At 42.3% G+C, this 122566-nt stretch overlaps 3 protein-coding genes across 13 annotated transcripts; 1 reads left to right on the top strand and 2 right to left on the bottom strand.

Annotated features, from left to right (window-relative positions):
* Positions 1–20486: 20486 nt before the first annotated feature.
* On the top strand, positions 20487–44192 carry LOC109910029 (protein eva-1 homolog B-like). 5 transcript variants are annotated; one of them, XM_020509189.2, is made up of 5 exons: positions 30131–30450; positions 32747–32953; positions 39436–39583; positions 41841–41940; positions 42152–44192. In XM_020509189.2, exons 4-5 carry the CDS (start codon positions 41874–41876, stop codon positions 42580–42582), a joined length of 498 nt encoding a protein of 165 aa, XP_020364778.1. In that variant the 5' UTR covers positions 30131–30450; positions 32747–32953; positions 39436–39583; positions 41841–41873; the 3' UTR covers positions 42583–44192. The 5 variants fall into 5 exon arrangements, with proteins under 5 accessions (XP_020364768.1, XP_020364760.1, XP_020364778.1 ...); XM_020509179.2 differs by lacking the exons at positions 30131–30450; positions 32747–32953 and adding an exon at positions 20487–20998; XM_020509171.2 differs by lacking the exon at positions 32747–32953 and having other exon boundaries at positions 29976–30450.
* A 12397-nt stretch (positions 44193–56589) lies between these two features.
* LOC109910003 (CD2-associated protein-like) lies at positions 56590–73867 on the bottom strand. The gene is made up of 17 exons (XM_020509149.2): positions 73738–73867; positions 72482–72639; positions 72146–72203; positions 71518–71627; positions 70456–70546; positions 70303–70364; positions 70146–70191; positions 68906–69000; positions 67352–67453; positions 66585–66636; positions 61597–61641; positions 61264–61387; positions 60037–60202; positions 59100–59153; positions 58641–58849; positions 58157–58220; positions 56590–57840 (listed from the first exon to the last, which is right to left on the bottom strand). The coding sequence occupies exons 1-17, from the start codon at positions 73739–73741 to the stop codon at positions 57802–57804; spliced, it is 1479 nt and encodes a 492-aa protein (XP_020364738.1). The 5' UTR covers positions 73742–73867; the 3' UTR covers positions 56590–57801.
* Positions 73868–80461: 6594 nt separating this feature from the next.
* LOC109909966 (thyroid hormone receptor-associated protein 3) lies at positions 80462–113160 on the bottom strand. 7 transcript variants are annotated; one of them, XM_020509105.2, is made up of 11 exons: positions 112746–113160; positions 103171–103322; positions 91637–92578; positions 90157–90897; positions 89611–89783; positions 88950–89061; positions 88457–88541; positions 84339–84520; positions 83760–83940; positions 83321–83470; positions 80462–83106 (listed from the first exon to the last, which is right to left on the bottom strand). In XM_020509105.2, exons 2-11 carry the CDS (start codon positions 103290–103292, stop codon positions 82831–82833), a joined length of 2964 nt encoding a protein of 987 aa, XP_020364694.1. In that variant the 5' UTR covers positions 103293–103322; positions 112746–113160; the 3' UTR covers positions 80462–82830. The 7 variants fall into 7 exon arrangements, with proteins under 7 accessions (XP_020364694.1, XP_020364720.1, XP_020364685.1 ...); XM_020509131.2 differs by having other exon boundaries at positions 83317–83470; positions 112746–113153; XM_020509096.2 differs by having other exon boundaries at positions 83321–83382; positions 91637–92572; positions 112746–113153.
* Between the last annotated feature and the right edge of the window lie 9406 nt (positions 113161–122566).

Here is a 122566-nt window from a genome sequence, read left to right as displayed (position 1 = left end):
GGGTATAGTGTTAAGAAAAACACCAATTCTTTTGTGGTAATTCTTTTTTAACATCCTCCTTTTTCTTACTTTGCCATAGACCAGGAATAGCTGGGAATAACTGGGAATTCAAAACATGCTTTGACTTGGTTTCCTGTTGGCAGGAACGCTTGTTTACGTGTAAACCAAATTGCAGCCCGGAGTGCCACAAGGCACCCGCATGCCTTTCCTGGGGTTCCTGTCTGAGTGGAGGCAGTAGAGTAGAGGGACTCAGATTTGGTGACTCATATACTGTATAGGACATCAACTAATAGGAGGGGGCTTGGGGGATGACTTCGCCCGGAGCTGTATCCACTACTTCCACATTCTTTTCCTAGACAACCTACTCCACATTTTCCAAGTGGAAGAAAGTTATTAGAACCTTTTCAAAATTCTCAGGGCAACATACACTGAGAATACAAAACATTAAGAACACCTGTTCTTTCCATGACATATACTGACCAGTTGAATCCAGGTGAAAGCTACGATCCCTTATTGATGTCACTTGTTAAATCAACTTCAATCAGTGTTGATGAAGGGGAGGAAAAATTTGATTAGAAACAGTAGATTAATACTTAGAATTATATTCTGAACAACTGTGGTAAGCATTGGAGTCGACATGGGCCAGCATCCCTGTGGAACGCTTTCAACGCCATGTTGAGTCCATGCCATGACGAATTGAGGGTGTTTAACTCAATAGGTATTCCTAATGTTTGACATTTCTCATGCTCATTCAATTTGGTTGGGAATCATTGCATCACAGCTATATTCAAACCAATATTTAAACCTACTTGGAAAGACATTCTGGTGTGTCTTTGGAAGTAAAATGTCGAATTTTCTCACTGAAAAATAAAACTCCATTCTAGGGTTGGGTTTCAGAAGACTGAGGCGAGTTTTCCTCTTACTTTTTACTTGGGCTTTGCTCCATTCATATTTCGTTTGATCTTAAAAAACTCCCTAGTCCCTGCCAATTTTTATTGAACCTTTATTTAACTAAGGACAAATTCTTATTTACATTGACGGCCTAGGAACAGTGGGTTAACTGCCTTGTTCAGGGGCAGAACGACAGATATTTACCTTGTCAGCTTGGGGATTCGATCTAGCAACTTTTGAGTTACTAGCCCAACGCTCTAACCACTAGGCTACCTGCCGCCCCAATGACCAGCCCCAATGACAAGCATACCCACAATAACCCACAATAACCCAGAAAATAGAGAGATTTTCACTCTGTGTTGTTTTGTCTTGGATTTGACCCATCCCGGTAGTTTTTTTATTTGCAGTATTGTTGCCTTGTTGCAAACAGAATGGATGATTTAACACGTAATAGATTATTTAACACAGACTTCTTTCTTTCACTTTGTCATACAGGCCAGTAATATTGAGTGAATGCAATCTTGTTGATCCCTTTGTATTTGGTGGCAGCATCATGTTATGGGCATGCTTGTCACCGGCAGAGACTGGGGAGTTTGTTAAGATCAAAACAAATATGAAAGAAGCAAAGCCCAGGTAAAAAGTATTCTGTAAACCTGACCCTGGCATGTGGTTTTATTTTTCAATTACACACAATTTTATGCAAAAGACACACCAAAATTGCTTTCCAAGTTGGGTTGAGTGTTCCTGAGTGGTCTAGTCTCAGTCCTGACTTAGTCTCTGATTTTTTAAAGCTGTTTTAAGTTAAAATATCACTGTCCATCAAAAACCCCTTTCAAAATTTACTGAGCCTGGGCACTTTTGACAAAAACTATGGATACATATACAGTGGGGCAAAAAAGTATTTAGTCAGCCACCAATTGTGCAAGTTCTCCCACTTAAAAAGATGAGACAGGCCTGTAATTTTCATCATAGGTACACTTCAACTATGAAAAATGAAGAAAACAAATCCAGAAAATCACATTGTAGGATTTTTAATGAATTTACTTGCAAATTATGGTGGAAAATAAGTATTTGGTCAATAACAAAACTTAATCTCAAAACTTTGTTATATACCCTTTGTTGGCAATGACAGAGGTCAAACGTTTTCTGTAAGTCTTCACAAAGTTTTTTACACACTGTTGCTGGTATTTTGGCCCATTCCTCCATGCAGATCTCCTCTAGAGCAGTGATGTTTTGGAGCTGTTGCTGGGCAACACGGACTTTCAACTCCCTCCAAAGATTTTCTATGGGGTTGAGATCTGGAGACTGTCTAGGCCACTCCAGGACCTTGAAATGCTTCTTACGAAGCCACTCCTTCGTTGCCCGGGCGGTGTGTTTGGGATCATTGTCATGCTGAAAGACCCAGCCACGTTTCATGTTCAATGCCCTTGCTGAGGGAAGGAGGTTTTTACTCAAAATCTCACGATACATGGCCCCATTCATTCTTTCCTTTACACGGATCAGTCGTCCTGGTCCCTTTGCAGAAAAACAGCCCCAAAGCATGATGTTTCCACCCCCATGCTTCACAGTAGGTATGGTGTTCTTTGGATGCAACTCAGCATTCTTTGTCCTCCAAACACGATGAGTTGAGTTTTAGCAAATATTTACAGTGCCTTGCGAAAGTATTCGGCCCCCTTGAACTTTGCGACCTTTTGCCACATTTCAGGCTTCAAACATAAAGATATAAAACTGTATTTTTTTGTGAAGAATCAACAACAAGTGGGACACAATCATGAAGTGGAACGACATTTATTGGATATTTCAAACTTTTTTAACAAATCAAAAACTGAAAAATTGGGCGTGCAAAATTATTCAGCCCCTTTACTTTCAGTGCAGCAAACTCTCTCCAGAAGTTCAGTGAGGATCTCTGAATGATCCAATGTTGACCTAAATGACTAATGATGATAAATACAATCCACCTGTGTGTAATCAAGTCTCCGTATAAATGCACCTGCACTGTGATATCTCAGAGGTCCGTTAAAAGCACAGAGAGCATCATGAAGAACAAGGAACACACCAGGCAGGTCCGAGATACTGTTGTGAAGAAGTTTAAAGCCGGATTTGGATACAAAAAGATTTCCCAAGCTTTAAACATCCCAAGGAGCACTGTGCAAGCGATAATATTGAAATGGAAGGAGTATCAGACCACTGCAAATCTACCAAGACCTGGCCGTCCCTCTAAACTTTCAGCTCATACAAGGAGAAGACTGATCAGAGATGCAGCCAAGAGGCCCATGATCACTCTGGATGAACTGCAGAGATCTACAGCTGAGGTGGGAGACTCTGTCCATAGGACAACAATCAGTCGTATATTGCACAAATCTGGCCTTTATGGAAGAGTGGCAAGAAGAAAGCCATTTCTTAAAGATATCCATAAAAAGTGTCGTTTAAAGTTTGCCACAAGCCACCTGGGAGACACACCAAACATGTGGAAGAAGGTGCTCTGGTCAGATGAAACCAAAATTGAACTTTTTGGCAAAAATGCTAAACGTTATGTTTGGCGTAAGGCACTGTATCTTTTGGTTTCATCTGACCATATGACATTCTCCCAATCTTCTTCTGGATCATCCAAATGCTCTCTGGCAAACTTCAGACGGGCCTGGACATGTACTGGCTTAAGCAGGGGGACACGTCTGGCACTGCAGGATTTGAGTCCCTGGCGGCGTAGTGTGTTACTGATGGTAGGGTTTGTTACTTTGGTCTCAGCCTTCTGCAGGTCATTCACTAGGTCCCCCTGTGTGGTTCTGGGATTTTTGCTCACCGTTCTTGTGATCATTTTGACCCCACGGGGTGAGATCTTGCATGGAGCCCCAGATCGAGGGAGATTATCAGTGGTCTTGTATGTCTTCCATTTCCTAATAATTGCTCCCACAGTTGATTTCTTCAAACCAAGCTGCTTATCTATTGCAGATTCAGTCTACCCATCCTGGTGCAGGTCTACAATTTTGTTTCTGGTGTCCTTTGACAGCTCTTTGGTCTTGGCCATAGTGGAGTTTGGAGTGTGACTGTTTGAGGTTGTGGACAGGTGTCTTTTATACTGATAACAAGTTCAAACAGGTTCCATTAATACAGGTAACGAGTGGAGGACAGAGGAGCCTCTTAAAGAAGAAGTTACAGGTCTGTGAGAGCCAGAAATCTTGCTTGTTTGTAGGTGACAAAATACTTATTTTCCACCATAATTTGCAAATAAATTCATTAACTCCTACAATGTGATTTTCTGGATTTTTTTCAAATTTTGTCTGTCACAGTAGAAGTGTACCTATGATGACAATTACAGGCCTCTCTCATCTTTTTAAGTGGGAGAACTTGCACAATTGGTGGCTGACTAAATACTTTTTTGCCCCCATATGTTGCCCTAAGAGTTGCAAAGTTGCTAGAATCTTAATGAAAATGATAACACATCTGTAATGGCTGCCAAAGGTACTTCCTATTTATATCCGCATCCGCACAGAAATGAAATGAGTATAATATTTAATATAATATAATATAAGCTAGAGACTTCAGGTTTTTGCATGGGTTAAGTCTCAATCCACTCCATCCGCCATTGTCGGCCATTTGGTTCTGCGGGGGAAAACAGCTGACATACAGCAGAGTTTGTGAGATGAGGAGACATCCCGGAAACAGGTCTTCTCATGAAAACATCTGTAAAGTCTGAACAGTTTGAGATAGTAACTATTTTGATTCTATATTCCCAGGCTAATGATCTGTCATGTCCCTGTCTTGTAAAATTAAGTGAGTTAAATGGTCAATGCGCCAGAGTTCAAAACACAGGTCAACACAGGCATGTGAGGCCTGGTCTCACCCTCTCCCTCGTCTCTCCCACTCTCTCTCCAACTCCCTCCCTGTCTTTCTCTCCCCATCTCTCTCTCTCTCTGTCTCCATCTCTGCCTCTTTATCTGTTCCCCTTGTGAGTTGAACACAGAGATTCATCGTAGTCTCTTTTTTTAAACGGGAAAGAACGCATCTGTCAAGACTTTTGAGGGTCGAAGAGGAGGCAAGTATGAAAGTTCAGGGAGATGGTTTGGGGAGGAAGAGGTCAGACTGAGGCCAAAGTAGCAGAATGTTTTAGGTGGGGCAACTACAGACGAACTCTGTCATTATGAAGTCGACAGTGTGGGGTAGGGGGAGGGAGGGTAGGACAGTTATAACTGGCTCCAGCTTGCAGGCCTGGTGCTTTATCAAACCCAAACCACCACGCTTGCCATTTTTAGTGTGAACCTCAAACAATACATTTGGTATACAAGTAATTATTGGACATGTTTATTCTTATATGCTCTATCATTTTTTACATCTCATAAAAAAAGATAATACGGTGGAACCTTTCATATTGGTCAATTACAAGATATCTGTGAAAAGACCAATCTTACGTGGTAGTTACATCTTCTCCTGCTCTTCCCCTCCAGCATTCGACCTCGCCAGAACACTAACCACCGGTCCTGGGATTCATTGTGAAGCACACCTGGCACTCATTATTACGCACACCTGTTAATCATTAGAATTCACACCTGGACTTCATTACCCTCATAATTTCCTCCCCTTTATATGTCACTTTCTTATGTTTTCTCACCAGTTGGTGTTATGCTTGTTTACCGGCGTATATCCACATGGAACTGTCTCGTTTCTGGTTTTAATGTTTTATTAAACGTTTCGCCTGCACCTGCTTCCCGACTTCATCAGGAACTTCAGCGCCGTCGCCGCTCCTCTCAACTCCCTCCTCAAGGGTGGGCCTCGTAGGCTGGTGTGGTCTCCAGCAGCCGATGAGGTCTTTCGTCTCCTCAAGGGGCGTTTCACCTCCGCCTCCTTGCTAAAACACCCAGATCTCACGCTACCTTTTGAGGTAGACGTATCTGAGGTGGGCGTGGGGGCAGATTGTCACAAAGAAAGGGTAACCCATTGAAATTGTATCCTTGTGCTTTTTTCTCCAATAAACTGTCTTCCAAAGAGGAATTACGACATCGGCGATCAGGAGCTCCTGGCGGTGAAGTTGGTATTAGAGGAGTGTCTGGAGGGCGCCAAGGAACCATTCGTCATCCTCACCGACCATCGGAACCTAGAGTACATACGGACAGCGACGAGACTGAATCCGCTCCCAACCAGGTGGGCACTTTTCTTCACCAGGTTAGACTTCACGCTGACCTATCGCCCATGTTCTAAAACATCAAGGCCGATGCTTTGTCCCGTATCTACGATTCGGGAGAGGTTCCTGTCCAGAGGGCACCCATAATCCCATCCTCCTGTTTCGTGGGTCCAGTGGTTTGTGACATAGATGTTGACATCTGCCAGGCTCTAGAGAGGAAGCCCACACCCCGGAATAGTCCTCCCGAGTGCGTCTATGTTCCCACAGGGATAAGGGACCGGCTGCTGACCTGTGCACACAGCTGTCGTCGCTGGAAATCCAGGTATTTCTCGCACCATCCACTCCATCGCTGAGAAGTACTGGTGGCCCACCTTGGTGCAGGATGTCACTCGGTATGTCAACTCCTGTTCCGTATGTGCTCAAACCAAGTTCCCCCAGAATGCTCCAGCAGCGAAGCTCCTGCCGCTTCCCGTGCCTCAGCGACCTTGGTCACATCTATCCATTGACTTTGTAACCAGTCTTCCCCCCTCTGATGGTTTCACCACCAATCTGGTGGTAGTGGATAGATTTTCCAAGTCATGTCACTTAATCCCTCTTCCTGGTCTCTCCACTGCTCTCCAGGTCGCTGAGGCACTCTTCCAGAAGGTGTTCCAGCATTATGCCGGAGGACAGCGTCTCCGACTGTGGCCCCAAATTCACAACACAAGTTTGGAGGGCCTTTTTGGAGAAGCTCGGGGTCACGGTCAGCCTCACTTATGGGTATCGACCTCAGTCCAACGGGCAGGTGGAGACCAGGAGCTGGCGAGGTTCCTGAGGAGTCACTGTCAGAACCGACAAGGGGAGTGGGCACGATTCCTTCCCTGGGCAAGAAAGAAAATTGTATTATTGAGTTAAATATTGAACTTTCCAAACTGTGCAGTGTGACTACTGGGCAGGACGAGAAGCTGATTGTGGAAAAAGATTATGTTTAAAGACTTTGTACATGTTTAAAAAAATATTAAACGTGACAAACAGACAAGAATATCAGAAAAACAGGATTAGGGCTGTGGCGGTCACAAAATTTCCTCAGCCGGTGAATGTCAAGCAAATAACTGTCAGTCTCACGGTAATTGTTAACTTCTTGATGCACCCATCTCTTTAGCGGGATCATTTTCATCAACACCCGCTGAATTGCAGCACGCCAAATTCAAATTAAATTACTAAAAATATTTTCTTTTCCTGAAATCACAAGTGTAATATAGCAAAACACAGCTTAGCTTGTTGTTAATCCACCTGGCATGTCAGATTTCAATACAGCTTTTCAGCTAAAGCATAACAAGCGTTTATGTAAGAACATCTCTCTCAGTAGACAAAATATTACAAACACTAGCAGCCAAGTAGATTGGTCAGAATAGCAATAGATTAAATCACTTTCCTTTGAACGTTTCTTCACATTATATGCACAGCAATTCACACATGGTAATAGGCTATAAGCGCAAATGTTTCATTAACGGAAAACACCATTATCAAAAGTGACTGCAAATGCAATTATGCTATTATGCATGTAATGCTTTTATTATGAAGGTGCATTTTTATGGTGAAAATGATCTTTCCTAAACTTGAAACTCACGCGCTGCTTATATATGCCAGTTAGACTTTACACTTTACATCCTTAATTAATGTGCTTAATTTTTTTTAAAGTTCTTTGGCCACGTTAGTTATTATTAACATACAGGCCTATGGTCTAGGCTCAATGAGGTGTGCGACTAGTCGCAAAAAAGGCATTGTTTCTTATGCTGGGCATCATTCAAAAGTGATAGGCTAATATTGTCACCCATCAGACTATTCTTGATTTAATCTTGTGTTAACATATACTAATTTTGACTTAGAATGGACCATTATCATGCACCTGTATCGAAACAATGGCAGCAGGAAAGAATACATGTCATCTATACACTGTGATTTATTTTCATGTCTGCCAGGTAGGCTATACTCCTGTTGTAAATATAAGCAATGTGCGTAATATTAGGAACATTGAGAAATAAATATAGTAGGCCTAGCCCTAGCCTATAGAAAGCTGATGGGATCATCCTCTTTTTAACGGCCATCACTCTGTTTTCTCCCGCAACTGCATAGCCTATAGAAATGTTGCGCAACATGAGCTCATGGGCTCTCATGAAGTGTTTGATTAGATTTTTTAATAAATGTGCATTGTCAGAGTGATTAGAGGGACAATAGATTGTGAGTACCAGGCAGTTAGCAAGTTTGATAGGCTACTAATGACAAGCAGCAGCATCAGAGCTTGGAGAAGCCTAATTACTTGGCTAAACTTTGATGTGAAATTTGACTGCCTTCATGATTGACTAAACGTCATGTGGAATTTGACTGCCTTCATGACTCATGACCGGCAGTGTGGCGGTAATACGGTCACCACAACAGCGCTAAGAAGGATACAAGAAATGTACAAAACAGAAAACAAATACTCAGGAATTTGTAACATTTAGCCATTACTCACACAAACAGAATACAGCACATACAAGATTTTACATTTCCTTCTTTTAGTCACAATCTTTTGAGACTGGAACTATCAAGAAAGCAATTAAGTATCAAGTTATCCCAGACAGAGAACTAATAACTTAAGAATGGATGTTTTTGGTTACTTTCTTCAGTGCATTTTAAATTATCCATTTGTACATGACATGTAAACAGATACAGAGAGACACCTTTGACCAATAAAGACTTCCTGTCTCACTCTGTAGCTGGTCTCTCTCCCTAGTCTGGGTGTTGAAACTATTCTGCAACTGGTCTCTCTGCCTAGTCTGGGTATTGAGACTATTCTGCAACTGGTCTCTCTCCATAGTCTGGATATTGAGACTATTCTGCAACTGGTCTCTCTGCCTAGTCTGGGTATTGAGACTATTCTGCAACTGGTCTCTCTCCATAGTCTGGATATTGAGACTATTCTGCAACTGGTCTCTCTGCCTAGTCTGGGTATTGAGACTATTCTGCAACTGGTCTCTCTCCCTAGTCCGGGTATTGAGACTATTCTGCACCTGGTCTCTCTCCCTAGTCTGGATATTGAGACTATTCTGCAACTGGTCTCTCTGCCTAGTCTGGGTATTGAGACTATTCTGCAACTGGTCTCTCTCCATAGTCTGGATATTGAGACTATTCTGCAACTGGTCTCTCTGCCGAGTCCTTGCGTTGAGGCTATTCTGTAGTTGGTCTCTCTCATGGTCCTGTTATTTAGACTATTCTGTAGCTGGTCTCTCTTTCTAGTTTTAGTGGTGAGATTATTCTGCAACTCGTCTCTCTCTCCTTAGTCCGGGGCTGTCACACTAATATTTGATTGATCTCTCTCTGTGGTCCTTGAGTTGAAACTATTCTGTAACTGGTCCCTCTCTGTGGTCCTGGTCCTTAGACTATTCTGTTTCTGGTCTCTCTCCCTACTTCTTGTGTTGAGACTATTCTGTATGTGGTTTCTCAGATTGTTCTAACTAGTCTTTCATTGGTTTTTCTCTTTAATCAGATTGTTATAACTGGTCTGTTACTGGTCTCTCTCTTTGCTCATGGTGTTCTAATTGGTCTCTGGGTTACACCTTTTGTCAGGTTGGCATTTTTGGTCCGTAGCTGGTCTCTCTTTAGTTAGGTTGTGATAACTGGTCTGTAGCTGGTCTCGCTCTTTAGTCAGTTTATTATAACTGGTCGGTTGCTGATCTCCTTTAGTCAGAATGCTGCAACTGGCCTTTTGATCTCCCTCGGTTGATTAGTGATTTCCAATGACTCCTGTAAAAGCGAAAAGTTAATCAAACACAAGTAACTATCACACCACTGAAGATTACAAATGTGTCAGTCAAAACATTCTAAACTTACAGTAGACACACAGGCCTATGATCCCAGCCAGTAGGAAAACACACAGCAGCCCCAGCCCCAGCAACTCTTTCATCACTTTCTCAATTGATCATTAAAAATAACATGTACCACAGTACTCTCACCTGTTATTAAAAGTGTGTGAGTGTGTATGGATTTGCAGTGATACCTGAACATTTAAAACCAACTTCATACTTTTTTCTGGGCTTGATGGCATACATGTTGTCATCAATATCCATCATCTTCCCGAGTGGCGCAGCGGTCAAAGGCACTGCGTTTCACTTCTAGAGGCATCACTACCCTGGTTCGAATCCAGGCTGTACCATAACTGGCATAGTACCATTCACTTAACTTGCATAGTTAAGTGAAGATCTTCATTGCTGTTGTTAGATTCTTCACATTCAATTCCACCTGAATTTGCAAACGTTTCTCTGTTAACACTCAAATGTTATACTTTAATGCACAACACAAGCTCCAGAATTACAACTCCCCCATTTCAAACTTCTAAACAGCCAAATACGAACTAGTACTGGGATTGAACCGGAGCTGTTTGAAGCCGTAGCTCACGATTTACTCCTTCCTCAAGCGCATCCACAACACCCTAGGTTGCTGTGAAAAACAGCCACTTACCGATTTGACAGTTTAACGCAGTTACACCTCTGACATTGTCAAAAACTAAAATATGCTATGCATTTTATTGGTTATCTCGGGCTAAGGTGGATCTGATTGAATCTAGGCCTAACTCAAATACTTGAGGTGAGCTTGACTTAGCTTACCCAGTACAAAGGACCCAATGTGATAGTCTCAAAAGTGCAAACTATGATGAACAAGTGACATAGTACTCCTATTAGGTCAAATGTTCATATTTAAAACATTAAGTTCTGTTACGTACGTCATCGGAATGAGACCAAAGCGCTGCGTGGAAAGTGTACATCTTTCTTTACTTTAGATGAACACCAAAAAACAACAAACGATAAACGAACGTAACGTTCTGCAGGCTACACAGTACTTAAACAAAAACAAGATCCCACAAACTCAGGTGGAAAACAGGCTGCCTAAGTATGATTCGTAATCAGAGACAACGATATACAGCTGCCTCTGATTGGGAACCATACCCGGCCAACAAAGAAATAGAAAACTGGAATACACCAAAACTAGAATCACTCCCTGACCTAACCAAATAGAGAAATTAACAGGCTCTCTAAGGTCAGGGCGTGACAAGTTCTATATTATGGGGTGTGTAAAATTGCTGAGGAATTGTTTTTATTTAGTACATTTTAGAATAAGGCTGTAACGTAACAAAATGTGGAAAAAGTGAAGGGGTCTGAATACTTCCCGAAGGCACTGTATATTTTGGCAGTGTACTGTATTCATATGGCTCCGGACCAGGAACAGGCAGCATTTTCACTTACCAGACATCTGAGAAATTTACTGGACCATCCATTGAGTGCTTAACCTGATTGGGACGTGGTTCTCAGAATGACAGAAATCACATTTAGATTATAGCATTCATCCTAACAGAACATGCAAGTGAGGATGCAATGAAGTGCATCCTTCTTACTGAATTTCGATGTGCACTTTGAAAATGTTAGACTACATTTACTTTTCCTCAGCCAACAAGACTGGTTACGAACAGCAGAATCACTAGCCTATGTCAATATACTATTTCTCATAGTAGAACAGTTGAACTATTCTATTGTTCAGCTTGTTGAGAAAGAAACATCCTATTCCAAACAGACCCTGGGACAATTGTGGGACGGTAGATCCCAAATTCATACAACCAGTGGGCCTAGGCTACATTTAAAAAGCAATGCGTCTGATGCAACAGTTCAGAACGTTTAGCTTAAAATTATAAGCATAGCAATGCGCACAAGGCCATAGGCTACGCACGAATGTTGGTTTCATAATACAATTAATGGAAAACACCATAGTCAAAGTGACAGATGAAAATATCCTTTAGAAATTTAGAGAGGGGAAATCTAATGATGCAACAACTATGGGTTGCTAATATGACTAATAGGATTGTGCATTTGGCTACCGGACAATGAAAGAAGGTTGAAAACCAATAGAACATGAGAGAAATAGGCTACTGGTTTCAATAGCATATGGAAGTCTTTAGAAAATATTTGCCTCCACGGATACTTTGCCAAGGCACCTTTGAAGCGAGGTAAAACATACCTCATAATAGGTAGTAAAACATACCTCATAATAGGTAGTAAAACATTCAGGATTCAAATATGTTTTCAAAATGCATGCTGCCTCCAGCTCATTGCAAAGTAGTGTGTGACACACTGATGAAGTCTGCCTTCAAATCAAATCAATTTATATAGCCCTTCTTACATCATCTGATATCTCAAAGTGCTGTACAGAAACCCAGCCTAAAACCCCAAACAGCAAGCGATGCAGGTGTAGAAGCACGGTGGCTAGAAAAAACTCCCTAGAAAGGCCAAAACCTAGGAAGAAAACTAGAGAGGAACCAGGCTATGAGGGGTGGCCAGTCCTCTTCTGGCTGTGCCGGGTGGAGATTATAACAAAACATGGCCAAGATGTTCAAATGTTCCTAAATGACCAGCAGGGTCAAATAATAATATTCACAGTAGTTGTTGAGGGTGCAGCAAGTCAGCACCTCAGGAGTAAATGTCAGTTGGGTTTTCATAGCCAATCATTAAGAGTATCTCTACCGCTCCTGCTGTCTCTAGAGAGTTGAAAACAGCAGGTCTGGGACAGGTAGCATGTCCGGTGAACAGGTCAGGGTTCCATAGCCGCAGGCAGAACAGTTGAAACTGGAGCAGCAGCACGGCTAGGTGGACTGGGGACAGCAAGGAGTCATCATGCTAGGTAGTCCTGAGGCATGGTCCTAGGGCTCAGGTCCTCCGAGAGAGAGAAAGAAAGAGAGAAAGAGAGAATTAGAGAGAGCATACTTAAATTCACACAGGACACCGGATAAGACAAGAGAAGTAGTCCAGATATAACAGACTGACCCTAGCCCCCCGACACATAAACTATGGCAGCATAAATACTGGAGGCTGAGACAGGAGGGGTCAGGAGACACTGTGGACCCATCCGATGATACCCACAGACAGGTCCAAACAGGCAGGCTATAACCCCACCCTCTTTGCCAAAGCACAGCCCCCACACCACAAGAGGGATACCTTCAACCACCAACTTACCATCCTGAGACAAGGCCGAGTATAGCCCACAAAGATCTCCGCCACGGCACAACCCAAGCGGGGGCGCCAACCCAGACAAGAAGATCACTTCAGTGACTCAACCCACTCAAGTGACGCACCCCTCCTAGGGGCCGCATGGAAGAGCACCAGAAAGCCAGAGAATCCCAGTGGAGAGAGGGTTCCCCTATCTAAGCATCTACTGCAATGTAGGGTTATGTTTGTCTGGTCATTGTTATAAATATTGTTTAAGTAGACACTTTAATATTGATGTGAAAACAAATGTTGACTGGTTCCCGGCCAGGCAAAGACAGCAAGGGCGGTTCGTTGCTCCAGAGCCTTTCCGTTCACCTTCACACTCCTGGGCCAGACTACACTCAATCATAGGACCCACTGAAGAGATGAGTCTTCAGTAAAGAATTAAAGGTTGAGACCGAGTCTGCGTCTCTCACATGGGTAGGCAGACAATTCCATAAAATTGGAGCTCTATAGGAGAAAGCCCTGCCTCCAGCTGTTTGCTTAGAAATTCTAGGGACAATTAGGAGGCCTGCGTCTTGTGACTGTAGTGTATGTGTAGGTATGTACAGCAGGACCAAATCGGAAAGATAGGTAGGAGCAAGCCCATGTAATGCTTTGTAGGTTAGCAGTAAAACCTTGAAATCAGCCCTTGCCTTAACAGGAAGCCAGTGTAGGGAGGCTAGCACTGGAGTAATATGATCAAATTTCTTTGTTCTAGTCAGGATTCTAGCAGCTGTATTTAGCACTAATTGAAGTTTATTTAGTGCTTTATCTGGGTAGCCGGAAAGTAGAGCATTGCAGTAGTCTAACCTAGAAGTAACAAAAGCATGGATTAATATTTCTGCATCATTTTTGGACAGAAAGTTTCTGATTTTTGCAATGTTACGTAGATGGAAAAAAGCTGTCCTTGAAACAGTCTTGATATGTTCATCAAAAGAGAGATCAAGGTCCAGAGTAACGCCGAGGTCCTTCACAGTTTTATTTGAGACGACTGTACAACCATCAAGATTAATTGTCAGATTCAACAGAAGATCTCTTTGTTTCTTGGGACCTAGAACAAGCATCTCTGTTTTGTCCGAGTTTAAAAGTAGAGTGTTATGTTGGTTCCTTATATAATGACAAACTGGGGTGTAGGTTTAACTACTTTTAATGAACATATACTTCAGCTAGAAAACTCCATGTTTAGCCATGCAAGGCATTCTTTAACCCTCCGCCTCCCGCATAGCCTGCTGGGTAACGTAGTCTAAATGTTATTAACACATAACAACACAACATCCAGTTCCTTATGTCTGAAACACAGGCTTCTAGTGAGGGCAATTTTGGGGCTTCACCATGTTTCATTGAAATGTTCAGCTGTGTGTCATCCGCAGGGAAAGTTTACATTTATGTTTTCGAATGACATCCCCAAGAGGTAAAATACAGTATATAGTGAAAACAATAGTGGTCCTAAAACGGAACCTTGTGGGGAACACCAACATTTACAGTTGATTTGTCAGAGGACAAACCATTCACAGAGACAAACTGATATATTTTCAACAGATAAGATCTAAACCAGGCGAGAACATGTCCGTGTAGACCAATTTGGGTTTCCAATCTCTTCAAAAGAATGTGGTGATCGATGGTATCAAAAGCAGCACTAAGGTCTAGGAGCACGAGGACAGATGCAGAGCCTCGGTCTGACGCCAATTAAAGGTCATTTACCACCTCCACAAGTGCAGAGTCAGTGCTATGATGGGGTCTAAACACCAAACTGAAGCATTTCGTATACATTGTTTGTCTTCAGGAAGGAAGTGAGTTGCAACAGCTTTTTCTAAAAAAAATTTAAGTAATGGAAGATTCGATAAAGGCCGATCGTTTTTATATTTTCTGGGTCAAGGTTTGGCTTTTTCAAGAGAGGCTTTATTACTGCCACTTTTAGTGAGTTTGGTACACATCCGGTGGATAGAGAGCCGTTTATTATGTTCAACAGAGGAGGGCCAAGCACAGGAAGCAGCTCTTTCAGTAGTTTAGTTGGAATAGGGTCCAGTATGCAGCTTGAAGGTTTAGAGGCCATGATTATTTTCATCATTATGTCAAGAGATATAGTACTAAAACACTTGAGTGTCTCTCTTGATCCTAGGTCCTGGCAGAGTTGTGCAGACTCAGGACAACTGAGCTTTGGTGGAATACGCAGATTTAAAGAGGAGTCCGTGATTTGCTTTCTAATGATCATGATCTTTTCCTCAAAGAAGTTCATGAATTTATGACTGCTGAAGTGAAAACCATCCTCTCTTGGGGAATGCTGCTTTTCAGTTAGCTTTGCGACAGTATCAAAAATAAATTTTGGATTGTTCTTATTTTCCTCAATTAAGTTGGAAAAATAGGATGATTGAGCAGCAGTGAGGGCTGTTCAATACTGCACGGTACTGTCTTTCCAAGCTAGTCGGAAGACTTCCAGTTTGGTGTGGCACCATTTCCGTTCCAATTTTCTGGAAGCTTGCTTCAGAGCTTGGGTATTTTCTGTATACCAGGGAGCTAGTTTCTTATGACAAAGGTTTTTAGTTTTATAGGGGTGCAACTGCATCTTGGGTATTGCGCAAGGTTAAATTGAGTTCCTGAGTTGGTGGTTAACTGATTTTTGTCCTCTGACGTACTTGGGTAGGCAGAGGAAGTCTGGAAGGGAATCAAGGAATCTTTGGGTTGTCTGAGAATTTATAGCATGACTTTTGATACTCCTTGGTTGGGGTCTGAGCAGATTATTTGTTGCGATTGCAAATGTAATAAAATGGTGGTCCGATAGTCCAGGATTATGAGGAAAACATTAAGGTCCAGAGTATGACCTTGACAGTGAGTAGGTCCAGAGACATGTTGGACAAAACCCACTGAGTCGATGATGGCTCCGAAAGCCTTTTGGAGTGGGTCTGTGGACTTTTCCATGTGAATATTAAAATCCCCAAACATTATCTGCTATGACTACAAGGTCCGATAGGAATTCAGGGAACTCTGTGAGGAACGCTGTATATGGCCCAGGAGGCCTGTAAACAGTAGCTATAAAAAGTGATTGAGTAGGTTGCATAGATTTCACGACTAGAAGCTCAAAAGATGATTATTATAATTTTTTTTGTAAATTGAAATTTGCTATCGTAAATGTTAGCAACTCCTCTGCCTTTGATGGATGCACAGGGGATATGGTCACTAGTGTAACCAGGAGGTGAGGCCTCATTTAACACAGTAAATTCATCAGGCTTAAGCCATGTTTCAGTCAGGCCAATCACATCAAGATTATGATCAGTGATTCGTTCATTGACTATAACTGCCTTTGAAGTGAGGGATCTAACATTAAGTAGCCCTATTTTGAGATGTGAGGTATCACGATCTCTTTCAATAATGGCAGGAATGGAGGAGGTCTTTATCCTAGTGAGATTGCTAAGGCGAACACCGCCATGTTAAGTTTTGCCCAACCTAGGTCGAGGCACAGACACGGTCTCAATGGGGATAGCTGAGCTGACTACACTGACTGTGCTAGTGGCAGACTCCACTAAGCTGGCAGGCTGGCTAACAGCCTGCTGCCTGGCCTGCACCCTATTTCATTGTGGCTCTAGAGGAGTTAGAGCCCTGTCTGTGTTGGTAGATAAGATGAGAGCATCCCTCCAGCTAGGATGGAGTCCTTCACTCCTCAGCTAGGATGGAGTCCTGTTTGTCCTGTTTGTGGGTGAGTCCCAGAATGAGGGCCAGTTATCTACAAATTCAATTTTTTGGGAAGGGCAGAAAACAGTTTTCAACCAGTGATTGAGTTGTGAGACTTTGCTGTAGAGCTCATCACTCCCCCTAACTGGGAGGGGGCCAGAGACAATTACTCGATGCCGACACGTCGGTAGCCCTGCCCCCTGGTAAACAGTGCATGATCGCTGGATGATTCGTTTTAAGTCTAATACTGCAGGTAATGGAGTCGCCAATGACTAGGGTTTTAAATTTGTCAGAGCTAATGGTGGGAGACTTCGGCGTCTCAGATAACGTATAGGGAGGAGTTGAGACCAGAGAAGGCTCGGCCTCAGACTCCGACTCGCTGCTTAATGGGGAAAACCGGTTGAAAGTTTCTGTCAGCTGAATGAGTGACACCAGTTGAACATTCCTACAGCATTTCCCTCCAGAAGCCACGAGAAAGTTGTCCGGCTGTGGGGACCGTGCGAGGGGATTTATACTAACGGTTACTATCTGTACTTACTGGTGGCACAGACGCAATTAGAAGCCATCATGTTAATGTCACTACTTAGCTTCGGCTGTTGGAGGTCCTGACGAACCATGTCCAGATAAAGCGTCCGGAGTGAAAAAGTTAAATGAAAGAAAGTTGAGTGATCGAAAAACTTCAAATATAAATGTAATTAAAAAGTAAAAACCGTAAAGTTGTCAGGTAGCAAAGTAAGGTTGGCAACAAAACACACAGCAACACGTAAACAAGTCTGCAAGTTGAATGGTGAATGGGAAGAGCGCTTCAATTAGTCTACCATGAGAAGTAGGCCTAAAAATATTAGCTAATTTTAATCGTGGCTATCAAAAAAATTAACACATGATTGCATTTGGAATTGTTGCGCAATGATTAGGCTTACAAAAGCGCTGTCTGACAGATTATCCACTCAAAGGCTCTGGATCTGTATGCTGTGCGCATGTGATTAATACGATTCATAAGGAATATACACAAGTGCCAATTTCATTACACTAAATTATGCAAATTAACCCATGGACGATAAGTATGACCAGTCAAATGCTAGGACATGTATCTTTATCAGATATGCTACTGCGGCTGCTATACAGATATAGGTATACAGAAGAATATTCGATCCCAAATTTTTGGGGTAAAGATAAGCATTATATTGTTAGATTATAGGCGTAACTCTGGTAGGCCTAAAACATTGTTCCTCAAGTTTAACTGTCAGAGTCAGTTGGAGTGCCAGTGTGCACTGCTTTCATATCATAAGCATGCAGTATAATAGGCTAATGGCCACACCCACTAAACCTTCGCAAAGGTTTTTCAACATTATTAAGGTAATATCAAAAGTATATCAAGCCATTGTTTATAGGGAAAATACGAGCAGGATATTATATCTAAGCAACCAGAACATTACAGTTGGAACTTCATTTGGCCAAGAAAAATGGCTCAACATAATGAAATAAAACACTTGCGAACTGGTTTTGAACAGGCTACAATATATTGCAGCAATTACCAATAAAGGCTAGTGCCTACCGTACCCAACACATGGCAACAATAGGCTAATGATATTTATTTTTACAACAGGCCTACTTAAAACCTATCCTAAACTAAATACAGAACACAAAATTCAAAAGACAGATTCAAACATAATTTAGCCAAAGAAAATGTCGCAGCAGAATGAAACAAGACATGTTTTACAATAAATAGGCCTACAATAATAACCATGATATACAATAATAATAATAATGATACAACAAATTATTATAAATACTAAGAACAAATAATTAAGTTCCAAAACTGCATCCTACCTGAATAGTGAATTGCGCAGTAGCTTGCATTCGGCCATATGTGCGGTATTAAGAAAGATTCTGTTAATGTCTTCTATCATGTAAATTACATAGAGTGCATGAATTGTGTTTATTAAAGGCCCATTTGTTCCTTACCCTGCTTAAAAAAATCCATGAAAATCCCCATGCATGGAAATCCTAAAAATGTGTGTGCTCAGATAGAATGTGATTATAGATTCATGCAACGCTTTACTAAATATTGTTTTGTTTTTTAAAATTGTCCTCCTGTCTAGCACCCCTAACTCACAGCGATGCACTCTTCCCACAGCTATGCAAAGGACCACATGTTATGTCAACATCAGCATCTCATTTACATTTTTGGCCCAAACAGTCATGAGCTAATATAGCACTGGCTGGTAGGTTCAGATATAAGGTAACATGTGGTTAACTCTGGGTTTTCCAGAAAATAGTTGAAAACAGAAAGTCTGTGTAACTAAAGTTTAATCAAGCTCAAGTCAAACGGAATGTTCAAGTTGCACAATACTGCACAGAAGTGTTTCATATCCCTCCCTCTCTAAAGCACAAATGCTACAGGGGTAAAAGTGACACTTTCAGTGAAAACGAATGGTTCAGCTACTTCAAAATTCCAACCTCATCAAAGACTTGGAAGGCTGAATGACAACATGTATACCTTCCTTTTAAGCCCTGTCAACTGCCATTTTATAACAATGTTAAGTGTTTCAAACATGGTTCCGAACGTTCTAACCCTGTCCGTGTCCCGGCCTACAGTAAATCAGTAACTAGTTGTTGAACTCCTTTCAGGAAGTGGGTTCTAGAATGGTTTTAATCAACAACCGTGTGACCGAACGGCCCATGACAGGCATAGCTAGTAACATCACAGTCATTCAGCATACAACATTAATCTTATCCCCCGTTTACTTTATTAACATCTGAAACCAAGTTTATTTTCAACACTTTCAAACGGGTTATTTAGACACCAGTTCAGTGAGTTCATTCAAAACGACACAGAAAAGTATAAAATGACAAGGGAGTTATTTAAAAACGACATGGACAAGTGTGGAATGGCATTTAACGTCATTTTAACAACAAACCCAGAGTGGTTTTTAACTCTTGCTCTTTTACTGTGAATCTTTCACTGTTTCAATCTGTTTTCTTTCATTTGGTGCCTAATGAACATGACATAGTATCCCTAAGTGGAATTCCATTCTGCAGGCATAATAATGAGTGTTTTTGCCTTGTGAGTGTTTGAAGCCGGTCCCCATTAAATATTGATAATGGCACATACAGGGGTCCAAACCCACTGCCTCAAGGCTGACTAGGGAAGTAGTCCCATCACACTATTTCCTCACAACGCACAACACACACACACACGCACACTGAACTATTTTTGTATGCAAATCTAGGTCTTTGGAAAACAACATTTTGACCATATGCAGGTATATGTTTCAAATTGTCATGAGTTTAGTCCCTCCACAAAAAAAGACGAGTGATGACTGAGTTGTGTCCAGTCTCTTGAGTTCATTCTGTAGAAAATAAATAGAACATACGCATTACTATGCATTATGACTGCTTTAGGGACCATTTCACCCCACAAAGAATACATGTCATGCCAACAATCCACTCTGTTGAAAGAAACAGTTAATACCAACTAGTCTAACATTAGCGTATCATCTGGACAAGCTGAAGCACAGGAATGTGAGGAGTGCTTCCAACGTACCTGCTGCAACCTTGCAGGGGCCTTCAGCCCTGGGGGCTTGGCACAGGGCTGTCAGGGAGGGAGAGAGGGAGGAAGGGAGGGAGGGATCGGAGAGATGGGAAGAGGTAGATGGAAGTCAAGATGCCTGGCTGCCAGGGTGTGGAAATATTTATGTAATCCCACACCACCCCCTCTCCTTCCCCTCCACCCTCTCTCCCGAGGGTAACACAGACCTTCCCCTCTACCGTCTCTCAGTTCTGAGCCTGGCTTGCACCAGTTCAAACTCTGTTACCCCCTCTGAGGAGAGGGGAACACAGGGGCCTTATATTCGACCCTCGGCCCCGGGGCTGCATGACGGGACCACTGCCCACTGCCGTGCAGGGGCCTCCCTCCCCAGTCTTCCCTGAGCCATTTCCTGTACCAGCTTACCTAGCCTTTCTCGCCTACTAGACCATTTCTTCAGTCCTGAGGCTTACTGTAGCTTTTTCTCCTTCCTTGCATGCTGCCTGGGTGTGCCAGAACCTTCACAGATCGCGCCCATTTCACCGTAGCTGCAGTCCCTCCCCGGAAACATATTGGGCTGTAAAACCCCAATCGCTGGTTAACACCACAGTGTCCCTGATATTCCACGATATGGTCAGTTAACAAGGGGTTAGAACTGGCTGTAATAGAGGAATTCAGGATTCTGTGAGGCTTCTCACTTAGCAGTAGAGGCAGGGGAAAGGAGTACGGAGCTGGCTGTCATCACAACTCTAGAATCACAAGGTAAGCAATGGCTCAGCAGGGAGTGGAGAGGTATAGAGTGGATTCTGTGTGTGTGTGTGCGTGTGTGCGTGTGCGCATGTTCTTTGTGGGTTCTGCGTTGTGTGTGTATAGGAGTAGTTGATGTAGGGGGAAGTGGAGTCCCCTGATCACAAAACGTAAGGAATGTGGAGGCACTGCCATGGAATCCCATGTGTGTCATGAAGTGTCTCCTGGCTAATGCCTCCAGTTAGTTTTACGAGGGGCCTTTGGGGCCAAAAGACAAAGACATATTTTTATGTACTGGGTGGAGGGTGGAGGTGTGGGCTCTACCTGCAGGGAAAACTGGACCAATAATCCGGTAGATTTGTCAAGGGAGCCGTCTTTAGGTAATTGAATGGTTGTGAGGTGCCAAGGCATTTTGTTGTGTCTTGGCATGCTATTTTCATCTTGGCATGTCTGACATGTAAATTGGAAAAGGTACATGCTTTTTCCTTTCTCCTCCCTCCATTCCTTCCATCTTGTTCACTTTTTAAGATTTCTTTAATTTCAGTGTCAGTCGAGGTAAGCAATCGCAGCTCAAGCCGAGGCTGAGCAACATGTGTTTGGAGTTTGAAAATATTGACTCCGTTTCTGATTAAAAACAAAGTATGCTAATTCCCTTTAGGAGCTCTCCCATGATATTCATTTCCAGCGTACTGCACTTCTACAGATGACTATTACAGTGGTATGAGGTGTGTTCATCCCATGGATTTAACTGTCTCACTTTTGTCTGGGCTTTTCAATGGCCATTGAAGACTGATGAAATTATCATAGTCAATTATCAGGTTAGTGGCTGTGTTGAAAAATCATGGCGTTGTTTATTACAGTCTATGCTCCTCATCTTGAAGCTAACTGCTAGCTAGCATAACAGCTAACCCTGTCAATCTTAATGCCCTGTTCTGTTCACAGTTAAAGTGTAACAAGTGCTTACATGTGGGATAAGGGTCATTTTGCTAAGCATATGTAGCCTGTATTATTTAAATATGTATAAGGTTGGCACCAGTGTTTGCCAGGTGTTTTCTGTCTTTGTGTGAATGTGTCTGTAAAGCAGCCCAGACCTTCATCACCAGTGTTCCCCAGTACCATTCACACATCCACCCACACAATACAAAGCATCAACAAAGGAGTTTAAAGGAAATCTTTTGGATCATGTGGGCGCACCCTTATTCCCTTCTCTCAAACACTGTTCTATGAGGATTCATCTGAGCTAGAGGCTATACTTTCATAGTCTTTGTTCTTCCAAAACCTGCTTAACATTTATAGTCAACCTGGACTCAGGGGTAGACGTAACATAGTAAACGTCTGTCTCCCTCTATTTTATGATATGTTACATTTCATATGGTATGTATTAATTTGTGGATGTCCACCCATTTCATATGATATGTTACGAATAACAATTCATATGATATGTTACAAATTGCAAACGTAGGGGGCTAGGAGGCTCTAGCGAAGAGTGAATTATAAATTGGACCTCTGTCCATGTCTTGAGGACGTTGGGAAATTCCTTCAAAACCAGCCACTAGGGGCAAAAGCAAGGGAGAGTGACTGCCCCCTCTCGTTGAAGCCCCAGTAGTCCAAGGCCGACCACAGCATTTCAGGTATTAGCAGAAAACAAGAACCCCCCATTAAACTGAATTAATCCTTTTTCATCTTCATGGTCAATCTTCATGGGAAAAAAATTATAAAATCGAAGACAATCATGGTACCAATAATGTATGTCCTTGAACCGATTATTTCAAAATAGCACACAGAGAAGTTATGAGGATAATTCAGTTGCTAATGGAGCCTGCAGTACCCTGGTTGGAATTCAAATTGAGTTACTTAAAAAACATCCAGTGATTTTGCAGATTTTGCAGAGAGCCACATCAATTTACAGAAATATTAATCATAAATGTTGATGAAAATAGTGTTAAAAAAAGTGATATACATTGAACTTTAGATTCACTTCTCCTTAATGCAACCGCTGTGTCAGATTTCAAAAAAGCTTTACGGAAAAAGCAAACCATGCAATAATCTGAGTACGGCGCTCAGAGCGCAAACAAGCCAAAAAGATATCATCCATATTGTGCAGTCAACAGAAATCAGAAATAACATTATAAACATTCACTTACCTTTGATGATCTTCTTCAGAATGCACTCCCAGGAATCCCAGTTCCACAATAAATGTTTGTTTTGTTCAATGATGTCCATCATTTATGTACAAATAGCTCCTTTTGTTAGCGCCTTTGGTAAACAAATCCAAACTCACTAGGAGCAGACGAAATGTCAAAAGGTTCCGTTACAGTCCATAGAAACATGTCAAACGAAGTATAGAATCAATCTTTAGGATATTTTTTACATAAATCTTGAATAATGTTCCAACCGGAGAATTCCTTTGTCTGTAGAAAAGCATTGGAACAGAGCTCACTCTCCCGTGAACGAGCGTCACAAGGCATTCTGGCAGACCTCTGACTCCTTCCCCTCTCCTTCGCCCCCTCTTCACAGTAGAAACATCAAACAAGGTTCTAAAGACTGTTGAAATCTAGTGGGAGCCGTAGGAATTGCAACATGACCAATATCCCACTGTATCTTCAATAGGGAATGAGTTGAAAAACGACCAACCTCAGATTTCCCACTTCCTGATTGGATTTTTTTCTCAATGTTTTGCCTGCCATATGAGTTCTGTTATACTCACAGACATCATTCAAACAGTTTAAGACACTTCAGAGTGTTTTCTATCCAAATATACTAATATTATGCATATATTAGCAACTGGGACTGAGTAGCAGGCAGTTTACTCTGAGCACCTCTGGGCACCTTATTAATCCAAGCTACTCATTACTGCCCCCAGCCATAAGAAGTTTAACGAGAGGGGACAGCACTGACCTAGCCTGCAAAGTCATTCCTGGAGTAGCTAAAATGTCACATGTTATGTCTCCATGAGTCACCGTCTTAACCGATTTAATTTGCAATGTGCTATTGAGCCTTCACATAGGAATGAATGGTGTCACATGATTGATGGCTTTGTCCATTCATATATACAGTCATTTGGCAATAGTGACCTCGATTACCATCAAGTATCAAATCAAACTGTATTTGTCACATGCACGTGTTTAGCAGATGTTATTGCAGGTAAAGCAAAGTGCTTGTGTTTCCAGCTCCAAAAGTGCAGTAATATCTAACAAGTAATATCTAACAATTTCACAAAAATACACACAAATATAAAGTAAAGGAATGGAATTAAGAATATATAAATATTTGGGGCAGCAATGTCAGAGTGGCGTGGACTAAGATACCGTAAAATATGATTGAATACAGTATATACATATATGAGACATGCAAAATATGTAAACATTATTAAAGTGAATAGTGTTCCATTACTAAAGTGGCCAGTGATTTTAAGTCTATATAGGGCAGCAGCCTCGAATGTGCTAGTGATGGCTATTTAATAGCTTGATGGCCTTTAGATAGAAGCTGTTTTTCAGTCCCTCAGTCCCAGCTTTGATGCACCTGTACTGACCTCACCTTCTGAATGATAGAGGGGTAAAAGGGCAGTGGCTTGGGTGGTTGTTGTCCTTGATTTTATTTTTGGCCTTCCTGTGACAGTGCTTTAGGTGTCCAGTTGCTGTACTAGGTGGTGATAGAGCCTGACAGGATGCTCTCAATTGTGCATCTGTAAAAAAAAATATTCAGCCTCCTGAGGTTGTAGAGGCACTGTTGTGCCTTCTTCACCACACTGTCTGTGTGGGTGGACCATTTCAGTTTGTCAGTGATGTGTACGCCTAGGAACTTGAAGCTTTCCACCTTTTCCACTGCGGACCCGTCGATGTGGATAGGGGGGTTCTCTCTCTGCTTTTTCCTGAAGTCCACGATCAGCTCCTTTGTTTTGTTGATGTTGGGTGAGAGGTTATTTTCCTGGCACCACACTCCCAGGGCCCTCACCTCCCTATAGGCTGTCTCATCAGTGTTGGTTATCAGGCCTACTACTGTTGTGTCATCTGCAAACTTGATGATTTATTTGGAGGTGTTCGTGGCCATGCAGTCTTGAGTGAACAGGGAGTACAGGAGGGGCTGAGCATGCATCCTTGTGGGGCCCTAGTGTTGAGGATCAGCGAAGTGGAGATGTTATTTCCTACCTTCACCACCTGGGGGTGGCCCATCAGACCCAGGTCCTTGAGCTTAATGATGAGCTTGGAGTGTACTATGGTGTTGAATGGTGAGCTATAGTCAGTGAACAGCATTCTTACATACAGTAGATAATCCTCTTGTCCAGATGGGATAGGGCAGTGTGCAGTGCGATGGCGATTGCATCGTCTGTTGATCTATTGGGGCGGTAAGCATATTGAAGTGGGTCTAGGGTGTCAGGTAAGGTAAAAGTGATATGATCCTTGACTAGTCTCTTAAAGCACTTCATGATGACAGAAGTGAGTGCTATGAGGCGATCATTTAGTTCAGTTACCTTTACTTTCTTGGGTACAGGAACAATGTTGGACATCTTAAAGCATGTGGGGACAGCAGACTGAGATAGGGAGAGATTGAATATGTTCGTAAACACAGTGAAGTTCTTTGAGAACTGTCATGGTATCGGCTTGAGGGGGAATATCCATGGCTGTGATTATAATCGAAGATAATTCTCCTGGGAGGTAATACGGTGACATTTGATTGTGAGGTGTTCTAGGTCGAGTGAACAAAAGGACTTGAGTTCCTGTATTTTCTCATAATCAACCCATTAGTAGTTAAACATGAAACATGCACCCCCGCCCTTCTTCTTCCCAGACAGAAATGTATTTCTGGCTGTACGGACTCAAACAGTATATCCCGAAAGGGCCATGTTTCCGTGAAGCAGAGTATGTTACAATTCCTGATGTCTCTCTGGAAAGAAATCCTCGCCTTGAGCTCATCAACTTTATTATCCAGAGACTGAACATCAGTGAGTAATATAGTTGAAAGCTGTGGATGGTGTGTGCGCCTCCTGAGTTGGACTAGATGTCCACTTTGAGTACCTCTCCTCCGACTCTCCTTTGGGCGGTGTTTAGGGTCAGTCTCTGGAATTAGTTCAATTGCCCTAGGGGGTACAAACAAAGGATCCGATTCAGGAAAGTCGTATTCCTGGTGGTAATGCTGATAAAGCTGGTGAGTTACTGCCGCTATGATATCCAAAAGGTATTCCCAGCTGTGTGTAATAACACTAAAACATGTCTGGGCTAAAAATGTAAGAAATAACACATACAAAAAAATGAATACTGCAAAGTTTCCTAAGAGCTAGACGCACGGCAGCCCTATCTGTCGGCTCCAAGTAGGCTTGGTTTTTGCTAAGATGTTGTGGACAGGGGTGGTGGATGGATGTAATCCCATGACTCTGCATCAGAAAGTTGTGTGTTTGGTCCCAGTGGTGGACATTTGGTTTTAGTCTTTTGTTCGAACCCTATCCCAAACCTTAAACCTTACCTTAAACCTGTTACGGCTAGACGTTCCGCTAACGAGGGCGAAATTCTAAATTATTCAAAATATTTACATTTCATAAATCACAAGTGCAATACAACAAAATAAAACTTAACTTCTTGTTAATCCAGCCACCGTGTCAGATTTCAAAAAGGCTTTAAGACAAAAGCAAACCATGCGATTATCTGAGGACAGCGTCCCATCATACAAACACATCAAAATCATATTTCAACCAAGCAGGTGCGACACGAAAGTCAGAAATAACAATATAATTCAAGCCTTACCTTTGAAGATCTTCTTCTGTTGGCACTCCAATATGTCCCAGAAACATCCCAAATGGTAATTTTGTTTGATAAATTCCTTTATATCCCCAAAATGTCAATTTATTTGGCGCATTTGATTCATAAATACACCGGTTCCAACTCACCCAACATGACTACAAATGATCTAATAAGTTACCTGTAAACCTGGTCCAAACATTTCAAACAACTTTCCTAATCCACTTTTGGGTATCCTAAAATAATTGATCAAATTTAAGACGGAATATACTATGTTCAATAATGGATAATATCAAAGTGGAGTGAGCTCCAGGTCATGCGCACTAAACAAAGAGTCCACAAGGCTTGACACTCAGACTGAACAACACTACTTTTTAATTTCTCAAAGGAAAAACATCAACCAATTTCTAAAGACTGTTGACATCTAGTGAAAGCCATAGGAACTGCAACCAGGTGCCTCATAAATCTAGTTTCCCATAGAAAAGTAATAGAAATCACAGTGACCTCAAAAAAAACATACCTGATGGTTTGTCCTCGGGGTTTCGCCTGCCAAATAAGTTCTGTTCTACTCACAGACATTATTTTAACAGTTTTAGAAACTTTAGAGTGTTTTCTATCCAAGCTTCTGGGCCTGAGTAGCAGGCAGTTTACTTTGGGCACCTTATTAACCCTTAAAGGAGAAGTGTACCCAAAATACAGAAACTGTGATTCCATACAAGTGATTCCATACATTGAAACTAGTTCAGTGGAGTTTGCCCTCTCCCCCTCTCCCCATCTCTCACCCTGTAGTGCTGTACTGAAACAGCAGCAAAAACAGGACATGTGACATTGCTGGATGCTGCCCTTTCTCTGATCCATTGCCAGTGAATTCATGATTCTGATATCCACGAACTGTGAACAAATTCATCGTTTTTTTAAAGCGTTCTAGGGAGTTTTCCCTAGCCACCATTTGATTGATTGATTCAAGTTTTTGGGAGAGGAGAAGGAGCTTGTGCAAAAGTTGATGGAGTTAGGCATATCGCAGGTAAAGTCAGTTACACAAATTGGAAACAGAGATGGCAGCAAGAGCAAGCTAGTGTTCGGTCCCTGGCTGCACTTTATACAGGAAATCAAGGGAAGAAGGTACCATTTCACTGTTTTCCGAAACAATATGTAAATACCCCCACAGCCAAACCTTGCATCGCTGTGTGTGCGTAGTAAGCACTTCAGCGACAATGCATATGATTTAGATATGTCATTTGAAATGATAGAGAAAGAAAACCGAAGGATACTAATAGATACGACCATTGCTGCTTTATTTCCATGGACTGGATCTGGCGCAGTGCCAAAATGCAAAGGTGCTCTACAGGTTAGCATATGTGTCCTATGTATTTATGACAGGGGGTGAGAGACAATAGATATTATGTCACCTTACATTGCAGAATAGATTATCCTAAAACCATTGTGATAAATAAACATAGGCTATATTGTGTTTTGGGCAAATGTGAAAACATAAGCCCACTAATGGTCCTGCTCATAGAGATTTATAAGCAATCATTCAATGATGTAAAGTTTAGCTACTTATTCATTAAATAACTGTCCGTTTTGCCCAGCTGGAACAGGGTTGCGTCACCAATTCATTTTTGGAACACGGACAATTGTTTCCAGGACACAAGAGTTTATGTGGGCAGCCAAATCCCTGTGGTCGCAAAAGCAACCTTACCTCTCCTCATCATCCTTACGTTCCTCTATTTCTGTAGGAATTGTCATCACGTATGCAAATTCTCTGTAGCGGAAACATTCTTCATTCGTGCCATTGGAGCACAATTGCCACAACTGCACCACCAGTCTGTGTTGATCCTGGGGATGGGTTAGGGCTTTGGTTCAGCTACTGCTGCGGCTTTGGTGGCTAGAGCGGCAGCGACCATCTGAAGCTCAATTTGCCTCAGGCTCATATAAATACGATTCAACAACATCATCGGTGCCCCTCCCGTAGCGAGTATTTTGTCACCAGACATACAGTATTTGTAGGCTGTTTTAATTTGTATAACTAATGTGTAACACTGTCTCCACTTCTCTGCCTAAAAAAACATGCATCTGTGAATAAGGGCATAACATGCAGTTTCTACGTGGCAGGGATTCCCCTGAGAGCGCACATGCGCAGTTGTTACCCATCTCCACTCCATGATGAAGTCCAATTGAACTGAATCCACCTTCAGCGCATCCAAAGAGCTTGTGTCCCATCATGGGTTGGTAAGTTCTGCTCTCTAGTGAGCGTGGGTTAATGAGTAAAATATGTGGACAGAAACCAAGACGGGATTCCAATTGGCACCCTAATCCCTTTATAGTGCACTACTTTTGACCTGGGCCCATAGTGCACAACATTGGGAATAGGGTGCTATTTGGGATGTATCCCAATACCACGTTTCTTTCTCTTTCCACCTCAGCAGGTGTATCAAAATAACAGCTTTGCGCCGACATTGACCCCATTGAGAAATAAGGAAACTTGATGAAGCACTTTCTAATGCAGCTTTTCAATATTGATTTCACAGCACTTTGTAGAGAAGTCTTCCCCTCCCTGGATTCCCATGGAGACCCGGTCCATGTTGATAGGAAATACTGTATCTCCATGCCCACCCACTCCGTCTGGCTTTAATTAAATCTGGTCAAGGCTTTGCTTGGTGGCCCAGTGTATTTACTGCTCACTCTCTTAAGTTGGTTGGGGGTTTCCTCCCTGCTAGTAAGTCTGGGTTACAAAACAAGACCTGTGTGTGCTGTCTGTAATGTAGGACTTATGTCCATGTCATGCTGTCAGGGCCAAGTGCTAAGCCTGAAAAGTAGGCTATTTTTTCAAAAGTGTTCAAAAGAGTATGGATACTTACATGGCTTTGTGGTTTTGTGTTATTGTGTTATTCAGCAAGGATAGTTACAAGATAGGTATCTCCTACTATGCAGTCAAACCTCTTCAATCTTCCTTGTCTTCTCTATAATGGATTTTAAAATCATATTGATAGGCATATGTTTCTGAGTGTGGCTCACAACTGTTAGCAATTAGCTTTCAGTGAGGAGGTTGTCCTAATATTCAGATTACATGTCCTTCCTACCCCCCAAATGTTCCACTTTCCAATTCATCTTTACATATAAACGGCTTAAGCTGCAATACAGTACAATTTTGTTTCAGATATACAGTTATTTTTAATGGCTCCAAAGGTAAACAACAATCCTTCATTGTCATGACTCGTGTTTTGTTTTTGTTTGTGTTTGCTGTCATTCTGTACTCGGTGTGGAAAATCAAATTGTCGAGGGGTTGTGCTTTTCCTGCTCATCATCTTAACAGAGGGGACGAGGGGGAATAACTCCCCTCCCAATACTCCCTTCCTCCCTCCCTCTTTCCCAAACCCTGCTCATTTTTGGCAGTTCCTCGTTCCTCCTTTTTTCTCTCTCTCCTAGAGGGATTGTATGACAGCTATTCCTGCTGCTGGCAGAGAGAATGGAGACTGTGAGGGAGAGGGAAAGTCTGTTATTCAGAGGAAGTTACCACCTCTTCCCTATAGGCTTCTCTACATGATCCAGGACTGGAGAACAGCAGTAGTCACAGAGAATCGTCAAGATTCAGTCAGGATTGCTTGTTGTGTTGATTTTCCCAACCTGGAGGCGAGAAGTATACTGTTTTCACTGAGGCTAGCATTGAGCCTTACCTTATCTTGACAGGAATTAACTTTCCTAAGAAGACACCTTGACAGCACTACATACTTGGTAAGTGTGACAACCTCAGTCTGTGTATGTATAATAACATATGAACCTCAACGAGGTATTTATATCACTGCATTTACAATGTAAAGGCTGTACATTTTTGCTTTTCCCTTAAAAGCCATAAGAGTCTAAGCCCTGCCTAAGCCGGGGGAGGGGGTTCTACTAAGCTATATGGAATTTTTTAAGAAGTTCATAACAAGGATCATTTTGTTATTTGATTCATCATTTTAAGACCTCTTGAAGTATCCCCCCAAAATATGTAAAAAAATAAAATAGGTATGAAAAATGATATTGGGCTGTCCTGCTATTAGCCTATACAAACACATGGAACAACAGATAGCCCACCAAAAATATCAAAAGGAAGTTTGTTCTGAAATGCCTCTCCTTGTGAGGATCGGCGCCGTTGTGAGGATCGACGCCGTACAGGAGAAGCAGGTAAAGGGAGTCAAACATTTATTCAGGATCGGACATAGAACACGACAGGAACAGCTTCAGCACACGGGACAACAAGGACATATGACAAACAATCCCGAAGCAGGGAAACAGACAGATATAGGGAAGGAAATCACATAAGTAATTGAGTCCATGTGAGTCCAATGAGCGTGGATGAACGTGACGGGGAAAGGTAGGTGAGCGTACTGAAGGTGACTTGAGTGCGTAATGTTGGGGAGTCTGGCGCCCTCGAGCGCCAGAGGGAGGAAGAGCGGGAGCAGGCGTGACAGGACCCCCCCCCCCCCCCCCCTCTAGGGCACCACCCGATGTCCCACCTGGGTGAACCGGCCGAGACATAGGCGCTGGGCAAGCTGGCTGGGGGAGGGGGAGGAAGAGCGGAGCAGGCGTGACACTCCTGAGAGATACAAGAAAGATCAAGAAGTACATTTTTTCTCATGTATTTAAACCCTTATTTTTGGCACTTAACAGTCTTCATATATATATATATATAAATACTTCCATACATTTTTTCAACTTTGTCAACTGCCCAAACTGTTAGGACTCTACAGATCGGCTGTACGGACTTCAGACAAGTCCCAAGACGCTTATTGGGGTCGTAGAGCAAAAAGGACAACACCATCGGTTTCGTGAAAGTCTCATCTTTCCATAGAGGGTTCATAATAGTTTGGGAAGATAGATTTTCGTGATGCCTCATGGTATGACAAACACAGCTCTAGCTCTTTCACCTTTCACAGGCAGATGTGGAAGTGCGACACAGGCAGATGCTGATATCTCTATCTTAAACTGATTGATTTTTTTATGGGGGTGCGACGTGCGGTGTGTGTCTAGGTACAGTGGAGTTTCAATGAGTGCCTGCTGTTTCATGTTTTGCAGTTTATGTTCCTTCAGAACTCGAGTTTGCGAACACTTTAAAAACACTTTAAAACTCTAATGATGACTAGAGGTTCCCTTTCAGTCCGTACACTCAATAGAACACACAGCTATAGGTTCCAGCGCTGTGTGTTGTACCTTGTTTCCTTCCTTCAGTAGCTATATTCATATCTTTACGTGATTCAAGCTCATTTATAGGGGGTATACTGTTCTTGTTGGAGTGTCCTCAAGAGAAGCAATGCTCATCTTTTGAGCGTCTCAATAAGAGCTACAGTGTGAAGTGTGTGTGGTTACAACACGTTTCTGATGGATCGGTGCCAGAGAGCAGGGCTGATGCGGCTAGCTGCACAGTGGCTAACCTTGCGGTGATAAATGACTGCACTTTCGACCACAATAAATACAAAACATCCTGTATTTTGGTTGAGGGCCGCATCAACAGCGTAATACGATCAGGGGGAACCGAGGTTAGATCCTCACGCATCACTAATGTGCAGCCCACCGTTTCGTCAACATATAGGGGTCCTGTGTGTGTGCATACGTATGTGTGTGTGTGTGGGGGGGGATAATGGTTTTGTCTCACACACATACACATGCACAGACCGTCTCTACTGGAGTGCTGTGGTCAGCTCCTCTTATCAGTAGGAGATAGCCATTCTCAGAGGTCCCCTCTAATTAGCATATCTAAGTGGGCAGGCTGTTTGCTGTGCTTCCCTGTGTCAATCTGATAAAGTGACAGATAACAGAGGATAAGTGTGAATGCCTATAACCCCTAGGCGTGTTTTGGGACAGTTGACTTGTATCTGACCTCTCCCAGCTATGTTCCCCTCCATCCTCTTGTTCTCCTCAATCTCACTGCCCCATGTTTTATCACTGGGGTTTTTGCTTTATCTGTGGCCTCTAAGGAGTCACAAGTCAATCTTTGACTTGAAAAGCTTGTCTAAACTCTAATCCATTTGCCTGGCCCTCTACTGCACAGGAGACAACGGTGTTTCGGAGTGCTTTCACGGACACACGTGGCCCAGGACCAAGACGAGGGGTGTATTTTACGAGTGGTGTATTTGCTTCGTTACCACTACCATCCTTTAATGAGGCCTTGGCATCGCTATTTAAGCCGTTGCCTTGGTATTGCTATTCTCTCCTAGCAGACACTGATAGAGCGACTCACATCTGACAATTTCTTAGGGTGAGTGAAACATTACTCTCCCATTTGTGTTGGTATAATGATTGGTTTGTTGTGTAACATGAGAGAGAGTTTGAGGCATGCCATCTAAACAAAGTGGGGCGTACAGTATATTATATTTTGTAGACCACTAGCCATTAGATGTTGTAAACCGGTTTTGAAGGAGACGCAGAAGCTATGAACTGCCTCGTCTAATCAGATGTAAAGCCAACAAGACTGTATTCGATTCACATTCGCCATTGACAAATTATAGGCTGATGAGGGATTCATCTCTGATGCTGTGTTTAGCAAGACTCCTACTAAAACCACTGCTGTCTCATAAAGGCTCCATTCTTTCTGGTGGCGGCTTCTCCCTGGTCTCCTTAGACTTAGGGGGATGTTTGACGTGCTAAATCCACTAGGGTTTGCCTAAGCCTCTCTCTCTCTCTCTCGCTCTGTACACACACGTGAATGTCCAAGAACATAAATAAGCCCTGGATTTAAGGTTGAATTTGTTTAAACTTTACATGGGAATTTGGGGGAAGACAGAAACCATATGGTGAAGAAAGAATTTAAAAAAAGAAGATGACAGGGTTAAGCACACAGAAACGGGTACAGTGACGTTTGTAAAGTGTCTCTAGTTGATTACACATTAAATAAGATAAACTGGACTCAGAAGCTTAATCTTATAATTGAATCATAGTTTAAGGTCGGTTATCAAATATTCACGGTCTACACCAGCTGGTCTGTCCAGCTCCGACAAAACTGTACTCTGACGAACTAAAGAATACATACCATACAGACTAAAAATGACACCACGGGTCACTTTCACAGAAGACTAGGCTTCATTTATGTCTACATGTTTGTGGACAGGAGAGTTATCTCTGCCCAGCCACCCATGGAAAGGGCTAACACGTTTTGTGTCATAGGGTTATCACAAGTCCTGTGTTAAGAATACAGTGTGTGGTTGTGGTCGGCTGTTGCATGCTGGCCCAGATCGATCAGAGTACACAACTCCATTTTTGGAGCTCGAGGCTGGGGATCACCTGGGGTGCATGCGAGGGGGCAAAAATGAAAACACATATGGTGGTATGCACAGACAGACACTCTCACACACACACACACACACACACACACACACACACACACACACACACACACACACACACACACACACACACACACACACACACACACACACACACACACACACACACACACACACACACACACACACACACACACATTAAGTTCCAATTCTGAGCATCAATGTCCTGGGCTCCGTATGCACAGTACTGGACAGAGATGGAACACATAAGTCGATATGAAGATAGAGCATGTGTTTCCTCTTCTGGATTTCCATATGAAAGCAGCACTTTGTCTCTGTCTACCATCAAACCCCTAAGACCCCACATCTGGCCACTATTAACCCCCACCCCCATGGGCCCGTATCTCTATTACCCCCCTATACCCCCACCAGCCCCATCCTCATGGGGTAAAGAGATTGCTCTCTAGATCATTTCTTATGTCACTAAAATACCTGCTTCGGTTTGTCACGGGGTTGCAGTGACATACGTACTGCAAAGCATACAGGCTTCTCTGCTGAACCAAGTTGGAGTGGAGTTGAAGTTGCCACTCTCCATTTAAATGAAATCATGGCCTCACGTGGAGAAGTATGACATAAAGAAACCAAAACAACCTCCTTATTGAGTACCTGCCCTGTGAAATAGATCAGAATGTTTAGTAATGCCTTGACTGAGAAGAAAGTTCTGAAAGTTCTGAAAGTTCTGAAAGTTCTAAAAAGCTGTTGTTAATTGAATCTAAAGTCAAGTTCAACAACTTATCAAAACTGGCTGGCTGTCAGCAAGGCAGTAAGTGGCAAAAGTGTGTAATGGAGAATGATGTGTAACTCAAATATGTCCACCCACTGTGCACAAATGTCGGTACAATGTCTAGTTTTGAATTATATTTAATTGCGTTGTCAATGAGCGTGAATTGAAAATGAAATCAACACAATCTTTGAGCCATGTAAGTGCATTTTGGTTAAAAGTTTGGTGAAAAAAAAAAAAAAAAAAAGGTTGATTCTCCCAGTTTGTGCCAAGCGGGCAGTTTAAAGTTAATCCAAGGCTACTGTTTGGAAACCACCTTCACTGGGTGGCAATCCTGCTCGCTGTTCAGAGAAAAAACATTTGAGTTTCAGCTCTGTGGAGCTCCCCATACTCTCAGCTGGCAGCCATCTTTGGGGTCAGCTCTACCTTGTGCTCAGTGTTACTGAGCCTGATGGCAAACACATGTCTGACTGGGCTCGAACTGAAATAATCCCCCCCACAGTACAAGCCCATGGCCAGGGCACGGTGCAATGGAAAACAGCACCAACACTTAGCACAGCTTGATCCCCAAGATCCCATGTCAAGAGAAAACAAAAATGGAAGACACTCTCTTTTCTCCTAAATGCCCTTACAACCCAACATGGCCGTCAAGGAAGACCAGCCGCACTGAACAGAAAACGCCTTCCCCAGATGCCTACCCTCTGAATGCTGTTGCAGGCACCGGCACGAACAGAGCCCTAGCTCTTAGGAAAAGTGTCTGTTTTTATCGGTTGGAACGTTACCGCATGCACCTCTGCCTGTCTGTCTCAGGGAGAGAGTCAGGGATAGAAGGGATACAGCTTTTTTAGCTAACGCTAACTCTTTTCCTAACCTCTTCTCCTAACCTTCTGCGTAAGTTCTCCTAACGTCTCACAAAGAATACAATTTGACAAAAGCTGTATCCCATCTAGTGAAAAGTTACATCAGGCTTTTCTGGACTTGGATGCTGTCCTGCCTTGGTTGGTGGTCAGGTGATCTTGGTTGGCTGGGTTTAGGTATAGAGAATGCCTGGGAGACCATACGCTGGCGTGATTGAGGCCACATGGTAAACTATTTTACTGAAAGCTGTTCAAATAGGAAAGGTATGGAAAAAAACGTCCAGTAGATACTTTTGTGATACAACAGTTTATGAGCATTCTAGGGAACAGCCATTAACCTGCTTTTCTGCTAATTACAGAATCTCACATCATGGCTTTCTGAGAAAAATGGAAACTTAGTAAATCAAAGCACTAGCACTAGCTCTACAGGCTGTTCAATTGCAGCTTACAGTATTTATTCAAGTTGCAAAAGTCAAGTGGAATATATTGAGCTCAGAACTGCCTCCATGTGCTCAAAACAATGAATAAATTACTCCTCAGTGGTCCATTTGATCCCATGGATCATTAATCCCAGACATATTTTCTCTCTCAGTAGCTGAAACAAAAATATAAGAAACAAGGAACTTTTTAATGAACTTTGTCAGGGGCAAAGTTGATGAATGCTATAAAATTGTCCTCATTTTACACTCAAACTCAAAGTGACACCAGTTACAGTGTGTCTCTGATCTCCCATGCCAGAGCTGTTGGACTAGGCTATATATGTGCATAAAAACAACAAAATGGGATTAAATTCAAATCTGGGCTTTTTCAACTCACTGAAGACCTATGCCAGGCAAACCACAGAAAGACCATCCATTATGCCAGGGAACTATTGTGGCTGCACATACATTCTAGGAATCGAAAATGTCCCTTTCGCTCTGTGGTTCAAAGTGTGTCATTATGGTGAGGAAACAGGCGTACTCGCTCCCTAGTGGGATGAGTTGTTTGTAATGTATTTTCTCATTGTAATTCAATTATGGCTACACTCCCTGGATAAATTCCTACTCAGGGGCTGTTAATGTGATTTCTCAGATGTGACAGAGGAGTACTATGGTTAGATACTTTATGAATGATTTATAGTTTACAAAAGTGCTTCTGTTTGGTAATAGGAGCTAAAACTCTTGCTTCTGAGGTTGGTCCCTGTCACTATGTGGCTAGTCAATAATTTAGGAAGTACCTTTATCTAGTGAGATGGCATAATCAGCTTCTCCCCACAGAGACAGTAACAGTGTGATTAGCTCAGACAATCAGACAAAGCTCAGACAATCAGACAATGTTATCCTTCACTTTAAAGGCCCACTTTAAAACTATTATGTTGACTTCATGGACAGTCAGATATTGTATCCATACCTCCATCTATGAATTAGAATTGTTTACATTTCTTTGACCCAGGTTTATAACAAACCAAGTGGCGGGGCTGCTGTTTTGTTGTTTGTCAAATTTAAGGAGTGGGAGATGAGGGTGTTTGTCTGGACTGGGTTCCGGACTGACAGTACAACCAGATGTACGGGAGGAAACTCGGTAGGAAAGGAAAAGCTATTGTGCTCTTCTCCAAGTTGATAAGAACAAAAATATCACACAACGTAACGGACAGGGTTTTCCTTAATTTGGTTCCTCTTTCCTCCCAACCAAAGTAAACATCTGTTAGTCAGAAATAGAGAATGAACTCTTCCCAGGCCTCACAACACCACATGTTGTTTACATTGGCGTCAGTCTCAGCACAATTTGTGCTTAGGCCTTACAGTTATTTGAGACTTGGATGAACTTTTCATTGTTTTTGTATCTTGACGTGGTGTCAAGATACACTTTTCTTACACTCTTAAATAAAGACTGATTGGCTTCAATGTGAACTCATTGATTGACTGATGATGCCCACCAAGTGACTAAGGACACAGGAAGTGGATTGTGTGTTCAAATTGTTTGACCTGAGGTTATGAGGTCAGTTAGGAATGAATGACAGGCATTATCTGGTCACATGCGAGGTGATGTAATCTATGAGTGAGACCATGAAAGTGGAAGCCTTCTCACGCAACATTAGCTTGGAGTGTACCTCCGTTTATTTCCAAAAAAAGGTTCTAGTACCATAAAGGGTATTTGGCATGTCGGTGTAGGAGAACCCAGTTTGGTTTCATATAGAATTCTACAACCACTAACAACCCTTTGAGAACCTGTTTCTGACAACTTTTTTTTGTAGTGGCAAAATGATCCAGTCAGCATTTAGAGGCTCTTGAAGGGAGTAATATTCCAGAACATTTTCAGCACACATTCAATGTCCCAAAAACTGCAGAAATACTGAAACATATGTAAACAGTGTTTTTCTCTCCAGCATTCAAGGGACATGGCAACATCTGCTAATGAATAGAAAATGAATTCACTTGAGGAACATGACTGAAAGTTGAGTCATGGGATAGTGCGCTGAGGGAGGTCGAGAGCACGTCTGTTCATCATTTCTTCCTCCCTGTAAAACAAAAACACAACAAAACAACAGGCTCAGGTTAATTATTGTTTAGATTGGCTTCAAATGAGTCTCCGGTTGTCTTTAACCACCATTCTCAGATGCCTGAGTTCTGATGAATTTCGTTCTGGTGCATTCCACTCTGAGAAAAGAGCAGTTAGCAGTCAAATCATTAGCCATGACCTTGGCGAACTGGTGAAGTCACTCAGGCCTTACACTTTATTGCCCTTGAGACCAAAGCATAATATTGCATTGGAAAGGTCTTTAGACAGTATCCTATGTGGATACTGGCTGCTTTGCCTAGATGAAGAATCATTTCAAATAGCTAAGCAAGGATTAGGCTTAGGTGACCTGGTCCGAGATCTGTTTTGTGTTTGGCAATTACGATGACTGTAGTTGGCTATACATACACCACATACAGGATGGATCCCGCTTCTGTGGTCCAAAACAAAAGGCTGACCATATGACTCGGTGGCCTGGAGTGAAGAGATGCTGCCATGGCGACTGCTCCCTGTGTCCTTGCTAGCCGTGAACACTCTCTCGGGCACAGCATTAGTGTACATAGGGTCTGGCAAGAGTCAGCAAGATCAAAATCTGCACTGGAAAGCAAAGAGGCCCTGCTAAACCAACTTAAGCTGGCACTGGGCTTTTCCCTCTCAACACAAAAAAGGGTTTGCGAAAAATGTACAGCGCAGCGTTTTTCATGGTCCTCTTTCCCCACCTGAAATGTATAGAGCTGTTCATTTTCTGTGAGATATACTGTGGCTGTCGGGTGTACAGATGAGGAGTTGTACTTCTTGGAGACAAAGTGCTCTGAAGATCTCACAGTGGTTTGATGTATCAGAGACTTATGTTCCTATGTTAAACTGTTCCAGGAAACCATCAGCCTGTGACTGTATCAGAGATATTTTATGTGCTTTCATTTATCACTTGTAAGCAGCTTTGACTTCAAAACATATCAGTGCTTAGGAGTACAGACAAAACCTCGAGAGAATTCACTCTTTGTCATGTTTGATGACAAACACTACGGACAAACCCCCCCCCCAAAATTTCTCTGTCTTCCTGCACATAATTTATTGTTCTGTAGTCTCCGCACATGTGCAGTGTTTCGGTGTTTAATATTTCTAATATATATGCGTTTGCGTATCCAAATATGAACGGTTGTACTACTGAAAGCTAAGCCTGCATTTTGTCTGCCGCCGGACTGTGTATCCCTCGGCAACAGCAAAAGGCCAGTCATTGTTTGCATTGCAAACGCCTCAGTGAGTTTGGATCTGATGTAGGCTGACGGCTGTGTGAGTGTCTGTGTGTTTGCTCTTGTCTCAGGGAGGCCAAATGAACTGTTCGGCCTGAGGAGCGAAGGGCACGGGCATAGATCCAGAGAGAGAGAGAGAGAGGCTCAATCATTCAGCAAACCTCTCCACTTCCACCATGAGCTGGGACTAAAGAGTTACCTCTACAGCTTCATTTTATGGTAAGGTTAATGATTTGCCTAACTTTATATCTTAGAGCAACAGAAAGAGTATTGTGCTTTTTTTTTTATAAAGAGTCAGGCATGTGCTATGAACAGCTGCAATGCATATGGTTGACCCATGTTTTTGTTGCATTTTTGTATCAACAAATGGGGGTGATAACAACAGCATAATATCCTTGAGATTCACATTAGCGTAGAATTGAGGTGACATAAAACAAAAACAGGTGGACTGTGCCATTTTTGATGTCAATGATCTGTAGGCCATGTGCTATGACTTAGCTTGTTGTGAGCAATTCCACGGTTTAGTACTGTATGTGACTGTGCTAGAGTCAGCCATCTTTTCATACTTGAACAACATGTTTGTTCCCCTGGGAGCCATAACACAGAACACGTGTAGAATGAAAGGGATCGGAGGCTAATGCTAACGTGCTAACACATCAAAAGGTTCAGGGATACTCGTATTGGCTGGGCCCCTGTGTCGCTATCTATCACGTCTTGGTTTTCCTGTGCCATGTGCCTTGCATGTACCATGTGATGGTGGCATAGTGGAGCGGACGAGAAAAGGGCAGAGTCAGCAGGAAAGGGCTATGACAAGGGTTGAGGGTGAAGAGAGGGGGTTGCACAGGAAATGCGGGAGAGACCCAGCAGGAGCCACATGACCCTTTGGATAGAGTGTTCCATATGGGAGAATCCACACAGCCTCTCACTTCGATTGGAAACAGGTTCTCTCTCTCTCTCTCTCTCTCTCTCTCTCTCTCTCTCTCGTTTGCTCTCTCAAAAGCGCAGGGGGGCTCGCTGTAATAGCCTAGCCTATGTAATTGACCACATAGGAAAAGAAGCAGGACCAGGCGTTGTACTGTTGTTGCGTGGTGAGGCGTGGCGCCGCAAGGTTCTCTGTGAGGGAAATTTGAGACTTCCTGGGGAGCCTGAGGCGAGGGAGTAATGACCGGGACAGCGAGGGCCTGCAGGAACACAATGGAGCCAAACAGAGCGACAGGAAATGCTAAGGAAAAGACTCAGACGACCAGAAAGCGTCACCAGCGATAAGCCCAGTGGCCAAAACTTAAACCAATCAAATGACTTGCCTAAACGTAATCATTCACATTTGGTTCTGCTCTCCATGCAGAGCTGCCTTCAGAACAAGATCAAGAAAGGAAAACCCAGTGACTCTATTTCAGTCAGGGACAGTCAAAGTGTGACTAAAATAGATATTTAAACAACAGCAACACAGGTCCTCCAGGTCTTCACCCATTTGTGTCAGTCGGGAAAATTAAAAGGGTGAACAACCCAGGTACTGTAAAAACAACACAGAGGTCCTTGGGCCGTGCTCCTATTGATCCGGGAGGCTCATTGGAGGAAGTGCTGTTCATTGGCTTCTGAGGAGAGAGTTGACCCCTGGCCCCTCACTGTAGAGGCCTGTCCCAGCTCACAGGCAGAACCATGTGCCAAATGCGTCATGATCCCAGTTTGCGCTGTTGGTATTTGAGGACGAAACAGTGGAGCATTTGTTTGCCACAGCTGGACATGTGTGACCGACCGGCTCGATTCGGTCCAGTGTAGCAAAATTTGAAATTGTGTTTTTTTACGTTGGATAAAAGTAGACTCAGAGCTAGAAAATGGTATATCATACACTACAGTTGAGGAACAATGTGAAAGTAATTCTGCTTTGAAAGTTGATCAACTTGTAACCCCAATTTTGAGAAAATGTCACTTGAATGTTACTATGGAGAAATGCTGTGGTCAGTGTGTTTGGCGCGATAGCAAACGAGAAAACATCTAGTGTGGCACTAGAGGCATTCGTAAAACACTTTAAATACATTGTAAAGGGGAGGGTAATTATGGGGGTTTGTGGTAGCAGAAGTGTTTCGGTGGGGTGCGTGAGGGTAACATGAGGGTAGCTGTGGGGTGCATGAGGGTAGCTGTGGGGAACATGAGGGTAGCATGAGAGTAGGTGTGGGCTGCATGAGGGTAGCACGAGGGTAGCTGTGGGGTGCATGAGGGTAGCATGAGGGTAGCTGTGGGGTGCATGAGGGTAGCATGAGGGTAGCTGTGGGGTGCATGAGGGTAGCATGTGTCTTTTGGCCAAACCTCATTGTGTCAGTTTGTTTGAGGGTGTGTGGAAGTATCTGTGATACATGGTGGGAATAACTGAATTCATGCATACATTAATGCAGACAGTACTTGGCATTGCATGCATGGCATAGTAGTTGAGATCGCAAGGAATTCTGATGCAGTGTGTTGTGTTTATTTGTATTAGGTGTAAGAAAGGTCTACTGGACATATCGTCAGCATGGATGCAAAGAGGAAAGAGATGGACCTCCTCAGCAACAGCATAGCTGCCTACGCACACATCAAAGGTCAGTCAATCAATCAATCAATCACTTTAACAACAGCAGTTGTCACATTGCTTTTAAAGTACCACAAAATGAATCAATGAAACAAAATTGCCAATGTGCCAGTCATACATAACAATATTGATTTAGGCTACTAGCACAATTACTTTTTGACATATTGTGGTGTTTTTTTAATCCTAGGTGAATTTACCAATGATCTTTTTCTGTCCTGTAGAGAACCCGGAGAGCTTTGGGCTGTACTTTGTAATCGGGGTTTGTTTCGGCCTGGTCCTCACCCTCTGCCTCCTGGTCATCCGTATCTCCTGCAAGCCCCGCACCAACATACCGGCCTCCACGCCCGAGAAGAAACACTTAAAGGATTTCAGTGAGGACGAATGTGATGAAGATAGCGAGGATGAGGAAGAGGAGGGTGACGTCGAAGCACCCGCCCCCCTGCCCACCACAGAGATTCCCATTGGCAACCACCAAAACCACAGCCAATCGGACGGGACACTGAGCGTTAACGTGTTCACGTCAGCCGAGGAACTGGAGCGGGCGCAGCGATTGGAGGAGAGGGAGCGAATCATACGGGAGATCTGGAGGAATGGGCAGCCTGATATCCTGGGTTCAGGAACAGGCACTATAGGTCGGGTGCACTACTACTAACGCCCAGTACTACGGGACCACTGAATGGACATACTATATAGAACTATGGTGCTATGGAATCAGGGGGTACACTGTGGTCCACACCCGCCAAAGACAGACTTAGAATCAGACCTCTGGGTGGGTCAGTTCCCTGAGGGAGACTTTACGATTCCCATGAGGGGTGTTACTCATGCTGTGCATACAGGCAGGTCACACATGCCGTGCTACTTCGATCTGGTGTCAAATCAAATCAAATCAAATCAAATCAAATTTTATTTGTCACATACACATACACATGGTGTGTATTCAGTGATGTGGAAGTGTGTGGAGGTGATGTGAAATGTTCTGAACGTTGCAGATAGAAATAGAATGATTAGAGCGTACACAATTTCCTATTCTACCTGAAAGACAATCATATCTGTTCTACACGATACGTTTCTATCTGAACGCTCTGTAACGTTACATCCCTCTGAATAGGCCCCTGAAGTGTAAGTCTTGACTCTAACACTATGTGATAGTGGTGTGCTGTGTGAATGTATTTCCCCCATCAACATTTGTCACCTACTATCACTGCCATAATGGAGTTACACCACAAGGCACCTTTGAGACCAGTTCTGTTGCTTTGTGATCTAGGCATGTGAATGGGAACATTTATCATAATTGGAGTCTACAGTGTAGAGAGATGCCTGAATAAAGTATTGCCCTTAGAAAAGCACAAAGGGAGTAAGGGAGGACTAATACAGCTATTGACAAATAGCCAGAGAGACTGTAGGGAGTCAGGACCAAGTATTTTGCAATGAGGTCACTTCCTTTTGTTTGCTATGGGGCCATGTTTCCCTCAACACATTGGTGAGTTTACAGCAGGACAGCTCCGTGAACTGATTGTCATTATATTAGGAAATTATCCTCAAGTGGTCTTGGAACCTTCTGTGAGGAAATTGCTTCGCCTAAGTAAGAAAATAGAAATAGATTCAGTGGGACCATTTTTCACCTGATGTCAAGTCATTTTGGAATTGGACTGCTCAGTTTGCTCAGTTTATGGACACAGTTTTAGGCTGTTTTCAAGAACCAATTACACTTGGGGAAATGAAATAATTAAAGTGTTAAACTCAAAAGGCCTTGTGGTTGTTACTGTTACACATAATGTCTTTTAGACAAACAATAATCTTCCTTATTAAAATGTCCCTGTATTTTGAATATACTGTACAATATAAAGATTGTCTAGGGGTGAAATTTAACAACTGAAAGACCTCAGTTGAGCCATTTAATTACAATGGATTGTAAGGTCACTCATTGTTAATTGTTCATCTTAACCAATTGCTACCATGTGTGCCTTGAAATGTTAAATAGATGTGATTTTTATAATACAATATCTTGAAAACTTGTTTGCTAAATGTTTTGGCAAAACCCAGTGTTCTATCTAAACTAAATAAAGTCTTATTTTATTATCTGAAATAAAACACAGGACAAAAGGATATTTGATTGCCAACAGAGTCATGTTGAACATTGATGAATAACACAATCTGCATATGTATCTTTGGTATGATCATTATCCAGTTTGGTTCTCTTGGGCTTTAGCTGTACAGGTTACTAACCAAATAAAGACCTGGCCCTCCAACTGGGCACAGACATCAATTCAACATCTATTCCACGTTGGTTCAACGTAATTCAATTGAAATTACGTTGAACCAATGCAGTCATTTATATTGATCACGGCATTGTTGGGTTTACAGCTCGCAAGGAAGACAGTTCACTGTACTCGTGCGCCTGACATTAAAACTTGAATCTCGACACAACATAGGTTCAACCAGTGTGTGATCAGTAGGTATGCTTTATATCCATTTGACTTTTTGGCCAACCTAGCAGCCAGAAGCCTTAGAGCTAGAGTCTGACTGTGCTGGACACCAATGTATTGAGAGGCCAGGCCAACGTTGCGAGGAGGAAAGCATTGCTTGTAAAGGAAACCAGCCAAGAACTTCTGAAACATGTCTTAAACCTCCTCGAAGTACACAATGTGCTGGAAAAGCAGACAGGGTAGCAGGTTTGCCTTGGCAAGGTTTTCTCTGTTGAGGTCAGGGCTAAACCCTTATGTGGCCAAGGTCCTAGCTACATATAATGACATGGAGGTCTGGACCTCTGGATAAAAATTTGAAAAATACTATAACTCTCAACTTGCTGTTGAGAGTTATAGTAAAATACACAAGGTGCAATTTCAAAATTTAGTTGTGCATCAGCAGTTTTCCTCTTGTTATATGTCACTCGCTGACAGTCACTCAATTAGCCCATATCAGGTAAAACATTTTTGATTGGTAAATTACTATAGTTAGTCTAGCCAGCTATCTAAACTTGAAGTAATCATGGTCAAATTACCGACCAGGCACGAAGGGCACGTCCCTGACGTCCAGAGGGCCCACATTGTTTTTGTTAGTCACTGACTCAGATATCATATTAATGGCTGGATTCAATCAGTATCGCAGAAGTATCGCAGAAAATCGGCATTAAAATGTGAAGGTAATTTCCATCTGAGCTGACCAATTGAGCTCTCCACAACTGAGGGAACATTGCCTTTAATTGTCAATTGCGCTATAAAGCGGATCTTCAGCGCTACGGACTGAATAGAGCCCTAACATGGCATAAGTCATTAGTCCGGCTGATACCTAACTCTGGAAAGGCTCTTTTGATATTGTCAGCACGATGCGTCGATAATGAAGGGGGCTGTGCTTCTATACTGATTGGTGCCCCTCTGTGTCTTCCTCACTCATACACCCACTTGGAATGCCACTGAGGGCCGCCCCCTTCTAATACAACTGTTGGGTTTTCAAATCCAAACAATGTGAGGTCTCAACTGAAACAACCAATCAAAGCTTAGCCAGAAATAAGTACAACTCTGTGTGAATACTGCATACACAACGGCCTCCTGTCCAGACCAGTGTCAGCTCTCCCTCGCTGACCACGTGAGTCGCGTCAGCCGGGCTAATAAATCATGGCAAAACGTGTAGAATTGCAGGAAATTAGCTTTAAAACTGCAATAATGTCTCCACACCTCACAGACCTCACTAAAACTCAGACCCTGGCTATGGCCCTGGGAAGGGACTGCAGAGATTTTGGAGATAAATGTTTTCTATCTTCCCTTGTTTCCAGGTAGGCCTAAATTGCATTTCAAATAGGTCAACTGCTTAGCCTAAATCGAATTTGAATTAGGTCTGTCTTCAATAAACTTTCCATTTAAATTTACAATAAATGTTTATTAAGATATTATGTTGATGATGATGATTATATAGCCATAATTTACATTGTGGGACAGCACTTCTAAATGATAACACTGACCTGGAGTCGGAGGAGTCTCTAATGTCCATTTGGGCATGCTGATTGGTTGAAATACCTTTTTTACGATGATGATGAAGTTGTTGATGATGATAATGATGATGATGGTGGTGGGGGAGGTGGGGATAATTAGGATTATGGATTAAGAATGTGATGGTGATGTCGTGATGATGATTAGGACTATGCATTGCACTGTAAACAAAATATATTATTATTTTCAGTTACGTGGTGGGCTATTCCTCAGCGTTGTGATCGCATCCCTGTGATCACCACTCCTGCCGTGAGTGCATGGATTAGATCATAGACGATGGCTTCCGCGACATCGAGGGGCTTTGCTCAAGTCCCAGTCCACAGTGTAAATCAGTTATACTAAATGTGTAATCATGACTGCATATTTGTGCCTTTTTCTGAGTTTTTGTAACCTTTTCTCTTCCAATTAAATTTTTTGGGAAAATCATTGTTGGATAGCTTACTGTGTAGTAGGCCTAGAGGTCACAATCAATGAAATTAATATATCTTAATATATCAATTCAGCTGAACTCCATTCAATACAAACAACTACTTCAGAATACTAACAAACAGGGCTTAAGCTATATGATGGACTGCCACAAAGGTCAGTGTCAAAAGTAACAGTCAGTATCTGGTGTGGCCACCAGCTGCATTAAGTACTGCAGTGCATCTTCTCCTCATGGACTGCACCAGATTTGACAGTTCTTGCTGGGAGATGTTACCCCACTGTTCCAACAAGGCACCTGCAAGTTCCCAGACATTTCTGGGGGGGAATGGCACTAGTCCTCGCCCTCTGATCCAACAGGTCCCAGATGTGCTCAATGGGATTGAGATCAGGGCTCTTCGCTGGCCATGGCAGAACACCGACATTCCTGTCTTGCAGGAAATCATGCACAGAACGAGCAGTATGGCTGGTGGCATTGTCATGCTGGAGGGTCATGTCAGGATGAGCCTGCAGGAAGGGTACCACATGAGGGGAAAGGATGTCTTCCCTGTAACGCAGAGCGTTGAGATTGCCTGCAATGACAACAAGCTCAGTCCGATGATGCTGTGACACACCGCCCCAGACCATGACGAACCCTCCACCTCCAAATTGATCCCTCTCCAGAGTACAGGCCTCGGTGTAATGCTCATTTCTTCGACGATATACGCAAATCCAATCCTCACCCCTTGTGAGACAAAACCGCAACTCGTCAGTGAAGAGCACTTTTTGCCAGTCCTGTCTGGTCTAGCGATGGTGGGTTTGTACCCATAGGCGACGTTGTTGCCGGTGATTTCTGGTGAGAACCTGCCTTACAACAGGCCTACAAGCCCTGTCCAGCCTCTCTCAGCCTATTGCGGACAGTCTGAGCACTGATGGAGGGATTGTGCAATCCTGGTGTAACTCGGGCAGTTGTTGTTGCCATCCTGTATCTGTCCCGCAGGTGTGATGTTCGGATGTACCGATCCTGTACAGGTGTTGTTACACGTGATCTGCCACTGCAATGACAATCAGCTGTCCGTCCTGTCTCCCTGTAGCGCTGTCTTAGGCGTCTCACAGTACGGACATTGCAATTTATTGCCCTGGCCACATCTGCTGTCCTCATGCCTCCTTGCAGCATGCCTAAGTCACGTTCATGCAGATGAGCAGGGACCCTGGGCATCTTTCTTTTGGTGTTTTTCAGAGTCAATAGAAAGGCCTCTTTAGTGTCCGAAGTTTTCATAAATGTGACCTTAATTGCTTACCGTCTGTAAGCTGTTAGTGACTTAACGACCATTCCACAGGTGCATGTTCATTAATTGTTTATGGTTCATTGAACAAGCATGGGAAACAGTTCAAACCCTTTACAATTTATGAATTATCTTTGAAAGACAGAGTCCTGAATAGGGATGTTTCTTTTTTTGCTGAGTTTATATAGTGAAACAATCACAGACAAAATGGCCACCTTTCAACCTCTTTATTGGTGAAATTTCTGCATAATGTCAAGAGAAGGAGTTAGATGGACATGACACAGGTGAAACAGACAGAGGGGAATCCCCCCCCCCCCCTTCTATGGTCTGAATCCAAGCTAGGAGGATGTTATGTTAGCTTTACTGGGGGGGAGGAGAGCCTTGGCCTTGGAAGAGCTGCTCCATCTGGTCCTGGAAGTAATCGGCCAGAGGCTTGAACTGGGCCTGCATCTTGTTGACCAGGGCCATTAACTGGGCCTGCAGGTTGTCAGACAGAGGACTGAACTGGGTCTGGATGTTGTCAGTCATGGGGTGGAAGTGGACCTGCTTCTCGATTTCACTGATGAAGGGCTTCTGCTGCTCATGGATCTTCTCAGCATGCTCCTGGATCTTGTCGGTCAGAGGCTTGACCTGAGCCTTACCCTCCTCCATGTAACCCGTATGGGGAGAGTGACACACTTAGTGAGCCGTTTTCCAAACGCTGTAGGCCCATGGAGCAAGCTAGCTTTATAGCGGACTCTATGGTACTGATGTGAAAACTGACATGTTGATGAAAATGTAATATCCCTGACGAGTACAATGCTATGAATACATAAAATTAATAGCAATATAATTTGAATGTGTAATCTATTTAGAATGACTTGACATCTTAGTGTGGCTGATACCAGTAAACTGAAATTCCAATTCAATAATTGAAAAAGGGTATCTATTGTCAATAGGTTGACAAACTGAAAAGGATATGCTATTTATGCCAAATGTATTTTGGCATTTTGGGATATTAAATTCTAATCACTTCTTGAATTCGTTGAGTTTAATGTGAATTGACCCTAACCCTGGTGTAAACCCTCTTCTAAAGAGCTAGGGCTCTATGAGTCCGCAAAAGAAATGTAAAGGTCATTTTCGATTTAGCCGAAATATGCAGCGTTTATCATGAATGTAGTCTCTGGTAAAGCGGGAACATTGCCTTTAAATTTCAATTACGCTGTAAAGCTGAACTTCCGCGTTGCGGATTGACTAGAGCCCCTAGTCTTTATTACACAGCCATTGAACACTCATTTCTTAGAAAAAGACTGCTAGTAACACGATTAACAACGCCTTTTCTACTTTTCAGGCCGGACCTTACAACGGTAAGGGAGAGTGGGGTAAGTTGAGCCAAAGGGGTAAGTTGAGCCACCTTTGTTTCTAGGAAACCATACACAAAATGTATAATTTGACCAAACATTTAGGAACTGAAATATAATAATATAACAAAACTGTTTAACATAGAAACACTGGATTTTCAGGCGTTTAAAAACAATTCACGTTTATTAATTATGAAATTGCAAACAGATAACATTCCACCCATGAGGCCACTAGGTCATTTGACTGCAGGAACGGGCTACTTAATAGTCGCATAACGGCTATCTTAGAACAAATGGGCATTGCATTGTTTTATGGTTGTAGTGGTGATGACCTTTCAGGTGTCAGACGTTGTTGAATTTGCAATGTTTCTCAAAAAAAAATTGTTCAATGATGTTGACTAGCGTTTACTGTAACTACAATTCAATGAGAGGGTATGTCAGTACATTAGTACTACATTCATCTGGAAATATATGAATGCTGTTCAGTACAATGTTCATGGTCCAATCTCGATCATTGAAGACACTGAAGTATTTGTTTTCATTTAATAAGGCCTTAAATGCTTCACAAATAATGTATAAACGAATGTCATACCATATAAGGGCTTGCAAAAGGGTCATGCCACAATTCTCAAAGTACCAATTAGATCATCGCCTTTATATAGTGACATTTGTTTGTAAATGCTTTGTGAAGCATCTACGTAGTGCTTATGAAAGCTTCTTAAGCTGTATAAGTTATAGTGTGACTAAATGTGAGTAAATTGCTTTCTTTTTCCATCGGACATGTTATCAATCTCAGTAGTAGTAATTGAGTTGAGTTGAGAATAGAGGATCTTCAAAGCAAATCTTCCCAGCTGACAATTTCTGGTTACCTTCTTATTACCAGAACATTAGCAGGGGAGTTTGAGAATGTTAAAATGCCAACTGTCACACCCTGACCTTAGAATTCTTTGTTTTCCTTCGGGGTCGGGGTGTGACATGGGTGATGTATGTTTTGTATTTAGTCTTGTCTAGGGGTTTTGTATGTTTATGGGGCTGTGCCCTATCTAGGTATATTGTATGTCTATGGTTGCCTAGATTGGTTCTCCTATTAGAGGCAGCTGTCTATCGTTGTCTCTGATTGGGAACCATATTTAGGCAGCCATATTCTGTAGGTACTTTGTGGGTGATTGTTTCCGTGTCTGTGTTTGTTTCACCACACGGTACTGTTTCGGTTATTCACGGTTTGTTTATTGTTTTGTAGTGTTTAGGTTTATTTCATTAAAAACAACTATGGACACTTAACATGCTGCGTTTTGGTCCGATCCCTGCTACACCTCATCTTTAGACGAAGAGGAGGAAATCAGCCGTGACCGCAACATTTGATAGAGGTTCCCAGGGATGTTCCCATGACATAGCTATAACGTTTTCTCCATTAATGTAGCAACGTTAACTGTTTGCTGGGTTTGACTAATACTGATTATACAACTGTGAAGAAAAACACATGAAAGAAAAAAAAATCAATGAATGAGACAGATTAGTTCCAAAATGTTAAGATGAGGAAACTCCAATTAGGATGGGCCACACAGAAAACCACAACACTGAGTGGGAAAGGTGTCTGACTCGCCCACTGAGAGGATCTGAACATTGTAGAAAGGGTTAACTGTAATTTGTGGTTCAGTGACTGATTTCGGAAAACACCACCTCAAAAAGAATGTAACTGGTTAAAACCCCTTCATGTTGTTCACCGACCCACAGATGATTCTATAGACTAGCATAATAGGCACATTTGCAATTGAGAATCAAATCAAAATGTCACAAACCATACATCTCTGGAGTTCAATTGTTTCATTGGAAAAACAAACCATGGCCCTGTTTGAATCATTTTGGAATGCATCCTTCCTTCCTCATTTCCTGGAGGTAAGCACAGATTTATAAGTGATTGGATAGGTGGAAGCAAGGTTACCACCCTATTAGTTTCACCAATGCAACCAAGTCAGATCTGTGATTACTTCAAGGAAGATAGGACGGAAGTTTTGTAGCTTGCACCAATATAATTGTCTGCATCATTTCCATTCCCCCATATATAGTGTATAGAGCCCTTGACCTTTTCCACATTTGTTGCGTTACAGCCTTATTCTAAAGAACCCTCAGCAATCTACACACAATACCCCATAATGACGAAGCAAAAACAAGTTGTTTTTTTGCAAATGTATAAAAACAAAAAATTTAAAAAAAAATATTTACACAAGTATTCAGACCCTTTGCTATGAGACTCGAAATTGAGCTCAGGTGCATCCTGTTTCCATTGATCATCCTTGAGATGTTTCTACAATTTGATTGGAGTCCACCTGTGATAAATTAAATTGATTGAACATGATTTGGAAAGGCCTGTCTATGTAAGGTCACACAGTTGACAGTGTATGTTAGAGCAAAAACCAAGCAACGAGGTCGAAGGAATTGCTGTAGAGCTCCGAGACAGGATTGTGTCGAGACATAGATCTGGGGAAGGGTACCAAAAATATCTGCAGCATTGAAGGTCCCCAAGAACATAATGGCCTCCATCATTGTTAAATGGAAGAAGTAAGGAACCACCAAGACTCTTCCTAGAGCTGGCTGCCTGGCCAAACTGATCAATTGAGGGAGAAGGGCCATAGTTAGGGAGGTGAAAAAGAACCCGATGGTCACTCTGACAGGGCTCCAGAGTTCCTCTGTGGAGATGGGAGAAACTTCCAGAAGGACAACCATCTCTGCAGCACCCCAACAATCAGGTCTTTACGGTAGAGTGGCCAGAAGGTTCACCTTCCAACAGGACAATGATCCTAAGCACACAGCCAAGACAACACTTAAGGACAAGTCTCTGAATGTCCTTGAGTGGCCCAGCCAGAGCCTGGACTCCGATCTCTGGAGAGACCTGAAAATAGCTGTGCAGCAACGCTCCCCATCCAACCTGACGGAGCTTGAGAGGATCTGCAGAGAAGAATGGGAGAAACTCCCCAAATATAGGTGTGACAAGCATGTAGCGCCATAACAAAAAAGACTCAAGGCTGTAATTGCTGCCAAAGGTGCTTCAACAAAGAACTGAGTAAAAGGCCTGAATACTTATGTAAATGTGATATTTCTATTTTTTAATTAGCAAACATTTCTAAAAACCTGTTTTTGCTTTGCCATTATGGAGTGTTGTGTGTAGTTTGATGGAAAAAATTTTTTTAATTTTTTTTTAATACATTTTAGAATAAAGCTGTAACCTAGAAAAAATGTGGAAAAAGTCAAGGGATCTGAATACTGTACATATATACATATAAACATACTCTACACCCGTCCAGCATCACTACTCTGGACGGTTCGGACTTAGAATATGTGGACAACTACAAATACCTAGGTGCCTGGCTAGAACTCCCCTCCAGACTCACATTAAACATCTCCAATCCAAAATTAAATCTAGAATCTACTTCCTATTTCGCAACAAAACATCCTTCACTCATGCTGCCAAACATACCCTCGTAAAACTGACCATCCTACCGATCCTCGACTTCGACGATGTCATTTACAAAATAGCCTCCAACACTCTACTCAACAATTTGGATGCAGACTATCACAGTGCCATCCGTTTTGTCACCAAAGCCCCATATACTACCCACCACTGGGACCTGTACGCTCTCGTTGGCTGGCTCTCGCTTCATACTCGTCGCCAAACCCACTGGCTCCAGGTCATCTACAAGTCTCTGCTAGGTAAAACCCCGCCATATCTCAGCTCACTGGTCACCATAGCAGCACCCACCCGTAGCATGCGCTCCAGCAGGTATATCTCACTGGTCACCCCAAAGCCAGTTCTTCCTTTGGCCGCCTCTCCTTCCAGTTCTCTGCTGCCAATGACTGGAACGAACTGCAAAAATCAGTAAAGCTGGAGACTCTTACCTCCCTCACTAGCTTTAAGCCCCAGCTGTCAGAGCAGCTCACAGATCACTGCACCTGTACATAGCTCATCTGTAAACTAGCCCATCCAATCTACCTCACCCCCATACTGTATTTATGTATTTATCTTGCTCCTTTGCATCCCAGTATCTCTACTTGCACATTCATCTTCTGCACATCCTACCATTCAAGTGTTTAATTGCTATGTTTAAATTACTTTGCCACCGTGGTCTATTTATTGCCTTACCTCTCTTATCCTACCTCATTTGCACATGCTGTATATATATATTTCTACTGTATTATTGATTGTATGTTTGTTTATTCCATGTGTAACTCTGTGTTATTGTATGTGTAGAACTGCTTTTCTTTATCTCTACCAGCCTACCTGGTTAAATAAAGGTGAAATAAAAATAAATAAAATACTACCAGTTTGGGGTGTCAGGTAACCTAGTGGTTAGAGCATTGGGCCAGTAACCGAAAGGTTGCTAGATCAAATCCCCGATCTGACAAGGTCAAATCTGCCGTTCTGCCCCTGAACAAAGCAGTTAACCCACAATTTCTTATTAAATAAGAATTTGTTCTTAACTGACTTGCCTAGTTAAATAAAATTAAATAAATCAATTTGGACACAGATACTCATTCAAGGGTCATCAAAGCAAAGGGTGGCTGCTTTGAAGAATCTCAAATATAAAATATATTTTGATTTGTTTAACACTATTTTGGTTACTTCATGATTCCATTTGTGTTATGTTATAGTTTTGATGTCTTCACTATCATTCTACATGTAGAAAATAGTTTTTTTTTTAAATAAGAAAAACCCTTGAATGAGTATGTCCAAACGTACATATATACCATATAGATACAGTATACACATATTTATCAAATGTATTTTCCTGTATTATTTTTTCGCTAACCCTTAGCGAACTTAGGCTTCTACTTCCAGCTTATGCATACTCCATACATTATACATACATTTTACAGACACAATCTATTTTACAATACTTATATTTTGTTTGTTTTTAGTCCTGTTCTACTTCAACCCTCAACCTCTCCCATCTATTTCTGATGTCCATCCAGTTTGTTTTCTGTTTGACATACAGTTGAAGTCGGAAGTTTACATACACTTAGGTTGGAGTCATTAAAACTAGTTTTTCAACCACTCCACAAATTTCTTGTTAACAAACTATAGTTTTGTCAAGTCAGTTAAGACATCTACTTAATAACCTGAAAGGATGCTCAGCAAGAAAGAAGCCACTGCTCCAAAACCGCCATAAAAAAGCCAGACTACGGTTTGCAACTGCACATGGGGACAGAGATCATACTTTTTGGAGAAATGTCCTCTGGTCTGATGAAACAAAAATAGAACTGTTTGGCCATAATGACCATCGTTATGTTTGGAGGAAAAAGGGGGGTGCTTGCAAGCCGAAGAACACCATCCCAACCGTGAAGCACGGGGGTGGCAGCATCATGTTGGGGGGATGCTTTGCTGCAGGAGGGACTGGTGCACTTCACAAAATAGATGGCATCATGAGGAAAGAGGACAATTATGTGGATATATTGAAGCAACATCTCAAGACATCAGTCAGGAAGTTAAAGCTTGGTCGCAAGTGGGTCTTCCAAATGGACTTAAGGATGGCTTAAGGACAACAAAGTCAAGGTATTGGAGTGGACATCACAAAGCCCTGACCTCAAGCCTATAGAAGATTTGTGGGCAGAACTGAAAAAGCATGTGCGTGCAAGGAGGCCTACAAACCTGACTCAGTTACACCAGCTATGTGAGGAGGAATGGGCCAAAATTCACCCAACTTAATTTGTGAAGCTTGTGGAAGGCTACCCGAAACGTTTGACCCAAGTTAAACAACTCAAAGGCAATGCTACCAAATACTAATTGAGTGTATGTAAACTTCTTTCCCACTAAGAATGTGATGAAAGAAATTAAAGCTGAAATAAATCATTCTCTCTACTATTATTCTGACATTTCACATTCTTAAAATAAAGTGGTGATCCTAACTGACCTAAGACAGGGAATTTTTACTAGAATTAAATGTCAGAAATTGTGAAAAACTGAGTTTAAATGTATTTGGCTAAGGTGTATGTAAACTTCCGACTTCAACTGTAAGCTTTTTGTGTGTTTGGAACATTTCAGGGATCTTTTATTTCTGATTATGAATCATGGGAACAACACATTACATGTTGCGTTTATATTTTTGTTCAGTATAGATGTGACATGCTAATAACATTGTCTTTTTTTTTCTTTTTTACAATGTATCATTCTATGAAATAATAACATCTTAGGTTATGTGTGTTCACATTTCCATCCACTATTGTAGATTTCAACTGTATATTTTTAAATGTGCTGTGTCACTAAAGTTTTGAACCTACAGTATATGAGGAAGGAATGATTGATAAAGGCATTCAAAATGGGCCCATGTCTTTTAAATGATATGTCAGTCACCAGTGACAACCGTACTGTTTGTGACTTGTGTCTCCTTATGAACATATTGACACATTTTAAAAACGGGCTTTGTTGTCATTTCCTGGAAGTTAACCCGCTTAAGCTCGTGCCCTCTTACTCATCCATCATTTCCCTTTCACAGAAACGAGGTAAAACTTCTCTTTCTGTCCGTATCAGACCCTTTTTTATTATGGCTAATTTTAGTTTACCTTTGAACCTCCTCCGTATCTTATTTCTGGCTCTGTGCCTCTTGCCATACCATTTCTCTTCTCTCAAATCCCTCCTCCTCAAATCCCTCCTCCTCTTGCAACTGTTTCCCTCTAAAAAAAAGATTGCTCTGGACTAATGAAAAGGCTGTCTATTGTCTCTTTGGTTGATTATGGAGTTTCATGAAGTTGCAAAATTGATGTGTTTCATGGAAATGCCTGTACTGTTAACAGTTATGATTAATGACCTATCAAATATGTTTTATGAAGTACCGTTTTCAGTTGTCTTTGCAGGTTCATACGGGTGAAGGATCACTTTCAATTGGCCTTATGTGAAATACATTATGAAAATACTGCCGTACCAACAATCCCTATTTACTATAGTTTATTTCACGTTACACTAGCCGTTTTAGCCCGAGAGGGAATATGCACTCCATCAGGCGTATTCAATGCCATTTTTAAAAATAGTTTGTTCCCATGGCAGTTTCAGAAGCCCACTCTCTGTAATGTGTTCCAGGTGCTCTCCAGATGTGCTTTCCAGCTCACAGACTTCCCGGGCCATGCCAGAAGCATGTCGCCAATGCTGAGATGGAAACAGATCTATAGGGCTCACTCAAGAGAAGCCAAAGCCCTAAACAACAAATACTGATCATCAAATCTCATCAAATAGCCGACAGTAAATCTCTTGTTGTTTTTCTTCCTTCATCCTCTATTGTTGTTAATTGTGATAAGTCAACTTGTTTTCAGTTTCAGTGTGCTGTAAGTTAATGTTCTGGTGTGACTGACGCAGCCTCTTTTATCCAGCTGCAAAAGTATAATACCGACATGCTTCACTGTGGATCACTTCATTTCAGTGTGTTTGTATTTTCAAGGTTTTAATTAGATTCACTTTAGCACCTATTCTAAAAGACATATCCAAAAATGAGAAAAGGGTACATTTATACAGAATTAACTAATATAGTTTTGTTTTTGTAGACTGAAAGTCAACCACAATGCAGCACTGAATTAACAACAGTAATACAAAAGTGCCTCCCAATGGACACATGCAGCATTGCAGACTAGTTGCAAAATATTGCTTGCTAAATCACTGGAGTATTTTGGACAAGTAATATTTAATATTTTTAAAAAGGCACAAAATAGTTACTCTTATATACAATGGCAGTTCGCACAAAATATACAAGTAGTTTGTTCAGTTGACTCATGTTCCCCAAACACTATGCTTCAAAATATTCCCAAACATACCCCAAAAAATAAGAAATATGCTTTCAGAGAAAAATAAAACCAGTCCTCTGTATTGTTGGGTGATGTTGTTCTTTCAATGAAATGTACAATATCATCAATATAAAATAAAACAAATTTTCTACCCAGAGGCCAGGATTCAATGCAAGGCGTGTTAAAGCACGCCACACTATAACATACTTTTAAAAGTGATTTAGGCTTGGTCCAACGTGTGCAGCATTTACCATGTAAACGTTGGGGAAATGTCCCTTAAAAGACACATTGTCAGTTGTATTGTGCACTACGCTATAACCCACCTTGAGTTGAATCCCGGCTACAAAGTATTTTGGTCGATGTACACAAAGCATTTTGGTCGATTCACTTGGTCCCTTGCCAATAAAGTCCAGAATGCCCTCAAACAAAATGGCTGACCACAATCTAGGGCTGGATTCAATCGTTATCGCAAAAGTATCGCGGAAGGTCCGTGTTAAAATGTGAAGTTAAACTTCGTGATTTTGACAATGAAGACCTTTGTGTATTTCCCCAGAGTCAGATAAACTCAAGGATAGAGGTAGTTTTGCGAGCCAATGCAAACTATGCTAACTAGCAATGGCTGGAAGTCTATGGTGTCTACTAGCATGGTAGTAGATACTTCAGGTCATTGCACCAACGCTAGTTAGAAATTGCGCTTACGCTAGTTAGAAAATTCCTTCTGACTGCACGCAGGGACATGAAAATCCACGGGTTCATCTGAAACAGGGGAAGTAGACTTTCCAAAATCCCAAAGTATCCCTTCAAAGGTAATTTCCAATGCAGTGTTTACCGTAAATGCAAATGCGGGAACATTGCCTTCAAATGTTTTTATCAAGCTATAAAGGGGATCTTCCACGATACTTCAGGGATACGGATTGATTCCAGGCCTTAATGTAGCCTCAGCTGGTATGTCTGCAGAGGAAGCAGATATGCATCCTTTCCATCCCCTCTTGCACTCCAACGTCAGGAACATTTGAATTCCCTTTCAAGTTTGTGTTCAAGGGAATGACATAGCAGAGCCTTACTTAGATGTACTGCCCGGTCATGGTGTCAGTTAGGATGAAGGTTTAGTCCTAAGACCATGTACCTCCTCCTGCACAGGGGAAACATTGTGTTAATATTCAGCTAAATCAAAAGCTTGTGTTTATGCTCCAAACATTGTATGTTCCACTGCATGCTCAAAACAAGACACGCTAGCCTCTCACTATGTATTACAATAACAGGGGAGGTTAGCATGTTCTGGGGGTATACTATTTGTGAGATATTTGTGCAATATTTGACAGTTTGCATTTTAACCTCATAGTCATGGTATTGTTTAAAATTTAAATTGCTGGATTACAGAGCCAAAACAACTAAAAATGTGTCACTGTCCCAATACTGTTGGAGCTCACTGTAAATATTCCACGTACCTGCAGAGCCACATGTTTGTTTCTCTCGTCTCTCAGTCCCTCTTTCAGTTCCTGTATGTCTTGTCTAGAAGGAAAGAACACATATACATATACATATACATATATATATATCAATAGATGCACTAAGAGGTCAAAGAAGAGTCAGAAAATGAAGGAATGGTTTACATTTTTGGTAGGAGAAATGTAGCCTGGTTAACACATACTGAAGTGTTTCAACAATGGTGAGTCCAGCATTCAGTCTGGTTTAACCAGGCTAGGAGAGATCTGACTGGATGTGTGCAGGGACTTTTTCCTGTCTTTCTAGTTTTACATTTTGCCTCCAGCACCTTCACTAATAGTTTGAGTGTGAGGTAGATTATGCCTTTTATCAAAATAGTTGAAAATAGCTTGGTGGAACAACTGAACAAATGGGTTAATGTACCTGATTCCTCAAGTTTTTCCCCTGGTTATCTAGAAGTCTGAATAAATGGGTAATACTACTTACTCGTGTCTGTTTTGCAGCAGCTCCAGAGCAATCTTCAGTGCCCTGACCTCAGCTTGTAGGCTGTCCAGACAAGGCTTCTCCTCCTGGGCTGCCCTAGCCTCCACTATAGCCTTGGGTAGCACTAGCCTGGAGATTAGCGGATTACCGGAGACTACCGGATTCTTGGGAGGATGTTCAGGCTTGGATGGTGGTGAATGACTTTCTGCAACCTGCAATGTTTAGGCAAGGTATCTCAATGTTTAGGCAAGGTTTGACAGGTATAGGATTCAAACACTTTTATATTAAATCTATTAAATCTCAGTAATCTTATTTAAAGTCAGTTGTTACTTTGTGGCTAATTGATACTTTGAGAGAGATACATTGACGTGATGTTAATTTTGTGTTCTACGTACTTGCCAACAAGGCCTAACATGATGATAGAGTATTCATGAATATGGAATCAAAGTCAATTTTGCAAACCTTCAGCAGTTTAGGCGATTTTTCTGCATCTGTCTGGTCCCTGCCACTCAGAGCCTAGGGTTAGAACAACAACCATGACCTTAATGACGATTCCTTTTTAAGAGTCATTCCTCACATCATGGCCTCACTAACCCTTCATGGCATGCAACTTGTCAAGCCACTTATGAACAGGCCATCTCTCTCTCTCTGGGCGGGTGAGTAAAGACTTAGTGGGCCAGATGGGCCACGTCACACGAACAAACAGTCTTCAGGGAAACTCTGGAGGAATGAAATCTAACAAGGGCCACTATTCTCCACTGATATGCCCCTATGACTGTGTTGACAGTGATTCCTCTAGGCAGATATGTACTTGTGGCTTGACATTAGAAAATGACATCAGACTAACCCGAGAATGTATCATCATCTTTATGTTAACCTGGGGTTGTCGGTTCATAATGTCGCTGCATGATGAGTGTTGGGCCACACTGCCCCCCTGTGGTTTCAGAGGGGATGTGGAGTACAACGTGCACCTTTGGGCAGATATAGACTGGTGGCGTCATGACACTAGACAAATCAGGGATTGTATCATCATCGCTATGATAACCTAGGGGTTGTGGGTCTACTGTCATGTGATGTGTCATGTGTCATGTGTCATTGTCTCCCTGTGGTCTCAGAAGGAAACATAACTGTGTGGTGTGTCCACACATATGACAACGATACTAACTCAAAGTGACTCTGACAACGTCAATGGATGTGTGACTCTGTCCTAATATGCGATCTGTCCTAAATCAAATCAAATACCAATTTATTGGTCGTATACACATATTTAGTAAATATTATTGTGGGTTTAGCGAAATGCTTCTGTTCCTAGTATGTCATAATATGTACACTGTACAGAGGTGCATTCTGTACCATAATAATATTGATAATAATACAGTATGGTATATTGTTGCCATACCTGTGGACCGGTGATGAGGGCAGATGGGGGTCGTCTCTGTGGGGGTTTGGCTCTGTTGGCTGTGGGGTGACTCAGTTTCTCAGGGGACACCTCCACTCTGTCAAACTGGTCCAAGTTGCTCTCCTCTGTACATTTTGGTGAAAGGGGAGGGAGATCGCCATTGGCTCTAATGGGAGAAAAAATTATTTCAGAGAAGTTAAACATTCATTCTTTCAGGCCTACACTGGTTGATTCATAAGGTTAACTTGACCCAAATTGCTCTGATGTAGAGAGAGAACTGAAAGAGATGCTTCATTTTCTACTGTTGAGATTATCAGTGGATGACAATTGCTGTGGTACAGTGTGGGAACAGTGGTATCCTGTTTCCTCTTGCAAGGTCTTAGAGGCAGGTGCTGATGCACTGCATATTGAAACCTCAGTGAGTTTATGTTTAGCCAAGCATTAAGACTTCTCCTTTCATCGTCCACACCCTCACTAGAACAAACCAAAAGACGTCCATAGCTTTTAATAAAATATACAAACTTGTTTGACCTTTGCAAGTATAATCTCAAATTAATTTGACAAATAAGCAATATGCTTTTAGCCAAGGCCACACTTTCATTGCATTGCCTCCAACGTGTGACAGTTTATTTAGAAAGAACAATCCGAAAGTCTTTTTATTTGTCAATTTCCCCTTGGTAAAGACGGCCCTTTTTGTTTTCCCAGTCGTGTGTGTTTGTTCAGGAAGAAGGAAATGGGCTGCTCTCGTCTGTTTAGGCCCACACGGACTCATCCCAGAGTTTCCAGTGCACCGCTCAAGGTTTGGGAATCCTGGAAATTCAGCTTCAAGACATGAAGACTATGTGCTATAGTAACCTAGGCACCAACCAAAACTCTCCTCCACACTCTCCTTCCTTGCCAGTTTAAAGAGAACAAACAGTTCCTGTCTTGACAGAGACCTTTTGCTTTCTTATCATTTGGCTTTTGAAAATATATAACTACTAAGGCTTCCATATGAGTGCCCTATTTGTCCATTCTGATCCGTAGAAAAGTCTGAAAGCGATGCTTCATGAAGAAATCCTTATTTTACAAGTCTCACTATTAATGTTCATATTTGATACTATGGAGTGATATTAGTGTCAACATTGGATTAAGATTGCATTTATGTTGGCACTACTATACCTCCGTACTCTACCCAAATGGTTGGTGTTGACTGAGACAAAAAATGGATGTTCTAGAGTCACTCACTTGCTACAACCGAACTTCTGAGGCTTGTGCTTCACTGGAGGTGGTAGTGCAGGTCTACTTGGAGCAGGGAGCTTGACTTTGGTTGGAGGGTTGCTTCTCAGGTCTTTAGTCTCTGGTTTCTCATCTGTATGCACATGTGCACATTTAAGCATTGCTGGTAGTAAGCAAACGGTACTCGTAAGTACTTATTAACAACACACACCTCTTTGCAATTGTGAAGCATCATCTCCTCTGTATTTTGAAGTATAATGTAATATAACATCTGGTTAAATGAGACTGCAAATACAGTGAAACTGTTCTTTAATTGAACAGTATCAACATGCTGTATCTTACCTTTTGCAAGGCTGCTCTTCTCCATCGCTGAACCCTCTGCCTTGACTAAAAGAACATTAGAGCACAGAATTCACACCATATTATACACGGCCACAGCTATCTATCTTGCCACTGGTGTGTTGTTCTCTTTGCCATGAGAACGGGGTGAGTGTACAACAGCATCAAGACCCAGACCTCCGGGGTTAATCATTCTCTGCAAAAATGAATTTAACATAATTTAATTGAAATGCAAATGAATATTCATGTAGGGCAGAAACATTGTTCATTTTCTTCCATTTGAGTTTGAAGAAATTCCAACCAGTATAGTGGCATGGGAAGCCAAGATGCTGCATGTCATAGGAGCAGGCTAGGTCACAGCTGTGTCCAATAGAATCCTACAGAATCCAAAATACTGTAGTTACTGTTCCCATGAGTCTCCCTTGAGAAGGCCTTGGCTTGAGGGTGGAAATAACTTATTTATCATAAAGGAGATCCCTCAAGTGTGAACAGCTACAGTATGTATAATACACTTATGGGATTGTCTTTTGACAAAGCACAATATTCTGCCTCTCAATTACCATTAAGGGTTAACCAAGCAATTATAGTGTTTAATAAAAACGAGAAATGATCAACTAGAGTGCAGTTAAGGGAACTGACCACAAAACAGCTAAGTCAATAACAACATGAATCTGCATTATAGCTTTTAGCACATCTCTCAAGATACAGAGGAAGAACATGCTGAGTGTCATGCTGACATGTAAGACAATAAACCACCAAAGTGACTGGTGATGATGAATTCCACAGACTAAGAGTACCAGTAGCAAATCAATGAGAATAGAGCCTACCTTCTTCAAAACACACGTAAAACTCCCTGACCAAGCCCTTCCACCAATGTGAAGCACTAAAGTTGTTGCAGAGTTGCTGCTTGGGCCACTTGTGAAAAGCCACTGTGACAGACAGAGCTCTCTACGGTCCCCCACCCCCTGGCTTCCTCCAAGGCATCTCAGCCAGGTCATGTGACGTACTGTATTACACCCCCCTCTCCATCATGGTGTAGGACTTCCTGTGACATATCTGCAACCCCCCAGTGACACTAGACGCCAATGGAGTAGTGGGAGCGATGGGGTGGGGTGCAGGGACTCAAGTGCAGAGGCTTGACTCTGGCTGAGATTGTTTTGAGTTGGGATGATATTATCTCCAAATGACTGTTAGGCCTCTTAATGTTTGAACACAAACTCATGCACACCAGATATGAACGTTTGTGAATGTTCAGCGAGAGTGAGCGCCTCAAAATGTCAAAGGGGCCATGTAGCAATAACAAGCTTCCTTTGAGTATTTGTGCTCTGATTGTATCATTAAAAATAAATGACGTGATTGAAATATTGCATCTTAATGTTGTGTACCCTTCGTATTCAATTAGAAAGGCTTCATTTATTTAAAGCTGGGAGGAAACAATCCAGCCTAACAGCTAACTAACAGTTAGCGTCATAAACACAATGTGCACCTTCAGCAGAAGTGTGTGTTTGAAACAAGATCTCGTGCCCTCAGATAAAACCTGCCTGTGCACCACATCCTGCTATGTGTGGCACTGACAGTCTCAAGATTGGACTCTCACATCCTCTTTACTGTTTAAGGCAAAACATGTGTCACAAGCTGTATGTCCCTCCCCACTGGGAACTAACTGGTTGAATCAATGTTGTTTCAATCTCATTTGTCAGCGTATTGTGACACGGAATCTACATGGAAACGACATTGGATTTGACAAAAGTAATCCTCGTAAACTGTTGTTTTGAGGGTGAAATTACAACCACAGGATTATGTCATCACCAAATCTCAGCATAAAATAAGTTGAATTTGTAACTTTAAAACAATGCCAGATCATTAGGCTAGGCAGCACCTCCTACTGGATAACTCACGTATAGCTTTGATCTCCCGTCCAGGGTTTTAACCAAGTCCTGCTTACAGCACCAGTCAAAAGTTTGGACACTCCTTCTCATTCAAGGGTTTTTCTTTATTTGTACTACTTTCTACATTGTATAATAATACTGAAGACATCAAAACTATGAAATAAAACATATGGAATCATGTAGTAACCAAAAAATATATTTTTGATTTTAGATTCTTCGAAGTAGCCACCCTTTGCCTCGATGACATTCTCTTGGCATTCTCTCAAACAGCTTAATGAGGTATGCTTTTCTAACAGTCTTGAAGGAGTTCCCACATATTCTGAGCACTTGTTCACCGATTTCCTTCACTCTGCGGTCCAACTCATCCCAAACCATCTCAACTTGGTTGAGGTCGGGTGATTGTGGAGGCTAGGTCATCTGATGCAGCACTCCATCACTCTCCTTCTTGGTCAAATAGCCCATACACAGCCTGGAGGTGTGTGTTGGGTCACTGTCCCCTTGAAAAACAAATGATAGCCCCACTAAGTGCAAACCAGATGGGATGGTGTATCGCTGCAGAATGCTGTGGTAGACATGCTGGTTAAGTGCGCCTTGAATTCTAAATAAATCACAGACATTGTCACCAGCAAAGCACCCCCACACCATCACACTTCCTCCTCCATTCTTCACGGTGGGAACCACACATGCGGAGATCATCCGTTCACCTACTCTGCGTTTAACAAAGACACGGCGGTTGGAACCAAAAATCGCACATTTTGACTCATCAGACTAAAGGACAGATTTCCACCGGTCTAATGTCCATTGATCGTGTTTTTTGGCCCAAGCAAGTCTCTTCTTATTATTGGTGTCCTTTAGTAGTGGATTCTTTGCAGCAATTCAACCATGAAGGCCTGATTCACACCTTCTACTATGAACAGTTGATGTTGAGATGTGTCTGTTACTTGAACTCTGTGAAGCATTTATTTGGGCATTTATTTGAGGCTGGTAACTCTAATCAACATATCCTCTGCAGCAGAGGTAACTCTGGGTCTTCCTTTCCTGTGGCGGTCCTCATGAGAGCCAGTTTCATCATAGCGCTTGATGGTTTTTGCGACTGCACTTGAAGAAATGTTCAAAGTTCTTGAAATGTTATGGATTGACTGACCTTCATGTCTTAAAGTAATGATGGACTGTCATTTCTTTGTGCTTATTTGAGCAGTTCTTGCCATGATATGGACTTGGTCTTTTACCAAATAGGGCTATCTTCTGTATACCACCCCTACTTTATCACAACACAATTGATTGGCTCAAACACATTAAGAAGGAAAGAAATTCCACAAATGAACTTTTAACAAGTCACACCTTCTAATTGAAATGCATTCCAAGTGACTGCCTCATGAAGCTAGTCACACCAACAGAGAGACTGTTATCAAGGCAAAGGGTGGCTACTTTGAAGAATATATATATTTTGATTTGTTGAACACTTTTTGGGTTACTACATGATTCTATATGTGTTATTTCATAGTTTTGATATCTCCACTATTATTCTACAATGCAGTGGTGGAAAAAGTACTAAAGGTACCTTAATAGAAAATGACTCAAGTAAAAGTGAAAGTCACCCAGTAAAATACTACTTGAGTAAAAGTCTAAAAGTATCTGGTTTTGAATGTAACGTAAGTTCAGTGGTGGAAAAAGTATTCAATTGTCATATTTGAGTAAAAGTAAAAAGTGAAAGTAAATGCTAGACATCAAATTCCTTATTTTAAGCAAACCAGACGGCACGATTCTCTCTTTATATCAACCAAGCACAATTCAATATTACCTTTTGTAATACAGTAAAAGTTAAGTCTATCTTACAAACTAATGTAACATTCATCCTTAAAATGATTAACACAACCATGGTTGGTCGCTGTGAGGTTACTGAAACTGTACATTTCTTCTTATGTTATAGATAGCTTGCATAGGTTGTCGCAGGTCTGTGGAGATCCTCACAATTGCTGTAATAATCTGTTCATAATTTTGAACGGCACTGACAACGTATTATCCACATTGAAATGACGTGGTGTGCCCAGTGGGTCTATTCCTTCATTGAACAACATACGGTCATAAAAACTCAAAAGGGAACTGTGTCTTCGAGATACACCACATAGATAGCAGGTCAAGAGAGGTCAAATTGAAACAGCTTTGAAACTTCAACAATGAACAATCATTTATGCTACCCAACTTAATTGTATGATGCATAGCTATAGATAATTGAGAGGCAGTAAAAACGAGCGTCTGAAATAGGGATGATTGGGAGCTTCCATTTACATCATATAAACTACAAACTACATCTAACCTGTTGTAGTATTCTGGGGCTTTCCTGTGTTATATTGCTCTTTAGGTAGATTTTCACTTACATAAGATTTGCCTATGTAGCCTGGACTGAGGAAATGTCTGTGTGTCTGTGGCCTGGTTTGCTAATAAAAACCTAATTGTAGTTCAGTTACAGACAGCCGACAGACAGACAGGCAGAGTGGATGTGCCGTTGTCACTCAATTTTAAAAGCTCATTTGACCCTTAGGGTCGCCAGACTCACTCATGCGGAGTATTACATTTTTTTTGTGACTTGTCTATGTTAATGTCTGTTTTCCATCCACAAGAACAGTATCTGTAAAATGCAAAGACCTTGATTTTGAAATATTCAGGAAGCAATTTGGACCACACAAAATCTCATATTCAGCTGCTAAAGCAACAACCTCACACACCCTAAAACATGAACACCGTGCCAGACTGAACACGCACCACCGTAGATGAAAACAGTAGCAACCGTAGCCAACAACAGCTCCCATTAGCATCTCTAAATCACAAGACAATCTATGTTGTCATATCGGTGTGTCACAGATTGGTGTCACCATAGAATTAGGAATTAAAATAATAACACACTAATACTAATAGGATCTCTATGAGTGTCACAGTATATTTTGTTGCACCAGTTATTATGTTACACCTCATAAGCTCCATCGTCAGCATCTAAATCACAAGACATTCTGTACTGTCATATTGGTGTCATGGACTAACTGGTGTAACAGTATATGCTGTGGCACTGGTCTCTCTGTTAAAACAGGAAGTTGCTGTATTTACCTGAGCGTCTTTCCGTGCCACGGCGCGCAGGTGGTTGGCTGGTGCTTCCAGACTGTAGGAAAAGCAACGGAAAACACAACAGGTTGGCTCAGTCTCTCTTTGCTGCATATTTGCTGCAACACACACCCACTGATTAGAGCACCTATTGACGTGAGCGGCCATTCGTATAGTATTTTATTGTTTTATTTTAAAAAATATGTATATATAAAAGTAATACAATTCAAAATAAACTAACACACTTTTTCCACAGACGGAAATGTAAAGTCAGTGACTCCTAAACTGCAGATGTTGAAGAGATCTTTGAGTCAGAAACCTTTATAAGTTAATTATGTAAAGGTTGACAGGTAGCCTAGTGGATAGAGCATTTGGCCAGTAACCGCAAGGTGGCTAGATTAATCCCTGAGTTGACAAGGTCAAAATCTGTTGTTCTGCCCCTGAACAAGGCAGTTAACCTGCTGTCATTGTAAATAAGAATTTGTTCTTAACTGACTTGTCTAGTTAAACAAAGGTTATATAAAAAATATAAGAAAAACTTGACTGAGAATGTATTTTTTTGTTAGCCAACTGTAGATAAAGGGATTTGTTTTTATTGACCTGTTGCGGTCTAATAAATAGCTCATGTTCATTACTGGTTGGTGTCATAGCTGCTTAGGTCAGTGTAATGTAATGGCTAAACCCCCCTGGAATGTGTGGGGGAAATTCCCATTCAAAGGGCTACAGCGAGACTATCCCTGGGAATGTTTCCCTCATTCCCTGCTCTAACTCACTTGGAGACCGTCGATCGTTGGTATCACCATGACGAAATTGTCCGGGAAAAAACCTCTGCGTCCGTTCATCTCTCCCTCCCACCAGCCCTCGTCCTCTGTTTCCTTCAGAAGAAGAGATTGTGTAAAGAGCAACTCAAAGAACTACACACAGATCATAAAACGACAAGTAATCTGAACATCTGAGAGGTTAACAGAGGGTCAGGGGAAGCATGGTCATTGCCCACAGTAGACACTATTATTTGATCTTCAAAGTTATCATAAACTTCCCTTTTCCACTTGTAATTTAGCAGTGGTGGAAAAAAGTACTCAAATAGCATACTTGAGTAAAAGTAAAGATACCTTAATATAAAATGACAGTAAAGGTCACCCAGTAAAATACTACTTGAGTAAAAGTCTAAAGGTATTTGGTTTTGAATATACTTAAGTACAGTTTTTGGAAAAAGTATTCAATTGAAATATTTGAGTAAAAATAAAAAGTGAAAGTAAATGCTAGACATCAAATTCCTTATTTTAAGCAAACCAGACGGCACAATTCTCTCTTTTATTTAAACAGTGCCAGTCAAATGTTTGGACACACCTACTCATTCAAGGGTTTTTCTTTTTTTTTTTACTATTTTCTACAATGTAGAATAATAGTGACGACATCAAAACTATGAAATAACACATATGGACTCATGTAGGAACCAAAAAAGTGTAATGATGGACTGTCGTTTCTCCTTGCCGTAATATGTAGGCTATCTTCTGTTTACCACCCCTACTTGTCACAACACAACTGATTGGCTCAAACACATTAAGAAGGAAAGATATTCCACAAATGAACTTTTAACAAGGCACACCTGTTAATTGAAATTCATTCCAGGTGACTACCTCATGAAGCTGGTTGAGAGAATGCCAAGAGTGTGCAAAGTTGTCATCAAGGCGAACGGTGGCTACTTTGAAGAATCTAGCCTAGTGGTTAGAGTGTTGGACTAGTAACCGAAAGGTTTCATGTTCAAATCCCCAAGCTGACAAGGTACAAATCTGTCGTTCTGCCCCTGAACAGGCAGTTAACCCACTGTTCCTAAGTACTTTTGGGTGTCAATGAAAATGTATGGGAGTAAAAAATTACATATTTTCTTTAGGAATGTAGTGGAGTAAAAGTAATAGTTGTTAAAAAATATAAATAGTAAAGTAAAGTACAGATACCCCAAAAAACCACTTAAGTAGTACTTCAAAGTATTTTTACTTAATGTAGTTACTTTACACCACTGTAATTTGGAATATAATTTATACCATCAGATTTTGGGATGGTTTCCCTACTTATGTAATTGTGCATGCTTTGTCATCTAGTGTATTGTGGCACATATTTTCACGGAATTGCTCACAAGTCACATAACAGGCTTGTCTGGTTGAAGAGGAGAAAAAAATATTGATGAAATTGTATAACCAGGTTTATTCTAGTCCAAAACTGGAGCATTATATTCTTGATTTTGGCCCCAAAGGGCATAAAGTCATGAAGGTACAGTATATTGTATTGGGGAACATGTATGACAACATTAGTACAAAGACCCAAACCTTGGTGATGATTGTAACAATGTCTCCCTTCTTTAGATTCAACTCGTCCTCGGTCAAGGCTGCGTAGTCGAACATGACTTGACAACATTCTTTCACTGAGTAGACATAATAGAGAGGGGAGCGTTATAAAGAGAACCTAAGCAATGCTTGGCTGGAATAGGTTGGTTTTAAGATTATGTCGTAAAAGTATGTATACCTAAAAAAGAAAGTTACTCAAGTAAATGTGAAAGTCTCCAAGTAAAATACTACTTGAGTAAAAGTCTAAAAGTATTTGGTTCTAACTATACTTAAGTATCAAACGTAAAAGTATAAATGATTTCAAATTCCTTATATAAAGCAAACTACACGGCACCATTGTCTTGTTTTTAAAATGTACCTCCGTTTTTAAAATAGCCAGGGTACACTCCAACAGACATCATTTACAAACAATGCATTTGTGTTTAGTGAGTTTGCCAGATCAGAGGCAGTAGGGATGACCACTTGTTCTCTTGATAAGTGCGTGAATTGGACCATTTTCCTGTCCTACTGAGCATTCAACATGTAACGAGTACTTTTGGTTGTCAGGGAAAATGTATGGAGTAAAAAGTACATTATTTTCTTTAGGAATGCAGTGAAGTAAAAGTTGTCAAAAATATCAATAGTAAAGTACAGATACCCCAAAAAACGACTTAAATAGTACTTTAAAGTATTTTTGCTGAAGTACTTTACACCACTGATCATGACTAACCAATCGAAGAAGAATAGCAGTCCATACATCCATATATTTTTCTGAGAAGGATATGAACTGTGAAGCATTGACTTGAACCTATTTGAACCATTAATCTCTTTCCACGTTAAACGGTGACACCAAGCCAGTGTTACTGTCAGAGTTTCTGTGGGCCCACACCCACATAGCCTATTTGGTCAACTGCAGGAATTACTGACTGTCACATGCCAATGATGTGGCTGTCTGTTCTTTGTGGACACCTGCCTAAGTGGTAGTTTGGTCCAAAAATAGAACACTTGTCACAAGCAGAGGTCTCACTGTTGTTGTAGTACATCAGAACATGTCTATATTCAGTGGAGACATTGCTTTGCAGTTTCCTTCAATGTATCAAAAAGTATCTCCCACAAGGAGGATGAATTTGATGAGTGGTACAAGGATGGGCCTTTTATTTGACAATTTAAAATGTATTTCAGAATGCAGTGCACTCATTTATACGACCTACATAAAGTAGGAATTAGAACTATAGAAACTTACAATTTTTTGGTTTGTTCCTCACACTTGTCCTCTGAGGTAGCTTTGTCTTAACAAAAAGACAAATGTATTAAATTAATCAGTGGCATCTCACAACTAGTTTTTCAGGAGAGAAAAAGTCCCATATTTATTGTATTTTGATTTATCTTGCATTCCATACCTCTTTACTGAACATTGTATCTGAGAGTTTGGGTCTGGTTTTGCTCTCGTTATGCTTAACATCTGAAAAAGATTGAGAAGGAAGTTCTATAAGGATATATTGATTCAAGTCCACTCTCAGAACAAGGCCATGTGAAAAATGTGTCCATCCCACCTTTTGGAGAGACAAATATCTCTTTGGTGAAGTTTGATGGAAACGCTCCCACTTTACCACTTTTCATTCCCATCCACCACCCATCTTCAATCTGTCAGGTGTTACAAGAGAGAGGTAAAAGAGAGAGAAGTCAAAAGAAAGAGAAACGGAAATGTAAGAATAGTACATTGTAGCAGAGCATATTTCACCAATCATCCACATGCATAGGAATTCTCACAATAGGTTTGGTCAGCATAATGTCTACAGATGTAGAATCTTCAATTGATCATCCTGTTGCAGGAGAACTTTCCTGCAATGCAGGAAATGAAAAACTGTGTATTTGAGGTTTAAAAAGGTTTCAGAAGTTTGTAAATTCCCCTATGAAATGTCCATGAATTATAATCCACATCAGTGGAGGCTATATGAGGGGAGGATGGCTCATAATAATGTCTGGAATGGTGAAACCATTACCACGAGCCCGTGCTCCCCAATTAAGGTGCAACCCACCTCCTGTGATCCACATAATATCTATCATTTCCTGTTACTGTTGCAGGATTATTTTCCTGCTGTAGCAAACTGGCTCAAATTAAGATTCTACATCTGTACACACCTCAAAGTGAAGTTGGAATGTGTGCGGGAAATGTGATTTCTCAGCATAATCTTGGGGAAACATCACAATGAATATGCATTGCTGAAATGTCTGTGCGACAATATGGTTATCTGAGTTTTTGGAGGGGTGATATTTTAGTATCATATCTAGCTAGGCAAACAAGATAAATGATTTGTGGTTGCTCATGCATTTGCTATTAGAGAGATTATGCAAAGAAAGTAAATATGATATGACACTCCAATTATGAAGCAAAAACATAAACATATCTTTCGAAATAGAGCAGCTAATGCTCTCTCCAAGAACCTACAACTAATTTACACTGATACACTATAGCAGGGGTCTCAAACTAATTTGGGTCTAGGGCCTTGTTAAATTGCCTTGTGGGATATTTGTTTGAGATTCCTTCTCTAGTATGTTTGCAAGTGTTTTCCCATCTATTGATAGTGTCAGTAATGATAAAAGCAACACGGTACCTCTCTGAGGATCTCAATGGTCTCCCCGACAACCAGCTCCAGCTCATCCTCATTCAAGGGACTGTAGGCAAAGGCCACCTCACACTTCCTTGTTTGCTTAATCATCCTTGCTGCATGAGGAAAGCATTGTACCAGCCACATCATTAGTCTAATTAAAACTAATGATGAATAGAAATTCAGTAGAGAAATTCAGAAGTAAACAAATACAGAAGTCTCAATATGATAACTTGTAGACTCCAGACTCAGAGCATGACTAGAATAATCAAAGCTTCTTTGTGTTGTAACTAATTGAATCCCTCAAAGGGACTGTGCTGTAACAGTAGACTGTGGTTTTGATCTGTTCCTTCCTTGTACATTATATTTAAGCTTGGTGCTAGTAGGCGAGGCTGTATATCTACACAAGGCCTTTAATTACTTGTTTGAGCCTGTCGTGCTGACAAAGTGTGCGTGTATCTCGATGAGCACGAACCAAAACACTTCCACATTTCAGTACAAAACAGGGTTCGTGTTTGACAGACTCGGAAACATATCTGGATACAGTTTAAGCTACAGATCCAAGTTATGGGACACACAATAAGCAGAGCGTTATGGTAGTGGAGGTTTAAAGCCATTGGAGAGTGATACATACATTTCCGTAGGCTTCTTGGTTCCCTCTGGCTGTCACCTATCAAATACACTGGCACCTCCTGTGTGGGAAATAAAATACACAAACACACACAAGGAAAAAGCTAATGAGTCAAGTATTAGACAATGGATTGCACACGACAAATGCACGAACAATAGGCTGGTCAGAGTTGGAGTCAAATTGATTTCAAATCAGTCAAGGAAGGATGTAAACTGAAATAATGGAATTTCAGTTCCTTGACAGAATATCATTTAATTTGACTTCCTTCGTTGACTGAATTGAGATGGTATTCATCCTAATCCTGGGACTGAAGGCAAACTCTTTATGGACATACTGTACCTTGACGAAGTTAGCGGGGAAGATGCCCCTCTTGCCCCTCAGTTCTCCCTCCAACCAGCCCTCCTCGCTGGGCTTGGTGACACTCGTCACCACGTCTCCCACCTGCACCGTCATCTCATCTCCCATCATGCCCTCAAAGTCCATCAGCACCAGCACCTCTGAGACACGCAAATGGAGGAAGAGGGAGAAGAGAATATGGTGTCGCAAGTTTCATTCTCTTTTCAAACAGACCTAACAATATCGCTTGAGGAACTGCAGTTATTACAAGTAATGTGGCCCAACATCTAGAAGGTTACCACCATAGTCTAGTAACTCAAAAACATTAGGAGGGGAAGAGAGATAACGTGGACACTTTTCATACTATTGTGCTGATCCAAACTGTACTGTGCTGGCATGGATATGGTCTTGCACATTGTTCTCTCTAGCATGTTTTTTGGCAACTATGGTAAATAACCAGCTTGTTTGACTCGGCTTGGCTGCATAGTGTGAAAAGGGTAACATCAAGATTATTGTGTTTGAAACATGCAGTAAATCATAGGGGGGGGAAAGCTATTGTTATGTTGTTAAAAGATTTCAGCTTGACTTTTTCTGAATAAACACCAAGGCCTTTGTAAACCAAACCAGTCTCCTGTAGCATATTTGTGTTTGAACAACACATACGTAAAGCAAGGTTACAGTACAGCCCGGGGCAGCAAAATGGATACCAAAAATTACAGTTTGGAATTTGCCCTGGCATAGTGAAAAAGTTTATGTTCAAGTAGTTTTTAGGCAAGGACTATACAAACAAAATGTCAGTACCACACACACCCATTGCCTACAACCAACCTGCAAGTAAGAAAATAATGAAAAATGTACCTTACCCACTGATAGTACTAGTGCTAACCTGTTTACCTGTCTTTAGGCATTTATGTCAATGGTAGCTATGAAGAAACCCTGCAACACCAAATACAAAAGTATTGTGGACACCCAGAGACTTACTACCTCTTTGCTTTCTGGATAATAAAGACGCAAGATCATTATCTCTGTTATCTCTTTTCTGAAAAAGAGGGTGTATAATCTACAAACATGAACAGGCCTACATATCTGGTATACTAAAATCCCCTCCAATCGCAAATATTATTTGGGAATGACCACACAGTTTCGAAGCTAGAGTTCCTGTCAATTGCCCTGAATGTAACTAATTGACAGACATTGTAAACATTCCCCAAACCCTTGTAAACACTACTGAATGGACAACACAGTTACAATGCACTTACCCATGACTTCTTAGGAAAGCTTTATTCTCTCTTCTAGACTTTTAGGTAATTCCTCCTCAGAGGACAGACAGACACCTCATATGCTACAGGAGGAGAACTGAAAGAAAGTGAGTGCAGTGCCCAAGAAGCAAAGCTATATATGGCTAGCCAGGGCCCTCCTTCCCTCTAGTCAAACATTAACATCTACTTCAGGCTAGTCATGACAAGCCACCAGCCAGGAGGAGGACGGGTCAGAGAGAGCAAGCGAGAGAGTAAGAGAAGGAGAGAGAGAACAGGTGGGACAGGTTTCTAATTGAAGGAGAGAGATGATAGGCAAGGGTGAAAAAGAACATAACCACATATTGTCAGCTGTACAAGTAGCTGTCACACATTGTATGGGGAAAAATACAAGACAGTCAAATACATCAGTGTGACGTAATTGTGTGTGTGTGTGTGTGTGTGTGTGTGTGTGTGTGTGTGTGTGTGTGTGTGTGTGTGTGTCTGCAATCCGCCCTGGCATGCTGTCAATTCACTTCTGGGCCACATCCTGACTGTTGGCAGCCCATTCTAGCATAATCCATGCTTGGAGTTTGTCAGAATTTGTGGGTTTTTGTTTGTCCACCCGCCTCTTGAGGATTGACCACAAGTTCTCAATGGGATTAAGGTCTGGGGAGTTTCCTGGCCATGGACCCAAAATATTGATGTTTTGTTCCCCAAGCCACTTAGTTATCACTTTTACCTTATGGCAAGGTTCTCAGTTATGCTGGAAATGGTATTGTTCATCACCAAACTGTTCCTGGATGGTTGGGAGAAGATGCTCTCGGACGATGTGTTCGTACCATTCTTTGGCATGACACAGGATGGTAGCGGGATGGTAGCGCTCACCTTGTCTTCTCCGGACAAGCTTTTTTCCGGATGCCCCGAAGAATCGGAAAGGGGATTCGTCAGAGAAAATGACTTTACCCCAGTCCTCAGCAGTCCAATCCCTGTACTTTTTGCGGAATATCAGTCTGTCCCTGATGTTTTTCCTGGAGAGAAGTGGCTTCTTTGCTGCCCTTCTAGACACCAGGCCATCCTCTAAAAGTCTTCGCCTCACTGTGCGTGCAGATGCGCTCACACCTGCCTGCTACAATTCCTGCAAGCTGAATCAACTTTAGGAGACGTTCCTGGCGCTTGCTGGACTTTCTTGGGCGCCCTGAAGCCTTCTTCACAAAAATCGAACCGCTTTCCCTGAAGTTCTTGATGATCCAATAAATGGTTGTTTTTAGGTGAAATTCTTACTGGCAGAAATATCCTTGGCACGTGTTTCCTTGCAGGTAACCATGGTTGACAGAGGAAGAACGATGATTCCAAGCACCAGCCTCCTTTTGAAGCTTCCAGTCTGTTATTCGACTCAATCAGCATGACAGAGTGATCTTCAGCCTTGTCCTCATCAACACTCACACCTGTGTTAACGAGAGAACCACTGACATGATGTCAGCTGGTCCAAGGCTGAAATGCAGTGGAAATGTTTTTTGGGGATTCAGATCATTTGCATGGCAAAGACGGACTTTGCAATTCATTGCAATTCATCTGATCACCCCTCATAACAATCTGGAGTATATGCAAATTGCCATCATACAAACTGAGGCAGCAGACTTTGTGAAAATTTATATTTGTGTCATTCTCAAAACGTTTGGCCACGACTGTACATACATGTGCAACACTGTTAAAGACGTCCTAACAGCGATTTTGAACTTTTACAATTGAAGAGCAATATCCCAACCGTAAATACAGTGAAGTACACACACTATAGGCTAAAAAATGTTTATATTTTTACACAACCGCAAACTTCAAGGAGAAGAGCATTCAATGAGTTGGTGTGATGGGAATCTGTGATGTCAACAGCCACATGAGGAATAATAGAGGAGCAATAGAGAGCAAAAGGGGAAAGGCCCACAACCTCACTTGTGCCATGTCATGAAAATCAGGTGCTAAATGAGGTGAAAATGAAACTGGAGTGCCAACCGTGTTTTAGATTGTAGTTTCAGTGAATTTATGTAAAAAATTTAAAAAATAATTTTTTAAATTTCACATTTATTTAATTAACCAGGTAAGCGAGTTGAGAACAAGTTCTCATTTACAGCTGCGACCTTGCCAAGATAAGGTAAGGCAGTGCGACAAAAACAACAACACAGTTTCACATGGGATAAACAAACGCACAGTCAGTAACACAATAGAAAAATCTATGCACAGTGCATGCAAATGTAGTGTGAAATGTAGAGGTGAAATAATTACAATATATCATTAACACTGGAGTGATATATGTGCAGATGATGATGTGCAAGTAGGGATATAGGGGTGCAAAAGAGCAAAATATATATATAAATAAATAAATAACAAATGTGGGGATGAGGTAGTTGGGTACAGGTACCATGATCGGTAAGCTTTTATTTTATTTTATTTTACCTTTATTTAACCAGGTAGGCAAGTTGAGAACAGGTTCTCATTTACAATTGCGACCTGGCCAAGATAAAGCATAGCAGTTCGACAGATAAAACGACACAGAGTTACACATGGAGTAAAAACAAACATACAGTCAATAATGCAGTATAAACAAGTCTATATACAATGTGAGCAAATGAGGTGAGAAGGGAGGTAAAGGCAAAAAAGGCCACGATGGCAAAGTAAATACAATATAGCAAGTAAAATACTGGAATGGTAGTTTTGCAATGGAAGAATGTGCAAAGTAGAAATAAAAAATAATGGGGTGCAAAGGAGCAAAATAAATAAATAAATAAAAATTAAATACAGTTGGGAAAGAGGTAGTTGTTTGGGCTAAATTATAGGTGGGCTATGTACAGGTGCAGTAATCTGTGAGCTGCTCTGACAGTTGGTGCTTAAAGCTAGTGAGGGAGATAAGTGTTTCCAGTTTCAGAGATTTTTGCAGTTCGTTCCAGTCATTGGCAGCAGAGAACTGGAAGGAGAGGCGGCCAAAGAAAGAATTGGTTTTGGGGGTGACTAGAGAGATATACCTGCTGGAGCGTGTGCTACAGGTGGGAGATGCTATGGTGACCAGCGAGCTGAGATAAGGGGGGACTTTACCTAGCAGGGTCTTGTAGATGACATGGAGCCAGTGGGTTTGGCGACGAGTATGAAGCGAGGGCCAGCCAACGAGAGCGTACAGGTCGCAATGGTGGGTAGTATATGGGGCTTTGGTGATAAAACGGATTGCACTGTGATAGACTGCATCCAATTTGTTGAGTAGGGTATTGGAGGCTATTTTGTAAATGACATCGCCAAAGTCGAGGATTGGTAGGATGGTCAGTTTTACAAGGGTATGTTTGGCAGCATGAGTGAAGGATGCTTTGTTGCGAAATAGGAAGCCAATTCTAGATTTAACTTTGGATTGGAGATGTTTGATATGGGTCTGGAAGGAGAGTTTACAGTCTAACCAGACACCTAAGTATTTGTAGTTGTCCATGTATTCTAAGTCAGAGCCGTCCAGAGTAGTGATGTTGGACAGGCGGGTAGGTGCAGGTAGCGATCGGTTGAAGAGCATGCATTTAGTTTTACTTGTATTTAAGAGCAATTGGAGGCCACGGAAGGAGAGTTGTATGGCATTGAAGCTTGCCTGGAGGGTTGTTAACACAGTGTCCAAAGAAGGGCCGGAAGTATACAGAATGGTGTCGTCTGCGTAGAGGTGGATCAGGGACTCACCAGCAGCAAGAGCGACCTCATTGATGTATACAGAGAAGAGAGTCGGTCCAAGAATTGAACCCTGTGGCACCCCCATAGAGACTGCCAGAGGTCCGGACAGCAGACCCTCCGATTTGACACACTGAACTCTATCAGAGAAGTAGTTGGTGAAGCTTCTCTGACAGCTGATGCATAAAGTTAGAGAGGAAGATTTAAGTCTCCAGCTTCAGTGATTTTTGCAATTTGTTCCATTCATTGGCGGCAGAGAACTGGAAGGAAAGGCGGCCAAAGGAGGTGTTGGCTTTGGGGATGACCAGAGAAATATACCTGCTGGAGCGCATGCTACTGATAGAGATAAGGCTCGGTTTTACCTAGCATAGACTCATAGATGACCTGGAGCCAGTGGGTTTGGCAACGAATATTTAGCGAGGGCCAGCCAACGAGAGCATACAGGTCGCAGTGGTGGGTAGAATATGGGGCTTTGGTGAGATAACAGATGTCACACCCTGACCATAGTTTGCTTTGTATGTTTCTATGTTTTGTTTGGTCAGGGTGTGATCTGAGTGGGCATTCTATGTTGTGTGTCTAGTTTGTCTGTTTCTGTGTTTGGCCTGATATGGATCTCAATCAGAGGCAGGTGTTAGTCATTGTCTCTGATTGGGAACCATATTTAGGTAGCCTGTTTGGTGTTGGGGTTTGTGGGTGATTGTTCCTGTCTTTGTGTTTGTTACACCAGATAGGGCTGTTTTCGGTTTTTCACGGTTTCTTGTTTTTTTGTATATTGTTCTATTTTTCATCTTTATTAAAGATGTATCACAATAACCACGCTGCGTTTTGGTCCGCCACTCCTTCAACAGAAGAATCCTGTAACAGAATCACCCACCACAACAGGACCAAGCGGCGTGGTGACAGGCAGTGGCAGCAGGAGCAGTGCGAGGAGTACTGGACATGGGAGGATGAGTTAGGATGTAAAAGGACCCTGAGCACAGCCTGGAGAATATTGCCGCCCCAAAGAAGAGCTGGAGGCGATGAAGGTGGAGAGGCGCTGGTATGAGGAGGCATCACGGCGGCGTGGATGGAAGCCCGAGAGTCAGCCCCAAAAATGTCTTGGGGGGGGGGCACAAAGGAGGTGTGGTGAAGCCAGGTAGGAGACCTGCGCCAACTTCCTGTGCTTACCGGGGGGATGGAGAGACCGGGCAGGCACCGTGTTATGCTGTGAAGCGCACGGTGTCCCCAGTGCGGATGCATAGCCCGGTGCGGTACATACCAGCTCCGCGTATCGGCCAGGCTAGAGTGGGCATCGAGCCAAGTGCCATGAAGCCGGCATCTGGTCTCCAGTGCGTCTCCTTGGGCCGGCTTACATGGTACCAGCCTTGCGCATGGTGTCCCCGGTTCGCCTGCATAGCCCAGTGCGGGCTATTCCACCTCGCCGCACTGGCAGGGCGACCGGGAGCATTCAACCAGGTAAGGTTGGGCAGGCCCGGTGCTCAAGAGCTCCAGTGTGCCTGCACGGTCCGGTCTATCCGGTACCACCTCCACGCACCAGCCCTCCGGTGGCAGCCCCCCGCACCAGGCTGTCTCTCCGTCTCATCCCTACAGGTGCTCCCGCCTTTTCCAGTGCTGCCGGAGCCTTCCTCCTCGCCAGCGCTGCCGGAGTCTCCTGCCTGTTCAGCGCTGCCGGAGTCTCCCGCCTGTCCAGCGCTGCCAGAGCTGCCAGTCTGCAAGGAGCTGCCAGTCTGCAAGGAGCTGCCAGAGCCGCCAGTCTGCATGGAGCAGCCAGAGCCGCCAGTCTGCATGGAGCAGCCAGAGCCGCCAGTCTGCATGGAGCAGCCAGAGCCGCCAGTCTGCATGGAGCAGCCAGAGCCGCCAGTCTGCATGGAGCAGCCAGAGCCGCCAGTCTGCATGGAGCAGCCAGAGCCGCCAGTCTGCATGGAGCAGCCAGAGCCGCCAGTCTGCATGGAGCAGCCAGAGCCGCCAGTCTGCATGGAGCAGCCAGAGCCGCCAGTCTGCATGGAGCAGCCAGAGCCGCCAGTCTGCATGGAGCAGCCAGAGCCGCCAGTCTGCATGGAGCAGCCAGAGCCGCCAGTCTGCATGGAGCAGCCAGAGCCGCCAGTCTGCATGGAGCAGCCAGAGCCGCCAGTCTGCATGGAGCAGCCAGAGCCGCCAGTCTGCATGGAGCAGCCAGAGCCGCCAGTCAGCATGGAGCAGCCAGAGCCGCCAGTCTGCATGGAGCAGCCAGAGCCGCCAGTCTGCATGGAGCAGCCAGAGCCGCCAGTCTGCATGGAGCAGCCAGAGCCGCCAGTCTGCATGGAGCAGCCAGAGCCGCCAGTCAGCATGGAGCAGCCAGAGCCACCAGTCAGCATGGAGCAGCCAGAGCCGCCAGTCAGCATGGAGTTGGGACTTGGGCAGGTTTCTGCGGGGGGTGCAGAGCTGTTGGCCGTGGTAGGAGTAGCCAGGTGGAAAGCATGGCTAGCATGGCCATTTGACCGTGATGAGGGGTGGTTGTTTGAAGACCGCTAGCAGTGGCTTACTGCCTACTAGCTAGTTAACTGAGTAGCTGCTGATGGGGTTTCCGGTTCTAAAATATAAAATTAGCAGATCCGTACCACATTGGGTGAGGCGGGTTGCAGGAAAGTATATTCAGTCCTTAGATGGAAAGAGTGATTAAAATATATACAAAATATATAAGGAAAAAACGAGGAAGACAAAACACAAGACAAGAGAAAACACAATGCTACGCCATCTTGGAATAAGGATGAAGCTCATCTGCATTTCCTGCAGTGCAGTAAAATTCTCAACAACAAAAGAGTGATCCAATTAAGATCCTACATCTGTAAATCAAAGCATTCACCACTTCTCTTCCCTATACACAGAATACAGTACTGACAGTCAGTATAACCACGTATAAATCTCTGCTCTTTCGTGTATAGTTCATGTACTGTGGGGTCTATGCTCTGGCTCTTACAACCTCACCTTTCCAGTACAGTATAGACAGGTGTCAATAATGTAAATGTTAGATTTTCAACTCCTTATTGAATAAAGATGTGAAAAATAAGCAACACAGAAGTAAATTTAACAGATGTTAAATTAACCAAAGTTCTTTTTAATTTACATCTGAAAAACATTGGCTACAGGAACCATTTAAAAAAGTTATTGCCCCAACCACATAAAATTGAACATGAAAGTGTCAACCACAACATTTATCATGTACATTAAAGAGTAGTGCCTCCCACAGCAAGACATACAAATCCAAGTAGTGCAACAGTCTACTTTTTCTATAATTTTTTATAAACTATATTTTATTGAACAGCACAAATAATTTTGGATCAAATTCAAATACCTTAGAAGTTATTTTATTTTATATTCAACCAAAGTTTACTGTGTTGCACCCCACACATACTACTCAGCAATCAAAACTTAACAGACGTTGCACAAGGGGGAAAAGTCCCCATTCAATGAGAAAACCTATCACATCAAAGCATTGAGTGTGCCATGATCTAATCAATGCTGTGATATAATCAATCACCATTTTTTTCTTCATATACAAAGGAAGCATTAATTGCTACAAATAATTATAAATTGAGCCATTAATAAGTAGTACACACACCCAACCCAAGACCAAGACAGTTTTGAAATGTACAAGACATAACAATCCAATAGAGGATTCTCAACAAACTAGACAAGATAAACATCCAGGTAGCCCATTGTGACTTTGCAGACAGGGTATGCCATTTTATTTAACAGTCTCTGTTTCCCAGTGGTGTAAAGTACTTAAATACTTTAAAGTACTACCTAAGTAGTTTTTTTGGGGGGAGTATCTGTACTTTACTTTACTGTTTATAATTTTGACTTCACTATATTCCTAAAGAAAATAATGTACTTTTCACTCCGCACATTTTCCCTGAAATTCAAAAGTACTCTTTATATTTCGAATGCTTAGCCCGGGGCAGTAAAATGTCACTTATCAAGAGAACGCCCCTGGTCAACCCTACTGCCTCTGATCTGGCGGACTCATAGAACACATGCTTTGTTTGTTAATTATGTCTGAGTTTTGGAGTGTACCCCTGGCTATCCATACATTTAAAAAACAAAAAAAGGGTGCTGTCTGGTTTGATTAATATAAGGAATTTTAAATTATTTATCCTTTTACTTTTGATACTTAAGTATATATATTTTTTTATTAACTTTTGTTACTTAAGTATATTTAAAATCAAATACTTTTAGACTTTTTACTCAAGTAGAATTTTACTGGGTGACTTTCAACTTTTACTTGAGTCATTTTCTTTTAAGGGATGACGATTGGGTAATTTTTCCACCACTGCTGTTTGCTCTCCTAGGGGACTGTGAGCATCTTGTTTCACTCCACAGTGCAGGTCTGTAGAATATAACCTTTGACCCAATTTGGTCCCATTGTCAGAGGGGTCACTTGCAAGATGCTGGACTAGCAAGACCACTATAAACCATACAGTCTAGACCATTAGACACTGGCCCAGTTGTCATGTAAAAAGGGGATTCGATTGCCTCTAGCTGTACTTTAGCCTGGTAGAATCCAAAAACATGCTGCAAAGTTGCATGTTACGTAGTTGAATGTTACGTATTTGAATCAGCAGGTTACGTATTTGAATCAGCAGGTTACGTATTTGAATCCGTAGGTTACATTGTTGAATCCTAAAACTTGCTAAAGTCAATAGCATACTGTATTTTCTGCAGTGGTCTAAAAAGATATCTACTGTGTAATAGTGTACGACTTATCACTACTGTATAATAAATAAATAAAATGTTTATCTTCTAGTATAGTATTCATCTGTTTGGCCTCAAATGTCATTTAATTATTTAAATATGTGTCCGACATATCTTAAGTCTAAGGCACAAAAATATCCTCCTGTCATTCTCTGTAAAAATGTGACTTTTTTTGCGTCAAGATATAAAAATGTTTTTAAAAAGTGTTATGCAATGTTGCATCAGCCCTGTACTAAGAGGCATAACACCCCACAATGCACTGTTCATCGCGCTAACCTATCAAGGTTGGTTACGTATATTTCCTATTCCAACACAGCAGTTCACTGTCTAACAGTGTTTCTACTATAAGCAGATAAAACACAAGTTAGCTATACCCTGACAAAGGTATAACATAATGTTAAGTAAAGATATTGTGTCAAAGTGAGTCCTGATTGATTCCTAATGTGTGTATTTGTGCATGGGCAAAGCTCTCCCATGTCCAACCATTGTGATGGATATAGGCTGTGAGCAGGGTCTTTTCTAATTGGACAAGTCCAGGTAGTTTCTTATTGGACAGTGTTTGTTATTGGACAAGTCCAGGTAGTCCTTTCCTCCCGTTTCAGTCCGTTTTCATCCATTTCAACACGACCCAGATGACATGAGACAGTAGAACATTTCCACTGTGCTGGTACAATGTTTCTCTCACCCTGAGCTCCCTCACTGCTCAGCGTTTTCCATGTCTTCAGACTTCTCCTGGTCTTTGTGGTCCTGCTCTGTGTCCTCCTCCTGGGGCTCGCCCTCCTCCTTCCCCCCGTTGACCTGGAACTTGTCATGTGTCCACTTGGGGCTGCTGTTGTTGTTGGCGTGGTTGTTGGGTAAGCCAACGCTGGCCTTCCGAATAATGAAACGGCCCCTGCTGCCACGCAGGAAGTTCCCCCGTCCTCCACGTCCTCGGTTGTCCACCCACTTCCTCTCGCCCTCCCTGTCATCATGCTGAAGGAGAAAGGGAAAGACAGGAAGAGAGAGAAACAGTTAATATCTTGAAGTGAGCTTGAAGGTAATACCATTGTTAGCAAGTTCAAAGGAGTTGCGAATTTGGTGAATTCACCGATTTGACTTGAGGAATTAATTCATTTGAGGATGGAATGCTATATATAGGCAAGAGGAAACAAAGATATAATTTATAATGACATGGGTACAAACCTACCAAGTAGTATTTTCGGCTCTTGGGGGTGTACTCTGGGTCCCAGTCTTCATTCTTGGGGTGAACTGGTATGCAAATGTTAGCGGTATTACTGTTGGAATTGTTTCCCTGGTCATTTTCCCTGTTCCAGCCCCTTCCTCTTATTCTAAATTGCTGCAATATGAGTCAGACACAGAGAACCCAGATCATAAAAACAAGAAGACAATAATTATTGCACAAATTAAAATAACTATCCTTGAGTTTGATTTCCGGTAGAAATCTGTCCAAGTGCAACGTCAAAGAAGCAAACAAACGTGCCATCATGACATATTTTTCTATTTTAAATGTTTTGTTTCAGGTTAGTTGTGGTTGTACTTTGTCTTGTTCTCTTGACGCTTATATTGTTTATTAGACCCTTTACTTTCTAAAATGAATATGAGCGCACGTCCATGAGCAGACTTACAAAGCCTCCGCGTCCTCGTCCCCTCTCCGTGGGACCGCCATAGTCCCCCCGAGGCCCCAGCCTGGCCTTGTTAAAGCCTTCGTCTTTGGGCTCAGGCTCCTCGTGGGGATAGTCTCCTCCCCTGTGAGATTCGGCAGAAGAAGAGGAAGAGGAGGAGCGAGATGGCTTCTTCTTGTTTTTCCTGGAGGAAGAGGTGAAGGTTGAGGGACCAAAACCCCCTTTAAAAGTCAGTTTATTGTTATTGACATTTGGCTCCATTGCTTGTCTTGTACAACCCTGGCTAGTTTTAGATATGAACAGGACTTGTAAAGTAAACGTAGTAAATAGAATGTAGTAAAGTAAAGTAATTGTGATGCTTGTGATAAAAAAAAACTCTCCTCAGGGACCCTCAGACCTTTCACAATTTTGTTGTAGCTCTGAATTGGCTCACCTGATTCACCTCGTCAAAGGACTGATGATTAGTTGACAAGTTGAATCAGGTGTGCTAGCTATGCAATAAATCAAATACGTGGAACAGCTGGGGGCCCCGGGGAGAAGTTTGAGAACCACTGTTATAGAGTGCGAGTTGGTTGAACATACTTGGACTTCTTGTGGTGCTTGGAGGATTTCTCAGCGGACCTCTCCCTGCTAGCCTCTGGGGATTCTCCTGAATCTCTCCCCCTATCCTGTTTATAATCACTCTCCCGGGTGGAATATTTTTTACGGCGCTCAATATCCAGACGAAGGTCCATTGAGTCACCCTTCATATTTTTACCTTCGTCCTGTGCAGGTAAAAAGAAAAAGAACACAAGGATGTGGACATGCTACGGGTTAGCGTGGAGATGTGATGTCAGTCTGCAGTCAGTCTTGTTTGCACACTGCATGCGAGGGGCTGGGAGAACTGTTACAAGACCATAAATAACCAACAAATTCTGGGAACTGCCCGTTTAACGGCTGCTGTGTTACAGTTGACCGGCATAAGTGAAAACAGACCATTCTGGAACTACACTGAACAAAAATATAAACGCAAAATTTAAAGTGTTGGCCCCATGTTTCATGAGCTGAAATAAAATATCCCAGAAATACTGCATACGCACAAAAACGTATTTCTCTCAAATATTGTGCACGCATTTGTTTACATCCATGTTAGTGAGCATTTCTCCATTGCTGAGATACTCCATCCACCTCACAGGTGTGGCATATCAAGAAGCTGATTAAACAGCATGATCATTACACAGGTGCACCTTGTGCTTGTGCTGGGGACAATAAAAGGCCAGTCTGAAATGTCACACAACACAATACCACAGATGTCTCAAGTTTTGAAGGAGTGTGCCATTGGCAGGCTATTGCCAGAGAGTTCATTTCTCTACCATAAGCCACAACTTCGTTTTAGAGAATTTGGTAGTACATCTGACCGGCTTCACAACCGCAGACCACGTGTAACCATGTCAGCCCAGGACCTCCACATCCGGCTTCTTCACCTGCGAGACCAGCCACCTGGACAGCTGATGAAACTGTTGGTTTGCAAAACCAAAGAATTTCTGTACAAACTGTCAGAAACCATCTTAGGGACGCTCATCTGCGTGCTCGTTGTCCTCACCAGGTACTTGACCTGACTGCAGTTCGGCGTCGTAACTGACTTCAGTGGGCAAATGCTCACCTTCGATGGCCACTGGCACGTTGGAGAATTGTGCTCTTCACGGAATAATCCCGGTTTCTACTCTACCGGGCAGATGGCAGAAGGCATGAATGGCGTCATGTGGACGAGTGGTTTGCTGATGTCAACGTTGTGAACAGAGTGCCCCATGGTGACGGTAGGGTTATGGTATGGGCAGGCATAAGCTATGGACAAAGAACACAACTCCATTTTATTGATGGCAATTTGAATGCACAGAGATACCTTGACGAGATCCTGAGGCCCATTGTCGTACAATTCATCCGCCACCATCACCTCATTTTTACCATATTAATGCACAGCCCCCTGTCGCAAGCATCTGTTCACAATTCCTGGAAGCTGAAAATGTCTTCCCTGGAAACCTATTCATGAAGCTCATGACAAAACAGTTATTGTGCTGACATTGCTTACAGAGGCAGTTTGGAACTCGGGAGTGAGTGTTGCAACTGAGGACGGACAGTTTTTACGGGCTGCTTCAGCACTCGGCGGTCCCGTTCTGTGAGCTTGTGTGGCCTACCACTTCGCAGCTGAGCCGTTGTTGCTAATAGATGTTTCCATTTCACAATAACAGTACTTACAGTTGACCGGGGCAGCTCTAGTAGGGCAGAAATTTGACAAACACTTTTTGGAAAGGTGTCATCCTAAGATGGTGCCATGTTGAAAGTCACTGAGCTCTTCAGTTGGGCCATTATATTGCCAATGTTTGTCTATGTTGATTGCATGGCTGTGTGCTTGATTTTATATACCTGTCAGCAACTGGTGTGGCTGAAATAGCAGAATCAACTAATTTGAAGGGGTGTCCGCATACTTTTGTATATACAGCACTGGAAAAAATTAAGATACCCATAAATAGTAAAACCAGTGGTATGTTTTTAGGGAAAATTAACATTGTTTTATTCTGTTAACTACTGACAACATTTCTCTTAAATTCCAAATGAAAAATATTGTCATTTAGAGAATTTATTTGCAGTAAATAACCAAAAAGATGCAGTGTTTTCAGACCTCGAATAATGCAAAGAAAATAAGTTCATATTCATTGTTAAACAACACAATACTAATGTTTTAACTTAGGAAGAGTTAAGAAATCTATATTTGGTGGAATATCATCGATTTTTAATCACAGTTTTCATGCGTCTTGGCATGCTCTCCACCAGTCTTTCACATTGATGTTGGGTGACTTTATGCCACTCCTGGCGCAAAAATTCAAGCAGCTCGGCTTTGTTTGATGGCTTGTGACCATCAATCTTCCTCTTGATCACATTCCAGTGGTTTTCAATGGGGTTCAGGTCTAGATATTGGGCTGGTCCAGACAGGGTCTTGATCTGGTGGTCTCCATCCACACCTTGATTGACCTGGATGTGTAGCATGGAGCATTGTCCTGCTGGAAAAAACAATCCTCGGAGTTGGGGAACATTGTCAGAGCAGAAGGAAGTTTTCTTCCAGGACAACCTTGTATGTGGCTTGATTCATGCGTCCTTCACAAAGACAAATCTGCCCGATTCCACAGCCTAGCTGAAGCACCAGCAGATCATCACCAATCTTCCATCAAATTTCATAGTGGGTGCGAGACACTGTAGCTTGTAGGCCTCTCCAGGTCTCACACCCACTGTGAAATTTGGTGGAGGACCGGTGATGATCTGGGGGTGCTTCAGCAAGGCTGGAATCGGGCAGATTTGTCTTTGTGATGGACCCTGTCATGGCCAGTCCAATCTCCAGACCTGAATCCCATTAAACCTCTGGAAAGTGATCAAGAGGAAGATGGATGGTCACAAGCCATAAAACAAAGCTGAGCTGCTTGCATTTTTGTGCCAGGAGAGGCATAAAGTCACCCACATTCCAGAGGTTTCAGGTCTGGAGATTGGGCTGGCGATGACAAATCTTGAGAGGACTACAAGCCACAGTGTCTCGCACCCACTGTGAAATTTGGTGGAGGATCTGTGATTCTTTTCTGAACTCTTCCTAAGTTAAAACATTAGTATTGTGTTGTTTAAAAATGAATATGAACTTATTTTCTTTGCATTATTCAAGGTCTGACAACACTGCATCTTGTTGTCATTTTCTGCAAATAAATGCTCTAAATTACAATGATTTTATTTGGAATTTGAGAGAAATGTTGTCAGTAGTTAATGGAATAAAACAAAAATGTTAATTTTACCCAAAAACATACCTATAAATAGTCAAACCTGAGAAACTGATAATATTGCAGTGGTCTTTAAAAAAATATTTTTTCCAGAGATGTATAGTGTATCTGTGAACAACAGATGCATATCTGTATTCCCAGTCATGTGAAATTAATAGATTTTAGTCTCTAATACATTCATTTCAATTGACTTGATACCCTTATATGAACTGTAACTCAGTAAAATCTTCAAAATTGTTGCATGTTGCGTTCATATTTTTGTTCAGTGTACTTTCCCAGGTTTGCACAACACAATGTTGAACCTCTGCGATACAACCGGACATAATGAGGTTACAAACTCCTGAAGGTTGAGTTCATTGACTTTCACGCTGTTTCATTCCCCTAAAATGTTTCCGTTTTGAAGAAAGCTCAACTCAACCATACCGCAAAATGGTCTCATTCCGATTTCATCAAACGACCGAAGTTATAAGTAGGCCTAGAGACTGTATGAGCACTCTACAAGTACAACAGGTTTTGCTTTTGACTATATTTCCCCTTATTTGTTGAAGAATAATACTTACTATGACATTTGTTTAGAGTCCTTTGAATGGCTTGGACACAGGAGCAATTGGCCGTTTCCATTTCTGACCCCTCGTGTTTTTCGACTCAATGGTCTCATGGGGGCTTGTACCCACAGTATAACCAAATCATCATACGTGGAGGGGGAGTATATAACACACAACAAATTCAATGTGCCTCGTTTTGCATTTGCTTTGCTTTTAGACGTTATGCATCTCCCTTCAAAGACAAGCACAGGCTTAGACGGAGAACGCAGTTTAAAGGGGGATGGCTGGCTCACTCGCTCGCTTGCTGTTGTTTTGTCAGTTTTCCAAAATACTTCATATTTCAAAAATGTTCAGTCACCTTGTAACTGCCATCCCCGGAGCTTTTCATCCCCTCAAACAGGTGAGAGTGTTTCTTAAAAGCACTGGGAGAAACATCAATTCTCCTGCAAGAGAGAAATACACACGGTCTTAACTTTTCCACAGCTCAGGTTACAAACATAACATGAGGAAGGGATTACTCTAAAACATTTTAGGTCAGTGCTGTTAAGATGAGAACTGAAATGACTGCAATGAATTACTCTTAGTTCCAAGTCTGTGCTGCTCAGGCGAGGACTGAAATGACTGCAATGAATTATTCCTATTTTCAGTGATGATCAGATGAGGACCAAAATTAATAAGTCTACGAGCGATGTACAGGTGTAACTCCAGGATGTCACATAGCAAACAAGACCACCATTGAACCTGCACTGAATGACAAAAGGTAAGATAAATACCTGTGCAAGCTTTGATAAAACTAGAGGTGATGCCACAGCACACTGAAGGTGAGATGGTCACTCAGAAGGAGACTCTACCTGTGTATCTCTGGGCTCTTTCTTGGCTTCATCATTTCTTTTTGCGCAGCTCTTCTTTGGTAAATGGCAAATCGCTCATTTAGAGTAATTCCGTTGGATGGAAAGTGCTGTGCTGTAATCAACAGGAACCAGAACTTGTGTTACACAACAAATATGACCGTACATTCAGTGCCAATGCACTTTCCCATTACTTTAAATTCATAAAGTTACATACAGTATTAGCTTGTGACCATAAAAACTATATTTTCAGCTACTGCATTAACGATTATATATATATTAAAATGTGATTTTATTAGCCATGTAGGGTCACAAAAGGTATAATATCTATGCAAATGTGTCATAGCAATGAAACCCATTTTTGGAAAGGTTCTCGAAACCAAATGAAATTACATAACATTTGTGCCTGAAAAACGACTCCATGTTTTTTCGGTGTACAGCAATATTTTTTCCATAATCATTCCCACACAGGATTGCATTGCACGGCTAGATTCACAAGCACTTGGCAACCCTTTTCAGTTTGAACTATCAACTGATATACTGTATAGGCTATATAAACCTTTTGATATTGCAATTGCACCTTAACTTGCACCTGTGTAAATGCACAGCTAGCAGAGAGACTGGTCAGTTGCAAAGGAGCAGAGGTGAGAGAGAGGTCAGTCACCTTTAATGTAGTGGACAATGGTGACAATGTGCTGTGCAAACAGCTCGGAGGGACTCCTTTGTAACTGTGTGGCCTGAATGTGCTGGAAGATAGAGCGAAACTCCAGCTCCTTTTTAGTAGGATGCACAAGATCCCGTGATAACCTTCGCTCACCAACCATAACACCAGAGGAGCTGGGGGAAGAGACAAAACAACAACAAAAACATTTTATTTGATGTTTCACCTTTGCCCTTTTTAGCAAAAATGAACAGAAAACAAAGAATGGGATCTTTCTCATGAGACTTTTATAAACACCTGAAAGATTTAATCGGGAGAGGTCGTTTCATTATCTCAATTGTCTTAGCACACATCTTAATTCATTTTCATAAAGCTCATGGTTTCATAGAACTATGACTCAAAGAAGCTGTAAAACATGGTCCAGGCCTGAGCCAAAGAGTGCGTCTCATGAGTCATGGCTTCCTGCTAATGGAGATTGAAACATATCTAAGGCGATAAGGCATCAGAGTCTCTATGTGAATCTATGTGATGATGGTGCATTCTGCTTACCTTGCCACGTCATCTCTGAGGGAATCCATTCTGACGCTGAACTCCGCTCCTCTTTTCTCAGAGGCCCTTGGGGGAGAGTCCTCCCCCCTGACCATGAACATCTCCCGGTCAGAGTTCCTCCGTGGTGCGGGTATGGGGGACAGGCTGGAGGCAGCTTTCTCCATCCTCCTGTCTTTGCTGACGTTCTCCGGGGAGAAGCTTCTGAGCATGCCCGCTATGGCCTCTCTCTTGGCCAAGGCCGCAGCTATGGCCGTGGCCTTCTCCTGCTTCTGGCTGCGGTAAATCTCCTCCGCCATGGCATCAAGATCATCGTCTTTGGCAGCCGCCTGCAAGTAGGCCAGGTCCTCCCACTTGCCGAAGCGCTCCTCAAATAGCTCCCTGGCCGAGAGGGTGACTTTGCTCTTGGGCTTGGGTGACCCATCGTCCTCCCGGGCATGCTCTTTGCGGAGCACCTTGGGACGTGACTTGGGTATCGTCTCCTCGTCCTCTTCCTCGCCATCGCAGGAAAAGAAAGGGGAGGCTTTCAAGAAGCTGTTCAACGACACGTTCCGGTCATCGTCAAAGTCTTCCATGTACTTGTACTTCTCGTTCTCCCCTTTGTCGGACTCTCTGTCAAAGATGCCCCCAGAGGCCTTCATGCCATTCCCTTTCTCCCGCTCAACATCCCCATCATTGGTTTCCATCTCTCTGCCATTCTCCCAAGCAGACTGCTTTTTCTTATGATTGTGCTCTTCCAAGAACCTAGAAAATGGCGGAGAGAAAAGAGAAACAACCGTGTTAAAATGCATCTCGGACAACTGTTCCGGTGAGTGCCCTGCAACTTAATTACAAAACAATGTGAAAGAAATAAGGACGCTTGTCAATGGTGTAGGTAAAAATCCCATTGATTGTGGAGGACATAGGGTAATGGATGATCCAGTTATAAACATAGAATATGACGGCCAGCAAAAGATCTCCCCTCTTCAAAGGCCCAAGCCATGAGGGATTTGTCATGGTTAGTGCAGCGTTGACTGGCCAAGAAAACACACACGTCTCAAAACTCCCAAGGGTCTGTAATGCCTTCTCAACTTACAAACTCCTGTTTCAGCTTGCTATGACGACCACCACTTCCCTAAGGGCTTAGGTCCAAGGAAAAATACCAGGGACAAATAATTCTATGTGGTGCATGACTCATGTATTCTAAATACAAATAAAAGACTCTCAGAGAAAGAGTCCTAGACTCATACAATTGGCACGTTACAACTATCCACTAACAGCACTAAATAAAAGGTTTCAAAAAAATATGACAGATATGTCCTAGCCATGAAAAGGGTCTTTGACCAAAATGTTGACAATAATCGTGTGCTACAATGTGTGCTTTGGGGCAGTAAATTCCTCCACCAAAAAATTTGAAAAACATGGTAGTGTGTGTGTTAGCCTTTCATTTCTAAAGATATTTCATAAGTGGCAAAGAGAAAAGGAGAAAAAATATTTGTATTACCTTTTGAACACTGAGGAGATAGCTGCTTTATCTCCTGCCAGGTTGTCGTCTTTAGAGAAGAAGCCAAAGCCAGAGAACACAGGTGTGGGGCTTTTCTGAGAAGGGCTTTTGGTGGAAGGTGAACTGCCCACTGTCTGTATCTGCCATGAGGGGGCACCATTGGAATTGGAGCCATTAGCATTGGTGCTTTTAGGAGAGGGACTAGACTGGGTCGAAGCTGGGACGCCCTGACCAATGATAACAGCTGAGCGCACCTGAGGACTTGACCCCCTGGGGCTGGTGCTGTTGCTATGATCTGTCACGCCCTGCCAGTTAGCCTTGGGCTTGTCCCCACTAGCGCTCCCATCAGGCCCTGCAGGCACCCCTGTGATCTCCACGGGCTCGCCATCTCCTCCTCCTCCTCCTCCTCCTTTCTTCTGGACCTCCTTAGAGGCAGAGCACTCCTCCTTGACATCCTTAGAGTTCTGCGTGGCTGACCCAGAGCCCGACCTGCGTGTGGGAGAGGAGGAATGTGAGGAAGAGGAGTGGCGGGAACGCCGGGAGCGGGGCGAGGAAGAGCGGTCCGAGACCTTGGAGTGGCTGTGGGAACGAGGGCTACCCGAGCGCTTTTTAGGGGTACGGGATCGTCCCCGTCTCGGGCTGTGGGGGTGTTGCTGTTGCTGCTGTTGTTGTTGTTGCTGCTGCTGTTGGGGGTGCTGCCTGTAGTTCTGCCAGTTATTGGGGCGGTAGTTGTTGTTGTAGCCACCTCCCCCACCCCTCTGGAAGCGCCCCCGTGGGAAGTAACCACGCCCTCGGCCTCTGAAGTAGTAGGGCCTCCGGAAGCCTCGGTGGTAGCCCCGGAACTCGCGGTTATTATTCTGGTACTCCCTTGGGTAGTTCCGCTCTCGGTTATTGTGGGATGGAGAATGAGATCTGGAGCGCGAGCGAGTGCGGGACCTAGAGCTTTTGAAAGTGGGAGAAAGAGAGCAGGCAGAAGGGATAGAGAGATGAAAGGGAGGGAAGACAAAGAGAAGATGACTGATTACACCTTCCATTATATATATCTCATTAGAAGACAGTGCTTTGAGGAAAAAGGTGTGAAATACTGTTTTTCTCAAGACTATAAACAACCTTATATTATGAGCAATTAATTTGTTTGTGTTGCATATGAAAGTGATGCTGACCTCCTTCCAAAACCTTTGAAACAATTAGGCAAACACATTTTGTTTTCAAGTTCACATTTCCATGAGAAATGTGATGGGTCTACAGCTTAAATTCAAGTGATTTCTGGTTACAGGGGAGAGAAAAAAGAAAAAAAAAGTGATGTGTGCATCTGACAAATATATTAACAGAAGTAGAAAAACCACATCTTAACATTTAACTGCTGGGAAGTGGAAATACATGGGTGTACAGTGGAGCAATGGAGAGAAACAGACTTCTCGATTCGTCTAGAGACATGGCTGTGAGGTTTATCCAGTCCACATGGTGGCTCCCTAGCACCATGGACGCTAAAAGAGGTAGCCTTCAGTACCACTAGACAAGTTTCTCCAGTTTCTAAAACAATCTATCGCCTCCGTAAGTATTAAGATTTAGTTGACACATATGGTCCATCTTAGCTACAGTAAAGAAAACAAATCTCATTGTAAAGAGGATACATCTCTGAAACTTCTCATATATCAGCACGATCCAACAATAAATAGCTTGGTAAATAATCAGAATCCTTTGATGATAACATGCGAGTTAAAAGTCATTCAAATCTCAACCTGCTCCGCAGCTATGCACTGCAGTCAATTCCCCTGTGCAGGCAAAGATGGATAACTTTCACAAATAACAATGAGAAATCCAAACTACAGTCAGCATTACAGAAAAATACCTAAAATGACATCGCTTAAGACTAAAAGCAGACAAAATCAAAACAGAAAACCACCATTGACAGAACAATCTAGTATTTCTAAATAAGACCCATCTGGAAACTTTTGAAGTAAATAACAAAGCCCTGCGGCACTACTCACCCCGTGTGTTTTTTCATTGGAATAAAGAGTAAGCAGAGAAAGTAGTGCACCGAGCAGCATTGCACACTCACATTGAGAGCAAGACAATCTGCATCTCTTATGCTGAGCACTAGTGGAAAGAGGCGGTCACATGGGCCATATGGGAAAAATGTCTACTCTAATCCTTCAAAGCAAAAGGAGGGGGCTAGGCTTGCCAATTACCCTGGCTGGCCAGCCTGCCCAGAAACCTAGGCTTAAAAGGAGCAATTCAGTCAGCCAGCAACTGTATACAGGGATTTAGGACAGCTAAAATCACAGTTTTATGAATGAAATGGTCTAATATTACATAATACAGCATTTTCAAACCAAACCATGTAGGCTATCTTTGCAATGGATTTAAATTTCACTTGAAATGCTAAAGATTTGTGTCTACATGGAGTACTTTTGATGAAGGAACATTTCATGGAATGCTTACAACTAAAATAAGTCATGTTTGTGCGTGTGTGCCGTCTTGTATTGCGAGAGGGTTACATTTCACACACCGTAAACAGTGATAGGCCAATCCAGGTTCAGCATGCACTTTCAGGTTCAAGCCGTCTCTTTTCTGAACTCACAGAACTCAAGACCATGGCTTAATAGTGCCATGCCGTGCAGTGTCACTCCCCGGAAAAGAGCTGCCATGCACTCCATTTTAATAGACACAAAATAATTCTGCCAGCAGTAAGAGTGGCCGGTGGAGTCACACTCAAACCAGTTTCCCTTGCAAATTAACAACATTGCAGCCGACTGACAGATGACCCACACCCCTGCCAAAGAATTTCCATTTAGGACTACAAAGCAACATAGTAAAAACACTAGGTAGATGTTGAACATGTAGCCTACTAAGGAATGCCAATATCGTAGTTAGGGAAAGGGAATACCTAGTTAGTTGTACTGAATGCATTCAACTGAAATGTGACTTAACCCAACCCCTCTGAATCAGAGAGGTGTGGGTGATGCAAATCATTCTGAAATGTTTCTGGTGCAAGTCAAATGTCTGTGTAGTAGTGGTAGAGCTCATCACAATAGCCAAGTCTCACTGAAGCAAGTGTGCCATCACAGCACCAGAGCTCGTTCCCACACACACATCAAATTATTTTGTATAAAGTGCACCAGACCCTGGGTAAGGCCCATAATAGGAAGCTGTCGTCGCTCTGCAGTTAATATGAGCGCCAACTCACCATAAAACACAGGAAGTGCATGGGTTTTGAGACAGAAAATCAAAAGGTGTATTCTTCAGCACCACTGCAAACCCTTCCAAGCACACTCACATATTACACCATGGACATCTGCAGAAAGAATGGGGTGTCAGCTATGACATGACACCTTGACTTTGAGCAAAAATCTATTTTGGTTATTGAACTACAGTAAGCGAAGTGGATTAACACTCATTAACAGAATTGGGTTAAAGGAATTGCATCATGGGTCTCTGATCTGGATGTGAATGTAATTCTCTTCGTGGTGGTGTATTCTAAATAGGTACACAAAAGGTAGAAATATGCAATATCCTCCTTTGCATATTTGGTTATTATTTTACACACTGGCTATTATTTTAATGAGCTCAGCCACCAAACTAGACATTTGGTCCGGACCAAATACCAATACATCAATAAAATCAATTTAGCATCAAATAAATAATGAAATAAATCATTTAAAAACTAAGTGTTGGAGAAGAAAGTAAAAGTGCAATTTGGGCCATGTAGAAAAGCTAACGTTTAAGTTCCTTGCTCAGAACATGAGAACATATGAAAGCTTGTGGTTCCTTTTAACATGAGTCTTCAATATTCCCAGATAAGAAGTTTCACGTTGTAGTTATTATAGGAATTATAGGACTATTTCTCTCTATACCATTTGTATTTCTTATACCTTTGACTATTGGATGTTCTTATAGGCACTTTAGTATTGCCAGTGTAACAGTATAGCTTCCATCCCTCTCCTCGCCCCTACCTGGGCTCGAACCAGGAACACATCGACAACACCCACCCTTGAAGCATTGTTACCCATCGCTCCACAAAAGCTGCGGCCCTTGCGGAGCAAGGGGAACAACTACTCCAAGTCTCAGAGCGAGTGACGTTTGAAACGCTATTAGCGTGCACCCCGCTAACTAGCTAGCCATTTCACATCGGTTACACCAGCCTAATCTCCGGAGTTAATAGGCTTGAAGTCATAAACAGCTCAATGCTTGAAGCATTGCGAAGAGCTGCTGGCAAAAATGCACGAAAGTGCTGTTTGAATTAATGCGTACGAGCCTGCTGCTGCCTACCATCGCGCAGTCAGACTACTCTATCAGATATCAAATCATAGACGTAATAATAACATAACACACAGAAATACGAGCCTTTGGTCATTAATATGGTTGAATCCAGAAACGATAATTTCGAAAACAAAATGTTTATTCTTTGAACGCAAGAGAATTTACACAATTTCACCTGGTTAATATTGCCTGCTAACCTGGATTGCTTTTAGCTAAATATGCAGGTTTAAAAATATATACTCTGTGTATTGATTTTAGAAAGGCATTGATGTTTATGGTTAGGTACAGTCGTGCAACGATTGTGCTTTTTTCGCAAATGTACTTTTGTTAAATCATCCTGTTTGGTGAAGTTGGCTGTCTTTGTTAGGAAGAAATAGTCTTCACACAGTTCGCAATGAGCCAGGTGGCCCAAACTGCTGCATATTCGCGGACTCTGTTGCACAGAACGCAACAGAAGTGACAATTTCCCTAGTTAAAAGAAATTCATGTTAGCAGGCAATGTTAACTAAATATGCAGGTTTAAAAATATATACTTGTGTATTGATTTTAAGAAAGGCATTGATGTTTATGGTTAAGTACACGTTGGAACAACGACAGTCCTTCTTTACGAATGCGCACCACATCGATTATATACAACGCAGGACACGCTAGATAAACTAGTAATATCATCAACCATGTGTAGTTAACAAGTGATTATGATTGATCTATTGTTTTTTTATAAGATAAGTTTAATGCTAGCTAGCAACTTACCATGGCTTCTTACTGCATTCGCGTAACAGGCAGTCTCCTCGTGGAGTGCAATGTAAGGCAGGTGGTAAGAGCGTTGGACTAGTTAACCGTAAGGTTGCAAGATTGAATCCCCGAATTGACAAGGTAAAAATCTGTCGTTCTGCCCCTGAACAAGGCAGTTAACCCACCGTTCCTAGGCCGTAATTGAAAATAAGAATGTGTTCTTAACTGACTTGCCTAGTTAAATAAAGGTGTACAAAAATTTATATAATAAAAACGGACAACTCGGTGTCCAAAAATACCGATTTCCGATTGTTATGAAAACTTGAAATCGGCCATTCCAATTAATCGGTCAACCTCTAGTTTGGACATCAAAGTACAGCACAGTAGAGTATAGTAGAGTACAGTACAGAACAGCACAGCACAATAGAGTAGGATTCAGTGAAGTACAATAGAGTTCAGTACAGTAGAGTATATTAAAGTAGAATAGAATTCAGCACAATACAGTAGAATTCAGTTCCGTACAGTATTCAGAACTGTACAGTTCAGTACAATACATTATAGTGTTCTCAACTCTAGTATGGTCTACTGTGTACTGTACTGAACTCTACTCCACTCTAATCTAGAGTACAGAACTATACACTGCTTTTCTTTACTTTACTTTACTGTACTCCACTGTGCTCTACTGTACTGTGCTTTCCACATTTTAGAAACATAGATATCTATGATTGGTTCAGATTTGGTCCGGTCTGGGCCAAATGTAGGCCGGTCCTGACATTTGTAGACGTTGAAATCAAGGCTAGGGTGGACTGACCAAATGTCAACTAACTTTCAACGTCCATGGACGTCCGGTATCGGTCTGTGCTCAGTGGATGAGGATGCTGCTGGTTACAGTAAATGGAAAGAGAGGGGGCTCATGGGTAGGTGTCAGTAAGAGCCGTGAGAGGTAACATTCATTGGAGGTAGGGAAGGAGAGAGAGGGAGGATTGTCCGACTCTTCACACTCTTGCTTTGTCCACCAGATGACAGAAATAGAAAGGAAACCGTTATCAGCTTGACATAAAAATATTCCAGTGGAAGGGAGGACAGTAGCAGGTGACCCACTTGTGGTTTGTGAGTACTATGATTTCCCATTTTAGCCTATTAAATAGCAGAAATCCCATTACAGATCTTTATGAAATGTTGTTACCGATTTGTATTCACTTAATTCATAAACAAAATGTATATTAGTAAAACACGATAACTAATTGGTAGGTCTACCTTTACTTGTAACTTCTGTGAACTTTCCTTATCCTCTCTCCTCATGAGGGTCAGAAATGAGAAAATATCTTAAAGATATGTGGGATTTTGGTAACAGAATTTCAAGGCACAAGACAATGTTTCTTAAACTTACAGAAGGCAGTGTGACACTATTTGGCAGGGGTCTTTAATTCAACATTATTGTGATTTTACATAAGAATAAATAAAAGCTTTAGCTTATTCCATCTTTAAATGACATGCAGCTTATAAAGGCTTCATAAACCCTTCATAAACACTACATAAATGTGTAACAAATCATCTAAGGGAAAGGGGGGTACCTAGTCAGTTGTTCAACTGAATGCCTTCAATTGAAATGTGTCTTCCACATTTAACCCAACCCCTCTGAATCAGAGAGGTGTGGGGGGCTGCCATAATCGACATCCACGTCGTCATCGCCCGGGAACGGTGGGTTAACGGCCTTGTTCAGGGGCAGAACAACTGATTTTTACCTTGTCAGCTCGGGGATTCGAACCAGCAATCTTTCGATTACTGGCCCAATGCTCTAACCACTAGGCTACCTGCTGATCCATAACTATATGTCATGCTTTATAAAGGGTTCATAAATGTGGCTTAACTGTGTGACATAACCACCAATGTGAAATGTGACATAACCCGCTATGTCAAATATGACATAAACCTGTGCTTTATAAAAGGTGGCATAAGCACAGCTTAATAAAGGCCTTATATACCATATTAAATTGAGGCGTCACACAGAATTTATAACCCTGTCAAGCATCTTGGTAGAGCACTGCAATGCCAGGATAGTGGTTTCGATTCCCAGGGCATAAAAATGTATTCATTTTTATTCACGTATTTTCATTTTAATCATCTGCAAAATTTGATATATTACATTTTTCTAAAACATTTCTAGGATGGCCCAACTTCTTAACAAAATGCAGTCATTCACAGCAAAAAAAACATTGGTGTGGCCTTTTAAAATCAGTTCGCTTTTTTTGCCGAATTCCATTTTCTCAGTTTAGTCTTTCCAGGTTTCGGATTTTCCCAATATCTTCAGGTTTTCCCTTAGTTGTTCACACATTTTAAACAGAAAAACAACAACATTTGATTTGTGTCCACAACAATGCTCAAGCCAAATCAGGGGATGAGTTTTGAGGTCTGTTAGAAATCTAAGAAACTTTGATTTTTTTTGTGTAGTTGCCCATTCACTGCACTGTTGTTTGGTTAGAGAGTTTTCTGTAGTGCAGTAATCACACATGTGATGATTATGTATTCCATATACAGTGATTTGCATTGTGACCGCCAATGGAATGGGTGGAGGAAAAGGCCAGCAACACTCCGTATTATTCAGAGCCGATGAAATGACAAACGTTTGGACGTTCAAACGTTTGGACACACCTACTCATTCAAGGGTTTTTCTTTATCTTTTACTATTTTCTATGTTGTAGAATAAGAGTGAAGACATAAAAACTATGAAATAGCATCATGTAGTAACCAAAAAAAAGTGTTAAGAATTTGAGATTCTTCAATTTAGCCACTCTTTGCCTTGATGACAGCTTCGCACACTCTTGGCAATCTCTCAACCAGTTTCATGAGGAATGCTTTTGCAACAGTCTTGAAGCTGGTTGAGAGAATTCCAAGTGTGTGCACAGCTGTCGTCAAGGCTATTTGAAGAATATAAAATATATTTTGATTTGTTAAACACTTTTTTGGTCAGTACATGATTCCATATGTGTTATTTCATAGTTTTGATCTCTTCACTATTATTCTACAATGTAGAAAATAGTACAAATCAAGAAAAACCCTTGAATGAGTAAGGTGTTCTAAATCTTTTGACCCATACTGTATGTGTTAGGAATGACCAAAGGTGTCTGACTTTATAGTAAGTACAGCGTCATATGATAAGACATTTACGCATATGTTATACATTTCAAAATGTTTCTGACTTTAAATTAAGTAAAGAACCATGTGATATAGTCTTTATGGATGTGTTATGAATGACCAAAGGTGTCCCACTTCAAACTAAGTATTACAGGACACTACATAAACTGTCAATAGATAGGTTATTACCGTTCTGCTGATTTATGAAGGTTCTCTCATGATCCATAGGTTACTGTAGGGTGTGAAGTATTTAAATAGGTTGATGGACCTGCAACGCATTTGTGTGTGTCAAAGCCAAGATGACTTGGAGTAGTCCAACCTGAGACCACCACAACAGGTATTCCTCTTCTGTTCCCATGCTGGAGACCATGGCTTGATTACAACCTGCTACAATGGTGGCAACATTTTGTAGCTGATCTTTCAGCGGGGGAGTGGGGAATGTGTCAAACAACCGGTTGGACCCAGCACCGCACGGTATGGCTCGTTTACGTTGTTGTGTGTGTTTGTGCACTGAGGAACATGTAACTTGGTTGCAGAAGAAAGCCACTTTCAATTTCTTTAGGTTGGGGGCTTTCATCAAGGTAAGCGTTTCTTGGTGTAACGTCGTCTCCAGGCTACTGCACACACAGCACATATAAGCCTGGGATATAAACCATTCAAAGTTGGCCTTAGTGGGAGTGACCATATAATTCTAAAGGAGTGGCCTTACTGAAAAAAGTATTTGTCATTGTCACTAGTTAACACAGTAAAAAAGTAATAATTATGGCCAAACCCTGCCCACTTCCACAATTTATCTTCTTAAAATTTGACTTGAAATCTAACCTGAACTAATAGTTGGTTATGTCACATTTGACATTGGTGATTATGTCACATAGTTATGCGACATTTATGACCCTCTATAAAGCATCATATACGGCTATAGATACTTTGTAACACATTTATGACTGAGCTTTCATTTGACATGCTCCTATGAACTTCTAATGTTGGTGATGTCAAATGAAGCACGTCATGCACTGAGGCCCAAACATGGCATGTATAGTCAGTCCACACATAACTGTTGGAGATCAGCAACCAATCAGGAGCATTTAAAACCTTGACTAAATCGACATAACAACAACCTTTGTAGGGTCAAAGCATTTCTTACAGTCTATGTGTAGCATATCTGTCAAGACGCGGTCAGCAACTCATATCTCATTTCGATTTGTCACTCGTTGTTTTCCATATAGACAGAAAGACGGAAAACAAATCTTTCTCCGAAAAAGTTTTTTGTTTCTGTTTCAAAGTCTTCTTCAGGCTCTCTACCCATGTAATTCCCTTTTACAGAAAAAAATATATACGTATAAGTCCTTATAAGGTGGAATATGAAGCCCCAAGAATCCCCAAAATTGCCCTTGCTGGAAGCCTGTGTTTCAGACATAAGGAAGTAGATGGCTGCAAACTTTCTACTTTTAAACTCGGACAAAGCAGAGATGCTTGTTCTAGGTCCCAAGAAACAAAGAGATCTTCTGTTGAATCTGACAATTAATCTTGATGGTTTTACAGTCGTCTCAAATAAAACTGTTGAAGGACCTCGGCGTTACTCTGGACCCTGATCTATCTTTTTTCCATCTATGTAACATTGCAAAAATCTGAAATTTTCTGTCCAAAGATGAAGCAGAAAAATGTATCCATGCTTTTGTCGCTTCTAGGTTAGACTACTGCAATGCTCTACTTTCCGGCTACCCGGATAAAGCACTAAATAAGCTTCAGTTAGTGCTAAATACAGCTGCTAGAATCCTGACTAGAACCCCAAAAAATGTATCATATTACTCCAGTGCTAGCCTCCCTACACTGGCTTCCTGTTAAGGCAAGGGCTGATTTCAAGGTTTTACTGCTAACCTACAAAGCATTACAAGGGTTCGCTCCTACCTATCTTTCCGATGTGGACCTGCCGTACATACCTACACGTACGCTATGGTCACAAGGCGCAGGCCTCCTAATTGTCCCTAGAATTTCTAAGCAAACAGCTGGAGGCAGGGCTTTCTCCTATAGAGCTCCATTTTTATGGAATGATCTGCCTACCCATGTGAGAGACGCAGACTCGGTCTCAACTTTTAAGTCTTTATTGAAGACTCATCTCTTCAGTAGGTCATATGATTGACTGTAGTCTGGCCCAGGTGTGAAGGTGAACAGGAAAGGCACTGGAGCAACGAACCGCCCTTGCTGTCTCTGCCTGGCCGGTTCCCCCCTCTCCACCGGGATTCTCTGCCTCTAAGCCTATTACAGGGGCTGAGTCACTGGCTTACTGGTGCTCTTCCATGCCGTCCCTAGGAGGGGTGCATCACTTGAGTGGGTTGAGTCACTGACGTGATCTTCCTGTCTGGGTTGGCGCCCCCCCTTGGGTTGTGCCGTGGCGGAGATCTTTGTGGGCTATACTCGGCCTTGTCTCAGGATGGTAAGTTGGTGTTTGAAGATATCCCTCTAGTGGTGTGGGGGCTGTGCTTTGGCAAAGTGGGTGGGGTTATATCCTTCCTGTTTGGCCCTGTCCGGGGGTATCATCGGATGGAGCCACAGTGTCTCCTGACCCCTCCTGTCTCAGACTCCAGTATTCATGCTGCAGTAGTTTACGTATCGGGGGGCTAGGGAGAGTCTGTTATATCTGGGGTATTTCTCCTGTCTTATCTGGTGTCCTGTGTGAATTTAAGTATGCTCTCTCTAATTCTTTCTCTTTTTCTTTCTTTCTCTCTCTCGGAGGACCTGAGCCCCAGGACCATGCCTCAGGACTACCTGGCATGAGGACTCCTTGCTGTCCCCAGTCCACCTGGTCGTGCTACTGCTCCAGTTTCAACTGTTCTGCCTGCGGCTATGGAACCCTGACCTGTTCACCGGACGTGCTACCTGTCCCAGACCTGCTGTTTTCAACTCTCTAGAGACAACAGGAGTGGTAGAGATACTCTCAATGATCGGCTATGAAAAGTCAACTGACATTTACTCCTGGGGTGCTGACCTGTTGCACCCTCGTCAACTACTGTGATTATTATTATTTGACCATGTTGGTAATTTATGAACATTTGAACCTCTTGGCCATGATCTGTTATAATCTCCACCCGGCACAGCCAGAAGGGCACTGGCCACCCCTCATAGCCTGGTTCCTCTCTAGGTTTCTTCCTAGGGAGTTTTTCCTAGCCACTGTGCTCCTACACCTGCATTGCTTGCAGTTTGGGGTTTTAGGCTGGGTTTCTGTACAGCACATTGTGGCATCAGCTGATGTAAGAAGGGCTATATAAATACATTTGATTTGATTTGAACATGTTGGTTCATCCCTCTTAAGCTGTTTAAAGACAATTTATAGACAAAATAACATGAATTCATAACAATGTCCTAGGGCCGTAATATGTAAGTAAGTAAGTTACGTTGTTAGCCACCTGTAGCGATGTTTCCTAGATCTGGACCGTGAGCTGCTTCTGGAGCGGGAGACAGAGCGAGATCTGGACCAGGACCCAGAGTGGGACCGAGACTTGGATGCTGACTTTGTTGCCTTGGACATCACCGCAGGCAACCTCTTTGAGACGACAGCCTGTCAGACAAACAGAGGGGAGTCATGTGTGATCATGAGCATCTATTCAATTTCAACATTTAACCCACATGTTCCATAGGCCCACATAGGCAACATTGAATAAGTAGAACAAGGAAAATTTGCTGATCATAGGATAACAATAATAACAATAATTGACTATTATTTCATTTTTGTCATCTGAAACCATTGCGTACAAAAACTGATATTCTTCAAAGAGGCCTACTACATAGAAGATACCCACAATGTAATACAAATTAACAAAATAAAGGATTCTTCACATATTTGAAGATGTAGAGCAAAATGACTGTCAAGTAGTACAAGTGGGCGAATCTGTCGATCACTGTGACCAAAGTGTCAGGTGGCAAACTACAACCAGACGGCTAGGCCGCTGAATGATTATCTACAGTCACTGCAGAAACAGAGGGATTAAGATAAAGAGCTGTGACTCGAGAAAACCATGACAACAACACCTCCAAGAGATATAAAGCATTCAAGAGATGCCATACCTCAGAAAAGCTTCTGTGCAAAAATGTGCACTGAAGCAGCTTCAAAAGAAGTGCAAAAAAGCTACTACTGTACACTAACTATTGCTGCCAAAAAAACTGTTGGAGAACAGTGTGGATACTGCAGCTGCAAGTAACATAACCGGTTTCATGTAGTCAGTCAAACTAGTTTCATGTAGTCAGTCATTTGCATTAAGGAATCAGTTTCATTCCAGTGATGGGACTGAACTTTTGACTTGTATTGGTCCCAAGAAAAGATGAGGAACCTTACACTAAGTCTGCGTAAGTATAGACCTTCCCTATAATGGGATAGATGCATTCTAGGCTCGAGCCTCTATACACACTTTATACAGTATATCCAGTAACAAATGGAACAATCATCTTACATTCCACCAGCCTTTCACATTGTCCCTAATTATTGTGCTAGTCTAAGAATGGTGGATGGGAATGTTTGTTTTCTCAAAAGAGAAATCCTTATAGCCAGCTGTTCAAAAATAGACTAATGGCAGCTTTCAGCAAAGGTAAATGAGGAAAGAGCAGGGGTTGTTTCACTACTTACCAAACACCCATCAGTCTCATTGTTAGGACAGCATTCTATGTTATCTACCCGGCACAGAAAGTCATACTGAAAACTCATTAATCATGCCAATATTTAATAGTATTACAACCCTGTTTTTGTTCCTGTGTAGATTATTTTAGAACCAGTTTACGTGCAAAGGTGGAAAAGAAAAAGAGAGAAGGAGTATGAGGAGTGACAGCGACGGCATTATGGACACGATGGACCAATGAATGAATAATAAAATACATGACTGATGTTTATAACTTTTCAAATCAACCTCAGCGCTAAATTGAATGTAATAGAAAATGACAGGCAACATTTACAGGTCAGGGGCATTACTATATCATCATTATACAGGACAGGACAAGATGGCGCCGACAGACACGGTCGCCATGTTTCTAGCTCCTAGACAACTTTGCAGTGTTTTTGTTATTATTTGCTCAGAGCGTTTGTTGTAGCATTATCTAGAGCTGAAAAAAATTCCTTTTGGACATTAGATCAGCGGTCACTCATCATACATTTCAGCAGAAATTTGGCTTCCCTGACCTGGATCCTTTGTTTGAACTTTCCGAGGCAGCTCTATTCATCCTGGGGGCTCCACCGAAATTCCGACAGCGGAGAAGAGGAAGAAGTCCAGAGAAGTGGAAGAAGTAGTGGGGCCCTAGCCAGACTCAAGCGGCGTGAAAACCATCCACTGCTTCTGCGTATATTACTCGCTAACGTTCAGTCCCTGAACAATAAAGTAAACAAGTTCAGGGCGAGGATCTCCTTCCAGAGAGACATCAGGGACTGTAACATACTCTGTTTTACGGAATCATGGCTCTCTCCGGATATATTGTCCATGCACAGTCCATTCAGCCAGCGGGGTTCTCCATCCATTGTGCAGACAGGAAGAAAAAAACTCAGGGAAAAAGAAAGGCGGAGGTATTTGTTTCATGATTAACAACTCATGGTGTGATTGTGGTAACATACTGTACATGAACTCAAGTCCTTTTGTTCTCCTGATCTGGACTACCTCCCCATCAAATGCAGACCACATTACCTCCCAAGATAATTGTATTCTGTCATCATAACTGCAGTGTATATTCGACAGTACAGGGACAAAGTTGAGTTGCAATTCAATGGCTTAGACACAAGACATATGTGGAAGGGACTCCAGACAATCACGGATTATAAAGGGAAATCTAGCCATGTCACAAACACACCGTATCACTCCCGGATAAGCTAAACACCTTCTAAGCCTGCTTGGAGGAAAACAACTTTGAAACACCAACAGACCCCCTCCACTCATGAGAACTGTGTGCTCTCGCTCTCTGTGGCCAACGTGATTAAGTAATTTAAGCGTGATAACCTTCGCAAGGCTACCGGCCCAGGTAGCATCCCAAGCCACGTACTCAGAGCATGTGCAGTCCAGCTGGCTGGAGTGTTCACAGACATATTCAATCTCTCAAATTCTCAGTCAGTTGTCTTGATGCAAGTGGGGTGTCCACCATTGTTCCTGTACCCAAGAAAACAAAGGTAACTGAACTAAATGACTATCGCCCCGTAGCACTCACTTCTGTCATCATTAAGTGCATTGAGAAGCTAGTTAAGGACCATATTACCTCCACCTTACCCAACAATCTACACCCACTACAATTCGCATACCGCCCCAACAGATCCACGGCTGACGAAATCACCATTACACTGCCCTATCCCACCTGGACAAGAGAAATACCTATGTAAGGAATGCTGTTTGTAGACAACAGCTCAGCCTTCAACACTATGGTTCCCTCCAAGCTCATCACTAAGGTCAGGGCCCTGGGTCTGAACCCCTCCCTGTTCAACTGGGACCTGGACTTTCTGACGGGCCGAACATGTCTATATACACAATTATATATACAGTTTATCTAGTACAGGGTTGGACCCCCCTTTGCCTCCAGAACAGCCTGAATTATTTGGGGTATGGAAACTTTCCTCTGGTATCAAGGGGCCTAATCTATGCCAGGAAATAATATGAAGATGTGGCTCCAATGGGCCCCCAATCACCAACACTGGACAATTGAGGAGTGGAAAAACATTTCCTGGTCCAAAGAATCCCGGTTTCTGTTCATGTATCATGCTGATGGCAGAGTCAGGATTTGGCGTAAGCAGCATGAGTCCATGGACGCATCCTGCCTGGTACAGGCTGGTGGCAGTGGTGTACTGGCACACTTTAGGTCCCTTGATATCAATTGAGCAACAAACGTTTCCGACACTTTGTAGAACCAATTCCCCCAAAGAATTCAGTCTGTTCTGGAGTCAAAGAGGGATCCGACCCGGTACTCGATGGGCATATCCAATAACTCTGACATTGCTCGTTCTGATATGTTTTATATTTTTTTATTTTACTTTTGATGGATTGATGGCAGCATTCGCGTGAAACTGAAAGCGCGAACCACTGCTTTTAACCAGGGCAAGGTGACCGGAAACATGACCGAATACAAACAGTGGAGCTATTCCCTTCGCAAGGTAATCAAACAAGCTAAGCGTCAGTATAGAGACAAAGTAGAGTCGCAATTCAACGGCTCAGACACAAGAGGTATGTGGCAGGGTCTACAGTCAATCACGGATTACAAAAAGAAAACCAGCCCCGTCACGGACCAGGATGTCTTGCTCCCAGGCAGACTAATATAACTTTTTTGCCCGCTTTGAAGACAATACAGTGCCACTGACACGGCCCGCAACCAAAACATGCGGACTCTCCTTCGTTGCAGCCGACGTGAGTAAAACATTTAAACGTGTTAACCCTCGCAAGGCTGCAGGCCCAGACGGCATCCCCAGCCGCATCCTCAGAGCATGCGCAGACCAGCTGGTTGGTGTGTTTTCGGACATTTTCAATCAATCCTTATCCCAGTCTGATGTTCCCACATGCTTCAAGAGGGCCACCATTGTTCCTGTTCCCAAGAAAGCTAAGGTAACTGAGCTAAACGACTACCGCCCCGTAGCACTCACTTCCGTAATCAGGAAGTGCTTTGAGAGACTAGTCAAGGACCATATCACCTCCACCTACCTGACACCCTAGACCCACTCCAATTTGCTTACCGCCCAAATAGGTCAACAGACAATGCAATCTCAACCACACTGCACACTGCCCTAACCCATCTGGACAAGAGGAATACCTATGTGAGAATGCTGTTCATCGACTACAGCTCAGCATTTAACACCATAGTACACTCCAAACTCGTTATCAAGCTCGAGACCCTGGGTCTCAACCCCGCCCTGTGCAACTGGGTACTGGACTTCCTGACGGGCTGTCCCCAGGTGGTGAGGGTAGGTAACAACATCTCCACCCCGCTGATCCTAAACACTGGGGCCCCACAAGGGTGCGTTCTGAGCCCTCTCCTGTACTCCCTGTTCACCCACGACTGCGTGGCCATGCACGCCTCTAACTCAATCATCAAGTTTGAGGAGAACACTACAGTGGTAGGCTTGATTACCAACAACGATGAGACGGCCTACAGGGAGGAGGTGAGGGCCCTCGGAGTGTGGTGTCAGGAAAATAACCTCACACTCAACATCAACAAGACTAAGGAGATGATTGTGGACTTCAGGAAACAGCAGAGGGAGCACCCCCCTATCCACATCGATGGGACAGTAGTGGAGAGGGTAGTAAGTTAAGTTCCTCGGCGTACACATCACAGACAAACTGAATTGGTCCACCCACACAGACAGCATCGTGAAGAAGGCCCAGCAGCGCCTCTTCAACCTCCAGAGGCTGAAGAAATTTGGCTTGTCACCAAAAGCACTCACAAACTTCTACAGATGCACAATCGAGAGCATCCTGTCGGGCTGTATCACCGCATTGTACGGCAACTGCTCCGCCCACAACCGTAAGGCTCTCCAGAGGGTAGTGAGGTCTGCACAACGCATCACCGGGGGCAAACTACCTGCCCTCCAGGACACCTAGACCACCCAATGTCACAGGAAGGCCAGAAAGATCATCAAGGACAACAACCACCCGAGCCACTGCCTGTTCACCCCGCTATCATCCAGAAGGCGAGGTCAGTACAGGTGCATCAAAGCAGGGACCGAGAGACTGAAAAACAGCTTCTATCTCAAGGCCATCAGACTGTTAAACAGCCACCACTAACATTGAGTGGCTGCTGCCAACACACTGACTCAACTCCAGCCACTTTAATAATGAGAATTGATGGAAATTGATGGAAAATATATGTATATACTGTACTCGATACCATCTACTGCATCTTGCCTATGCCGTTCTGTACCATCACTCATTCATATTTCTTCATGTACATATTCTTTATCCCTTTACACTTGTGTGTGTATAAGGTAGTAGTTGTGGAATTGTTAGGTTAGATTACTCGTTGGTTATTACGGCATTGTCGGAACTAGAAGCACAAGCATTTCGCTACACTCGCATTAACATCTGCTAACCATGTGTATGTGACAAATTTGATTTGATTTTTGGATTATGTGCGTATAGTTTCATATTGCTAGGTATTATTACTGCACTGTTGGAGCTGCACCTGCGATAACATCTGCAAATACGTGTACGTGACCAATAAACTTTGATTTGATTATACAAAGTTACAAGACATGACTGGAGAGCTGTATAAGATTCACAGACTGAACAACTAGGCTGCCAATTAAGAAGAGGTCACTCTGGCTCACCTTGAATGTCAACAATGTGTGAAAAACACTCTTCAAAATAAACTAATTGAAAGGATAACGTCATATGGTGCCAGACCAGCAAGTGGATTGGCTCATGAGAGTTGAGAAGATTATCTGATTATTGGGCCTTAAGCAACTACCAATCAGTGGCCAGAGAATGTCCATTCTTCAATAGCACATTCAGTGCCAAACATGTTCCTTACCCCTGTGGAGGGTAAATACGATTCCTTAATAAGGGGATTCTGGCTATATTCTGAGAGTGATTCATATGATCCCGCAGATGAGATTATTCAGTCTATGGACACTCACCATGGCATATGATCTTCGGTCTAAGCGAGCAGGGATGAAAACATGTATTTTTCATTTTGAAAAGCATCTGAGGGGGAATGCCGTGAGGAGGAAATTGCAGACTAAACATTGGGAGGACTTCAAAAACGGTGCACCGGCATCTAGCAGCACATGCTAGTCACAGCTACTATTTTAGTGAGTATTGAAATGGACCCCTCCTCCTGCTACTCCTCTATGGTGCTCCTTCCCTCATTTTTCTTCATTGCAGACTGCGCTTGTTATTTTTGGCTTCCAGGGCTAATTTCCTGAATGCACTGGAATATACTTTTTTGCCTACCGGGCACATTTCATGACTGGCATTTCAGAGCGTGCTCCCATATCCACATTTTGGAAAAATAGAGGGAAACTAAACCCTGGTCAACAGATGGTATGGCATATTATGAAATTAGACATTTTGCTATGTACTCTCTGCAGAAGACCTTTATCACCTAGTCAAACACAGTTGATTTATTAGCTGTAGACTATAGCTGTGTAGCTGTGTAACTGCATATACTGTAATACCAAGAATCTGTTTAAAACTCATTACACAAACAAGAAAAACATCTGTTTTTCTCAGGACTGGTTTCATATGGCTGAGAATAAACCTTTCTGAAAGCTCTCAAATGCCTGTGAAATGAAACTAAACAGGATGAGGGCCATAACTTTTGCATTCATCCGCTAGGTAACTAGAGTATAATCACTTCCTTCACTTAATTTTGTGTGACTGGTTTATCTTACTGGTAAAACCGTGTAGCGAATTGCAGGGGCCAAAACTGGGCAAACTGGGCATTCACTAGGTAACTATTAAATCATGTATCATCATATTTAACTTAAATAGATGCTCCCCTGAATTGTGTGTGACTGGTTTATCCAACTGGTAAAACGGCAAGGATATGTGTAGCCCATTCCAGGTGTAGTTAACTGTAACTTAATAAGTAATAAGTGTCTGTAAAGTGTGATGAATCATGGGTCCATTTCAGTCAGAGAACAGTGACCCACTTCCAACTGATAACCAGGGGCAGCTGCCTGTCTCTTCCTAACAGAGTGTACTCCACAGCCTAATCACTAGGATTTAAACTTCCAAAAGGCTGTGACAAGCATCTACACTAATTATGTACCCTCTACTGACAGACACACAAACACACCCACAGGGCCCCTCATGCAAAGAGTAACAGTTGCTCAAGCCCGGTCACCTGTTCATTTAAGGGCAAAAGTTGTTCCCGAACAATGGTTGGGCAACTCGATACAGCAGCAAGAGTATAAACAGACACACTCCACTCAATCAACTACACTATCATTAAGACCCGGATGCCTCAGAAGCAGCTGGAATCACATTTGGCATCTATATGGACCACTGAGATGACACTCGCCACAGCAACTGTCACTGATGTTGTCTTTGGTAACCAAAATGGACCAGAAATGTGGGCATCATTGTCAGGGTGTCAGAGTTTTCCCTCAAGACTTGGCTTTATAGAGGCAGTTCATGGATTGCCAAGTGGACTCTCCTGCTAGAGTCCAGATCAGAGGATAATTATTATGTTTCTTAAAGTTGCCTTATTACCAAATAAGCCCATTGTAACTTGATTTAGGCCTATTAACAATGGCACTCTCAAATAAGAATGAATTCAACCACGGCCGCGTCATTGTGATTTTCTGCAGCAAACTCAACACCGACCAAAGTTGACAAACCAACGTTGAATCGGAAAATGCAACAATAATCACTAAAACCATACCAAAAAAGACTCACCCGGTAACTGAAAGGCTGAGAAAAGTAATGTGCTTTGTTTTCTCAGAGTGAGAAAATACAGCGCCCCATAGCAGTGTGGTCTCACTAAAAGTTCAGTGTCTGTCTACGTGAGACAGTCTCTCTGTTGGGTACAACCGCTACAGCGAGTTCACATCCACTCCCACCAACGGAGTAGGATTCATGTGTGGTACATATAATCACTCTTTGTTGCTACTTGAGACTTCTTTAAAAAAACTCCTCAGTCAGCACTATAATCAGTATGTTTATTTCTTGGGCTGCTGTAAATAGGTGAAAACGTTAATGTGTAGCTATGTGAGCTTTTGATTTACACAACTGTTGTCCTGAAAATACATAGTAGAAAATGACTGAGGCATCCTCAAATCGTGAGGATATGCGTCTTAACTTATTGCTATCAAGATGGAACTCAACAGCTAAAGGTCCTCTCTATTTTGGTCCGTTGTGAACAGCATGGCAAATGGCAAGCTATCATTCCTTATTTCAGCAATGTGGTGAGATTATGTATATGTTAGGTCTTGCCTATTGACAGATATTTTCATTCAAATGTAGACTAAAGCTGTAGATATCATGTGCATTTGGTCAACTTTCAGTGTTAGCCATTCTACCGGGGCCAAAGTCATGACAGTCACACAGTCACACACAAGTGACATTACCCCAGAGTTGACCGTGTCAAAAACTCCATATCAAATTGTCGACTTCTCCTGTGAACATTTTGGACTGTCTGAAAATAAATGACACGTAAATTGTGAATCCTGTGAAGAGGCAAGTGTTGATACAACACCCTTGTAGATTCAATACCCCAACACTGGAGTGCCAGTTACAGGGGTATCCTCAAATGTACACCATACAGAATTCACAGCATCAACTGTAGGCTAGTCAACAACAGAGCATACATACTGTGAAAGGCCACAAGGCCGATTACTGTAAATCCCATTGCTTTACAATGATCCCCGTGAATAAGCAAATAGAAAAGTTATTCTTAGTAAAAAAAATATTTAAAAAAGCGACAGTACAGCACAGCTTCTTTGTTGTAAGGACCTGTGCCGGGATACCGGTGGGGATGTGGTTACGCCTTTCTCCTGTGTACATTTGAACAAGATATTATTTGCTCTAAGGGAACAATAAGGCAGGATCCTAGAGCACACTGCAACAGGATATATGATATGATGTAGTGATTACTTCTGCCAAGGGTGGCACAATCAACCCTGTCCCATTTTTTTTTGTTGCTCATAAATCATTTGAAATTATAATTGGGGGGTGAACAATGAATTGGGTTTGCACTATGCAACTAATGCATTTATGGAAAAAAAATCAGCTGGATACTTCACTGGCTGACTGAACTGAAGCTCTAACTTTGTTGATCAATCAATCGACAACAAGGAATGCAATTTAGAGTGACATCGAGCTGTCGACTTTCTGTAGCTTGAGAAATGGTGTCAAAGAAATCCCAGAGAAATGCAAACATAACAATGCTACCGAGACGTTAGTCTATATAATAGTAACTACACTGTATCGTGCCATGAGAATAACCTCACATGTGATACATTATATCATATATAGTAGCTGGCGGGGATACAAGGACACACTAGAGCAAGGACAGACAGGCTATAGCTTACCTCCGATGTGTCTGTTTTTTTCACGCTCCTCTGTCGGGTCCGGGTCGTATAGCTTCTTGGGTGACAGCAGGCGGAGGATTCGTTGCTGTCACACTATCAACCAAATAATTTTAGATGATAGGTTGCAATCCGAATAAACAGGCCAGTTGAGCTAACTTTGACTACTGTGTGTCAAGCATCGTATTGACCGAAAAATGTGCGGGCATGACGTTTATCAGCTCGTTCAACAAGCCTTTCATCAGATCGGTTTCGTATTCATGTCACATTAAATAGCTAGAGCAGTTGTAATGCGACACTGCACTGTGCGCTCACGAGGAATGAATTCAAAAGTGGAGAAATTCTCCGAGAACGCATAAAATATGAAGCTATAGTACTGGCTACAGTCGAGCCTTCCTTCGCAGCGCAGCAGGGGGTGTGACTAGTGCTCAGTGCACGCACACAGGTCAAATTTCCTTCCTGGTATCCCCCTGTCAAACGTACACAGAACAAAAATGTAAATGCAACATGTAAAGTGTTGGTCCCATGTTGCATGAGCAGAAATAAAATATTACAGAAATGTTCCATATGCAAAACAAAAAGAGAGGTTTTTTCTCTCAAATATTGTGCACAAATGTGTTTACATCCCTGTTAGGGAGCATTTCTCCTTTGCCAAAATAATCCATCCACTTGACAGGTGTGGCATATCAAGAAGCTGATTAAACAGCGTGATCATTACACAAGTGTACTTCTTGCCGGGGACACAATGCCACAGATGTCTCAAGTTTTGAGGGAGTGTGTAATTGGTATGCTGACTGCAGGAATGTCCACCAGAGCTGTTGCCAGATAATTGAATGTTAATTTCTCTACCATAAGACGCCTCCAACGTTGTTTTAGAGAATTTGGCAGTACATCCAACCGGTCTCACAACCGCAGACCATGTGTATGGTGTTGTCTGGGCGAGCGGTTTGCTGATGTCAACGTTGTGAACAGAGTGCCCCATGGTGGCTGGTGTGGTTATGGTATGGGCAGGCATAAGCTATGGACAATGAACACAAGTGCATTTTATCGAGGGCAATTTGAATGCACAGAGATACCGTGACAAGATCCTGAGGCCCATTGTCATGCCATTCATCCACCGCCATCACCTCATGTTTCAGCATAATAATGCACGCCCCCATGTCGTAAGGATCAGTACACAAATGTCCGTTCTTCCATGGCCTGCATATTAACCAGTCATGTCACCCATTGAGCACGTTAGGGATGCTCTGGATCAACGTGTACGACAGCATGTTCCAGTTCCCGCCAATATCCATCAACTTCGCACATCCATTGAAAAGGAATGGGACAACATTCCACAGGCCACAATTAACAGCCTGATCAACTCTATGCGAAGGAGATGTGTTGTGCTGAATGAGGCAAATGGTGGTCACACCCGATACTGACTGGTTTTCTGATCCATGCCCCTACCTTTTTTTAAAGATATATGTGACCAACAGATGCATATCTGTGTTCCCTGTCATTTGAAATCCATAGATTAGAGCTTAATGAATTGATTTAAATTGACTGATTTCCTTTCATGAACTGTAAAATCTTTGAAATTGCTACATGTTGCATTTATATTCTTGTTCAGTATAGTTACACTAGCAAAACGTTTTCTACTTCTTCCGCAACTGCGTGTTACACTGTAACAAAGTCCACCACAGTTGTTACATTTTTGCAGTCACTACAGCGCTTCTGCAGAAATGTCATTGGTCATGTACGCTGCATACGCAGTATACGAAAGAATCTAAGGCAGGCGAGAGGTCTTATAGACATGTTCCATAATTTGTCGCTATACTACAGCAAGTTATTTCTGTCCTGGCATAAATTGGACAGGAGGATGATGATGAAGACTGAAATGATGAGGGTGGCATGAACCTTGCACAAATCTTTCAATATCTACCGTACGTGATCGACATATTCATTGATCAACAGACCTGAGTGCTTGGACCAAGTGGATGCACTGACCGTTCAGGTCCTGGGGTTACAGTGACATTGCCTTGAGCTGTGTAATTGCATGGCAAATATTGGCACATATGTTAGGATGTATCAAGCTAACACAGTCTCGAAAGACAGCGAACTAACAAGCCCTTAGGCAAAGTTCTGTTGAGTAGTATTGAGCCCATTCAAATTGCAAGAACCACAAGCCCAACTATTGACGTATATTACCAGGGAACACTTCCTTTTAATCTTTGCTTTTTATCTTGACGTAGACCAGATAGAATGTACATAGTGATAATTTTTCCCATGCCATGTAGGCCTACAGCTTTCCAGAGGTAAGCCTACAAGTGACCCACAAGTAACCTAAAAATAAACCCTTGCGTAGACACAACTAGAAGACAATACCCAAATATTAACTAGCCAGTGGTGGAATATGTACCCAATTGTCATACCTGAGCAAAAGTAAAGATACATTAATAATTTAAAAATGACTAAAGTAAAAGTGAAAATCACCCAGTAAAATACTACTTGAGTAAAAGTAAAACAATATTTGGTATTAAAGATAAGTCTAAAAACTACATTAAATTGCTCAAATATACTTAAGTATCATAAGCAAAAGTTTATGCTATATTAAACAAACCAGACGGCACAGTGTTGTCACGACTTCCACCGAAGTCGGCTCCTCTCCTTGTTCGGGCGGCGTTCGGCGATCGACGTCACCGGCTTTCTAGCCATCGCGCTCCATTTCTCATATTCCATTGGTTTTGTCTTGTTCCATTACACACCTGGTTTTCATTCCATAATTACTGCATGTATTTAGTCCTCTGTTCCCCTCAATTGTCTTTGTTTGTAATTGTTTGTTTGTTATGTGGATTATTGTCAGGCGCTTTACTTTTGCAATGTTCTGTGTTTTTGGCACGTTATTGTTTTTATGTGCTGAAATTTTTGGAACGGAAATAAAGTGCACTACACTCTGCTCTCCTGCACCCGACTTCGCCTCCCGTACACACCCTTGACAAGTGTTCTTGTTGTTTTTAATTGACAGATAGCCAGGGGCACATCTCCAACACTCAGACATCATTTACAAATAAAGTATTTGTGTTCTTGAGTTCGCCAGATCAGAGGCAGTGGAGGCAGAGGACATGGTTCCACATGTCACATGTCACCAGAGGGTGGCAGAGACCATCCTCGAGAGATTAAGGACACTCAGGTGTCCTATTTACTTATTATTATTTCTCTGTTAAAAGAAGTGTGTTTTCGGTTGTCCTTTGCTGAAGCTTGAATTATGTACCGTGTGCGATTGTCTTCTGAGTGAGTTTTCGATACTTAATGTTTGTTGTTTTCCCAGTGATACTGTGATCCTGCCGTTACCGTTTCTCAGTAAAGTGTTATGTTTATCCTTAACCGCTGATTCCTTGTCTGGTCTCTTCTCTGAACCTGGGTCCAGATGCAGAGGAAACAGATACAAAAGTATCTATATCCACAGTAAAACGAGTCCTATATCGACATAACCTGACAGGACGCTCAGCAAGGAAGAAGCCACGGCACCAAAACCGCCATAAAAAAAGCCTACGGTTTGCAACTGGACATGGGGACAAAGATTGTACTTTTTGGAGAAATGTCCTCTGGTCTGGTGAAACAAAAATAGAACTGTTTGGCCATAATGGCCATCGTTATGTTAGGAAGAAAAAGGGGGAGGCTTGCAAGCCGAAGAACACCATCCCAACCTTGAAGTACAGGGGTGGCAGCATCATGTTGTGGGGGTGATTTGCTGCAGGAGGGACTGGTGCACTTCACAAAATAGATGGCATCATGAGTCCTGACCTCAATCCTATAGAAAATGTGTGGGCATAACTGAAAAAGCATGTGCGAGCAAGGAGGCCTACAAACCTGACTCAGTTGCACCAGCTCTGTCAGGAGGAATGGGCCAAAATGTACCCAACTGCATTTATATTCTTGTTCAGTATAGTTACACTAGCAAAACGTTTTCTACTTCTTCCGCAACTGCGTGTTACACTGTAACAAAGTCCACCACAGTTGTTACATTTTTGCAGTCACTACAGCGCTTCTGCAGAAATGTCATTGGTCATGTACGCTGCATACGCAGTATACGAAAGAATCTAAGGCAGGCGAGAGGTCTTATAGACATGTTCCATAATTTGTCGCTATACTACAGCAAGTTATTTCTGTCCTGGCATAAATTGGACAGGAGGATGATGATGAAGACTGAAATGATGAGGGTGGCATGAACCTTGCACAAATCTTTCAATATCTACCGTACGTGATCGACATATTCATTGATCAACAGACCTGAGTGCTTGGACCAAGTGGATGCACTGACCGTTCAGGTCCTGGGGTTACAGTGACATTGCCTTGAGCTGTGTAATTGCATGGCAAATATTGGCACATATGTCTTCTGAGTGAGTTTTCGATACTTAATGTTTGTTGTTTTCCCAGTGATACTGTGATCCTGACAGGACGCTCAGCAAGGAAGAAGCCACGGCACCAAAACCGCCATAAAAAAAGCCTACGGTTTGCAACTGGACATGGGGACAAAGATTGTACTTTTTGGAGAAATGTCCTCTGGTCTGGTGAAACAAAAATAGGACTGTTTGGCCATAATGGCCATCGTTATGTTAGGAAGAAAAAGGGGGAGGCTTGCAAGCCGAAGAACACCATCCCAACCTTGAAGTACAGGGGTGGCAGCATCATGTTGTGGGGGTGATTTGCTGCAGGAGGGACTGGTGCACTTCACAAAATAGATGGCATCATGAGTCCTGACCTCAATCCTATAGAAAATGTGTGGGCATAACTGAAAAAGCATGTGCGAGCAAGGAGGCCTACAAACCTGACTCAGTTGCACCAGCTCTGTCAGGAGGAATGGGCCAAAATGTACCCAACTCATAGTGGGAAGCTTGTGGAATGGTTACTTTTTAAAAATGGTATAGAATCATCTTGATCCCCTCTGTTGAAGATGCTTGGACCTTCGTTTTTATATTTTCAGTGATACTGTTAACAAACACGCCCCCGATAAAGAAAATGATCATTAAAAACAGGTTCAGCCCCTGGTTCGACAATGATCTCGCAGAGTTACTCCACCTCAAGAATTGCATTTGGCAAAAGCCTCGGCACACGCATAATCAGGCTGAGTGGCTATTGTTTAGGTACATGAGAAATAAGTGCACTCAGGCTATCCGGAAGGCCAAAGTTAGTTACTTTAAGGAGCAGTTCTCTCTCTGTGGGTCTAAGCCCAAGAGATTCTGGAAAATAGTTAAATACCTAGAGAATAAACCCTACTCCTCACAGCTGTCCATGTCCCTTAATGTTGATGATGTGGTTGTTACTGACAAGAAGCACATGGCTGATCTCTTTAATCACCACCTCATTAAGTCAGGATTCCTATTTGACTCAGCCACGCCTCCTATCCCATCCAACATTTCCTCATCTCCCATTCCTTCTAATGCGACTATCCCCGATGCTTCTCCCTCTCTTTCCCCTGCCCCGCTACAATGTTTCTCCCTGCAGGCAGTAACTGAGTCCGAGGTACTAAAGGAGCTCCTTAAACTTGACCTCAAATAACCACCTGGGTCAGATGGGTTAGACCCTTTCTTCTTTATGTTTGCTTCCCCCTATCATTGCCAAGCCTATCTCCAACCTTTTTAACTTGTCTCTCCTTTCTGGGGAGGTTCCCATTGTCCCATTGCTTGGAAGGCAGCCACAGTTCATCCTTTTTTAAAGGGGGAGATCAAGCTGATCCAAACTGTTGTATGCCTATTTCTATTTTGTCCTGTTTATCAAAAGTGTTAGAAAAACTTGTCAATAATCAACTGACTGGCATTCTTGATGTCTATACTATTCTCTTGGGTATGCAATCTGGTTTCCCCTCAGGTTATGGATGTGTCACTGCAACCTTTAAGGTCCTCAATGATGTCACCATTGCCCTTGATTCTAAGCAATATTGTGTTGCTATTTTTATTGACTTGGCCAAAGCTTTTGATACAATGGACCATTCCTTACTTGTGGGCCTGCTAAGCAGTATTGGTGTCTCTGAGGGGTCTTTGGCCTGGTTTGCTATCCACCTCCCTCAAATAGTGCAGTGTATAAAGTCAGAAAATGTGCTGTCTCAGCAACTGCCTGTCACCAAGGTAGTACCCCAAGGATTGATCCTTGGCCCCCGCTCTTCTCAATTTACATCTACAACATAGCTCAAGCAGTAGGAAGCTCTCTCATCCATTTATATGCAGATGATAAAGTCTTATACTCAGCTAGACCCTCCCCGGATTTGGTGTTAAATGCTCTACAACAGTGTTAAATGCTCTACAACAAAGCTTTCTTAGTGTCCAACAAGCTTTCTCTGTCCTTAACCTTGTTCCGAACACCTCCAAAACAAAGGTCATGTGGTTTGGTATGAAGAACCCACAGGTGTTATTACTACCAAGTACTTGGGAGTATGGCTAGTTGATAAACTGTCCTTCTCTAAGCACATATCAAAGCTAAATCTATAGTTAAATCTATACTTGGTTTCCTCTATCATAATCGTTCCTCTTTCACCCCAGCTGCCAAACTAACCCTGATTCAGATGACCATCCTACCCATGCTAGACTATGGAGATGTAATTTATAGATCGGCATGTAAGGGTGCTCTCGAGCGGTTAGATGTTCTTTACCATTTGGCCATCAGATTTGCTACCAATGATCCTTATAAGACACATCACTGCACTCAATCCTCCTCTCTAAACTCGTCATCTCCTCTCTAAACTCGCAAGACCCACTGGTTGATGCTTATTTATAAAACCCTCTTAGGCCTCACTCCCCCTATCTGAGATATCTACTGCAGCCCTCATCCTCCACATACAACACCTGTTCTGCCAGTCACATTCTGTTAAAGGTCCCCAAAGCACACACATTCCTGGGTCGCTCCTCTTTTCAGCTTGCGGCAGCTAGCGACTGGAACGAGCTACAACAAACACTCAAACTGGACAGTTTTGTCTCAATCTCTTCATTCAAAGACTCAATCATGGACACTCTTACTGACAGTTGTGGCTGCTTTGTGTGATGCATTGTTGTCTCTACCTTCTTGCCCTTTGTGCTGTTGTCTGTGCCCAATAATGTTTGTACCATGTTTTGTGCTGCTACCATGTTGTGTTGCTACCATGTTGTTGTTATGTTGTGTTGCTACCATGCTGTGTTGTCATGTGTTGCTGCCTTGCTATGTTGTTGTCTTAGGTCTCTATGTAGTGTTGCGTTGTCTCTCTTGTTGTGATGTGTGTTTTGTTCTATATTTATAATGTTTTTATTTTACATTTTTAATCCCAGGCCTCCGTCCCTTTTGGTAGGCCGTCATTGGAAATAGGAATTTGTTCTTAACGGACTTGCCTAGTTAAATAAAGGTTAATAAAATGAAATAAAAATCTTTACACCACTGTAACTAGCAAAGGGAAGTTAGACTTTTCCACTCATAGCAATAGCTTTGTTCTCAAGACGCAGCACAGCCTATAACAGTGCCTGCTGGCAAATCACCTAAAGACAGTTCTTGCGTTTGTCTTTAAGTCCTGTTTTCTACTGTGTAATACTTGTTCTGTCAAGTAGGAAAACTCAATTTGGGACAACCGCATTGAGTGAAAGAGAAAAACGTATCTGACGACAAAATGACACTAAGCTCCTTGTGAAGCTTCGTGTAGCGTTACTGGCATGTGTGGCATGTCGTCATCAATATTTAAAGAGTAGGGGGCCTGTATTCATGGATCCTCTCAGAGTGGTAGTGCAGATCTAGGTTCAGATCCCCCTGTCCATGTAATGTTACTCATTGTGATTTTGAATGTAAAATTCATCCTACATCAGCGCTCCTAATCTGAGATGCTTTGGGAATATGGGCCCTGGTCCCAAAACCCTAATGTAAGATAAAAGAAAAGTAGAGGCCTTTGAAGGTTTAAACCTTGAAACAGCCTTCCACTTGTGCCAGAAACTTGGACAGCGATGATGAACCTATTTTGCATGGTAAAGACAAATTTCTATAACCAAATGTGTGGCACAAATCCATCTCAAAACAAATAGTGCTATCTGAGAGCTTATTTGATTAATTTAAAGCAGGAAGCCAAAAGCAAACGCCTACAGTACATTGTTTACCTCATGAGTAGATGTGAGAGCAGGCAAAGTAGGGGTCAGTGGTTGTAAAGTGGTTAAAGTATCAAAGAGAGTTGTCTCTCCATCAAGCAGGGGTTGTTTTGCAGTGTTTGTGGAGTTCGCATTGTAAGGGGTCACCAAAAGTCCTCAGTATCGTACTCTTTATCCACAGAAATAATTTAGCTGCAATACTTTTATTGAATACACTGTACCTCTGTAAGAATATATAAATATATATATTTTTTTTTTGGGGGGGGGGGTGTTAAGGTGTTACACTGTTGCTTAACACTTCTGTTTAACCATCATGAGTTTTGTGCACTCATATCTCAACAAATATCCTACATGATTTACTACTGTCCAATTGACAGAATTAATATGCATGTGTTCAGAGCACAGTCTATGGTTCAGGGCAGCTGTGAAGTATTTTATGAGTTCTTCACATTTGAAGACATAAATAGAGAAAGATTTGTCTTTATTGTGAATTAATTCATAGTTATCCAGTGATATATCTCGATTCCAAGGATATTTGGGTTCTCTTCGACTGAATAGGCCATTCCAAACACAGGCCACATTGTCGGTGTGCGTTTGTGTGTATGTGTGTGAACTAAAGAGTGGTTTTGCATTAACACTTACAGTTGAATAGTTGCCCCCTGAGTCACGCCCCTCATGGACTTCCCCACCTACCCTATTAGCCCTGGACTGTGACCCACAGAATTGGTATAACCCACGAGTGTACAGACAGCAGAGAGGTTTATTTTTGGGCGACCCATCTGACACCACTTTCTCCATCTGTGCCTGGATAAACGAGGTCTCACTCCCCCACATACTGCCCACCTGTTGGAGCCGTTTTCTCTCTAACTGACAGGTCAGGACACACAGGTCTTTACGATATCCAATCTAACTACCAGAAAACCACCCTCATCTGCAGGGGTCCACAGTCAGTGTAGTTTCATAGTAAAGAATAACATAAGATACTGAAGCAGGAGATGCTTATCGACGACAAGCACAGACTCAACCAACACCTAATGTGAACCTCAAAGAGAAACAAAATCTAAACTCTACTGATTGAGACCAATGATTAACCAACACCTTACTAGGGATCAAGGACACACTTGAAATAGAAAGTGACGTGTATGGCAGGCTGTGTGATTTCCCAACATCGCTGTGAGCACAAATATCACAAATGGGCATGCAGTCTGAAACAGACATGTTTTCTCAGAAGCATTTCTGAACTTCACTATTTTCTCTGTGTCTCCGTGCCAGTGACTTTGCATGATATTGTTTTAAAGCCTTTTGACCATCTGTAAATGGTTACCACAGCGTGGAGGGATCTACAGTTTAACAATACAGTTGGTCATGTGTCGATTATTGAACTACGAAGCATTGTGATGACATGAAGGCATTGTAGATGTATTTATTGAATTTAAACAACATTTTCAAGATTCAGATCAGTATCTCTGTAATGCTCAGACTATGTACGTGATGCACAGAGCAGTGATACATAGAGCACGTAGTGGTGCACACTTTCGCCGTTTCCTGCCCGGTAACAGCGGTGCGGGGAGACGGGGTTGGTTGGAGCCAAGACGCCATGCTATCATCATATCCCACGTCAACTCCCAACACCAGCCTCTACTCACTTTCCTACTCCACGCTGACACAACCATGGCACCTGTTCCACACTCTACAAAGCACTGCTATTCAATTACAGGCCTTTTTTTTATGTGAGCCTCTTCCAACTAC

This window comes from Oncorhynchus kisutch, linkage group LG2 (genome assembly GCF_002021735.2).
Source record: "Oncorhynchus kisutch isolate 150728-3 linkage group LG2, Okis_V2, whole genome shotgun sequence".
Lineage (NCBI taxonomy): Eukaryota > Metazoa > Chordata > Actinopteri > Salmoniformes > Salmonidae > Oncorhynchus > Oncorhynchus kisutch.
This window is presented reverse-complemented; position numbering and strand designations above follow the sequence as displayed.

Coding starts and splice junctions, on each gene's coding strand:
- LOC109909966 (XM_020509079.2), bottom strand. CDS start 103,292: ATGTCCAAGGCAACAAAGTCAGCATCCAAGTCTCGGTCCCACTCTGGG. Junction 89,062..89,610: donor CATTGTCCACTACATTAAAG/GTGACTGACCTC, acceptor TGTTGATTACAG/CACAGCACTTTCCATCCAAC. Junction 88,542..88,949: donor AAGAGCCCAGAGATACACAG/GTAGAGTCTCCT, acceptor TCTCTCTTGCAG/GAGAATTGATGTTTCTCCCA.
- LOC109910029 (XM_020509179.2), top strand. CDS start 41,874: ATGGATGCAAAGAGGAAAGAGATGGACCTCCTCAGCAACAGCATAGCT. Junction 41,941..42,151: donor TGCCTACGCACACATCAAAG/GTCAGTCAATCA, acceptor TCTGTCCTGTAG/AGAACCCGGAGAGCTTTGGG.
- LOC109910003 (XM_020509149.2), bottom strand. Junction 69,001..70,145: donor GAGGAACAAACCAAAAAATT/GTAAGTTTCTAT, acceptor ATGTCTACTCAG/TGAAAGAATGTTGTCAAGTC. Junction 61,388..61,596: donor GAAGAGCAGCCTTGCAAAAG/GTAAGATACAGC, acceptor ATGTGCATACAG/ATGAGAAACCAGAGACTAAA.